General features: G+C 38.3%; 15 protein-coding genes, 1 long non-coding RNA gene and 2 other non-coding genes across 30 annotated transcripts; 8 read left to right on the top strand and 10 right to left on the bottom strand.

Annotated features, from left to right (window-relative positions):
* Positions 1–12,092: 12,092 nt before the first annotated feature.
* Positions 12,093–12,927, top strand: LOC121049989 (secreted RxLR effector protein 161-like). The gene has a single exon (XM_040508501.1). The coding sequence runs from the start codon at positions 12,130–12,132 to the stop codon at positions 12,925–12,927; it is 798 nt and encodes a 265-aa protein (XP_040364435.1). The 5' UTR covers positions 12,093–12,129.
* Positions 12,928–16,499: 3,572 nt separating this feature from the next.
* LOC112183182 lies at positions 16,500–16,612 on the top strand. The gene has a single exon (XR_002929773.1). It is a non-coding gene; the product is annotated as a small nucleolar RNA Z278 (small nucleolar RNA).
* Positions 16,613–16,931: 319 nt separating this feature from the next.
* Positions 16,932–19,477, bottom strand: LOC112185204 (pentatricopeptide repeat-containing protein CRP1, chloroplastic). Its single transcript, XM_024323412.2, has 4 exons — positions 18,124–19,477; positions 17,839–17,991; positions 17,456–17,737; positions 16,932–17,354 (listed from the first exon to the last, which is right to left on the bottom strand). Exons 1-3 carry the CDS (start codon positions 19,357–19,359, stop codon positions 17,561–17,563), a joined length of 1,566 nt encoding a protein of 521 aa, XP_024179180.1. The 5' UTR covers positions 19,360–19,477; the 3' UTR covers positions 16,932–17,354; positions 17,456–17,560.
* A 3,607-nt stretch (positions 19,478–23,084) lies between these two features.
* On the bottom strand, positions 23,085–26,297 carry LOC112172829 (protein FAR1-RELATED SEQUENCE 5-like). Its single transcript, XM_024310324.2, has 4 exons — positions 26,193–26,297; positions 23,743–25,884; positions 23,506–23,658; positions 23,085–23,234 (listed from the first exon to the last, which is right to left on the bottom strand). Exons 2-4 carry the CDS (start codon positions 25,882–25,884, stop codon positions 23,085–23,087), a joined length of 2,445 nt encoding a protein of 814 aa, XP_024166092.1. The 5' UTR covers positions 26,193–26,297.
* A 320-nt stretch (positions 26,298–26,617) lies between these two features.
* LOC112185217 (protein LEAD-SENSITIVE 1) lies at positions 26,618–27,516 on the bottom strand. The gene is made up of 2 exons (XM_024323423.2): positions 27,413–27,516; positions 26,618–27,318 (listed from the first exon to the last, which is right to left on the bottom strand). Exons 1-2 carry the CDS (start codon positions 27,504–27,506, stop codon positions 26,900–26,902), a joined length of 513 nt encoding a protein of 170 aa, XP_024179191.1. The 5' UTR covers positions 27,507–27,516; the 3' UTR covers positions 26,618–26,899.
* A 12,207-nt stretch (positions 27,517–39,723) lies between these two features.
* On the top strand, positions 39,724–41,923 carry LOC112185194 (60S ribosomal protein L13-2). Its single transcript, XM_024323403.2, has 5 exons — positions 39,724–39,836; positions 40,463–40,578; positions 40,674–40,807; positions 41,259–41,417; positions 41,510–41,923. Exons 2-5 carry the CDS (start codon positions 40,470–40,472, stop codon positions 41,729–41,731), a joined length of 624 nt encoding a protein of 207 aa, XP_024179171.1. The 5' UTR covers positions 39,724–39,836; positions 40,463–40,469; the 3' UTR covers positions 41,732–41,923.
* LOC112183181 lies at positions 40,188–40,300 on the top strand. Its single transcript, XR_002929772.1, has one exon. It is a non-coding gene; the product is annotated as a small nucleolar RNA Z278 (small nucleolar RNA).
* Positions 41,924–42,091: 168 nt separating the features above from the next.
* LOC112185182 (protein AGENET DOMAIN (AGD)-CONTAINING P1) lies at positions 42,092–44,479 on the bottom strand. Of its 2 annotated transcripts, none has more exons than XM_024323392.2 (3): positions 43,730–44,472; positions 42,548–42,994; positions 42,092–42,443 (listed from the first exon to the last, which is right to left on the bottom strand). In XM_024323392.2, exons 1-3 carry the CDS (start codon positions 44,180–44,182, stop codon positions 42,429–42,431), a joined length of 915 nt encoding a protein of 304 aa, XP_024179160.1. In that variant the 5' UTR covers positions 44,183–44,472; the 3' UTR covers positions 42,092–42,428. The 2 variants fall into 2 exon arrangements, with proteins under 2 accessions (XP_024179160.1, XP_024179162.1); XM_024323394.2 differs by lacking the exon at positions 42,092–42,443 and having other exon boundaries at positions 42,590–42,731; positions 42,814–42,994; positions 43,730–44,479.
* Positions 44,480–46,510: 2,031 nt separating this feature from the next.
* On the top strand, positions 46,511–47,077 carry LOC121049988 (putative disease resistance protein At1g50180). Its single transcript, XM_040508500.1, has one exon. It carries the CDS (start codon positions 46,511–46,513, stop codon positions 47,075–47,077), a length of 567 nt encoding a protein of 188 aa, XP_040364434.1.
* A 763-nt stretch (positions 47,078–47,840) lies between these two features.
* Positions 47,841–48,494, bottom strand: LOC121051043. Its single transcript, XR_005804905.1, has 2 exons — positions 48,117–48,494; positions 47,841–48,019 (listed from the first exon to the last, which is right to left on the bottom strand). It is a non-coding gene; the product is annotated as an uncharacterized LOC121051043 (long non-coding RNA).
* Positions 48,495–85,685: 37,191 nt separating this feature from the next.
* On the bottom strand, positions 85,686–92,699 carry LOC112185099 (protein LEAD-SENSITIVE 1). 2 transcript variants are annotated; one of them, XM_040513068.1, is made up of 4 exons: positions 92,482–92,699; positions 92,036–92,392; positions 87,470–87,562; positions 85,686–86,041 (listed from the first exon to the last, which is right to left on the bottom strand). In XM_040513068.1, exons 1-4 carry the CDS (start codon positions 92,612–92,614, stop codon positions 85,845–85,847), a joined length of 780 nt encoding a protein of 259 aa, XP_040369002.1. In that variant the 5' UTR covers positions 92,615–92,699; the 3' UTR covers positions 85,686–85,844. The 2 variants fall into 2 exon arrangements, with proteins under 2 accessions (XP_040369002.1, XP_024179081.2); XM_024323313.2 differs by having other exon boundaries at positions 87,470–87,567; positions 92,041–92,392; positions 92,482–92,698.
* LOC112185109 lies at positions 88,023–91,298 on the bottom strand. Of its 6 annotated transcripts, XR_002930146.2 has the most exons (8): positions 91,282–91,298; positions 90,886–91,057; positions 89,796–89,864; positions 89,668–89,678; positions 89,335–89,429; positions 89,014–89,103; positions 88,677–88,799; positions 88,023–88,286 (listed from the first exon to the last, which is right to left on the bottom strand). XR_002930146.2 is itself a non-coding variant. In XM_024323322.2 (7 exons), exons 1-6 carry the CDS (start codon positions 91,201–91,203, stop codon positions 88,724–88,726), a joined length of 564 nt encoding a protein of 187 aa, XP_024179090.1. In that variant the 5' UTR covers positions 91,204–91,218; the 3' UTR covers positions 88,023–88,286; positions 88,677–88,723. The 6 variants fall into 6 exon arrangements, 3 of the variants coding, with proteins under 3 accessions (XP_024179090.1, XP_024179096.1, XP_040369003.1); XR_002930149.2 differs by lacking the exon at positions 89,668–89,678 and having other exon boundaries at positions 89,014–89,141; positions 91,282–91,297; XR_002930144.2 differs by lacking the exon at positions 89,668–89,678 and having other exon boundaries at positions 91,282–91,296.
* Positions 92,700–95,682: 2,983 nt separating the features above from the next.
* LOC112181468 (retrovirus-related Pol polyprotein from transposon TNT 1-94) lies at positions 95,683–102,893 on the top strand. Its single transcript, XM_024319823.2, is given in 3 exon segments — positions 95,683–95,947; positions 96,833–97,669; positions 97,780–102,893. A coding segment is annotated over 1 exon segment (2,628 nt). The 5' UTR covers positions 95,683–95,947; positions 96,833–97,669; positions 97,780–97,839; the 3' UTR covers positions 100,468–102,893.
* Positions 102,894–103,404: 511 nt separating this feature from the next.
* On the bottom strand, positions 103,405–106,473 carry LOC112196024 (SWR1 complex subunit 2). Of its 5 annotated transcripts, none has more exons than XR_002934890.2 (12): positions 106,297–106,473; positions 106,144–106,213; positions 105,983–106,054; positions 105,839–105,885; positions 105,513–105,765; positions 105,353–105,428; positions 105,125–105,244; positions 104,924–104,992; positions 104,801–104,843; positions 104,286–104,351; positions 103,809–104,143; positions 103,405–103,730 (listed from the first exon to the last, which is right to left on the bottom strand). XR_002934890.2 is itself a non-coding variant. In XM_024336290.2 (11 exons), the coding sequence occupies exons 1-11, from the start codon at positions 106,362–106,364 to the stop codon at positions 103,951–103,953; spliced, it is 1,077 nt and encodes a 358-aa protein (XP_024192058.1). In that variant the 5' UTR covers positions 106,365–106,473; the 3' UTR covers positions 103,405–103,950. The 5 variants fall into 5 exon arrangements, 1 of the variants encoding a protein (XP_024192058.1); XR_005804536.1 differs by having other exon boundaries at positions 103,405–103,727; XR_002934887.2 differs by having other exon boundaries at positions 103,813–104,143.
* A 726-nt stretch (positions 106,474–107,199) lies between these two features.
* On the top strand, positions 107,200–108,714 carry LOC112185082. Its single transcript, XM_024323287.2, has 4 exons — positions 107,200–107,745; positions 107,837–107,890; positions 107,984–108,109; positions 108,234–108,714. Exons 1-4 carry the CDS (start codon positions 107,338–107,340, stop codon positions 108,423–108,425), a joined length of 780 nt encoding a protein of 259 aa, XP_024179055.1. The 5' UTR covers positions 107,200–107,337; the 3' UTR covers positions 108,426–108,714.
* Positions 108,715–108,931: 217 nt separating this feature from the next.
* Positions 108,932–111,148, bottom strand: LOC112185072 (VAN3-binding protein). Its single transcript, XM_024323281.2, has 7 exons — positions 110,625–111,148; positions 110,336–110,527; positions 110,086–110,247; positions 109,597–109,999; positions 109,415–109,525; positions 109,231–109,332; positions 108,932–109,148 (listed from the first exon to the last, which is right to left on the bottom strand). The coding sequence occupies exons 1-7, from the start codon at positions 110,700–110,702 to the stop codon at positions 108,991–108,993; spliced, it is 1,206 nt and encodes a 401-aa protein (XP_024179049.1). The 5' UTR covers positions 110,703–111,148; the 3' UTR covers positions 108,932–108,990.
* A 983-nt stretch (positions 111,149–112,131) lies between these two features.
* LOC112185049 (cullin-associated NEDD8-dissociated protein 1) lies at positions 112,132–120,440 on the bottom strand. 2 transcript variants are annotated; one of them, XM_024323262.2, is made up of 29 exons: positions 120,280–120,440; positions 119,772–119,848; positions 119,508–119,677; positions 119,185–119,395; positions 118,884–119,049; positions 118,443–118,572; positions 118,248–118,362; positions 117,988–118,145; positions 117,774–117,897; positions 117,457–117,507; positions 117,300–117,382; positions 116,935–117,019; positions 116,760–116,861; positions 116,549–116,647; positions 116,342–116,452; positions 116,182–116,265; positions 115,956–116,096; positions 115,707–115,799; positions 115,488–115,609; positions 115,217–115,376; positions 114,895–115,134; positions 114,471–114,719; positions 114,205–114,381; positions 113,966–114,112; positions 113,707–113,823; positions 113,293–113,461; positions 113,060–113,137; positions 112,840–112,978; positions 112,132–112,646 (listed from the first exon to the last, which is right to left on the bottom strand). In XM_024323262.2, exons 2-29 carry the CDS (start codon positions 119,805–119,807, stop codon positions 112,550–112,552), a joined length of 3,654 nt encoding a protein of 1,217 aa, XP_024179030.1. In that variant the 5' UTR covers positions 119,808–119,848; positions 120,280–120,440; the 3' UTR covers positions 112,132–112,549. The 2 variants fall into 2 exon arrangements, with proteins under 2 accessions (XP_024179030.1, XP_024179034.1); XM_024323266.2 differs by having other exon boundaries at positions 119,772–119,834; positions 120,280–120,416.
* Positions 120,441–123,023: 2,583 nt separating this feature from the next.
* Positions 123,024–138,242, top strand: LOC112185036 (protein MOR1). Its single transcript, XM_024323254.2, has 54 exons — positions 123,024–123,449; positions 123,542–123,647; positions 123,741–123,864; positions 124,657–124,736; positions 124,830–125,007; positions 125,090–125,154; positions 125,251–125,333; positions 125,440–125,525; positions 125,657–125,770; positions 125,944–126,063; positions 126,495–126,597; positions 126,795–126,931; positions 127,357–127,422; positions 127,527–127,644; positions 127,761–127,795; positions 128,004–128,075; positions 128,176–128,283; positions 128,373–128,478; positions 128,583–128,695; positions 128,806–128,893; positions 129,012–129,112; positions 129,234–129,341; positions 129,441–129,546; positions 129,628–129,707; positions 129,786–129,935; positions 130,043–130,118; positions 130,293–130,417; positions 130,513–130,623; positions 130,703–130,852; positions 131,029–131,103; positions 131,187–131,268; positions 131,361–131,455; positions 131,541–131,642; positions 131,730–131,804; positions 131,896–131,991; positions 132,078–132,179; positions 132,277–132,378; positions 132,495–132,677; positions 132,793–132,904; positions 133,012–133,088; positions 133,182–133,261; positions 133,565–133,627; positions 133,731–133,857; positions 134,067–134,189; positions 134,324–134,401; positions 134,583–134,741; positions 134,827–134,985; positions 135,882–135,979; positions 136,074–136,230; positions 136,419–136,535; positions 136,705–136,800; positions 136,913–136,984; positions 137,118–137,400; positions 137,504–138,242. The coding sequence occupies exons 1-54, from the start codon at positions 123,287–123,289 to the stop codon at positions 137,758–137,760; spliced, it is 6,042 nt and encodes a 2,013-aa protein (XP_024179022.1). The 5' UTR covers positions 123,024–123,286; the 3' UTR covers positions 137,761–138,242.
* Positions 138,243–138,987: the final 745 nt, after the last annotated feature.

Genomic DNA, 138,987 nt, shown 5'->3' with positions numbered 1-138,987 from the left:
AAGCAACATAAAAATCAACATATAGAAATCACAACTTTATCTCAAAACATATAAATGGGCTTTAAACTTTGCCCTTAACATTATTTGTTAACTAGAATTCATAGTTCTACAAATCCAAACAAAGAAAACCAAAAGAAATTACAAGGAAAAAGATAGAATTACACCGTGAGGGGAGATGGAGATGGAGAGCTTGAACATTGGAATCTTGAATCTTGGAAGCAAGTCTTCAAGGTGGACGATGGAGGCTATGTCCTCACGGCTTCTTCTTCTTCTCTTTACTTGAAAATGCAAAACTAAGAACTAGAGAATGAAGAGAAAAATGGAAAGGAAATGGAGAGACAAAGAAGATGAGATGGATGAAGGAATTGGTCTCTAAGGAAAATGGAGAGGAAATGGTGAGACAAGGAGATGGAATGGATGAAGGAATGTGATTGAGAGTGAGAGGAGAATGTGTTTAAATAGGGAAGAAAAAGAAGAGTGAAATGATGAGATGAAGAAAAATAATGAAAGTGGAGTATGAAAGTGGTTTGTAAAATATGTAAAAGATGAGGTAATGATGAAAGCAAAGCATGAAGGTGAAGAAATGTGGAAGTGATGATGATGTTTTAGAGTAGAAAAAATGTATCCAAGGAAAAAGAAATGCTTTCTTCATATGGGTGGGAAACATGAATATGTGGTGTTGAGCTGTTTTCAGGTCAGTTTCTTCCCCTTTATTCCTTCAATTATTTCTCCATCAAAACTTCAGAATGAGCCTTCGACTTCTTCATAAAAAATGTTCCACTATGAGTGTAGATCATCCTGACAAATTTTCAGAGCTTTATTCCATGTGGTTGGGCCGGAAATGCTGCTGGACCTCTTACAGGTCCAGTTTTCCGGTTTTACTTCTGTAGAAAATTGGGCTGATTGTTTGAAGGCCTTCCACTCATATTTTTCTCTGGAACTCTTCATAAGAAATGATCATTTGGGTGTCTAGAATGGATCTGGAGAGTTTCAGCTCATTTCAAGTTCATTTGGTCAAGTGGCCACTCCTTCTTCCTTGCTTGGCTCTGATTCTCCTAGCCGGAGTAAGAAAATATTCAAGATTGACTTTTTAGTGCATTTTCATTCTTCTCCATCATTTCTAGGTAATTATGGACGTAACACTCATTTCTTCTTCATCTACTCCAATGTACCTAAAATTAGAAATTAAGTTAAAAATCGATTCGTTAAGGAATAACTAAGCAAAATGTGAGGAATTAACATTTAAAATATCACATTAAAATGCGCCTATCAGTCGCTGGGGTGCATTTTGATCTGATTGTATCCGGAGAAGGCATCCATCATGCTGAGGAGTTCGTGTCCGGCGGTTGCATCGACCAGCTGATCGATACGAGGTAGCGGGAAACTATCCTTTGGGCACGCCTTGTTGAGATTCTTGAAGTCGACGCACATCCGCCACTTGCCGCTGGGCTTTTTCACCATTACCAGATTTGAGATCCACTGAGGGTAGATGACCTGGCGGATGAATCCAATGTCCCGTAGTTTGGCGACCTCCTGTCCGATTGCCCGGTATTTTTCCTCATCAAAAGCCCTCCGCTTCTGCTTGATGGGATAGAAGGAAGGTTTGATGGTCAGCTTATGGGTGATTATTTCAGTGGAGATGCCAGGCATGTCCGCATAGGACCATGCAAAGACGGTGGCGTTGTCACGTAGGAATTGAGTGAGTTCTGCCTCCACTTGTGGGTCTAGTTGGGCGCCTATGCGGACTGTCCTCTCAGGATGCTCGTCTGAGATGCAGACGACCTTCAGCGACGTGTCCGGGTTGACCGGCTCCTTCATTACATATTTCTTCTCCTCATCTCTAGGATCCTCAAAGATATTCGGTGGTGGTGGGTCATTACCCACCTTCAGGATTTCATGGCGGCGCGTTGACCGCGCTACAGTTGTTGAATAGCACTCTCGTGCCAGCTGTTGGCTGCCCCTCACACAGCCTGTGCCGTTGGGCGTGGGGAACTTCATGAGAAGCATGTATCCGGCAATGATGCACTTGAGCTTATTAAGCGCTGGTAGACCAATGATGGCGTTGTACGAACTGAAACAGTCGACAATGATGAACTCTGTGTGTATCTCCGCTATACAGGGACTAGTGCCAATAACTAGTCGCATGTAATCCGACCCTAGTGGTTGTGTGATGTCACCGGAGAAGCTGAGCAGTGGCTCGTGATCCTGGAGTAGTTTCCTGTTCCGCTTGAGATGGTCGTAGCAACCGCTGAAGATGACGTTGACAGCGGACCCGCTATCCACCAAGATTCTCCCCACCGAGAATTTGCCAAGAATGGCATCGATCAGGAATGGGTCGTCATGGGGTAAATGTACTCCGCGCTCCTCCTCCTCTGAAAAGGTAATAGGTTCCCAACCTGATCTCGGTAGTTTGGCGGATCTTTCGTAGCGGATGTTGCAAACTTCCTTCGGGTGGTTGGCGCTTTCATAGCGCTTTCTTGCCCTGTGAGACATGTTGGTGATTGGAGCACCGCCATCGATGGTGTTGATGCGGCCCAGGGTCTCAACGTTGGCAATCACTGGTGGTGGTTGGCGCACCTTGAATTGCTCCAACTTGCCATCACGGTACAAAGTCTCAACGGCCGTTTTGAGAGCATTGCAGCTGTTTGTATTGTGGCCGCTGTCCGCGTGGTATTTGCACCACTTGCCGGTGTTCCTGGGTTTGCCTGTTTTTGGGTACTTTGGAGGGGGTGGCGGTGGGATCTGATCCTTGCACTGATTATAGATATCTTCATATGAGGCCGTTAGGACCGTGAAAACTGCGTACCGCTGCGAGGATTTCGTCTGCTTGTTGTGGTTATCCTCATGAGTTGGGCGGTTTCCCTTGTAATAATGCTGCCCCTTTTGCCGCTTGGTTTGGTGGTGGCCCTGCTGCCATTCCCTTTTCTTATCAGTTGGCGGTGCTGAGGGGGCTTGTCAGCGGTTTCCTGGTGACTGGCAGACGGTTGTGCTGACCTTGCTGGCGTTGCTGGTGGTGGGGTCTCTCCATAGGTGATGAATTCCGCCTGGGCGTGAATGACCGCCTCACTCATGACGTGGTCGTACGTCGCATTGGGATGATTGTAGTTGAGGTGATAGAGGAACGGTCCCTTGAGGAGTCCTTTCCTGAAGGCTGCCGATGCCATGGTCTTGTCTAGGTCGCGGCACTGAGACGCTGCCGCCCGCCATCTTGTGACAAAGGCCTTTAGTGATTCGTCCTCTCCCTGTTTAACGCCGAAAAGCTGACTTGTATTGTGTTGTCCGGCGGACAGTAAGATGAAGCGGGAGAGGAAAGCATGCGACAGTGCCTGGAATGAGCCGACAGATCCTGGCGGACATTCAAAAAACCAGTTCATTGCCTCGCCGTCCAACGTTTCGCTGAACAGATGGCATAAGGTGGCGTCGTCGAACCCCTTGTTGTTGGTGACCTTCTTGAAAGTGTCCATGTGGACAAAAGGATCGGTCATTCCGCCATACTGTGACATCTTCGGGGTTTTTGCATATGTCGGTCTGACAGCTTGCAGGATTGTGGCGAAAAAGGGGCCGGGTCTGGAAGTGAATAGCGGGTTCCGAGTTGACTCCGGGACGCCCGTCTCCGCCCGGATCAACCTCTGCTCCAATTGGTGCATCCTTTCCAATAGCTGGGCAATTTCATTGCCGGTGGAATAGGCCTGACTGACTAGCCGCGTTGGCTTGCGCCTAGGTATGGGCGGATCACCCTCAGTCCTTGCCCTGGCATTTGAGCGGTTGGCGTGCGGAAGTGATTCCGCCACCTGTTCTAACATTAGTTGCGGTATGGGCGGCGGTCCCATTCCCGACAACCCTGGTGGGTTCAGCGGTACATGCATTTGCAGGACCGGCCCTGGCGCCATTGTGTCGGCGCTGGGTCGACTACGCCTGGTGCTGCGTGACTGCTCGCTTTGTACCGGGCGGTTGGTGGCCGCCAAAGTGTTTTTTAGTTCCTCGAAACGTGTCATGAGCGCCGCCATCTGTCTTTGGGCTTCAGCCTTCTCCTTGCGCTCCTCCTCACGCTCTCTGTTTGCCTTATGAAGATCCGCCAGTGCTATCTCGTACATGGTGACGAGATCTTGGCCTGACGGGCGGCTGCTGCCTAGATTTGCCTCACCGCCGGGGTTTGCCGGGGTTGTGAATAGTGCGCGGTTAACGCCGATCGCGGGGTCGGAGGGTTGGGGATTGGCGGGGAGCTCCGCCTGCTCCTCAGCGTTTCCCCTGCTATCGTTAGTCATGGTGATTGTAGTGGGATGACCTTTAGTTCAAGGCTTCCCACAGACGGCGCCAATGTTAACGTCTGAAAGTCTAGCGGTAGCTGGACCTTAGTTAACGCTGATCCGGTGGGCGGATCGATACTTGTGTTGCTATCGTAATTCCCGTTACCTGTCAAGTAAAATACAATGGGCGTCAGAGGGAGACCGCGCTGGGCGGTCTTCAACTCTCCGATGCCTAAGTTAGTCAATGTATTTATGTTGACAAAGTAACAGTAGGTAAGTATTAAATGCGTAATTAATGAGGAGAGAGGAGAGAACCTTTTATAGGTGAGGAAGAGGCTGATCTTCTCTTTGTTTTCGATGTGGGACTGACATGCTTCAGTTCCCAGTTTCAGGAGCTTCTGGTGCTATCTTGGCGTGGCGCGTGGCGGCGCGTCGGCGACGATCTGGAGATGGTCCGACGCTGAGGTTGTAGCCCGCCCGGCGGTGTGTCTGCATGTCATTCCTTTAGTTGGAATTAGTACCTTTGGCGGTACAATGAGCGTGGCCCATTATAGCTAATTATGCTTGCAAATGTACATGTATGTACAATATTATTGTATAGTGGCTTATAATTAAATGCAATTACAAATGCTTATATATATATATATATATATTATTTAAAATAAAAAATTAGGTAGGAATGGCCTAGCTACTTGGACTAAGTTCATGTCTCGAAGGTTCATGAACGATTGACCCAATATGAATATTTTTGTTGGTAAAACCTTAACTTATAGACTTACGCTCCGTAAAAAAAGGATCTAGAGTTCGGAAGTAAACAGTTTCGGTTTCTTGGCTTGTCCGGCTATCCCTCCTCACCTGCGCCGGCCTCCAGCCTCGTCAGTGTGGTTTGGGGGTTGTGAAGGAATTGTGTCCTAAAACAATCATTTTGATGTAATTATTATTGTAATTATTATTAATCAAAAGGGCAAGTTTATTGTTCATTGCTTATATTTGATATTTGATTGAACAAGGTCCAAGGAATATGAGTTAAAGAGAAAGTAATCTAAAGAGTTAGATGTGTGAGACCTTTACTCTTTCACACTCTTATCCTAAAAGGTTCCTAGTCATAGGATTATCACTTGGACATTGATAATCCGGAAAGACTAGCACATACTATGTATGCTCAATATGGAGGATGATATGTCTCTTGTCATTTGTGTGGAGACACTAATACAAGTATGTGGGTGCTCTTAATTTAAAGAGTACACTGAACGCGATCATTAGAGTTCTTGTATGGAGTCTTACTTACATGTCAAACTTGAACTCTAAATTGCAATAATACAAATTAGTCCTTTGACCTGAGACACCATAGTTGTCTTATGAGTGAATTGATTATTTCTTGATGATGCAATAATATTGTGTCCCTTAATGGATATAATAAATGCATTCATTGGTATAATCAATTCGGTCATGGAGACATGTGAGTGTACAATAAGGAATCTCTATCCTTAAGTAAATAAGGTGTATGTTCAAAGATGTGATTCAATGAGTCTTTGGCCAAAGCATTGAATGAGATTAAAAAGGAGTTTCTAATCACATTCTAAGAATCACATAAGAATGAAAATCACATTAGGGGATTGACATATCAATTCCATACCCCGATGATGTGATTTAGAACATAGTGTTAGAGAAGGACCGTATTGTATTGTAATTCCAATTGAATAGGTTCTTTGACATTCTACATTAACTAGGGTAGTCATGATATGTTGCAAGACGTCACTCATGACTTGTGAAGTCCCCGAGGATTAATAAACATTTATAATCCTAATAACAAGGGAGAATCAAAAATGGAGTTTTTGATTCGTAAACAAAATAGAATGGTTTCTATAAACTTCACTGCCTTGTTAATTAGAACCTAAGAGATCGCACACCATATAAGTGGATCCTTGAGATTGTATATGAAGAAGATTAAACAAGAGTTGGTTATGACCAATAATTAATTAGATTTATTATTTGGACATAATTAGGTTTTTCGGGTAAAACCGAACCTATTGGGCCTAAACGATTGTCGGGCTTTTCGTGTGGACTTGGGCTTCACTAAATGAGATTTAAATGAAAGCCCAAGACACATTTTTAGTGCCCAATAACAAGTATGGACCAGCCAAAATATTGGCTTTATGAAAGTCAATATTTTCTTTTAGTAATTGGAGTTATTTCCTATTATATAAAAGTGAAAGCATGGACAAAGAGAATAAGTGTGTCTCCACACTATTATTTTCAGATTTGAGAGAGAGAGAAAGAGTTCTCCCTTGGTCCATTACCAAATTAAAGGAAAGAAGAACACTTGCATAATTTCTTCTTTTCTTTCATCTTTCTTCATCTCTTGATTCACTTGGTGAAGATCCTTAGAGGCCATATCCTTTTGTGGCTTTACTTGTTACATCAAAGAGAAGATTACAAGCACAAGAAGGAGTACAAGAAGGAGTTCTTAATCCAAGGTGCTTCAAGGTGGAGGAAACACACACAAGGAGAGATCAAGGAGAGGAACTTTGGTGGTTCACTTGGATCGGATTAAAATCACGCTCCAAGGGTGAGTAGAACATAAACTCCCTCTTTGTTCTTCCTTACTATGCATGCTATGTTTATATACATATCACAATAAGCCAAGATTATGGGTTAAAGGAATGGATTTTATGTTTAGTTAGTAGTTTAATGGTTAAACTAATTCCGCACTAATTAAAAAGTTTTGAAATCCATCCATTCCTTCAATTGGTATCAGAGCCATTGGCTTAATTTTGGTATGTTATAAACATGGCTAAGTATTTTGGTTGATGTGATTTTCTTAAGCTTAGAGTAATATGTAATTTAGATCATAAAATTTGTTTTGTCATAAAAGTTATGAAGCATGTGATGTAAGGTAGATTTTATGATAGCTAGAAAAAGTTTCTGGAAATTACATGTAGGAAGTGGTTTAAGTTTTATGAAACTTTGATGCATATAAGAATGTATTAAGGGGTTCTATATGTTTCTTAATTAAAGTGTTAATCTTAGAAACATATTAGATTATATATGCTTTAGGGTATGCATGATTTTTGGCTTCAAAGATGAAGTAAACAAATGTTCAATGGAAGAACACAAAGCTGGAATTTTATTTCCAGCTTTGGAACATGTCTAAACTAGTTATGAACTAGCTAATTTTTCATGGTGTTTGCTCTCACTTTTGATCCATAAATTCATGAATTGAAATTTATCCAATAGTTAGTGATGACATAAAATCATTTCCATGATTCCCTCACCAAAAGGTTGGTAGAGTTAGTCATCTTTACTATTAGTTTCTCTAAATTACCCACCAAAAGTTGGAATAAGATAAGAGACATGTCTCCCTAAATTACTCACCAAAAGTTGGTGAATCATGATGTAAAACATCATCCCCTAAATCACTCACCAAAAGTTGGTGATGCATGATGTAAAACATCATCCCCTAAATCACTCATCAAAAGTGATGTGAGACATCATCCCCTAAATTACTCACCAAAAGTTAGTGATGCATGATGTAAGACATCATCATCCCCTAAATCACTCAACTAATTTACTTGCATTAAATTAAAGTAATTTAGTGGTTAACTTATTTTGATTGAGTTAATTATGCTTGTTTAATTAACCTTATTAATCTTGGTTAATTAAAGGATGATTATGGACTATGGCCAAATATAATTGAGCATGTGATTGGCCGACTATTCATTTTGAATGAATGTGGTTATGTAATTAAAGTAGTTAATTCATTTGGGTTATGTAATTAAAGTAGTTAATTCATTTGGTTGTGTAACTAAGTAGCTTATTTAATTTCTTCAAGTTTGATTAAATTAAATGGGAGCTTGTATGCCCCCTATCCACTCTTGTAATCGAAGATGGATGCACATGAGGATGATCCAAAGAAGAAGTTTGAAGTCATCTAGCCTTGAAAGAAGTTCAAGTGCAAAGTGTAATAGCTTAGCTTAGTTATTTAATTTTCGTAATCGTTACGCGTAATTAAAATCAACCACCCAAACATGACCTTGATCCAACATATTGGCTCATGTTGGATCAAACAACAAGTCCATAATCATCCTATGTGACCTATTATAATTGCATGTCCATTGCACTTGATCAAGTAATTTTATATTTCCCATGATTCCATTTGAAAAATGTTTTTGATGAAATCAAATTGTTTTCTGAAAACAAATAGTGGGAGTATTTTATTATAGATCAAGTATAATGAATGTGTGATTGCATTAGGATCAAAGCAAATGCAATGTGATTGTTATTAATAAGATTATTAAAGATGAGACCTTAAAATTCCCTCAAAGTGATATTAAGTTGAAAAACGAAGAAGTCATTATGAATGCTTCTTTGTGGCCTTCCAACATTGTAATCTCCTAGTAGATGTTCTTGCATGTGAATATCATTCCGAACGGAGATATTTCTTGCTAGGAGCATTAAAGAGAGGTTATTCAACATTTGATGTTGTAAGGTAGGGACAAATCTTGGTCAATATTCTATTATGATGAGATTTAATTTTTGATCTCTATACTTACATGAGATGTTGGGTATAGCTTAACTAGAGTAATTTATCAATATCCTATTATGGTGAGACTTAATTACTTTAGAGGCCAAAGTTATGGATATTCACATTTGATGTGATTGGATAAGAGTATCCTCTCATGGAAATTAAGTTGACTTATAGTTCTATTATGATGCGGTTGGCTTAATGAATATGAGTCTTCCATACTCACTAAGAGTTTTAATTTATACTCTCGAATTCCTTGAGGGATTTGGAATTTGATAAAATAGTGAGAGGGTGCCATTTGATTCTTAAGACCCGAGTCACTTGGTTTTAAAAATAAATCTGATTTATTTTATTTTATGTTATGTAGATTGCAATATGTCAGGACACCCTATCACCAAAATTCTCAATGAAAATCGTCTTGAGGGCCCAAACTTCAATGACTGGCTCCGCAATTTGAAAATTGTATTGACATTCGATAAGATCGCTTATGTCTTACAAAATGCACCCCCTCACACTCTTTTGGCTCAAGATGCAACCGATGAGCAACGTGTTGCTTATCAAAAGCATAAGGATGATGACACTCAAGCTAAATGTGTTATGCTTGCATCCATGAACTCACAACTTCAGAAGCAACATGAGAATATGGATAGCGCCAGTTCTATATTACTCCATCTCACTGAATTGTTTGGTGAAAGAAATAGAAATGTGCGCTTCACAGTAGTCAATGAGCTTGTTAAGACAAAGCATGTGAGGGGTGCACCTGTTCATCAACATGGTCTAAAAATGATAGGCCTTATTGAGCAAATTCAAGACCTTGGATTTGCACTTGATGCGGAGCTAGCTCAAGATCTTCTTCTTTCCTCCCTAGATGATTCATTTTCTCAGTTCATAATGAACTATAATATGCAACAAATGGATCATACTCTTTCTGATCTTCTCAATATGCTGGTAACAGCTGAGAAGCAAATCAAGAAAGAGAGTGGGAGTGCGGCCATTATCGCTTCTTCTTCATCCAGTAAGTCCAAAGGCAAAGGGAAGAAGAAACAAGTGATAAAGCCTAAGGGAGCAGTCCAAAAGAAGAAGAAGAAGAAGGAACAAAAGGAACCAAAAGGTATTTGTTTCTTTTGCAACAAAGATGGGCACTGGAAGAGGAATTGCAAAGCTTATCTTGCATCCTTGAAGAACAAGTCTTCAACGGAAGGTATGATCAATGTGATTGAATCAATATTTACAGTTAATAATACTTCCACTTGGATAATTGATTCAGGTGCATCCCACCATGTTTGCACTTCGTTGCAGGACCTAGTGGGAGCAAGGAAGCTTAAAGCTGGAGAAATCACCCTACGTGTAGGAAATGGCACAAGAGTTGACGCCAAAGCCGTAGGGACTTATATTTTGAAGTTACCATCAGGAGATACATTGGAGTTAAATAATTGTCTTTATCTTCCTATATGTATAAAGAACCTTATCTCCATCTCCATGCTTTTGAAGGATGGTTATAGAGTAGTTTTTGATAAACTAAGTGGTTTTGTATCTATTAATGAACGCATGATATGTCATGCTAATATTATTGATGGTCTCTTTCATCTAGCTTTAGATGGTAGTATTAACTGTATGAAGGAAAATGCTTTGGGATCTAAGAGATCTCGAGAAACGGTTAACCCCATTAAGATGTGGCACCTTAAACTTGGTCATATTAGCCAAGATAGAATTCACAAATTATCCAAAAATGGATACTTAGAGTCATTAGGATCTGATCCTATGCCTACTTGTGAGTCTTGTCTAAAAGGAAAAATGACCAAGTCACATTATGGTGGACAAAGAACAAGAGTTAAAGAACTCCTAGGCCTAATACATACCGATGTATGTGGTCCCATGTCCACTATTAGTAGAGGTGGGTTCTCATACTTCATAACCTTTACCGATGATTATTCTCGGTTTGGTTATTTATACCTTATGAAGAACAAATCTGAAGCCTTTGAAAAGTTCAAAGAATTTAAGGATGAAGTTGAGAAACAAACCGACAGAAGTATTAAGGCTCTAAGATCTGATCAAGGAGGCGAATACTTAAGCAATGAGTTTATTGATTATCTCAAACAAGAAGGCATTGTTTCTTCATTAGCTCTCCTGGAACACCACAACTCAATGGTGTCTCTGAAAGGAGAAATCGAACTTTGTTAGACATGGTTCGTTCCATGATGAGCTATACTGATTTACCTATATCCTTTTGGGGATATGCACTTCAAACAGCAATTTATTTGTTGAATAAAGTGCCTTCCAAGTCCGTCCCTCTTACACCATATGAGATGTGGCATGGGAAGAAACCAAGTCTCAATCATATTAAGATTTGGGGTTGTCCAGCTTATGTCAAAAGACTAGAAGCAGGCAAGCTTGAAGCTAGATCAAGCAAGTGTTTATTTGTGGGATATCCTAAAGATAGTTTAGGATATTATTTCTATCAACCTGAAGAACAAAAGGTGTTTGTTAGCAGGAATGCCACTTTCCTTGAAAGGGACTACGTCCTTGATGGAAATGTTGAGCAAATGATAGAACTCAAGGAAGTGTCCAACAAGCCACAAACTAACACTCCATTTCCCATTGAACAACTTCCTGAACCAACTATAACACAAACTCCAAGAATTTCTAGTAGGATCCGGATACCTCCCAAGAGGTATGGTTTGTGTCATGAAAGCCTTGGGGAGTTAAATCTCCTTGGTGACAATGAAAACCTGCATGATCCTTCTAGTTATAATGAAGCAATGTCAAACGTTGACTCAAAGAAATGGCAAGAAGCCATGGAATCCGAGATTGACTCTATGTATACCAATCAAGTCTGGACTCTCGTTGACCCTCCACCTGGTATTAGACCAATTGGAAACAAATGGGTCTTCAAGAAAAAGATAGGCTCAGAAGGTAAAATAGAAACCTACAAAGCTAGGTTGGTGGCAAAGGGCTATAAGCAAAGAGAGGGCATTGACTATGAAGATACGTTCTCTCCTGTTGCCATGGTTAAATCTATTCGGATATAAGCAAGCTTCAAGGAGTTGGAACATCCGTTTTGATGATGCAGTCAAATCTTTTGATTTCACACAAAATATGGATGAACCTTGTGTTTACAAGAAGGTCAGTGGGAGTGTTGTTGTGTTCCTTGTACTTTATGTAGATGACATCCTACTTGTTGGGAATGATGTAGGAATGTTATCTTCAATTAAAATTTGGTTGTCCAAGACTTTCCTTATGAAGGATCTTGGAGAAGATGCCTATGTACTAGGAATAAAGATCTATAAAGACAGATCAAAAGGATTAATTGGATTATCTCAATCCTTGTACATAGACAAAGTGCTGAATAGATTTCACATGGAACAATCTAAGAAGGGTTTTCTGCCTGTCAGACATGGCATTCACCTTTCTAAGAAAATGTGCCCACAAACGATTGAGGAAGTGCAAAAGATGAGCAAGATCCCATATGCATCTGCAATAGGGAGCCTCATGTATGCGATGCTATGCACAAGACCTGATATCAGTTATGGCGTAAGCATAACTAGTCGATATCAGTCCAATCCAGGTTTAGAACACTGGAATGCTGTTAAGAATATCCTTAAGTACTTGAGAAGGACTAAAGATTTATTCCTCGTTTATGGAGGTGGTGATTTGCAATCAGAGTTGCAAGTGGAAGCATACACAGACTCAGATTTTCAATCTGATGTGAATGACAGAAAATCCACATCAGGGTTTGTCTTCACCTTGAATGGAGGTGCAGTATATTGGAGAAGCTGCAAACAAAGCATTGTTGCAGATTCCACTACTGAGGCAGAATACATTGCAGCATCAGATGCTGCAAAGGAAGCAGTTTGGATGAAAAAGTTCATCACTGAACTTGATGTTGTTCCTACCATTGAGTCACCGATTCCACTTTATTGTGACAACAATGGGGCAATTGCTCAAGCCAAGGAACCAAGGTCTCATCAAAAATCCAAACACATCGAAAGACGCTTCCATATCATAAGGGAGATTGTTAATCGTGGAGACATTAACATTCTCAAAGTAGCATCTACTGATAACATATCAGATCCATTCACTAAGCCTTTATCACAAGCAAAGCTAGAACAACATCTTGAGAAGATGGGTGTACGTTTCATGGCTGATTGGGTTTAGTACAAGTGGGAGATTGAAGGAATTGTGTCCTAAAACAATCATTTTGATGTAATTATTATTGTAATTATTATTAATCAAAAGGGCAAGTTTATTGTTCATTGCTTATATTTGATATTTGATTGAACAAGGTCCAAGGAATATGAGTTAAAGAGAAAGTAATCTAAAGAGTTAGATGTGTGAGACCTTTACTCTTTCACACTCTTATCCTAAAAGGTTCCTAGTCATAGGATTATCACTTGGACATTGATAATCCGGAAAGACTAGCACATACTATGTATGCTCAATATGGAGGATGATATGTCTCTTGTCATTTGTGTGGAGACACTAATACAAGTATGTGGGTGCTCTTAATTTAAAGAGTACACTGAACGCGATCATTAGAGTTCTTGTATGGAGTCTTACTTACATGTCAAACTTGAACTCTAAATTGCAATAATACAAATTAGTCCTTTGACCTGAGACACCATAGTTGTCTTATGAGTGAATTGATTATTTCTTGATGATGCAATAATATTGTGTCCCTTAATGGATATAATAAATGCATTCATTGGTATAATCAATTCGGTCATGGAGACATGTGAGTGTACAATAAGGAATCTCTATCCTTAAGTAAATAAGGTGTATGTTCAAAGATGTGATTCAATGAGTCTTTGGCCAAAGCATTGAATGAGATTAAAAAGGAGTTTCTAATCACATTCTAAGAATCACATAAGAATGAAAATCACATTAGGGGATTGACATATCAATTCCATACCCCGATGATGTGATTTAGAACATAGTGTTAGAGAAGGACCGTATTGTATTGTAATTCCAATTGAATAGGTTCTTTGACATTCTACATTAACTAGGGTAGTCATGATATGTTGCAAGACGTCACTCATGACTTGTGAAGTCCCCGAGGATTAATAAACATTTATAATCCTAATAACAAGGGAGAATCAAAAATGGAGTTTTTGATTCGTAAACAAAATAGAATGGTTTCTATAAACTTCACTGCCTTGTTAATTAGAACCTAAGAGATCGCACACCATATAAGTGGATCCTTGAGATTGTATATGAAGAAGATTAAACAAGAGTTGGTTATGACCAAATAATTAATTAGATTTATTATTTGGACATAATTAGGTTTTTCGGGTAAAACCGAACCTATTGGGCCTAAATGATTGTCGGGCTTTTCGTGTGGACTTGGGCTTCACTAAATGAGATTTAAATGAAAGCCCAAGACACATTTTTAGTGCCCAATAACAAGTATGGACCAGCCAAAATATTGGCTTTATGAAAGTCAATATTTTCTTTTAGTAATTGGAGTTATTTCCTATTATATAAAAGTGAAAGCATGGACAAAGAGAATAAGTGTGTCTCCACACTATTATTTTCAGATTTGAGAGAGAGAGAAAGAGTTCTCCCTTGGTCCATTACCAAATTAAAGGAAAGAAGAACACTTGCATAATTTCTTCTTTTCTTTCATCTTTCTTCATCTCTTGATTCACTTGGTGAAGATCCTTAGAGGCCATATCCTTTTGTGGCTTTACTTGTTACATCAAAGAGAAGATTACAAGCACAAGAAGGAGTACAAGAAGGAGTTCTTAATCCAAGGTGCTTCAAGGTGGAGGAAACACACACAAGGAGAGATCAAGGAGAGGAACTTTGGTGGTTCACTTGGATCGGATTAAAATCACGCTCCAAGGGTGAGTAGAACATAAACTCCCTCTTTGTTCTTCCTTACTATGCATGCTATGTTTATATACATATCACAATAAGCCAAGATTATGGGTTAAATGAATGGATTTTATGTTTAGTTAGTAGTTTAATGGTTAAACTAATTCCGCACTAATTAAAAAGTTTTGAAATCCATCCATTCCTTCAATTGGTATCAGAGCTGTTATGTTTTCTCCGGTGGTTGGTGAGTCGCGTTCTCTTCCTTCTTCTACTTGAGTTGGTTGCGGCTTTAGAGCGATTTCCAAGTTCTGACCAGAGACCTTTTTCTTTCGTTATGCTATTCCTGATCGGGTTGCTCGCTAGAGTTTGGGATTTGTGGGATCGGAGGGGGTGGTGGTGCGCGATGGACTTGTGGCGGAGGCGTGGATGTTGGATGCGGTCTGGGTGGGAATTGTGGAATGCTAGTTGGTTGTAGTTGGTGAATTTCAGATTATTCGTGTATGCTTGGATCTGGCCTGAATCTCCCATGATCGCTTTCGACAGTTGATTACTGGCCGAGAAGTAAGGTGGTTCGTGAGGGCTCGTCATCATTATTATTAGGGTTTTTGCTTTGTTTTATAGGTTTTGTTTAGGTTTAATCAGTCCCTCCTCCCTTGAGTGAGGGTGTTGGTGGTTTCTTTAGAGTTTTGTTTTGGTTTTTTAGGTTCTTGTTTAGGTTTTATCAGTCCCTCCTCCTTTGAGTGAGGGTGTTAGTGGTCTGGACAAGTGGTGTGCCATTTTATGGTGTCATCTCTAGGGACTAATTGTTCTAATTTCGCTGTGTTCTTGTAGTCAATGTAATAAGGAGCTGCCCCTACACATATCTGGAGATATTGGTATATGGTGTCGGAAGGGGTTAGTCTCTTCTTGAGGTTGATTGTAAGGATGTATAAGAACTCCTGGGATAAGTTGATGTTTGTGGTTAGAGTTGGGCCCCTATCAGCTTATCATAACCGCTAGTTCTATATTTGGGGTATGAGTATGTCCTCTTCTCTGTTTGGAGTGGTTAGAATTTTAAAGTGTCATTCCCATCGTTGTAATCTTTTGGATTAAATTCATCTCAAAAAAAAAAAAAAAAAAAACTTGCAAGATAGCGGCTCAAACATTTCACCTATCATCAACATTCAAGTGATTCAACGAATATTTCTAACTTTATTACTACTAATAGTATTGATAAAAAATCAAAGAAAAAGGATTCATCAGAAAAAAGGAAAGGGAGCTTGAGGCTCTTTACTCAATTATTATTTTCACTTTTAATATTTTTATCTAATTACCATGTAGTAGAAAAAAGTGGGACAAAATTGGAAATTTGGAAATCTCAATGCAAACCGTGGGATTACACATGAATCGAAGCCCGACCCAACTTTTCACAAAGCCAAGCCCAAACAGCCCAGCCCAACAAGAAATAAAACCCTGATTTTATCTCGCACAATTATAAAAGCCGGAAACCCTAAAGCAAACTCTCAGTGCCTCAGCCGCGAGAGCAAAGCTTAGTTCATCATCTTCTCTGTAGTTCCTTCAGGTATTCCACTTTCTCTCTCTCCTCTGCTTCGTTCCGGACAAAATTGACGATTTCTCATCGTCTCAATGCAATTCTTCTTTCCTTTCATCAAAAACTGAAATGAATGCGGTAGCTGAACTCTAGAGCTGAATCACGTTGTTACTTCTATGTGTTTTTCTGTGTTCGTAATCGGAGATTTCTGATATTTGAGCTAGTTATAGCTTAGATCTAGAAGATTTTGATCTAATAAGGCGTGGCTATTCTTTAGTTGTTGTTAAATTTTGATTCGGTTACTCAGTATTTGATAATTGCTAGAGGAACTTGTGAAATTGCTTATCGATACTGTTGAGTTTTTGAGATGATTTCTGTGATTGCTGAGGATGATTCAATCCAGTTGTTTGAGGTGTAGTGGAGCCGAGACCCTGTAAAGGGAGAACCCCTCGGCAAAGCTGCATTTCACGTGATATCAATGGATTTAACTGAGGTGTTCGGCACCGTAATAAAATCACTGTGTTGCTTAAATCGTGTAATTTTCAAATGGTTTACTACTGAGAATGTGTGTAGAGGTCAACTTGTATGGAGTATTTTTTTAATTGATGCGAATTAATTGATGCTCATGCCATGTTGAATTTGGCTATGCATTGATATTGCCTCCTCTGGAAACCATCTTCCTAGTTCCTAGGGGCCTGCACGCCCATGTTTCAATGCTCAACCTAAAGGCCTTCGTCAAAGCTCAAAAGATAATTGATGATTTGATGCCATGTTGAATTTGGCAATAGAAAACTCATGGTCACTGGGTAGGTCGTTGAAAGAACAACAATACACCAGGCAAGAAATGGGTGCGATGGAAACTCTGTGCAAACAAAAATTGTTCAAGATTGTATATTGATTTTCTCGTGAAAATATGAACAAGTTTTCCATTACATGTACAATATGAACATAATACTCGATTCTGCTGCAAAACAGCAAAAGTTCTGCTTGTGTTTAGTTCAGCACAAGCTATAAGTTGGATCTCTGACGGTGCGAGCCTTGGCTTCAGAAAACACAGTTGGCAGCTCACAAAGAGTGTTGACATGTGTTGGATATATCTCTCACATTTTTCACTTCATATAGTTAATACCAAGATATTTGAGATCTCACTCCCGTATGTTGCATCAGAAACAGAAATTTTCACCAGCTGAAAGTTTCACCATTTATGAAGTGCGATTCAACAGCCGTCTCAGAAAACCTGAGAACAGCATTATATAGAAGTACAAACAAGGTCAATTAGATATAAAGCCATATCATTGAAGCTCAAAACACCATGAGAATAGAAGAAAGAAAACTCACCTTAGTTAACGATAATATCAAGAGTAGTTTGGTCTCTAATTAGACCCATACGACACAACATGAGCACGTTGCATCCCAAACTCACTTAAAGCCATCCGGATACTCTCAATTCCTCTGTTGAAGGACCAATGAAGCGACTTCTAACATCTGTCTAGCCTTTCTATCTGGGGTGCATCCAGCATGTTCCATATCCATGTATATCTCAGGGACCTTATCATACTTCCTTGCTCGAATAAACGCCTTCATAAGGGTAGTATAAGTAACTACATCGGGGCTTAAACCCTTCAGAAACAACAAAATCATCACCATTAAAAACTTGGCTAACAAGTACCATTGAAACTGACTGGGTTGTAGAAATGTTTCTAGACCTCTTATAGACTTACACTTTCTTTTATATGGTGATAAATGGACAATGCCTCCAAATGTCTACCAGCAATACCAAATGCATTAATCAAAACATTCAGCATTATCACATTTGGTTCGATTCCCTCGGCTTCCATGAGCTGAAGTACTTTGACTGTCTGATCACATAATCCCTGCATTAAAGAAGAATACCAATAGATGATATGCATATTGATATATGTAGAACTACAAAGAAATTACGGGACGAAATCTTCATGCTTCAAGTGAAATTATATGGAAAGACTTTTGAAGTGCAGAAAGATAACCTGCTGGGCATAGGCATTTGCTAAGACACAAAACATACTGGCAGAGGGAACAAGACCTTCTGCCTTTAGTGCAGATATACACTCTTCTGCGTCCTGAAATTTTCCATATTGCCCATAAATGTCAACCAGAGCAGCATAAATAGTCCCACTTTTTTTATGCCCTCGGCTTCTCATATTCTCAAAGGTCTTCTGTATCATATCCCACTTCCCTTGCTCCCCCAATCTACTGATAATAGTAACAAACATTTTCGGATCAGGATATAATCCTTGTTCTTGCATCTCGGTAAACAACTCAAGGGCCTTCTTTAACAAACCAGACTTGCAGTGCCACCGTATCAACGAATTAAAGGTCGAAATATCAGGCCTTACACCTTCTTGTTTCATTTTCCCAAAGACTTCCAATGCTTCATCCAACTCACCATATTTCCCAAATGTATCAATAATGCTGTTGTAAATCTGTTTGTCTAATACCAACCCCATTTCTTTTATCTCCTCCACAATGTCCATTGCTTTCTTCCACATCCCATTGTCTCTATAAAGACCAATAACCTTACTGTACACAAATGAGCTCAGCCGAAACCTCTTCTGCTTCATCTCATTAATCATTGACCAAGTATCCTCCAACCTCCCAGCATTGACATAGTAATCAAGTAAAATCTCATAAGTTTCTCGATTTCTTTCAGTACCCAAATCACCCATTACTCCCAAAACTCTAATTGCAAGTCCTAACAAACCTTTCTTCAAAAACCCTCTAAGCAACACATTGTAAAGCTTAATTCTTGGCCTAAACCCCACAAATATCATTTCCTGAAACAACACATCAGCCTCCAAAGTCCTCCCAAAACTTCCCAGAGCATCAATTAAACGAGTGTAGGATATCGAATTGGGTCGAAAGCCAAGAGCTTCCATTCGAGCAAGAAGAGCCATGGCCTTGTCAACATGCCCAACTCTACAAAAATCTTGTAACAAATGGTTGTATAACTCAAAGGAAATTTCCTCTCCGAGAGTTGGGCCATTTGGGTGGTCAGTAATTGCATGAGTTTCGTCGTTTAAAGCTAGAAAGTTGAATTCTTTGACACCCTCGCTGGGATTTGAGTGAGTTAGAGAAGCACGCAGCTTGTGTTTCTCGGAGAATTTGAGACAAGTTGGACAGAACAGAGAGAGAGAAGTGAAGAGGCTACCTGAGGATGATGACAGTAAAGGTGACTTGGGACACAAAACGGACTGCGTCAGCATCTCTCTCTCTATGCCCTTTTTGGAAACTTTGTGTTCTGGCGGTTGCGAGTTTCAGAGTTATGTTTCGTTGGACTCCAGAGTTTCAGAAGAATCAAACAATGTGGATTGGTGACACTGGAGGCTGATCCGATCAGGTTTTCATGGGCCGGTAAGCTCTCACTTAACAGAGCCCGCTTACCAAATGATAAGGCCAGTGAAAAAAATGCTAGAAATATACAGGATTTTTTTTTATTTTTGTCTTTCTAAATGTAGCTAGTAAAAATATTTATTTTTAAATATCTTTAATTATGTCTAATTAAACACAATAATTCCCCTATAAAAAATATAAAAAAACAATAATTATTCCTAGAATACCCTTGTAAAATATACCCAACAACTGCTCTGCAGACGCTGTTCCACTTGTCGACTTCAACTATTTCAATACAGCCGTGCTCCATTGAACACACTGATATGATACTTTCACATATTTTTATTACCCAGATCATCGCCGTCATGATTAAAGAGGTCGCTAAGATTATTCGTTCAACTGCCTATCGTGGTCTATTTCTGTTTTCTCTCTGCATCTCATTCCTTCAAAACTTTCACATATTTTTATTACCCAGATCATCGCCGTCATGATTAAGGAGGTCGCTAAGATTATTCCTTCAACTGCCTATCGTGGTCTAATTCTGTTTTCTCTCTGCATCTCATTCCTTTAAAACTTCATTTACCAATCGAGCCGACATGAGCACAAATAATTAAGTTTCCGCAAATTTTTGATGTTTCACTCAAATCCAAATTCAGAGCTTCTCCATCAATTTAAAATATTCAATACAAAAGAGAAAAACAAAATCACTTCACACTTCATTTTTGTCTAATCTGGGCAAGCCATTCAAAGTCCTTATTGATTGAGAAAGTTGCTTTACTTCATTCACTTCACTTTTGATAGTGCTTTTATTATAAACTTGTTGTTGGGATTGAAAACTTCAAATAGGAACTTGGGGATTGATGGAGATACCGGTTATAAAGAGCTGGGCAGGTTTTGTTTGTCAATTAGTTTCTTTTTGCTGGGTATATCATTTTCAAGGAGGGAATCTTTTGGAGAAATCAGTTTGTTTAATTAGAAGTATTTAGAAATAAATATATTGCTGGGTTTACTTAGATTTTTTCTGGGTACATTGAGAAAGACTTTTTTTTTTTTTATCAACACAGTCAACCTTAAAATGAAAAATTGAACTATTAAACACATGTTATCTATGGTTGTCATTCATCTTTTGATTCGAGTTAAGGTTAAATGGTAGTGTTTAATTTTATGATATTAAATTATACAGTAGGTGACATTAAAACACTAATTCTAAAGACTAAAAACATTGATCTTAATAGCTTAAAGTGCAAAAATGTGGTTGTAACCACTTGAGTTAACTAACCTTGGTGAAGTAGTAACTTCTTGTAAAATGAAAAGAAAGCTTAATTGTGGCTTTATGCCGGCAATAAGTCCTTATCACTATTTGATAGGGTGACGTGGGCTTGGTCCTGGTATGCACACTATGTGTGCCTTATCTGGCCTAGCGAGGCAATGAGCTATTTGCTTTATCAAATGGACGCAACCTCCTAGTGACATGATGAAATTGAGTGTCGCCAGATTTATTTCCATGTGGCAACATAGTGAGAAAGCTGTGTTATTTGTAATGATGTTTCTTCGTGATAGGGTTATCTTTCCGATATGTCACCGCTATGTCAAAGCAAATGGAGTAGCCATTCATGCACTCTTTGCTTATTAGTGCTTGTTAGAATACATAAATTTTGTGGAGAGTGTTAGTATTATTTTAGGATGTTCTCTTAATGATTATTGTAATATGGGGTTCATGCTCTACGTTCCCCCTTGTATTTTGCAATTTCATTAATCAAGGCTTGAGGGCAGTCTGCAATTTCATTAATCAAGGCTTGAGGGCAGTCTGCAATTTCATTAATCAAGACTTGAGGGCAGTCGCACCATCTTTATTTCAAAAAAAGAAAGTTTAATAATATGAGCAAAGATTACATTGGAGGGTTATTATAATTCATCCTTTATGTTTTAAATAATAACGCGTTTCTACCTAAAGCTTGCTACTTGATTACATTTATAAGACAATATGTCCAAATTACTTTGGGAAAGGATCCTCTCCTGAGCCACTTAGTGACCGGAGCTACCTGAGCTCTCTACGAGATGACGACACGTGTCCAGACTCATCTAACGGTTTACATAGTGCCACATTGACTCTCCCAACTCTTCTCTCTCTCTAACCCATAGAACCACTGCCATCAGAAGCATTGGCGAAACCATAACCTCATCCTTACTGATGCTCCCAACTCTTCGATTCCTTAATGTCATGTTCGCATCCGATTCGCATATTATACTCTCTCTATTATCCAAAACCCAGATTCGCAGGTACTCTCTCTCTCTCTCTGTTAAGTTTTTTGACTCGTTCTTATGAGCTTTGGTGGTTGCTAATTTCCTTCTGGGATTGGTTGCGATTGAATTGATGGGACGAAATTGCTTGGGATTCAATTGATGGGTTCAATTTCTGGAGCTAGGTGTTCAAAATGATGGGTTTCTTCCCTGTAAAATTTCATCAACTAATACCTGGGTACTGGGTATGAATGACCCATTGCAATTTTCAATTAATACTGAATTATCTGGACTTGTTTTTCACCCCTCGAATTTGGGGATCTGCATTTTAGATTGATTTGTTCAATGATTGAGTTGTTTGGACTTTTGGAGTCAGAGTAGCGGATTTTGGAGTACCTAAGGTGGTTGGAGTAGCTAAGGTGGTTGATGCAACTGGTTGCGATGAACACAGTAAAGCTCCTCCTTGTACCGGGTAGAAATTTGTTTCATCTAACTTTGGGAGGTCCGGACGAAAATGAGGTGAAAATTGTTAGCCTAGCTTTGTATTCAGCTGTAACTTTTATCTGAGACTGACACTTTGATGTATTGGTATTGCAGAAATTACCTCAGTCTATTGCAAAGGACCATAGAGTTGATGTAAGTCTTGAAACGTGAATGAATCTCAGGCTACTGTTTTAACATAATGTGATAGGCGTTAAGGAGGGAATCCTACAATGAAATGAAGATCTTCAGAAGAAAATGGGAGCGTGCTACGAAGAACGATGAGTGTTGGATTGATCCATACCCTGTTAACAGTAGCCGGCACTAAGCAATGAAGTTCAGAAGTTGGTGTAAAACTAGTATCATACATTTTCAAAGTCCAAACATGCAAGTCTCTGAATGTTCTTGTTTTTGTACATTGTACACGTTGGAAATGTAAATCATATAGCTTAAAGATGAAAAGGAATAAGTACGAAATCAACTCCATTTGAATGTCCCCCAATTTTCTAATTTGTTCAGAACAGCTATGCTCACTTTCATGTAAGTTCTTACATGAATCGATGATGGAGCACCTTCACTCTTTTTTAAGAAGATAGTAGATGGTTCAACTTAACGAGTACATACCCTAGTAAGCAAGTCTTCAATATGAACTAAAGCTATGAAAAGAGTGCCAAATCAGACATAAACCAGTTTGGAACCCAGAAATTGGTATTCTACATATGTAACCCAGAAATTGGTTCCAGTTTGGAAGTTAGCAAGTACAAGGCTGCACATTTGCCCTCTCTTAAAGAAACAAAGCAGTAAGCTGCACATTTGCCCTCTCTTAAACAAAAACAACAGTAAGCTGCAGAATTGTCTTCTCCATTTCCTACAAAAACTATACAGAAGCTGCAGAATTGCCTTCTCCATTTCCTAGAAAAACTATACAGAAGCCTGCACTGCACAATTGCCTTCTCCATGAAGCCTGCACTGCACAATTCCCTTCTCCAATCTTTACAAAAACTGTACAGAAGCCTGCAACTCTTCTCTTACAAAAACAAAACAGAATGATGCAGAACCTGCTAAAAACAAACCAATTTCTTATAAATTACAGAGACAATATATGAAAGACCAATACATGACAGAACAATATATGAAGACAAACCTTTCATATCCAGAGGCCATGAAAAATTGCATTTCATTGGGTATCGTTGTTTAAATCAAACTCCTAGGATATATATAGTGAAACACATAATGGTTAGTGATAGTGAAATCTAATACCACAACTCTTAAGACCAACTAAATAAATATTGATATACCTGACTACAAGCAAGAAATCTAAGTGAAGATGCAGATATATCTTGTTCCAGAAATTGGTCTGCATTACTTGCTAGATCAGTAGCAATATTCTCTTCATCACATAGTGGATCAATAGTCACCTTGTATACATTATTCATTGCATCAGGAGTTACCTGAATTATAAAAATTCAAGAATGATATCTGTAAGTAAATTTAAACAAACTAATAAGAGATTAGTTTTATAGAAACAAGAATACCTCAATAGCTTTTTTACTAGATTGTTTCTGTCTTTTATTTTTTTCCATACTCATCTCCAATTGACTCTTGATTCGCCGTTTTCTTCCTCTAGAAGATTCCTTTTTCTTCAGTCCCTTTGCATTCACCACATTACCATTGAGTTGTTCAATAGGAGTAGATTGAGTTGTATGTTCATTCTCATCCCCATTAGCATTCATTTCAGACCGTAGCAAGTCTTCAATTTCTTTTGCTAATTTCTCTGCATGTATCATTGCTAATTTGTATGCCTTTTCATTTTCAGAAGCCCTGTTTGATATCCTAATGTAGGTGGAACATAAGGATCTGTACCAAGAGGCTTGCTGCAACTTAGGGTCTGGTTGAATTTCACGCCCATGCATGTCTTGAACACTTTCAGCTCTAGCTTTTTTGGTCCATCTTTTTAAGATATAATGCTCAGGAATTTCTTTGATTTGCATCACTTCTCTAAGGACCTTGATAATGTGCCTACATACAACCCCTTTCATCTCAAACAATCTGCAACTACAAGAGACTATATCATCACTATCTCTTTTCACTTGGCGTTCTCTAGAGTAACCATCTCTAATAACTGTATATATCTTTCCACCATCAATATCAACACAATTTGTTATAGAAGCTTCAAGGGATAATTCAAATTGATCCTGAAAATCTTCAAATATCAGCTTAGTGTAAACTCTTCTTGCTTCATATAGCATTTTCACATGCATTTTCAGAATAGGCAACCTGAAGCACATATCATATTCTGCTTCTAACTCCTTATACCTTTTATCAGCAACCATCCTCTCAAAGTGTATAAAAAACTCTGACAGATTATGGTCAGAGTCTAAATATTTTTTCAAGGCTGAGTTAAAACTTTCACTCAGTTGAGTGCTTCTTATTCCAGCTGACCATGCTCGCTTAACATACGGAAAGCCCCATTTTTCTCTTAAATCATATATGCTACTTAACCAAGTATTGTCACGAGCACCATATTTATCAAGCATAGCATCCCAAGCAGATATAAACTCATCTTCCTCCTCAATATTTTCCATGAACCTTGACAAAACACTTGTGATCCCACTTTCTTCTGTCAAAAAACTATGTCCATGCTTTATGGCATTTTGCATCATATGCCATTTGCAAAGCCTATGATATGAATCAGGCATAACATGTCGAAGAGCCTTTGCCATTGCAGCATCTTGATCTGTAAATATTGTCTTTGGAGCCTTTCCAGACATTGCCCTCAAAAATGTCTCAAACAACCATATAAATGAATCAGCTGTTTCATCATACATTAGAGCCACCCCAAATATAATAGTCTCGCGGTGATGATTGAATCCTACAAACACAGCAAGAGGTCGATTAGATTTGTTAACCTTGTATGTTGTATCAAAACTAACAACATCCCCAAATTGGCCATAATCAATGATCATTTTAGCATCTGCCCAAAATAAGTTTGTTATTTGCTCCTCACTATCTAATTGCATAGCATGGTAGAATGAAGGGTTTTCCAATGTTTGATCTGAAAAATATTTCATAATATATCCAGCTTCTCCATACTCCAAGCTTCTCTGTCTCCTTGATCGAAGGTAGTTTTTTACATCCTGTTTTGTATACCCAACAGCATCTCTTCCACCTGCTTGCTTACCCATCAATTCATATAAAGAAGTCACACCAATTCCAGAATCATGTGCTAAGTCTATGTCAATGCCTTGAGAGTCTTGTACTTTCCGTTGCGAAGGTAGCATGTGGGAACATTCTTTCCCCACAAGAGGATGATTGTGCTCTTCAACAAAATGGGTAACAAAGAACTTATTGTTCCTCCTATTCAATTTAATACAAAGTTGAGCACCGCAACCTGTTCTTGTCTCTGCTCTGGGTTTTCTGATCATGTAATCCCTCTTATCTTTGGATCGAAAACCTTCCTTACAGCAAACAAATAATCTTGAAGTGAGTTCTTTTGTTCTTTTATTCTTACCATGAGTCTCCCTTCTAATACTAAACCCCTTTTTTCCTCCATATCTATTGTAGAAGTCATAAGCTGCTTGTTCAGAATCAAACTCCATTCCTTTTCTAGGTTTCCAATCCAACTCCAAATCAGAATTCTCAATATCAATGTCTGTAGCACCCAATGAATTATCCATCTGCAACCACTTTCTTATATAGTAATTATAACAATCTACAATTGACACTTACTAAACTAAAAAAGGACAACCGATACAACAAACCCATGCAGCTATAGATCAATAATCAGACCCAAAAAAAAAAAGTACTGTAGATACAAAATTACATTGCCTTGATGCGTTCTTATGGTTTGATATCAATATTTATTTGCACTGAATCCTGCTTGGTCAATATCAAATACAAGATTCCTACACTCTAAGACACACAATATGAAGAGAGAACTTTGAAAAAAAAAAAAAAACCCAAAATAATGGAGTATTACGCTTACCTCTGGCAATGGAATGCAGGAGAAAGTGAGAAGACACAAAGCTAAAGTTTTGAACTTTTGATTAGATCTCCCTGCACATAGCCATTGAATTTAAAGACTGAAGACTCGTGTTTTTTTTGTTTCATAGCAGAAGCAACCAAGAACAAAAGGAAGAGAGCAGGGAAACGAAACCAAGAGCGCGGGCTGCGCGCGCGGCAACATAAAACTCAAAAAAAATTGGAGATAGAAAACCTAAATTTATTATGAGCCATCAGATGTTAAGTTGGCCACGTGTCATGATCTGAGAGAGAGCTCAGGTAGCTCAGGTCACTAAGTGGCTCAGGAGAGGATCCTCTCCCAATTACTTTGATAAGGAGCGAAGTAAATTCGTTGCCTCCTCGATCATAACACCCTTAATAGACCAAAAAAGAAACTGAAAAAACAAATTATATATGCATTTTGTCATTCCAACGTACATAGAATAACACTCCATTACCTAAACAGTAATAATCAACTAACCACCTTGGATCTCATATACAGCTCCTTAATTTCAAATCAATTCAACTCTCAGGCGCCGGTGATCATGAGTTGATGACTCTCCTGATCCTTCTGATTTCTGAAGATCGGCAATGATTTGCTTAAGCAACGACATTTCAGCGAGCCAGCTATCAATCCTCTGCCTCAACTTGTTGTACTTGTCCTCGCCGTGATGAACGTGAACCGACACATCACGAAGAAGAAGGCTTGGTCCAAAACTTGGCTGAGTACGCCTGGTGGCTCACACGATTCCCCGTCTTGCAGAAAACCGCGAATGCCTCGCAGTTGTTCTCAAACAAGTTGTAGTCCCCGAACCCAACTTTATTGTTAAACAAGTCATTGGCTCGTCTGATGGTCACTCCTGGCTGTTCAGCAGGATCAGTAGTGCATGTGCCTGGCCAGCTGAGGAGGTAGCGGCCTTTACCCACGGCGTATTGGAAGCGGCGGAGGGTGTGGCGTTTGAGGAAGCAGTCGACGCAGGAGTTGACGACTCCTCGAAGGGGGTTTTCGTCTATCCCGCAGTTTTTGCAGTACTGCTTGACTCGTTTCGATGTGTTTCCTTCTTGTGTTTTGTTATAGTGAATCACTCTATCTCCCCCAATGAAGATACCTAAGCGCATGCATGAATCAGTACATACACAGTGAAGAAATTAATTAAAACAATAAGGAGTTAGGGACTCGATCGCGATTATTATTGTACTAACCATGGTGAGAGTAGGAGTGCAATTTTCTGTAAGCATAGATGTGATCTCCAGGCTTGAGGCTCTCTCTATCGATCTTGTTTGTAATATACTCCATTTCTATCAGATTACTACTTTACTAGAGCTAGAGCTAGCTATATATATAAATTATGCAATTTATGGATCAAAGTCTCTTGAACCACGCGGTCGACGTGTTTTGGGGTTACATGACTTGGGAATTTTCTTGGTCATGCAGCGGTGTCATATATGGAAAAACAGCACAATTCATGAGCTTATCTTAGCAAATATTGATGGTAACTTACGTGTTTCTTTGCAAATTGGCCCGAATTATAAGCTAATAGTTCTTTCTTGATTGTATAGTGGCTTATAGTTATTAATTACCTAGAAGTTGCATTGAAGTTACATGCATATATGCATTGACTCATATATATATATATATATATATATATATGAGTTCATTTTTAATTAATGCAATTACAAATGATTATATACGTTTTATTTAAAATGTAAAATAAGAAAAATAAAGCACGGATTGCCTAGCTACTCCGACTAAGTTCATGTCCCAAAGACTCATGGACGATTGACCCAGCATGAATATTTCTTTTGGTAAAACCTTAACTTTGTATCAACATTCAACAAATATTTCTAAATCTCTTACATCTAAATGTATTGATCGAAAAATCAAAGAAAAAGGATTGATCGAAAAAGAGGAAAGGGAGCTAGCTAAGCCATGGTCTTTCCTCAATAATTATTTATACTCTTAATATTTTTATCTAATTACCTTTTTTTATGACAGAAAAAATACAACAAATTAAAAGACAAAATCTTTACAAATACCCCTCCCAGCTGATCCAACTGGAACGCTAGGGACACTTGTTTGAGCCCAAAAGTATATTTGGGCTGTGTCTAGAGAAAGAAAGCACCGCGGGCCGATATAGCGGCCCAAAAGGCCAAAACCAAGAGCCCTTGGCAAAACCTCGCGCGGGAGTCCAAGCGGAACCCCGCGAGAGCCCAGTTGAAGCCCATGAACCAACATGCCACCCCGAGTAATCATTAAGATTCCCCGCCCACTTAAAGCCTGGAGGAGTCAACGAGGATTTCCCGCGCGGAAAAGGAGGAGGTATGGTCACCATTGCATAAAAACAGGAATATAGCATCATGACTATATTAGTGCGTCATTATCGTGGAGCGCTCGCAGAGAAATGTTTAAATACTACCATATCCTAATGGTCCGCATCCAATGAGGAATCAGCTTCACTCCTATTTTTAATTATGTCCATATTATTTAACAATTATCTGTGATATGTACCAAGGCGACCAAGAATAGCCTATATTCGAGGCTAGATCGAAGAAGAAAGGACAACCAATCTATCAATTAATCTCTACAATTATCCAAGCCTCTCCGGATCAACCTATCTCTTACCGGTGACCACACTCCAGTCCTAGTCTCCCCAGGAGCCGACTGTTAGTGCCACCAAACCAACCTGTCAACGTACCTCGGTTCTAGTCTCCTTAGGAGCCGACTGTCAATACCGCGACACCAACAGTGGCAGAACCAGCCAAGCAAGGGTAACACCCTAGCAAACTAGCGAAGCTAAAGTCAGGCTTTAGCAAGATCTCTATCCTTCCCGGTGATTTCGCTCTGCTCGACTTACAACGTTGAGTATCTATTGTGTGTGTTGAATAAATTAAGCAAAAGTCCTTACTCAAGAGGCACAAAGAACCCCGCGACGAGGTTGCTGCTCTCCTCGTCTACAAGAGCTTGAATAGAAGTCAGGTCAAGGGACATCCCCCACGACTGCACCCTACGGTGCTAGCACGCCCTCGCATAAAAGAGACTGTTGACCAGCCGCAACAAAACTGGAGCCAAACAACACTGAAAGGGGCAAACAAAAGAACTAGACAGAAGGATTAGCAGAAGTATGAGCTACTGTAGTTAAGTGATATGCAACGAAATTGGCCTCCCGAAAAATATGGCGGAAAATGATCTACTGAAAATGAAGAATGAGAGCCTTGATGTCATTAATTAGAGTCCTAATGTGCCAAGGTATCTGACATCTGCCTTGAACACAGTCCATTAAGAGCTTGGAATCCCTTTCCACAACTAAATTGGGATGTTGATGCAAAAGAGCAGTGTGTAAACCATCTCGTAAAGCTGTTGCCTCCGCCACAAGTACAGAAGTATTCCCAAGCTGTCTATTAGCTGCAAACAGAGGATTACCATCCTTATTGAGAATTACAAAACTGATAGTGGCCATCCCATTTATGACAGAACCATCAAAGTTCAACTTTAACTTGATCTACATTAGGAGGCTGCCATTTGATATGAAAGAATTTTGAAACCTTTGGATGAGAGGTTCTATGGTTGGCTTTAAGATAGCTAGAGCTTAGCAGAAAAGCCTAAAAAAAACACAAGAAATAGGAGAAATATGAAGATGCTTAAAGATTAATTTATTCTTGCAGTTCCAAATCGCCGAAGCAGTGTAGAGAATTGAAGCCAGTGACGCGCTCAAAGCAAGCGCGTAATTTAACCCTGAAAATATCGTTAGTAGTATAAGTAAATAGGGATCGTTCTATCCGGGGATTGAGGGTACACTTGTAATTGTGAAACAAATAAAGAAAAGTATTATTTACAAAAATAAAATAAAGAATAGAAATATATACAATTGTATAAACAAATAAAGAATTAAAATAATAAAGTATTATTTACAAAAATAAAATAAAGAATAAATATATACAAGTAAACACAAAAAAGGGGGGGGATTAGGATTCTTAAAATTAAAATTAAAATAAAGAAAATGTAAAAACATATATACAAGGGTGGAACGCAAGGAACAAAGATCAAAATCAATTCCATGTAATCAAATTCGATTCAAACCCTATAATTGTTCTTCCAAGTCATGAGAGAGGAGTTGATCATGTGAAACATTCGAAAGCAAATGATTTCCCATATTTTACTTTTCAATGCTAATTAACCTAAGCGAAAGCACCTAGATTAATCCTATCAAACATGCAATCAAACCCTAGAAAGCTAGTCAATCATGTCATGTTTAACGCATTACACATAGAGAAAGGCTATCAACTCAAGTGTACAACTTAGTATGAATAAGTTCACCTAATTGCAATCCTCTTCAATTGAATTCGATTTTTGTCCAAAACCTTTACTACTTTGATTCAAGTTTACACAAAACGAAAAGTCGATTTCATGTTCTTAAACCTAGCACCAATTACATGCAAATCCTATAAGTGTCGACCCAAATAAGATAAACATATAAAAGTTTTCTATCAAGCAAATTCAATCAAACAAACTCACATAAGCAACTTAGAATCACAATTATGGAATTCGAAAACTTTATTTAAACATAGAAGTTGGGTTTAAACTTTACCCTAAACATTATTGTTAACTAGAAACAAGTTCATATGAATTCAAACAAGGAAAACAAAAGATCATTACAAGGAAAAAGAATGAATTACACCATGAGTGGAGATGGAGATGGAGAGCTAGATGGTTGGATCTTGAATCTTGGAAGCAAGCCTTCAAGGTGGATGATGGAGGATATGATCTTCACGGCTCCTTCTTCTTCTTCCTCTCCTTGCTTGAAAACGCAGAACTTTGCAACTAGAGAATGGAGAAGGAAAATGGAAAGGAAATGGAGAGACAAAGAAGATGAAATGGATGAAGGAAATTATGGGAAATGGTGACTAAGGAAAATGGAAAGGAAATGGAGAGACAAAGAAGATGAGATGGATGAAGGAATTGGTCTAGGAAAATGGAGAGGAAATGGTGAGACAAGAAGATGAAATGGATGAAGGAATTGGTGATTGAGAGTGAGAGGAGAAGGTGTTTAAATAGGAAAGAAAAAGAAGAGTGAAATGATGAGATGAAGAAAAATAATGAAAGTGGAGTATGAGAGTGGTTTGTAAAATATGTAAAAGATGAGGTAATGATGAAAGCAAAGCATGAAGGTGAAGAAATGTGGAAGTGATGATGATCTTTTAGAGTAGAAAAAATGTATCCAAGGAAAAAGAAATGCTTTCTTCATATGGGTGGGAAACATGAATATGTGGTGTTGAGCTGTTTTCAGGTCAGTTTCTGCCCCTTTATTCCTTTAATTATTTCTCCATCAAAACTTCATTATATGCCTTTGACTTCTTCATATGAAATGTTCCACTATGAGTGTAGATCATCCTGACAAATTTTCAGAGCTTCAATCCATGTGGTTGGGCCGGAAATACTGCTGGACCTCTTACAGGTCCAGTTTTCTGGTTTTGCTTCTGTAGAAAATTGGGCTGATTGTTTGAAGGCCTTCCACTCATATTTTTCTCTGGCACTCTTCATAAGAAATGATCCTTTGGGTGTCTAGAATGGATCTGGAAGGTTTCAGCTCATTTGAAGTTCATTTGGTCAGGTGGCCGCTCCTTCTTCCTTGCTTGGCTCTGATTCTCCTAGCCGGAGTAAAAAAATATTCAAGGTTGACTTTTTAGTGCATTTTCATTCTTCTCCATCATTTCTAGGTAATTATGGACGTAACACTTATTTCTTCTTCATCTACTCCAATGTACCTAAAAATAGAAATTAAGTTAAAAATCGATTCGTTAAGGAATAACTAAGCAAAATGTGAGGAATTAACATTTAAAATATCACATTAAAATGCGCCTATCAAATTCCCCCACACTTAGCTTTTGCTAGTCCCATAGCAAAACAAAACAAAAAAAAATCCAAAACAGAACAAAGACTTGACAAAAAGCAAGTAAATGACTATATTGCTCCTAACTGTTGTCTCAGAGACTCCAAACTCATGGCTTTCACGTTAAACACTTAATCAAAATCACAAAGATAATTCCATGGTTAATAAACCTGTGACATTCATATGACTAAGCAAGATATGGAGAACTTAAGTTATACAGTGAATGATAACATGTTTCGAACAAGTCCAATCCAAACTCACAGGGCATACTCTCGATTTTTCTCTCAGAAATGGCTATGCTTAAAAGCTTCACACTCAAGTATATGCAAGAGAACAAATTGTAAGGCAACAAACAGCTTGCATATTTCATCAATAAACACATTTTGTGAAGAATTTTTAAAGACCTCATGAAATGACTAAGTGCACAAATGGACCTAAACCATAAGCTCGACTGCGTAACTGACTCCACTAACCAAAGACTGCCCATCTCAAGGATCAAGTCAGCACTAAAAACAGGTTGTAATGGGGCTAAGCTAGGGTTTTCGAAATGAAGATTAAGGATACAAAAATCCTAAGGACCTAGCAGAGCATATATGGACCACCTTATGTCACCATTTTTATGGGCCAATTATCATTGTTTTGGGCCCAGTTTCACTCTAACAAACATGTGAATGGACAAAGGCTTAATTTTTCAACTTTGAGCCTTCTACAAATTTGCAAGTCCAAAACCACACTTCAACATTTTCCCAAGAGTTTTCTTTTCAATTTTTCTTCTCTTTTGCCGCTTTTCTTTCTTTTTTTTTCTTTTTTTTTCAAGGCAAAATTTTTTTTTTCTTGGATTTTTCCCACCCCATACTTGTCTTTCATCGTCACCCCTACATACTATGTCATGCTCTACTAAGTCCTTAAGACAAGGGTAGAGATATCCTGTACTAAGCTCATGGTAGGGTAGTGAGGGTGATGAAACAAAGGTTTTCAACGTAGGCTCAAAGGGGTTCATTCTAAGGAGTCCCACGACGGGCACAATTGGGGACACATGCTTGTTTGGCTTTGGTGGTTACCCTAATGCCTTCTATCCTATCCAGGATCAGTGCATATTATGGCATACAAGTTTTGACAGTCACAACAGTCGAGTTCTAGTATTCTCTAGTCCATTAAAATCTATGGCACATGATCATTGGATTTCCAAAGAATGATGAGGTTTTGCAAATACAGCCACAAAATTCTAGAATTATCAATAAGCACTCGAAAAGAAAGTATTTTAGCACAAAAACTCACTTGGGTCAAATGAATCAGACTTAATCATAGCATGCTTAATGAACCAAGTTACAATCCTATCTCAAATCTTCATACAAGCATCACAATGTCGATTAACCACAGAATTCAATTAAGTCCTATTTTGATTGTGAAAACCTTCAGCCATGAATTCGGAGACATGTTCATCCTAGACGTTAGGAGCATCCTAAGACTCAAACACACAAACAAAAACACTCTAAAACCAACAATTTTTTTTTTTTTTTTTTTTTTTTTACAATTTAATTTAATTTCAACACTTAGGTACCGGAACAGGGAGTCTCGATGTGCAATGGGACTGAAACAGCTACCCTTTTTCAAGACTATGTTTAATCCAATATACCTTAGTGTATCACAACATCAATTAAAAACACAATCCAACATCAACTATTTTTGTTTTTTTTTTTTTTTTTTTTTATATATACTAACTACTAAAAACACAATAAATCAATAATACGTCCCCCATACTTAATTCATGCATTGTCCTCAATGTATAACAAATATAAAGCATGCAAAGCATAAATCAAGCATAGAAGAGAAAGTTAACACAACGAAACCTAAAACAACTTAAAATTCATGAAAATAAAATAGAAGGAAGAGTTCAAGAAAGCAAATCTGCGTTTGATGGCTCCTCCACAGATACGGTTGAAATGGGTTGCCTCCCATGCAGCGCTTAATGTTTAAAGTCTTTCAGCCTAGACTTGTACCTCCATTTACTCCTTTGGAGGAGCGGTATGCGGGCGAGTGGCAGCCCTCTTGCTGGTTTCAGCCTTCGGAGGCGGGTCCTCATGTTGTGATGCAGTAGCGTCCTTGCGAGGAAACCCAGGAGGATAACTCTGCAAGTTATTGACTTCCTGAGCAAGCTTGTTTATTGCAGTGTGACAGCGGATCAAAGAGCAGTTCATCTCAGAGATGTAATCGATCATGCAATTGACTCTCCAATCTGTCACCATAATACCATCGCGGAGAGAGGAACGCAAATCATCAATCAAATCCGACAAGCTTTCCAGGGTGGCCATAGGCCGAGGAGCACGAGCAGCTGGTGAGGAAGAAGACTCTCCGGGATGCAGTCTGGGAGAGCGACGAGGCAGAGGAGGGGGACTGCGGGTACGCTCACGGATAGGACGATGGTCCCATGGACGAGTAAGCCCAGCTCTAGTGGCCGCTTGACGACCTTCTTCTTCCAAAGAAAGAACACGGCGTTGATTGACGCCCCTGCGAGGGGTAACCTTGGTTCGAGCCATGAGGAAGTAGAAGGAATTTGAAACTGCACGCTTAGACAAACCTTAGTAAAATCTGGAGGAGACAAAAAAGGATGTATATGTAAAGCACAAAATAGGGTAGAAATCTCAACAGGCACACGGTTTTAACAAAGCTTCTCCGGGAAGGAGAAGAGTTATGACAGTTCACGGCCCAAGAAACTCCCCCACGTGTAAATATTCCTTTCTTTTCCTGGATTTATGGCATGCTTTCGGCTATAGCTTGTCTGTCACGGATCCTCGAGATTAGTTTGATTCCCCCACGCGTCCTTTCTTTTCCTTAATTTACGGCAATCATACCTGCTTTCGGCTGTAGCTTATCTGTCACAGCTCCACGAGATCAGTTTGGTTCCCCCACGTGTCCTTCACGCGCCAACAGCTTTTCCGTGTTTGCGGGTGACTTTAATCCAACGCGTAGATTTAATCTCAGAGGTCGTCCATCCAACAGTGGAGATCTGCTCACTCGTTCTATTCATAGGTGCATTCTGAGCGACTGTTCACTCCAAAAGAAAATTCTTCCGAGTTCCAGCATTTCTCTCTCAACCCTTCAGCCTTTCTTTCGAAACTCAAATCCTTTCTTCATCAACATGGAACCACGAACTCTGCAACTAATGGAGTTACAAACCCAGCAACAAATCGAGGATGGAGGAAACAACCAAGCAGCCGGGACTAATAACCGGTGGGCTCCCACACCGCCTCAACTAAGAATCCTCAAGGGCCTTTACTATGATAAGGGTTTTAAGTACCCAACTCCAGAGCAGATTCAAGAGATCTGCCTCCATCTGAAACAGTATGGGCAGATCGAGGACAAAAACGTCTTCTTTTGGTTCCAGAACCTCAAGGCTCGTGAGAGGCAGAAGTTGAAGGAATTTCGGAACGTTCCGGTTGGTGGATCTCTCGATCTCAATTTTGGATCCACTAGTTCTACTGATGATGGTAGATCCATTGATCTAAACTTTGGGTCACGTGTCGGCTATGGTGTTGACCCATATTCCTCCTCACCCTTCAACACTAATACCAGTACTACCTCCTTTGGCACAACAGGAGGACAATCTTTCATGGAACAACGAGGAGGAGATCACCAGGAGATTGAAACCCTTCCACTATTCCCCATGCATGGTGAGGACATCTTTGGCAACATGAAGACTACTTCCGAGGGAGGTAGCGGCTATGGCGGTGACTCTCGCATTTCCCTTGAGCTCAGCCTCAACTCCTACGGAGATGCAGACATGGCTTAGTATAGTGTATGATTTTTTTTTTTTTTTTTTTTTTTTGTAAATAGCTGAATTTAATAAGACTGAATGAATGCAGTTTTTTTTTTTTTAATTTTTTAATTTTTTAATTTTTTTTTTAAAATATAGGACTCAAAAATAAAAGACAAAAAATATATATAGGAATCAAAATGAAAGACAAAAATATAAATCCCTTCCCCCACACTTAAATATTGCATTATCCTCAATGTAATCAATTAAAAGCATGCAATGAAATAAGTAAGCATAGATAGAAGACATTTACGAAAACAAATCCTAAAATAAAAACAATAGAGAAAAAATGAAAAATAAAAAGAAATAGGGAAAGAGAAAGCAAATCTGATTAAATTCTGAATTGGGTTGCCTCCCAAGTAGCGCTTGTATTTTACGTCTTGCAGCCAGACGGTACCTACGTTAAATAAAGTTAGTAACTATAATTAACAAAGAAATACAAAATAAAAACAAGTATAACTATTAATTACAAACTACAAGTATAATTAACAAGTATATTGTACAAAAGACACAAGTTAAGTACTCAAGTGAGTATAAAACGTGAAAAGTATTTTTACAAGTTTAAAGTGTGAAACAACAAAATAATTTACACGTATAGAGTATTCACAAATATTTATTTTGTTATAAACATTATTGATATCGAATCAAATTCCAAGCGGTAAATCAAGTGAACGTGCGGCCCAAGTATAGTCGCCTAGACACAAACTCCCTTTCAAATCGTTTGGGCAACCTTACTGAAATGGCCAGGTGGGGGAGGACGAACACGAGAGGAAAAATCCATTTTGGCATGAGCTACTCCCACATAGTGGTTTAGGCCCATTTGCAAGCACTTCTGGATTCAAAAACCCGTCATGAACGTTGTCCCATTCCTAGACACCATTCCACATAGGCTATACTTACTAAGATGAAAAAGTTCATAAGTGTGAAGACAGTTCAACAAGTGTTAATAAAGGCCGCCCTCAACCTTAAGGGACCTGAGCTAGGTACCAATAAGGGGTTTAGGCCAATATTAATAAAAGAGACTTCACCTATTCCTCTCAATTTACAACCTACAATTAAAATTCATGTTCAATAATATAAATAATATTCTAGTTAATTTAAACTAAGTTTCAAACAATTTTTAAACAACAAATATATACAATAAATGACACAATTTAGCAAGTGATTTTTCAATCCCCGGCAACGGCGCCAAAAATTGACGCGCTCAAAGCAAGCGCGTAATTTAACCCTGAAAATATCGTTAGTAGTATAAGTAAATAGGGATCGTTCTATCCGGGGATTGAGGGTACACTTGTAATTGTGAAACAAATAAAGAAAAGTATTATTTACAAAAATAAAATAAAGAATAGAAATATATACAATTGTATAAACAAATAAAGAATTAAAATAATAAAGTATTATTTACAAAAATAAAATAAAGAATAAATATATACAAGTAAACACAAAAAAGGGGGGGGATTAGGATTCTTAAAATTAAAATTAAAATAAAGAAAATGTAAAAACATATATACAAGGGTGGAACGCAAGGAACAAAGATCAAAATCAATTCCATGTAATCAAATTCGATTCAAACCCTATAATTGTTCTTCCAAGTCATGAGAGAGGAGTTGATCATGTGAAACATTCGAAAGCAAATGATTTCCCATATTTTACTTTTCAATGCTAATTAACCTAAGCGAAAGCACCTAGATTAATCCTATCAAACATGCAATCAAACCCTAGAAAGCTAGTCAATCATGTCATGTTTAACGCATTACACATAGAGAAAGGCTATCAACTCAAGTGTACAACTTAGTATGAATAAGTTCACCTAATTGCAATCCTCTTCAATTGAATTCGATTTTTGTCCAAAACCTTTACTACTTTGATTCAAGTTTACACAAAACGAAAAGTCGATTTCATGTTCTTAAACCTAGCACCAATTACATGCAAATCCTATAAGTGTCGACCCAAATAAGATAAACATATAAAAGTTTTCTATCAAGCAAATTCAATCGAACAAACTCACATAAGCAACTTAGAATCACAATTATGGAATTCGAAAACTTTATTTAAACATAGAAGTTGGGTTTAAACTTTACCCTAAACATTATTGTTAACTAGAAACAAGTTCATATGAATTCAAACAAGGAAAACAAAAGATCATTACAAGGAAAAAGAATGAATTACACCATGAGTGGAGATGGAGATGGAGAGCTAGATGGTTGGATCTTGAATCTTGGAAGCAAGCCTTCAAGGTGGATGATGGAGGATATGATCTTCACGGCTCCTTCTTCTTCTTCCTCTCCTTGCTTGAAAACGCAGAACTTTGCAACTAGAGAATGGAGAAGGAAAATGGAAAGGAAATGGAGAGACAAAGAAGATGAAATGGATGAAGGAAATTATGGGAAATGGTGACTAAGGAAAATGGAAAGGAAATGGAGAGACAAAGAAGATGAGATGGATGAAGGAATTGGTCTAGGAAAATGGAGAGGAAATGGTGAGACAAGAAGATGAAATGGATGAAGGAATTGGTGATTGAGAGTGAGAGGAGAAGGTGTTTAAATAGGAAAGAAAAAGAAGAGTGAAATGATGAGATGAAGAAAAATAATGAAAGTGGAGTATGAGAGTGGTTTGTAAAATATGTAAAAGATGAGGTAATGATGAAAGCAAAGCATGAAGGTGAAGAAATGTGGAAGTGATGATGATCTTTTAGAGTAGAAAAAATGTATCCAAGGAAAAAGAAATGCTTTCTTCATATGGGTGGGAAACATGAATATGTGGTGTTGAGCTGTTTTCAGGTCAGTTTCTGCCCCTTTATTCCTTTAATTATTTCTCCATCAAAACTTCAGAATGAGCCTTCGACTTCTTCATAAAAAATGTTCCACTATGAGTGTAGATCATCCTGACAAATTTTCAGAGCTTTATTCCATGTGGTTGGGCCGGAAATGCTGCTGGACCTCTTACAGGTCCAGTTTTCCGGTTTTACTTCTGTAGAAAATTGGGCTGATTGTTTGAAGGCCTTCCACTCATATTTTTCTCTGGAACTCTTCATAAGAAATGATCATTTGGGTGTCTAGAATGGATCTGGAGAGTTTCAGCTCATTTCAAGTTCATTTGGTCAAGTGGCCACTCCTTCTTCCTTGCTTGGCTCTGATTCTCCTAGCCGGAGTAAGAAAATATTCAAGATTGACTTTTTAGTGCATTTTCATTCTTCTCCATCATTTCTAGGTAATTATGGACGTAACACTCATTTCTTCTTCATCTACTCCAATGTACCTAAAAATAGAAATTAAGTTAAAAATCGATTCGTTAAGGAATAACTAAGCAAAATGTGAGGAATTAATATTTAAAATATCACATTAAAATGCGCCTATCAGCCAGCGCCTCATCAGAAGAAGAATTCTTACTCATATGCTCAATCAACCAAGATAAAGGATTAGGAGATGGAGCTGAATACCAAACTTGAACGGTAAAAGGACAATGCATAAAAAAATGATCAATGGATTCTATTGTGTTTAGACAAAATGGACAATGTGGGAAAATATTATGATTATAAGAAGAAAGCTTATCTCTAGTTTTTAAAGCATTTCGAAGTAAGGTCCAAGCAAAAATTTTACCTTTTAGGAGAAATGTTTAACTTTAACATAAATGTTAAAACTGAAAATTACCCAGTAGAGTTGTAGTAGACTCTAACATAAATGGTAGAAGAAAAGTCGGATAAAATTGGAAATTTTAAAATCTCAATGCAAACCGTGGGTTTACACATGAATCGAAGCCCGACCCAACTTTCCACAAAGCCAAGCCCAAATATCCCAGCCCAACAAGAAATAAAACCCTGATATTATAAAAGCAGGAAACCCTACAAGCAAACTCTCAGTGCTTCAGCCGCGACAGAGCAAAAAACTTGGTTCATCATCTTCATCCTTCTCTGCAGCTCCTTCAGGTATTCCACTTTCTCTCTCTTCTTCTTCGTTCCGTACAAAATCACCGATTTTCCATTGTCTCACTGCAATTCTTCTTTTCGTTCACCAAAAACTGAAATGAATGCCGTAGCTGAACTCTAGAGCTGAAATCACGTTGTTACTTCTATGTGTTTTTCTTTGTTCGTAATCGGAGATTTCTGATATTTGAGCTGGTTATAGCTTAGATCTAGAAGATTTTGATCTAATAAGGCGTGGCTATTTTTTAGTTGTTGTTAAATTTTGATTCGGTTACTCAGTATTTGATAATTGCTAGAGGAACTTGTGAAATTGCTTATCGATATTGTTGAGTTTTTGAGATAATTTCTGTGATTGCTGAGGATGATTCAATCCAGTTGTTTGAGGTGTAGTGGAGCCGAGACCCTGTAAAGGGAGAACCCCTCGGCAAAGCTGCATTTCACGTGATATCAATGGATTTAACTGAGGTGTTCGGCACCGTAATAAAATCACTGTGTTGTTTAAATCGTGTAATTTTCAAATGGATTACTACGGAGAATGTGTGTAGAGGTCAACTTGTATGGAGTATTTTTCTATTTGAAACGAACTCTCAATTCTACAAGTGAATTATACTCATTCCGTTACTTTATAGATAAGCCATGGTGAAGCACAATAATGTTATCCCTGGGGAGCACTTCAGGAAGCACTGGCAGAACTATGTCAAGACCTGGTTTAACCAACCAGCAAGGAAGACCAGGAGGAGAAATGGTGAGTAACGGGCTTTGTTATATTGCTTGTTCCTGTATATAGATGCATCTATTATTTGGCTGAATTTAATATGTTACTTATTGTCATATTACCAGCTCGCCAGGCAAAGGCTGTGAAAATCTTTCCCAGGCCTACTGCTGGACCTCTCCGTCCAGTTGTTCGTGGACAGACATTGAAGTATAACATGAAGGTCAGGGCTGGTCGTGGCTTCACTCTGGAAGAGCTGAAGGTTAGTTTCTATATTCTTTTGGCAATTTTGTAAGCATACATGTAGCTATTTTGGTTATCTTTGACCTAATGTTGTGTAACCTTCTTCTTAGGTTTGCCTATCTCATGCTAGTGAAGTTCTAATTTTATTTTGTTTCATAGCATTTTCACTGAACCGAATGAAAAGGTGCTTGTGTTATGTGTTGTGCTCTTGTCATTCTGGAGATTGTATGTTGTAGAACTTGTATTTAGGAGTTTTGATAAAAAGCTGCCAGGAATTTATATTCTTCCTGTTTCTTTCAATTTACTCTGGAAGAGGATGAGTCGGATTTTTTCTTTATTTGTGAAACATTTCCAGTTTAATTGTTGGCACAACTGCATAAAAGCTGCTCTCACAGACTCAATAATAAGTTTCTATCTTCTGGTGGTTTATATTATCTTCTGTGATAGTTGACAAATTATTCATATATCAGGCTGCTGGAATTCCAAGGAAACTTGCACCAACCATCGGTATCTCGGTTGATCATCGCAGGAAGAACCGTTCTCTTGAGGGGTTTCAAACTAATGTGCTTCGCTTGAAGACATACAAGCAGAAGTTGGTTGTCTTTCCAAGGCGCGCTGGCAAGTTCAAGGTAATCTTACATGGTTGAAGTGGATTACTTCAATAATGATTGTTTGTGAAGTGTGCATAATATCTTAACTATATTTATACACTTTGTTTCAGGCTGGTGATTCTGCAGCAGAGGAGCTAGCAAATGCAACCCAGCTCCAAGGTCCTCTCTTGGCAATTCAACAGGAGAAACCAGTCACTGAGCTTGTGAAGGTCACTGCAGATATGAAGAAAGTCAATGCATATGACAAGCTCCGTATTGAGCGGGTCAATGTCCGTCATGTTGGGGCCAGGGCAAAGAAGGCTGCTGAGGCTGAGAAGGAAGAAAAGAAGTAGAATGCTTGTTCTCCATGTGTTACAATGTTTTGCAAGGATTTCTTACGTCTTGCCAGATTTTGCAAATTAGCTTTTACCTATTTTCTGGGAAATATTCTGGATTGATAATATTAGGTTTTGTAATCTCAGTTCAGTATGCGGAGGTTAAAAATTTAATGGTTTTTTGTTATATTGCTGAAGTCTTGTTGGTAATGAACTGCTCTCATGTTTATTATCACCCTAATATGATGAGTGATTGGGCATTAGTTTTGCTTTGATTAAAATTCCGCGAAATTGGATTCCCAAAAGCATTTCTTTTGACCCAGATGAAAGGATTGCATAAACCCAGTAAAGGAAGCTCTGAATAAGCAATCAGGGGGATTGACTGCTAATTGGAATATAGATATTATTCCAAACTGTCATGGTTGCAAGTTGTGTCAACTGACAAGCCCTGAGAACAAAATGCAAAAGCTGAAAGAGATCCAAAGCAGAGAAGTTTTGTGGCTACAAAATGTCCTGACAAAAACTAGCACATCAGCGATCACTAACGTTATCGGTCAAATGCTCCAGTCCTAAATCTTGAATCCATGAACTGTATACACAAAGTCATAGCCTACATTTACTTCTTTAACCAGATAGCCTACATTAGTAATATTACTGTCAAGTCTCGGTTAAATGCAGTAACCTCCTCATGGAATGGAAAGCTCTCTGCGATACTTCACTGCATGAGTGCCTGACAAAAATCTCTGTTAGCTTTCACAGACATGCAACCTAACCGCTCCAGAGAAAGAAACATTCTGAATTGCATCAATAAAGAAAGGTATTTAGAGTTTATACCTGAGAAGCCATAACCCAAGTTCGATCTATCCAAACTTGACGTGGCCTTAAATCAGAGTGGTCAAACACCATTTTATCATTAGTACCCTCGAAGTAAACTTTGTACCTTCCCCCAAGCAGCACCTTACATATCTTACCTTCCCACCATCCATCATTCCAGTAAGCTTCAACCTCTTCATTCATACTGTAACAATCAACCATAACAGTTTCAGGTGGACAAGGCCTTATGTGTTGTGCATCAATCTCTTCTGTTAAGAACTCTTTACCATCATCCGTTTTCAAGCTCTTATACTGAATGAGAAATCTGTCCTTCCCCACTACTTGGACAACGCTTGCCGCAAACCAGGAGCCTTGAAATCCATCTTCATCATTGGAAACCTCAACTTCTGTCCCTTCTCCAATTTCTTCCTTCATCTGTGCCTTTTCGTCCTTGGTATTTGACACATCCTGCATTTGAAATTTTGAAGAGTTTCCATTTATGCCAACACAAGAGAGGAAATTCACAAAATATGAGATCAATATTTTAAGATGTACATACTCATATCACCAAAAATGTGCATGCTTCACTCTTAAACCAAATATCAGAAACTGACTTCCTCTTTTCACCCAATTTAAACAGAAGTTGAAAAGTTATGATATACAGTTATAGACAGAAGGTAATAAAACAAAGCAAACAGAACCTATCAAGTTAAGAAAGAAGAACACCCGTTTTCTTAATTTGTGAGAGCATAACCTATCAAGGGAAAATGCACTACAGACAAAGCTCATAAACACCCCAAATCAAGCAAATCCAATCTTCTCTATATTTAGGAAGAACCACACCCTATTCTCCTTTCAAAGTTAACAGTTAAGCAGCAAAATGGGCATTCGACACTAAACGCTGTCTGTTTCTCAACCACCTCTCACTCTTTGTTCTTATTCCCAACCACCATTCTCCCTCTCAAACATTAAACAAAATAAAGCTTTTTCTAATAAACACACACACCCTACTAAACAAATGGACCTAGCATTAGAAATCAACTCACAACAATAATCAATTCCCTCATTATCTTCATCCTTCCCACAAAACCCACCATAAAGTTTCAACCTTTAAACCCAAAATCACATCCCTAAAAATCAATTCACCCACAGTAAAATCAATCAATCAAACCATCAAAAAGCCCCAAAATTTACTCCACTTACCCCCTCTTCTTCTCTCAAAGGAGGAACCCAAGCCCCTCTGACCCACTCCCTATGAAGCCTCAGCTCATCTGCCTCAAACTCAACTCTCTGCTTCACAAACCGGAAAAACACCTCGAAACGCGCGCCGCCCAGCTCCTCAGTGATCACTCCCTCCCACCACCCGCCGGCCATGAAAGCGTCGACGGCGTCGTTTCGCTTGAAGGCGTAGCCCTCTTCCCGCGGCTGCGGCGGCCTGAGGAGCGCCACGTGGAACTCGTCCCGCAGCGACCTTTTTCCGGTGACATTGCGGTAGAGCTTGGTCTTGAATCGGTCGTATTCGACGGTGAATTTGGCGCGATCGGCGGATGCGGCGACGATTTTGGCCGGGAAAAGCGAGCCGCGCATGGAGTGGACTGGGCTCGTGACCTCCACGTAGGTTCCTATCTGGAATTCGGATGAGTCATCAGCAGCCATGACTAGTGTGAATGTGAGAGAGAGAGAGAGACAGAGAGAAAGGAGGGTTTAGGGTTCTTCAGAGGGTTTCGAAACGCGAAACGCCGAGAAATAACGGGGGGTTGGCGGGAGACGCGAAACGAAGGGGGAAGAGGTTAATTTTTTTTTTGGGTGGACGAAAATAGCCTCGCATTTACGTGCTCTGCCATTTTTTTGGTGGGTCGACGCAGTAAAGATAAATTGATTAAGAACGCATAGGTATGAGTTATGAGTTTAACTTTTTACCATACCAGTGGTAACTCGGTGTTGTTCTCCTGGTCGGACCAGGAAAACCTTGATCTGAATTGGCTACTTCCAATGGAAATCTGCACGTGATAGTGGTTTAACACCTTGTCAAATCCACACTTATGGACTTCTGGTTCAAGTGTTCAACGGAAAAACAATTTGTTGGAATTGGACTCTTATAATATATATATATATATATATATATATATATAGCAAGTCTAGCTAGGCTTTTAGGACAACTCCAACCATAAAGTCTCATTTAGGGCTGCTATCCTCATTTTAGCACATTTTTCTTACACTATTTATATAGCACTAAATTCTCATCTCCAAGACTCCAACCATGAGATGTTGGGGTGCTATTTTCACTATTAAAATATAATATAAATATAATGCTTATGAATATTATATGTAAAAATATGTTAATCTAAACTATTATTAAAAGAAAAGGCTTTGTTAGCCAAAACTGAAATTTTTGACAAATTTAACCCTGAAATATTAAAAAACTTTGAGAATAAATTAAATCACAAGGATTACATAGGACAATTATAAAATATATTTTTATTCAGAAAATTAAAAAGAAATGATTCCACAACCCCACTTTTCTGTCCCACTATTTTCTTTCTGCGATAACTACCCACTGAATCTATTTCTTCTAGAGATAACTTTTTTTTTTTTACAATTAAATTTTTCTTACACATGTAAAACATCTGATTACAGTCTAGTATAATATAACCAATTGTGCAAGGTGCACGACACTGTTCATACTCCTAGTCACTATATATGTAATAGCCCAGAAAAAAAAAATTTATTTGCTTGGAGATGTTGCAGGCGATGCGCATGTATGTAGCTTTTCCTTTTTTTCCCCTTTACTTTGGCTCTTCCCCTCTTCCCTTTTGGCTTAATGAAGTATTTTGTAGATCAATATAACTTTCATCAAATGATTCAACTTCTGGGCACCATTCAACATTCGCCCTTCTCATTCTCTGAGATATTTTTTACTATTTACAAATGCCAAGTATACTCGCCAATTACAGCTCCCAAAAGTGGGTTTCTATCCTTGATATGAATGTCCAATGGCTTACTTTCAATCATGTAAGTCCCCATTTTCGGATCCTAGCTACATCCCTAAACCATACTGTTTTCTTTAGCATCTTTTATTTTATTTTATTTTATTTTTTATGGTCAAAGTTCTTTAGTATCTTCAGAAGAGTAAAATATATGTGCTATTTGAGATGCATCTCATTGAAAAAAGCCATAATGTAGCAGCATCATTTTGTTCATGGGCGTGTATATTGCATCTCAATTATTTGTCTATCCTCAACCACTCAATTATGTGAATAACTTGAATTTCTTCTGCAATTTTTTTAAGAGGATATATAATTATATAGCTTCATTCGAGTGGTAGAGAGAATAAGACGCACATAATTGACTAATTGAGAAAGGCGGGCGATCAAAGAACAACAGAGTTGAAAAGTCTTGTTGGGGTGAATTGCTTCAGTAGACCGACTTCATATAGACTATACTGGTAAGAACGTTGATCTCATCCATCTGAAATATAGCACAAAATTTGGTGTAGTTGTTTTCCTCTCGACGTCCAAGACCATATTGTTAAACAGCGACAAGCGTGGCCCGTGGCTTACCATTGTACCGATACTGTCCTAACTTAACCACCCGATAGGTGTTGGGTTTTAATCACAAAAGGCCTCGGTACAATTGGGTGAGATCCACCCACTTATAAGTTATATTTTATTTATCACTTTTCCAATGTGTGATCTTTCCTCTCCAACACGCCCCCTCACGTGCAACCTAGCTCTAGGTATGCACGTGGAATTAATTGACAAACCTTTATCACTTTTCCAATGTGTGATCTTTCCTCTCCAACACGCCCCCTCACGTGCAACCTAGCTCTAGGTATGCACGTGGAATTAATTGACAAACCCGATTCCACATTGGAAATCGGGTCACAAGTCCCACATTAAAGACTTGACCAATCACACAACAATCCAAAGGCCCACATCGGACACTTGGCAATAATCCAATCGGAAAGATGCCGAGCTTCGGTTGATGCAGGGCTTTCTGAAAGATGCCGATCTAAGACAACGGAATGAGGAAACAGTGCGCATTTGGGTGGCCGAGATTAGGGATGCTGCTTATGATTTGGAGGATGTTATTGAACTTTTCGCATTGAAGGTGGCTTGCAAGAGGAAAGGAGGCTTCAAGTATGTTATGAAAAGGCTTTCTTGCATCCTCAGCGAAGGAGTGGATCTCCACAAGATTGGTTCAGAAATTGAGAGCATTATAACCAAAGTTATTAACTTGAGGTTGAGCATGCAGACTTACAATATAAGGGAGACTGGAGATGGGAATTCCTTGCAACTGTATGAGACGCAACAACAGCTCAGGCGAACTTATTCTCATGTTATTGGACGTGATGTTGTTGGGCTACAAGATGATGTAAAAGAGTTGATTGTGCATTTGGTGAATGATGAAAACTGTCATCGAGTTGTTTCTATATGGGGGATGGGTACGTGGATTGGCGAAGACCACTCTTGCACAACAAGTCTATCATCACAAACAAGTCCGAAGTCATTTTGGTTGTTCTGCTTGGATGTGTATTTCTCAACTGTGTAAGGGAAGAGAAGTTTGGGAAGGAATTCTCGTTAAACTCATTTCAGCTACCAAGGAGCAAAGAGAGGAAATTGCAAAAATGAAAGATGATGAAATAGCCAAAAAGCTTTATTTCAAAAAGAAGGTAGATGTTTGGTGGTCCTTGACGACATATATGGAGCATCCAGACATGGGAGACTTTGAAAGCTGCATTTCCATTAAATCAGGAAACAAAAAGTAGAATGTTACTGACTACCAGAAACTGAGAAGTACGTAGCTTTACATTCAGATAGAAATGGTTTCCTTCACCAACCTCGGCCCTTAAACGATGATGAAAGTTGGGAATTATTTTAGAAGATAGCAATCACCGGAAGAGATCGGATACGTATGTTTCTCACCCAACTCTTTACTTAATTTTACTGCTCTTATTTATATATGGATACTAATAAATATAATTGAATACCATTTTTTCCATTTCGCACTATTCTTTCTACAAAAAAAAGTAAGTTCTTCAGCATCAACATTTTCCTCATCACTCTATGAAGATGCATGCATGACGAACCTTAACTTCAAAATTACAACTGCAAATTGTAACTAGCGGTAAGTTCACTTCAATATATTATAATTATATATGTCTGTCGATCACCTGAACAAACACCAGAAAAATTAACAAATAAACGTACTGCCTAAAATTTTGTGTTATACTTTTTGTTCTTTTAGGTAATTGAATGCTTAATTAACTATTATGAATGTTGGAATCATCAAATAATGAAGAAGTTTTCAAAGATAAATAATAGTTAATTACTTAATTTAAATCTTTGTTGTCTTACAGACTCTGAAATTCATTCAAAGAAAAAAGAATTAGGACAAAGGATGCTTCAACACTGTGGGGGTTTACCATTGGCCATCACTGTGTTCGCAGGACTTCTAGCCAGGAAAGATGCTGTTAATGAATGGGAAAAGGTGCTGAAGAATGTTCATGTATTCATAAGGACAGGCACAAGTCATGAAGAGGAATATACAGGTGCATTACGGGTGTTGGAATTAAGTTATGAAGACTTACCGTATCACTCAAAACCATGCTTCTTGTATTTTGGCAATTTCCCTGAAGATACAAAGATAACTGTGAAAAGGTTGACTCAACTATGGATTGCAGAAGGTTTTGTATCTTCAGCAAATCGAAGGGAAGGTTTAGGGGAAATAATGGAGGATGTAGCATACAATTGGTTGGGGGAGTTGGTAAAAAGGTGTGTGGTCCAAATAGGGGAGCAAGGTTCAATTAGAAAAATTAAATCTTGTTATCTCCATGATCTTGTGCGAGACATGTGCTTGTTGAAGGCGGAAGAGGAGAATTTTCTTCAGGTTGTCAGTTTACACAACAATGAGGAAATGCATCATTTTTCGTCTGCCGTGGAAAGGAAAGCAAAGCTAACAGGTAAAGTTCGAAGATTGGCCATACATGTGGAAGATAATTATTGGAGTTTAGCATATTACCAGCAATTAGTTTGGCATATTGCCAGCAATTGTTTTTTGTCTGTTGTTCTCTTCTTTTTCACTTTCTTTTTGCTGTCTCTTCTTTTCCTTTATTTCCGTTTTTTTTGTCTTTCTCCTTTTTCCTTTTGCTGTTCCCCTTTTACCTTTTGTTGTCTTCCTTTTCCCTTCCCTTCCCTTCCCTTCCGTATATATGTTTTCTCCTTCTTGTAAAAGATCATGTTAATTGAATCATATCAAAAAGAAGAAAAGCTTGCTCCATCAGATATGTTTTTCAACATGGTATCAGAGCAGGAATTCAAAGCCTGACTCTATGCTTCTTCTACTGGGAGTATGATGAATTTCACCTCCAATCCCGCTGCTTTGATTAATGAATTTGCTGCCTATCTCAACAAGAGGCAGGTGCATTGTGAAAAATAAGAATCAGCTATAACTGGGAGTGAAAGCCACACTCCACTCCTTGGAAAATTTGCTGGCTTTCTTACAGAACTGATTGTGTCCCACATGAAGAAGCCTCAGGTATTCTAAAATCCTTTTCAACTGCTCTAAATGTTTGTGATGTGGATGATTATTGGATTATAGATTCAGGAGCTTCAGATCACATGACAAATGGCATGATTTTGAAAAATTGTCCACCCCTTCTAAAGTATCAGTAGCAAATGGCCAAAGTGTTTCTGTTTTAGGGAAAGGAAAACTAAAATTACTTTCCAGTCTCATTGATTCAGTTGCTCTTTATGTTCCTTCCTTTCCTTTTCAACTTCTGTCTGTTGGAAGAATTATACATACCTTAAAATGTCTTGTCATTTTCTCTCCTTATAATGTTATATTTCAGGATCTCATCACCAAGAAAACGATTGGTGAAGGTTTTTTCTTGAATGGACTTTATTATTTGTCATGCAAAAAACTCCTTTGCCTCCAAGGTTTTTCAAGCTAGTTCAAATTTAGCTCAAGATCATCATCTTTGGCATCAACGTTTGGCTCATCCATCTGAGAAAGTGTTGTCTTTTTTGTTCCCAAATATGCACAAAGTAGCTAATCAATGTGATGTCTGCCATTTATCAAAATCCTCTAGATTACCATTTACTTCTTCTTCATCCAGGGCTAGTAATCCCTTTGAAATCGTGCATTCAGACATTTGGGGTCCAGTTCTTGAGTCCTATGATGGATTTAAGTATTTTGTAACATTTGTAGATGATTTTACGAGGATTACTTGGTTGTATCTTTTGAAACTAAAAAGTGAAGTTGTGGATGTTTTTAAGGATTTTCATAAACTTATCATCACTCAATTTTCATCATCTGTTCATATTTTACGATCTGATAATGGTTCTGAGTATATGTCCAATAATATGTCACAATACTTGAGCTCACAAGGCATTGTGCATCAAACTAGCTGTGTTGGTACTCCTCAACAGAATGGGATTGCCGAGAGGAAAAATCGAGACATTCTTGAAAAAACCAGAGTTCTTATGTTTCAAATGAATGTTCCCAAAAAATTTTGGTCTCAAGGTGTTCTCACTGCCACATATCTCATCAATAGATTACCTAGCAAAGTGCTTGCTTTCAAATCTCCTCTTGAAGTGTTGAAAGGTAGAAAGATTGATCTGTCTCACTTGAAAGTCTTTGGCTGCACATGCTTCGTTCATATTCAAGCTTATCAACGTGATAAACTTGATCCTAGAGCTGATAAATGTGTTTTCCTAGGATATTCATCTACTCAAAAAGGGTATAAACGCTACAATCTTGCTACTAGGAAACTCATTGTCTCCAAGGATGTAAGATTTGATGAAGTTACTCCTTATTTCACAAGGAAATCATGTGATACTGGACAGGGGGAGTTCCTATCTGATCTGTTCCCAAGTCCAAATCTCCCTATTGTTGAGGATTGCAATCCTTCTATAAATCCTGTTGTTCCAGTTCAAGAAGCTCCAGCTCTCCCTACTGTTGAGGATTGCAATCCGTCTATCAATCCTGCTGTTCCAGTTCAGGAAGTTCCAGCTATTCTTTCTGATCCAGAGATTGATATGCAATCTGTTGCCGAACCTCATGATGTGCAATATGTTGTCGAGCCTCCTGCTCCACCTGTAGTTGTTCTTCGTAGAAACCCTCCACAAGAACGAGGTCCTCCATCAAAGCTCAAGGACTATGTAACCTACAATGCAAGGTACCAGATGTCACACTTCATCTCTTATAAGAATTTTTCATCTGCTCATTCTGCATTTCTGAGTGTCCTTGATAATACTCATGAACCTCAAAGTTTTGAGGAAGCCAATCATCTTGCTGAATGGAAGCAGGCTATGGCAGATGAACTTCAAGCTCTTAATGATAATAATACTTGGAGTATTGTTCAAATTCCAAAAGGGAAGAAGGCTGTAGGTTGCAGATGGATTTACAAGACCAAGTTTCACTCTGATGGCACTGTGGAGAGACATAAAGCTCGTTTAATGGCTCGTGGTTTTACTCAAACTTATGGGGTAGATTACAAGGAAACTTTTGCTCATGTTGCTAAAATGAACACAGTTAGAGTTTTGTTATCAGTTGCAGTTAATCATGCATGGCCTCTTTACCAAATGGATGTGAAGAACGCTTTCTTACATGGTGATCTTGAAGAGGAGATCTATATGAAGTTACCTCCTGGTCATTCTCAGTCTCATGATCCTAATATAGTGTGCAAGCTTCACAAAGCCATCTATGGCTTAAAACAATCTCCACGTGCATGGTATGCCAAACTTAGTTCGGTACTTGAAGAAGTCGGTTTCCACAGAAGCAATGCAGATTCTTCATTGTTCATTCGAATTGGTTCAACCAGCAAACTGCTGGTACTTATCTATGTTGATGATTTGATCGTAACAGGTGACAATGTTGAAGAGATTGAGCTGCTCAAACAATCACTTCGAAGCAGGTTTGCTATCAAAGATTTGGGGATTCTTAAGTACTTTCTTGGTATAGAAATGGCTACTTCTCATAAAGGCCTCTTTCTTAACCAAAGAAATTATGTTCTTGATTTGTTGCAAGATGCAGATATGAAGGATTGCAAACCAGCTCGCACTCCTCTTGATAGTAAGCTGCAACTTAATGTATTGAGTGAGCCTCTCTCTAATCTAACTTCCTATCAAAGATTAGTTGGTAAGCTTATTTATCTCACGATCACTCGACCTGACATTGCTTACGCTGTAAGCATTGTCAGCCAATTCATGCATGCTCCAACTTTGGCTCATCTTCACATTATAAAGCGAATCCTTCGTTATCTCAAAGGTTCTGTTGGTAGAGGCATTTTGATGAAAAACAATGGAAACACTCACATAATGGGATACACTGATTCTGATTGGGCAGACAACTCTCTTGATCGTAAATCCACTACTGGCTTCTGCACATTTGTTGGTGGTAATCTGGTTACTTGGAAGAGCAAGAAGCAAACTGTTGTTGCTCGTTCTAGTGCAGAAGCAGAATACAGAGCTATGACCTCCACTGCTTGTGAGCTTATTTGGCTAAAATGTCTCCTCTCTGATTTGGGGTTCCTTAGTAGTCAACCAATGTCTCTTTTCTGTGACAATCAAGCTGCAATGCACATAGCTTCTAATCCGGTTTTTCATGAAAGAACCAAACACATAGAAGTTGATTGTCACTACATTCGAGATCAAGTTCAGTCCAAGATCATTGATACTCACTACACTCAAAGCCATGATCAATTAGCTGATATTTTCACCAAATCCCTTTCCACTGCTCAATTTCACAGTATTTTGGGCAAGCTTGGATCAATGAATCCCCTTGATCCAGCTTGAGGGGGAGTATTGGAGTTTAGCATATTACCAGCAATTAGTTTGGCATATTGCCAGCAATTGTTTTTTGTCTGTTGTTCTCTTCTTTTTCACTTTCTTTTTGCTGTCTCTTCTTTTCCTTCTTTTCTGTTTTTTTTTTCTTTCTCCTTTTTCCTTTTGCTGTTCCTCTTTGACCTTTTGTTGTCTTCCTTTTCCCTTCCCTTCCGTATATATGTTTTCTCCTTCTTGTAAAATATCATGTTAATTGAATCATATCAAAAAGAAGAAAAGCTTGCTCCATCAGATATGTTTTTCAACAATAATGTTGATAAATTGGTTTCTTAAGATGAAATAGATGACCGCATTAGGTCTCTGCTATACTTTACCCCAATAAAGTATAAAGTTAATACAATCCATGTTCAAGGATTTCAAATTGCTTAGAGTGTTGAAGTTTGAATGGATGCGTAGTGAAGTAGAGTTGCCAAATGAAATTGGGAATATGATCCACTTACGGTATTTTAGTCTAAGGTACAGTAACATAAAAAGGTTGCCTTCTTCGGTTGCTAATTTGACATGTCTGCAGACTCTAGACTTTCGTGCTTTTGTTACTTTGGAGAGCCCAAATGTGGTAGGGAGGATGAAACAACTCAGACATTTATATTTTCGCATGTTTGGCTTTACAATTGGTAAGCAGAAACTCTCTTCTCTTGGAAATTTGCAGACTCTGGACATTAATTTCAAGTGATGATTTTGATTGGACTGATCTCACCGAGTTAACCAACCTTAGAAAGTTGGCTATACTAGTGTCAAGCCCCTTGAAGAATATGAAGGAAATATTGAAATCCGCAAGTAGCATTCTCAACCATATTCAGTCTTTATCGGTGTTCAATGGGCTTGGGATTGATAGACGTGAAGAGGTAACGCAAATAGTATCAAGCTATCATCAGATATACAAGCTGAGAGTGAGTGTGTCAATACTAGAGCTACCCAAAGACCCCAAGTACTTTCCAAACCTGACTAAGTTAAACTTGCGTTGTTGTGATTTCAAGGACGACCAAATGGCAATATTGGAGAAGCTGCCAAACCTAACAACCTTTAAGTTTTATGATGTGACTTTCGAGGAGAATAGAAAGACACTTTTTTTCTCCAAAGAAGGATTTCGCCGTCTTGAAGTTCTAAGTGTTGGTATGAACAATTTAGACGAGTGGAAGAAGGAGCCATGCCTAATCTTTGTACAATTCACATTTACGATTGGACAGAACTGAGGAGAGTTCCAGAAGGGATGAGATATGTTACTACCCTCAAAGAATTGAAGATCACAGGGATGCACAGGACAGACTGTAGTAGGCTTCAGGAAGGAGGAGAAGATTTCTATAAAATCCAACATGTGCCTTCCCTTATATTTGAGAAAACTTTGAGAAAACTTACGATCGTGAGGAGGATATTCCCGCCCCATATACAGGTTGTTTGGCTCCAGTTTTGTTGCAGCTGGTCAACAGTCTCTTTTCTGCGCGGGCGTGCCAGCACCGTTCGGGTGCGGTCGTCGGGGGTGTCCCTTGACCTGACTTCTTTCAAGTAATTATGGACGAGGAGAGCACCAACCTTGTCATGGGATTCTTTGTGCCTCGTGGTGAGGACTTTTGCTGAGCTTCTTGAAAATCACCAAATCGATACTCGATATTGTAGATCGAGCAGAGCGAGAACCACTGGGAAATGAGAAGAACTTGCTAAAGCGTGACTTTAGCTTGGCTGGGTTGCTAGGGCGTTACCCTTGCTTGGCTGGTTCTGTAACCATTGTGGTTGCGGCACTACCGTCGGCTCCCGAGGAGACTAGGACCGAAGTACGTTGACAGAGGGTTTGGTGGCACTGAAAGTCGGCTTCTGAGAAGACTAGGACTAGGAGTGTGAACACCGGTAAGAGAAAGAGAAGGAGAGGAGTTGCTCTTAGAGAGGTTTGCTCTAGAGAGAACTTAGATCATCTTAGAGATGTTTTGATGTTGTGAATGTGTCTTGGTGTTGGTGTTTGGTCGTGGCACTACAATCGGCTGTCGAGGAGACTAGGACCGAAGTACGTTGACAGAGGGTTTGGTGGCATTGAAAGTCGGCTTCTGAGAAGACTAGGACTAGGAGTGTGATCACCGGTAAGAAAAAGAGAAGGAGAGGAGTTGCTCTTAGAGAGGTTGCTCTAGAGAGAACTTAGATCATCTTAGAGTTTTGATGTTGTGAATGTGTGTTTTAGAATGAGAGGAGAATGTGTTTATATATGAAAGAAAAAGAAGAGTGAAATGATGAGTGGAAGAAAAATAATGAAAGTGGAGTATGAAAGTGATTTGTAAAATGTGGAAAAGATAGAGATATGATGAAATGAAAGCAAAGCATGAAGGTGCAGAAACATGGAAGTGATGATGATCTATTAAAGAGATTGTAGTAGAAAAATATATCCAAGGAAAAAAAGAAAAACATCTAGCTTTCTTCATGTGGGTAGGAAACATAAACATGTGAATATTGAGCTGGTTTTAGGTCAGTTTCTGCCTCTTTATTCCTTCAATTATTTCTCCCACAAGACTTTAGAATGAGCCTCCGACTTCTTCATAAAAAATGTTCCACTATGAGTGTAGATCATCTTGAAAAATTTTCAGAGCTTTATTCCATGCGGTTGGGCCGAAAATGCTGCTGGACCTCTTACAGGTCCAGTTTTCCAGTTTTGCTTATGTAGAAAATTGGACTGATTATTTGAAGGCATTCCACTCAAAACTAGCACTGGCACTCTTCATAAGAAATGATCCTTGGGATGTCTAGTATTAATCTGGAAAGTTTTAGCTCATTTAGATTTTATTTGGTTAGTCTGCCGCGCCTCCTTCCTTGTTTAGCTCGGTTTCTCCTAGCCGAAGTAGGAAAATGTGCTAAAGTTGACTTTTCATGCTTCCATAGTAGGCTTTATTTATCCTCTAAATATATATTTCGAGCTTGTTGATAGGAGCATTTTAATGTGATATTTTAATAGTTATTTCCTCACATTTTGCTTAGTTAATTCCTTAACTGAATCGATTTTAATTCAATTTCTATTTTTAGGTACATTGGAGTAAATGAAGGTGAAATGAGCGTTAGGTCCATAATTACCTAGAAATGATGGAGAAGAATGAAAATGCACTAAAAAGTCAACCTTGAATATTTTCTTACTCCGGCTAGGAGAATCAGAGCCAAGCAAGGAAGAAGGAGCGGCCGCCTGACCAAATGAACTTCAAATGAGCTGAAACCTTCCAGATCCATTCTAGACACCCAAAGGATCATTTCTTATGAAGAGTGCCAGAGAAAAATATGAGTGGAAGGCCTTCAAACAATCAGCCCAATTTTCTACAGAAGCAAAACCGGAAAACTGGACCTGTAAGAGGTCCAGCAGCATTTCTGGCCCAACCACATGGATTGAAGCTCTGAAAATTTGTCAGGATGATCTACACTCATAGTGGAACATTTCATATGAAGAAGTCAAAGGCATATAATGAAGTCTTGTTGGAGAAATAATTGAAGGAATAAAAGGGAAGAAACTGACCTGAAAACAGCTCAACACCACATATTCATGTTTCCCACCCACATGAAGAAAGCTAGATGCTTTTCTCTTTTTCCTTAGATATATTTTTTCTACAATCTCTTTAATAGATCATCATCACTTCCATGTTGCTGCACCTTCATGCTTTGCTTTCATTTCATCATTTCTCTTTCTTTTCCATATTTTACAAATCACTTTCATACTCCACTTTCATTATTTTTCTTCCACTCATCATTTCACTCTTCTTTTTCTTCCCTATATAAACACCTTCTCCTCTCATTCTAAAACACATTCCTTCATCCATTTCATCTCCTTGTCTCACCATTTCCTCTCCATTTTCCTTAGTTACCTTCCTTCATCCATCTCATCTTCTTTGTCTCACCATTTTCTCTCCATTTTCTCTCCATCCTCTAGTCATCTCCACGAGTTCAAGCAAGGCCAAAGGAAGAAGAAGAGAAGCCGTGAGCATCACCATCCATATCCATCCTTGAAGCTTGCTTTCGAGATTCAAGAGACCACATCCTCAATTCGTTCATCTCATCTTCATCCACGGTGTAATTCAACCTCTTTCTTTGTAATCTTGCTTAGTTTCGTAAGAATTATTTTTAGTTGACATTTATGTTTGAATAAAGTTTATATTCTGAAATTTTATGATTGAATAAGGATTTTCGATTTCTATGTTGTGATTCCATAGTTGCTTATGTGTGATTGTTCGATTGAATTTGCTTGATAGAAAACTTTTATATGTTTATCTTATTTGGGTCGACACTTATAGGATTTGCATGTAATTGGTGCTAGGTTTAAGAACATGAAATCGACTTTTCGTTTTGTGTAAACTTGAATCAAAGTAGTAAAGGTTTTGGACAAAAATCGAATTCAATTGAAGAGGATTGCAATTAGGTGAACTTATTCATACTAAGTTGTACACTTGAGTTGATAGCCTTTCTCTATGTCTAATGCGTTGAACATGTCATGATTGACTAGCTTTCTAGGGCTTGATTGCATGTTTGATAGGATTAATCTAGGTGCTTTCGCTTAGGTTAATTAGCATTGAAAAGTAAAATATGGGAAATCATTTGCTTTCGAATGTTTCACATGATCAACTCCTCTCTCATGACATTTAAAATCAACTATAGGAATTGTAATTGGATTTCTTACATATGGATGTGGTTTTGATCTTTGTTCCTTGCGATCCACCCTTGTATATATGTTTTTACATTTTCTTTATTTTATTTATCTTAATTTTCAATTCTATAATTCTTAAACCCCCCTCCCTTTTTATTTTGTTACTTGTATATATTTCTATTCTTTATTTTATTTTTGTAAATAATACTTTATTATTTTAATTCTTTATTTGTTTATACAATTGTATATATTTATATTCTTTATTTTATTTTTGTAAATAATACTTTTCTTTATTTGTTTCACAATTACAAGTGTACCCTCAATCCCCGGATAGAACGATCCCTACTTACTTTACTACTAACGACATTTCAGGGTTAAATTATGCGCTCGCTTCGAGCGCGTCAATTTTTGGCGCCGTTGCCGGGGATTGAAAAATTACTTGTTAAATTGTGTCATTTATTGTATATATTTGTTGTATATAAATTGTTTAAAACTTAGTTTAAATATTATTTATATTATTGAACACGAATTTTAATTGTAGGTTGTAAATTGAGAGGAATAGGTGAAGTCTCTTTTGTTAATATTGGCCTAAACCCCTTATTGGTACTTAGCTCAGGTCCCTTAAGGTTGAGGGCGGCCTTTATTAACACTTGTTGAACTGTCTTCACACTTATGAACTTTTTCATCTTAGTAAGTATAGCCTATGTGGAATGGTGTCTAGGAAGGGGACAACGTTCATGACGGGTTTTTGAATCCAGAAGTGCTTGCAAATGGGCCTAAACCACTATGTGGGAGTAGCTCATGCCAAAATGGATTTTTCCTCTCGTGTTCGTCCTCCCCCACCTGGCCATTTCAGTAAGGTTGCCCAAAAGATTTGAAAGGGAGTTTGTGTCTAGGCGACTATACTTGGGCCGCACGTCCACTTGATTTACCGTTTGGAATTTGATTCGATATCAATAATGTTTATAATAAAAGAAATACTTGTGAATACTCTATACGTGTAAATTATTTTGTTGTTTCACACTTTAAACTTGTAAAAATACTTTTCACGTTTTATACTCACTTGAGTACTTAACTTGTGTCTTATATACAATATACTTGTTAATTATACTTGTAGTTTGTAATTAATAGTTATACTTGTTTTTATTTTGTATTTCTTTGTTAATTATAGTTACTAACTTTATTTAATGTAGGTATCGTCTGGCTGCAAGACGTAAAATACAAGCGCTACTTGGGAGGCAACCCAATTCAGAATATAATCAGATTTGCTTTCTCTTTCCCTATTTCTTTTTATTTTTTTTCTTTAGTTTTTATTTTAGGATTTGTTTTCGTAAATGTCTTCTATCTATGCTTACTTATTTCATTGCATGTTTTTAATTGATTACATTGAGGATAATGCAATATTTAAGTGTGGGGGAAGGGATTTATATTTTTGTCTTTCATTTTGAGTCCTATATATATATATATTTTTTTTTTGTCTTTTATTTTTGAGTCCTATATTTAAAAAAAAAAAATTTTAAAAAAATAAAATAAAATAAAATATATATAAAATTAAAAAAAAAAAAAAATTTACACTATACTAAGCCATGTCTGCATCTCCGTAGGAGTTGAGGCTGAGCTCAAGGGAAATGCGAAAGCCACTCGCCCGCATACCGCTCCTCCAAAGGAGTAAATGGAGGTACAAGTCGAGGCTGAGAGACTTTAAACATTAAGCGCTGCATGGGAGGCAACCCATTTCAACTGTAGCTGTGAAGGAGACATCAAACGCAGATTTGCTTTCTTGAACTCTTCCTTCTATTTTATTTTCATGAATTTTAAGTTGTTTTAGGTTTAGTTGTGTTAACTTTCTCTTCTATGCTTGATTTATGCTTTGCATGATTTATATTTGTTTATACATTGAGGACAATGCATGAATTAAGTATGGGGGAAGGATTATTGCTTTATTGTGTTTTTAGTAGTTAGTTTATAAAAAAAAAATGAAAAATAGTTGATGTTGGATTGTGTTTTTAATTGATGTTGTGATACACTAAGGTATATTGGATTAAACATAGTCTTGAAAAAGGGTAGCTGTTTCAGTCCCATTGCACATCGAGACTCCCTGTTCCCGTACCTAAGTGTTGAAATTAAATTAAATTGTAAAAAAAAAAAAAAATGTTGGTTTTAGAGTGTTTTTGTGTGTTTGAATCTTAGGATGCTCCTAACGTCTAGGATGAACATGTCTCCGAATTCATGGCTGAAGGTTTTCACAATCAAAATAGGACTTAATTGAATTCTGTGGTTAATCGACATTGTGATGCTTGTATGAAGATTTGAGATAGGATTGTAACTTGGTTCATTAAGCATGCTAGGATTAAGTCTGATTCATTTGACCCAAGTGAGCTGTTGAGCTAAAATACTTTCTTTTTGAGTGCTTACTGATAATTTCAGAATTTCATGGCTGTATTTGCAAAACCTCATCTTTCTTTGAAAATCCAATGATCATGTGCCATAGATTTTAATGGACTAGAGAGTACTAGAACTCGGCTGTTGTGACTGTCAAAACTTGTATGCCATAATATGCACTGATCCTGGATAGGATAGAAGGCATTAGGGTAACCACCAAAGCCAAACAAGCATGTGTCCCCAATTGTGCCCGTCGTGGGACTCCTTAGAATGAACCCCTTTGAGCCTACGTTGAAAACCTTTGTTTCATCACCCTCACTACCCTACCATGAGCTTAGTACATGATATATCTACCCTTGTCTTAAGGACTTAGTAGAGCATGACATAGTATGTAGGGGTGACGATGAAAGACAAGTGTGGGGTGGGGAAAATCCAAGAAGAAAAAAAAAAGAAAAAATTTTGCCTTGAAAAAAAAAAAAAAAAAAAAAAAAAGAAAGAAAGAAAGAAAAGCGGCAAAAGAGAAGAAAAATTAAAAAAAAAAAAACTCTTGGGAAATTGTTGAAGTGTGGTTTTGGACTTTCAAATTTGTAGAAGGCTCAAAATTGAAAATTATGCCTTTGTCCATTCCCATGTTGGTTAGAGTGAAGGTTTGGCCCAAAACAATGATATTTGGTCTACAAAAATGATGACATAAGGTGGTCCTTATAAGCTCTGCTAGGTCCTTAGGATTTTTTGTATCCTTAATCTTCATTTCGAAAACCCTAGCTTAGCCCCATTACAACCTGTTTTAAGTGCTGACTTGATCCTTGAGATGGGCAGTCTTTGGTTAGTGGAGTCAGTTACGCAGTCGAGCTTATGGTTTAGGTCCATTTGTGCACTTAGTCATTTCATGAGGTCTTTAAAAATTCTTCACAAAATGTGTTTATTGATGAAATATGCAAGTTGTTTGTTGCCTTACAATTTGTTCTCTTGCATATACTTGAGTGTGAAGCTTTTAAGCATAGCCATTTCTGAGAGAAAAATCGAGAGTATGCCCTGTAAGTTTGGATTGGACTTGTTCGAAACATGCTATCATTCACTTAAGTTCTCCATATCTTGCTTAGTCATATGAATGTCACAGGTTTATTAACCATGGAATTATCTTTGTGATTTTGATTAAGTGTTTAACGTGAAAGCCATGAGTTTGGAGTCTCTGAGACAACAGTTAGGAGCAATAGAGTCATTTACTTGCCTTTTGTCAAGTCTTTGTTCTGTTTTGGATTTTTTTTGTTTTGTTTTGCTAAGGGACTAGCAAAAGCTAAGTGTGGGGGAATTTGATAGGAGCATTTTAATGTGATATTTTAATAGTTATTTCCTCACATTTTGCTTAGTTAATTCCTTAACTGAATCGATTTTAATTCAATTTCTATTTTTAGGTACATTGGAGTAAATGAAGGTGAAATGAGCGTTAGGTCCATAATTACCTAGAAATGATGGAGAAGAATGAAAATGCACTAAAAAGTCAACCTTGAATATTTTCTTACTCCGGCTAGGAGAATCAGAGCCAAGCAAGGAAGAAGGAGCGGCCGCCTGACCAAATGAACTTCAAATGAGCTGAAACCTTCCAGATCCATTCTAGACACCCAAAGGATCATTTCTTATGAAGAGTGCCAGAGAAAAATATGAGTGGAAGGCCTTCAAACAATCAGCCCAATTTTCTACAGAAGCAAAACCGGAAAACTGGACCTGTAAGAGGTCCAGCAGCATTTCTGGCCCAACCACATGGATTGAAGCTCTGAAAATTTGTCAGGATGATCTACACTCATAGTGGAACATTTCATATGAAGAAGTCAAAGGCATATAATGAAGTCTTGTTGGAGAAATAATTGAAGGAATAAAAGGGAAGAAACTGACCTGAAAACAGCTCAACACCACATATTCATGTTTCCCACCCACATGAAGAAAGCTAGATGCTTTTCTCTTTTTCCTTAGATATATTTTTTCTACAATCTCTTTAATAGATCATCATCACTTCCATGTTGCTGCACCTTCATGCTTTGCTTTCATTTCATCATTTCTCTTTCTTTTCCATATTTTACAAATCACTTTCATACTCCACTTTCATTATTTTTCTTCCACTCATCATTTCACTCTTCTTTTTCTTCCCTATATAAACACCTTCTCCTCTCATTCTAAAACACATTCCTTCATCCATTTCATCTCCTTGTCTCACCATTTCCTCTCCATTTTCCTTAGTTACCTTCCTTCATCCATCTCATCTTCTTTGTCTCACCATTTCCTCTCCATTTTCTCTCCATCCTCTAGTCATCTCCACGAGTTCAAGCAAGGCCAAAGGAAGAAGAAGAGAAGCCGTGAGCATCACCATCCATATCCATCCTTGAAGCTTGCTTTCGAGATTCAAGAGACCACATCCTCAATTCGTTCATCTCATCTTCATCCACGGTGTAATTCAACCTCTTTCTTTGTAATCTTGCTTAGTTTCGTAAGAATTATTTTTAGTTGACATTTATGTTTGAATAAAGTTTATATTCTGAAATTTTATGATTGAATAAGGATTTTCGATTTCTATGTTGTGATTCCATAGTTGCTTATGTGTGATTGTTCGATTGAATTTGCTTGATAGAAAACTTTTATATGTTTATCTTATTTGGGTCGACACTTATAGGATTTGCATGTAATTGGTGCTAGGTTTAAGAACATGAAATCGACTTTTCGTTTTGTGTAAACTTGAATCAAAGTAGTAAAGGTTTTGGACAAAAATCGAATTCAATTGAAGAGGATTGCAATTAGGTGAACTTATTCATACTAAGTTGTACACTTGAGTTGATAGCCTTTCTCTATGTCTAATGCGTTGAACATGTCATGATTGACTAGCTTTCTAGGGCTTGATTGCATGTTTGATAGGATTAATCTAGGTGCTTTCGCTTAGGTTAATTAGCATTGAAAAGTAAAATATGGGAAATCATTTGCTTTCGAATGTTTCACATGATCAACTCCTCTCTCATGACATTTAAAATCAACTATAGGAATTGTAATTGGATTTCTTACATATGGATGTGGTTTTGATCTTTGTTCCTTGCGATCCACCCTTGTATATATGTTTTTACATTTTCTTTATTTTATTTATCTTAATTTTCAATTCTATAATTCTTAAACCCCCCTCCCTTTTTATTTTGTTACTTGTATATATTTCTATTCTTTATTTTATTTTTGTAAATAATACTTTATTATTTTAATTCTTTATTTGTTTATACAATTGTATATATTTATATTCTTTATTTTATTTTTGTAAATAATACTTTTCTTTATTTGTTTCACAATTACAAGTGTACCCTCAATCCCCGGATAGAACGATCCCTACTTACTTTACTACTAACGACATTTCAGGGTTAAATTATGCGCTCGCTTCGAGCGCGTCACTTGTCGACAATAAATAGCTTGAGCCACTGACATTGGCTCAATTTCTCCAAAACGTGCCTTGTCAGGCCAAAATGTTCATTTTGGGTCCAAACATTGCCCCCCAGACCTCGAAGTCAAAAGGTCTTCGTCTTGACTGAAGAGGTCTTGAATCAGCACTGCTCTTATAATGCCGTTGCTCTAAAGCCACTTGTATTGGCTTGACTAAAATTACTTGAACAGTGGCCTTTCTCCCTCTTAATTATATATAGTGAGCATACTTATATTAATCGCCAATCTTCCTTCTCGAACCATCCTTTGTGAGGCCATGTAATTAAAACCACTTGGCTGCCAACAATTCGTAACCCAGCTTTCGCCACAATTATTGGCAAAAATATTGATTTGACCTCCTCTACTGCTAATACCATACTAGGCATATTAAATGCCTCTTGTATATGTACCTAGACCAATACCAATGGCATCTTAAGTATATTAGCAAGTTCCAGCCAGTATCAGGCAAGAACACAATTTTTTGCATCGTCTGCGACGCACAAATTTGAAACTCTTTTTGTATTTTTTTTTAAATAAGACATTGTGAATCAAGGTTTAGACATGCAGCCCAAGTATAGTCGTCTAGACACAAATTTTCTTTCAAATCCTTTGGGCAACCTTACTGAAATGGCCAGATGGGGAGGACGAATAGGAGAGGCAGAATCCATTTTGGCATGAGCTACTCCCACATAGTGGTTTAGGCCCATTTGCATGCACTTTTGGATTCAAGAACCTGTCATGAACGTTGTCCCCTTTCTAGACACCATTTCACATAGGCTATACTTACTAAGATGAGAAATGTCATAAGTGTGAAGACAGTTTAACAAGTGTTAATAAAAGCCGCCCTTAACCTTAAGGAACCTGAACTAGGCACCAATAAGGAGTTTAGACCAATATTAACAAAAGAAACTTCACCTATCCCGTTATGATTCACAAACCCTTACCAAATTCAACCTTTTTTTTTTTATACTATGAAAATAAAGGTAAAAAACAACTGAAAACTGATAGGAAATTAACAAAAAAGCAAGGAGCTAGCAACGACACGTTTGGCTAACCTCTAGAAGACCATGGGGGAGGCCATCTATGCTTCATTCCACGCTCCGATGTATCAAAATTTGTAGGATAAAAATCCCTCCTGTGAGAGCTTGTAGGAAAAGAATAAAGACACTTCTCGTTAAAGAATTTGGAGGAATTTGGCTCGTGAGAGGGGTAATCTTGCCCCCCAAGTATCTTTGTTGGTTGAAGAGGCATGATCTTCAATTGTAATTTGGGAGATGACGGTGTCCCAAGATCAGCTTTGTCGCCAACTGTCGCCAACTTCTCTTGATCAAAGGGATGATCATGGGTCATATCTTGCCCCCCATGCCTCTGATCAGTAGCCACATATTTGGCTTGATCAGTAGAGAAATCAGATATTTGTTTAGAGACAATTGTATTGTCAGAAGAACAATCTTATTGATGACCTTTTCCATGCACAGCCTCTGTGTAAGGTTGTGACTCACCAGTGAGACCCTTAGTTTGATTGCCACCTATAGGCAAGTTAGTCTCAGAAACGACCTCTTCGCGAGCAGGTTTTTGACGTTCCAATTCGCCTTGCTGCGAATTAGCCAAGCTGGAACCTTCCTCGCGTAAGGTTGTGAACTCATATGTGATGTTCGCGGCATGTTGAGTGGTCTGTTTGTCGCTGCTCAAGAAAGGCTTATGGAATTGTTCTCTAGCTTCTCGACCGTTCTGCTCAATTTGTTGGTCCCAATCGCGAAACCTTTGTTTTGTTTTTGCGATCAAACTGGCCATGTCTCTGGCGCGCTTTTCTTTATGCCTCTCGATGTTGGCCATGATGATCGCGAGCTGTTCCTCAATGCTTGCCCCCTCAGGGATGGGAATAGGCATAAACTCATCATTAATGGCAGTATCACCAGTGGTGGCAACATTGACCATCTATTCACTTTAGGAATACTTTCTTTTGGTAAAGATTTTCCCCTGGCATCTCAATGATGGCGAACAAATGCAAAAAGACTCTTATATAGTCCCACCGGGTGTGCTAAAATGTTTGTTTTGAAGCCCGGTGGTTGAATGTGCTTCAAGAGAAAAGCTTTTGATGTAGTCCCACTGGGCGTGCCAAAATGTTTGTTTTGAAGCCCAGTGGTTAAATGTCTTCAAGAGAAAAAAAATTCTAACCTTGTCCCACTGGGCGTGCCAAAATGTTTGGCTCCAGTTTTGTTGCAGCTGGTCAACAGTCTCTTTTCTGCGCAGGCGTACCAGCACCGTTCGGGTGCGGTCGTCGGGGGTGTCCCTTGACCTGACTTCTTTCAAGCAATTGTGGACGAGGAGAGCACCAACCTCGTCGTGGGATTCTTTGTGCCTCGTGGTGAGGACTTTTGCTGAGCTTCTTGAAAATCACCAAATCGATACTCGATGTTGTAGATCGAGCAGAGCGAGAACCACTGGGAAATGAGGAGAACTTGCTAAAGCGTGACTTTAGCTTGGCTGGGTTGCTAGGGCGTTACCCTTGCTTGGCTGGTTCTGTAACCATTGTGGTCGCAGCACTACCGTCGGCTCCCGAGGAGACTAGGACCGAAGTACGTTGACAGAGGGTTTGGTGGCACTGAAAGTCGTCTTCTGAGAAGACTAGGACTAGGAGTGTGATCACCGGTAAGAGAACGAGAAGGAGAGGAGTTGCTCTTAGAGAGGTTTGCTCTAGAGAGAACTTAGATCATCTTAGAGATGTTTTGATGTTGTGAATATGTCTTGGTGTTGGTGTTTGGTCGTGGTACTACAATCGGCTCTCGAGGAGACTAGGACCGAAGTACGTTGACAGAGGGTTTGGTGGCACTGAAAGTCGGCTTCTGAGAAGACTAGGACTAGGAGTGTGATCACCGGTAAGAAAAAGAGAAGGAGAGGAGTTGCTCTTAGAGAGGTTGCTCTAGAGAGAACTTAGATCATTTTAGAGATGTTTTGATGTTGTGAATGTGTGTTTTAGAATGAGAGGAGAATATGTTTATATATGGAAGAAAAAGAAGAGTGAAATGATGAGTGGAAGAAAAATAATGAAAGTGGAGTATGAAAGTGATTTGTAAAATATGGAAAAGATAGAGAAATGATGAAATGAAAGTAAAGCATGAAGGTGCAGAAACATAGAAGTGATGATGATCTATTAAAGAGATTGTAGTAGAAAAATATATCCAAGGAAAAAAAGAAAAGCATCTAGCTTTCTTCATGTGGGTAGGAAACATGAACATGTGAATATTGAGCTGGTTTTAGGTCAGTTTCTGCCCCTTTATTCCTTCAATTATTTCTCCAACAAAACTTTAGAATGAGCCTCCGACTTCTTCATAAAAAATGTTCCACTATGAGTGTAGATCATCCTGACAAATTTTCAGAGCTTTATTCCATGCGGTTGGGCCGAAAATGCTGCTGGACCTCTTACAGGTCCAGTTTTCCAGTTTTGCTTCTGTAGAAAATTGGACTGATTATTTGAAGGCCTTCCACTCCAAACTAGCTCTGGCACTCTTCATAAGAAATGATCCTTGGGATGTCTAGTATTAATCTGGAAAGTTTTAGCTCATTTAGATTTCATTTGGTTAGTCTGCCGCGCCTCCTTCCTTGTTTAGCTCGGTTTCTCCTAGCCGAAGTAGGAAAATGTGCTAAAGTTGACTTTTCATGCTTCCATAGTAGGCTTTATTTAGCCTCTAAATATATATTTCGATCTTGTCGACAATAAATAGCTTGAGCCACTGACATTGGCTCAATTTCTCCAAAACGTGCCTTGTCAGGCCAAAATGTTCATTTTGGGTCCAAACACAGGTATTTCTCAATGGATCAATTTGAAACGAATGAGATTTTTTGGTTGGTTTAGTTTCTTTAATCTTTTCTTTTTTTGATGACATTCTTCAATATATCCTTTCTTGCTTTCCTCTGAAGTCAGACAACTTCAAATCAATGTTTTTAATCGTTTTGTTTTTGTTTCAAAATATTTGGTGGACTGGCAATTCATGATTTTTTCCCCCTCTTTTTCTTGTGGCTGCAGGATGGAGGGATAAACAGTATACCCCGAAGACTGATCAAACAAATTGTACATGCATATAGCCATTGTAGTGGTTGCTTTTGTATTTTGGAGTGATTGCATTCTAAGAAACTAGAGTGTAGGAATTGAGTGTGCTGATGTTGTACGGGTATTCGATCAATTGAACATCATGAAGCAGAGGGTATTTTTGTGTTTTTAGTCCTGAATAAAAAGGTTTTAGGATGCTTTCATCTACACGCTTTCTGGTGGCAAAGTAGACATAACTGAAATATGCGACTGTTGCAAGCTTCACAGAGAAAGAGATTGATGAAATTAGCAGTTAGTGACGCAGTCGGATTGATAACTAGGTTTACCAGCAATAAACCTAAGCAAAAGATTCTGGAGTCCACCAGAGATAAAAGAGAATAATCTCAATTTTATTGATAAAAGATGATAAGATGCGTTCTGCAGCCGCATAAATAAGAGAAAAATACCTTAGGGCGACTAACATCGAAACCCTAAAGCTCATGGATAAAAACGAAAACAACCCAAAAATAACTAGGAAAACCAAAAACGGATAAAATAGAAAAATGCAGTTTTGAGGCCATAAACGACCTCGAAAGCCCGAAAAATGCTACAGCTCATGGCCAAGCGATGAGTCTTGTTTCTGGCGCGATTCCCTTTCCGGAAAGGTAAGGTGCATCCCCATCGAACTCCAGAAGCCCATTTCACGTCTACTAATCACTTTTCGTTTTCCTCCTTTAGCACGATCCAATTGTTCTTCAAATTGGACTGGCATCTGTTCTGCATCAGTTAGGGTATTTGTAAAAGCACTCATATTTTTCCTTGATCAGAATAGCAACTCCAATCTAAATCTAAATCTATTAGTGGTTTAACACCTTGTGCAATCCACACTTACGTTCAACGAAAAACAACTTGTTGGAATTGGATTCTTATTTTTCTGACATGAGAAGAATATATAGCGGGAGTCTAGCTGAGCTCTTATAGGGAGGTTGTTGGTCCTGCTTGTAAAAATCATTGAACATATTGCCTCATCTCATCAAATTGAACCATCAGAGTTGGATATAGTTCTCCCATTCCATCCGCAGCTTTAGTTAAACTTAGATCGCCAGCTTCTTTCGAAAAGGTGATTACTCTATACATACTCCAATTAACTGTAGTGCATCTACTTCACAACTACAAAACCCAAAGCTATGGTAAGTAGGCGACTAGTAGGCTAGTACCAAAGCCCGAAGACGAGGTGGAATATCCAATGAGGCTCTTGACTATACCAAAGCACAAAGTCGCCCAGCATGCGGCTCAGATGAGAAGGAATTGGAAGAAAGAATACAGAAAGCTTGACATACCGGATCTGAGGGACGTAGCCGAAGTTGCGGAGCTGAGGAAGAGGCTTCAAAGGAAGGCAAGCTCTGACCTTGAAATAAAAGAAGATGGAGAAGTAAGAGATTAATTATGAATATGACCGTGGCGTTTGTGGTAAACTGGTAATGGACGAGAATCACTATGATTTCCAGTCCCCCTGGTTAGGTAAACTCCCACCAAACATAACTATTGTTGGCCCTCGCTATGACAAAGTATGCCGCTGTGGTCAGCTTAGTAAGCAGCCATGCAGTTGAAATGCAGAGAGCAAAGCCTCTCCCAGTTAATGTTAGGGTTTCTTGTTAGTTAAGTCACTTTGACTTAGTCTCATTGATTATAGGGTTTATTGTTAGTCTGTTAATAAAGCCCTAATCATTAGGGTTTTAGATTAGGTTTGATTTATTCTCCAACTATTGCTCCACATTATTAGGTTTTGTAAACGTGGTTGTTATTTGTTATCATTCCTGTATTGCAAGGCTAGTATAGAGCCAACAATTATTCAGTCAATAAAATTCAGAGGCTTTGAGCTCTATAGTGTGTTGAGTAAAGTCTAGGGTTTCAAGTTCACAACAAGTGGTATCAGAGCTCTACCACGGACCCTGACCAAGATTAGATTTTTGAGTGACAGAGAAGAGAAAGAAGAGTAAGAAAAGAGTGGGTGAAGATGGCCACTGAGGGCAGCTTTGTGCAGCCAATGATCCCAAAATTTGATGGCCATTATGATCATTGGGCCATATTGATAGAGAATTTCTTATGCTCCAAGGAGTATTGGGGATTGATCGAGAATGGAGTCACAGTAGTAGTAGAAGGAGCTGAGTTGACAGAAGGTCAACGCAAATCTATTGAGGATAAAAAACTGAAAGATCTCAAGGCGAAGAACTATCTCTTCCAGGCCATCGACCGCACAATCATGGAAACAATCCTCAATAAAGACACAGCCAAGCATATCTGGGATTCCATGAAACAGAAATATCAAGGCTCAACTAGGGTTAAGCGTGCACAACTTCAAGCCCTTAATTAGGAAAGAGTTCGAAGTCTTGCAAATAAAGGAAGAAGAGAAAGTAGATGAATACTTTGCCAGGACTCTCACAATTGTTAACAAAATGAAGATCCATGGGAAGAGAATGGAGCAGGTGGTTATTATTGAGAAAATTCTGAGGTCTATGACCACAAAGTTTGACTATGTGGTATGCTCGGTGGAAGAATCCAATAATTTGGATACATTGACAGTAGATGAACTACAAAGTAGTCTACTAGTCCATGAGCAAAGGATGAATGACCATGGGAGTGAAGAACAAGCTCTGAAAGTAAGCTATGAGGAGAGGATTGGAGTCCGAGGCCGAGGCATGGTTAGAGGAAGAGGCAGAGGTCGTGGAAGGCAGCCATTCAACAAAGCAATAGTGGAGTGCTTCAAGTGTCATAAGTTGGGACACTTCCAATATGAGTGCCCAAGCTGGGAGAAAGGTGCTAACTATGCAGAACTTGATGAAGATCAGGAGATCAGGAGATGTTGCTAATGGAATATGTGGAGTTCCACAACTCAAGAAGAGAGGAAGTTTGGTTCCTTGACTGAGGCTGTAGCAACCACATGAGTGGCAACAAACAATGGTTTTTCAACCTTGATGAGTCATTTCGGCATGTAGTGAAACTTGGCAACAACATGAAGATGGCAGTGATGGGGAAATGATGCATCAAGTTACAGGTTGATGGGATAACTCAGGTGATTAGTGAGGTATTTTACATTCCTGAATTGAAAAACAATTTGCTTAGTATTGGCCAATTGCAAGAGAAAAATTTGGCCATTTTGATTCACCATGGCATGTACAAAATCTATCACCCTATGAGAGGGTTGATCATGCAGACTGCCATGTCTGCCAATTGTATGTTTATCCTGCTTACATCAGTGCAAACTCAAGCTACAACATGCTTTAAGGCTACAGAAGAGGATGAGACTGAATTATGGCATCAGAGGCTGGGACACCTTAGCTACAAAGGCCTGAGAACCTTGTCCTACAAGAAACTAGTGAAAGGGCTACCATCACTCAATGCTTCCACAAAGGTGTGCACTAGCTGCATGGTAGGCAAGCAGCACCGTGAAGCTATTCCAAAGAAAAGTTTGTGGAGAGCATCACAAGGATTACAGTTAGTTCATGCAGACATTTGCGGTTCAATTACACCTGAGTCCAACAGCCAAAAGAGGTACCTAATTACTTTTATAGATGATTATAGCAGAAAAGTATGGTCTTTCTTCTTGAATGCCAAGTCAGAAGCTTTTGCCATGTTCAAACAATTCAAGAGCTTAGTTGAGAAAGAAACAAGAAGCTTCATATGTTGCCTTCGTACCGATAGAGGGGGTGAGTTCACCTCACAAGAGTTCAACAAGTTCTATAGCTCGAATGGGGTTGGAAGACAACTCACTGCAGCCTACACCCCATAACAAAATGGGGTGGCAGAGAGAAGAAATCGTACCATTATGAATATGGTACGATGCATGTTAGCAAAGAAGCAAGTTCCAAGGGAATTCTGGCTGGAGGCAGTCAACTGGGCAGTACATGTTCTTAACATATGTCCTACAGTTGCAATGAAGAATATGACTCCTGAGGAAGCATAGTGTGGGAACAAGCCTTCAGTAGCTCACCTAAGAGTGTTTGGGTGTGTAGTGCATGTTCCTGACAACAAGAGACAAAAGCTAGATGACAAGAGCTACAAATGTGTCTTCTTAGGCTTAAGTGAGAAGTCGAAAGCATATAGATTGTATGATCCAGTGCTGAAGAAAATAGTGATAAGTAGAGATGTGGTGTTCGAGGAAGATGAGAGGTGGAATTGGAATGCAGCTAATCAAGGTAGCAAGAGTAATGTACTAGATGGGGAGATGAAGATGAGATGGAGGGAAGTGAACAAGAAGAAGAAAGTGATGCAGGGGAGCAGAATATCGAAGAAGAAAACTTGAGTGAAGAAGGAGGTGATGCCTCAAGAACTTCACCTAATGAGCCAGATTCACCACCTAGTCCAGTTCAAGAGAGGATACGAAGAACACCTCCATGGACGGAGGATTATGTGAGCGGAGAAAGTTTATCCGAGGAGGAAGAAAACCTAGTGATGTACACCTCATCAGCTGATCCTGTGTTCTTTGAAGATGCAATCAATAGTCTAAAATGGAGAGATGCTATGGATTATGAAATCAAAGCCATCAAGACGAATGGCACCTGGGAGTTATGTTCATTACCAGAAGGGGCAAAGAGAATAGGAGTAAAGTGGCTATATAAGACCAAGTTGAACGAGAATGGGGAGGTTGACAAGTATAAAGCCCGGCTTGTATCCAAGGGCTACACTCAGCAGCATGGGATTGACTACAACGAAGTGTTTGCCCCTATAGCTCGATGAGATACTATTCGAATGATCTTAGCTCTTGCAGCTCACAAGGGATGGAATGTGTACCAACTTGATATGAAGAGTGCATTTTTGCACGGTGAACTCAATGAGGCAGTATACATTGATCAACCTCTGGGGTATGAAAAAAAGGGTGAAGAAGACAAGGTGTACATGTTAAAAAAGGCCCTATACGGACTCAAACAAGCTCCTCGAGCTTGGTACAGCAAAATAGAGTCTTACTTCACTACTGAAGGGTTTGAGCGTTGTCCTAGTGAGCACACATTGTTCATTAAGACTGAAGAAGGTGGGAAGCTTCTAGTGGTAAGTTTGTATGTTGATGATCTTATCTTCACAGGAAATGATGAGGCTATGTTTGGGAGATTTAAAGACTCCATGAAGGAGCACTTCGATATGTCAGACCTTGGAAAAATGAGGTATTTCCTAGGTGTGGAGGTTATTCAAAGATCTGATGGGATATTCATTAACCAGAAGAAGTATGCTAATGAAGTGCTAGAGAAGTTTGGCATGGAACGCTGCAATCCTATGAAAAACCCGATTGTGCCAGGCTCCAAGCTTGTGAAGGATGAAGGAGGTGCATGTGTTGATGACACAGCTTATAAACAAATGGTGGGCAGCCTCATGTATCTAACGGCCACCAGGCCCGACTTGATGTATGTGGTAAGCTTAATTAGTCGTTTTATGAAAAGGCCTACTTACTTGCATCATCAAGCTGTGAAGAGAGTTTTGAGATACTTAAAAGGTACAGTTGAGCTAGGGATTCTATACAAGAAAGGTGGAGATGGAAACTTGCTGGCTTTCTCCTATAGTGATTACACTGAAGACATTGACTATCGGAAGAACACCTCAGGCTATGTATTTCTATTGAGTTCCGGTGCAGTGGCTTGGTCCTCAAAGAAACAACCAGTTGTCACACTCTCTACTACGGAGGCTAAGTGCATTGCTGCAACCTCCTGTGCATGTCAGTGTGTGTGGATGCAGAGGATTCTTGAAAAACTTGATCACAAACCAAGTAAGTGCACCACCATCTTTTGTGATAATAGCTCAGCCATTAAGTTGTCAAAGAATCCAGTCATGCATAGTAAGAGTAAACACATTGATATTGGATTCCATTTTCTTCATGACTTATCGAAAGATGGAGTAGTTGAGTTAGTGCATTGTGGTTCAAAAGATCAAGTTGCTGATATGATGACTAAACCCTTAAAGCTGGACGTATTCTTGAAGATGAGAGAGCAACTTGGCATATGCAAACTGACTGCAGATTGCAGTTCAGTTTAAGGGAGGATTTGTTAGGGTTTCTTGTTAGTTAAGTCGCTTTGACTTAGTCTCATTGGTTATAGGGTTTATTGTTAGTCTGTTAATAAAGACCTAGTCATTAGGGTTTTAGATTAGGTTTGATTTATTCTCCAACTATTGCTCCACGTTATTAGGTTTTGTAAACGTGGTTGTTATTTGTGTTTGGACCCAAAATGAGCATTTTGGCCTGACAAGGCATGCGTTGGAGAAATTGAGCCAAGCTATATATTGTCCACAAGTTCGAAATATATTATTTAGAGGCTAAATAAAGCCTACTATGGAGAATTATGCGAGCTGTAAGAAAAAGAAATGATGGAAGCATGGAAATGAAAAGTCAACTTTAGCACATTTTCTTACTTCGGCTAGGAGAAACCGAGCTAAACAAGGAAAGAGGGGCAGAAGACTAACCAAACAAGATTCAAATAAGTTGAAACTTGATAAGTGGTTAAAAATGCAGTCATATCGTCATAATTGCTTGGCTATTGAGTCTCTTATTGGCCTAAATTATTCTAATTATATCATTTTTCTGATTTGCTAGGTCTGATACTTGGATGAAGGAATTGGACAATTAAAGGCCCATTGCTGCACTTGGACTTGGAGGTGGATACATTGACTTGTGTGGTCAATTACTAATATGTATAATTAATTTTTGGAGAAGAGATAAGCCTCTCACGTGACCAGCTTCCTATCCTCTTCTCTACTCATTTGAAGACACTCCTTTGCTTTGCAAAACGCAGCTCAAGCTTTTCTGACATTCAGATTCAATTGCCTTCTAATTAAGGGGATTGAAGGGGTACCTAGCAATTAAGAAGAGCCCAGTTTTTACAAGCTCCTTGAAGTCAGTAGAAAAAGGAGTTCAATTACAATTGAATGTCTTCATGAATTGGGGGATTTTGGCCTACATGAAATCAGGAAGTTCAATCAAAAGAAGACGTCTTCAGGCATTAGATGTCAACAAAGGGCTGGGCAATGAACAACATAAAAGAGAGGTTCGGGCAGATTGGTTTTCTCTTCTTCTCCTTCAACCTCAGTTCATCTTCTGCGTTGTACTCTTCCAAACTTATGGATCTTTTTGCTTTCATTTTTCTTATGGAGAACTAATTTCCTAGCTAAGGCTAGGGGAGAAACTTTGGATTTCCTATGTAGTTTTTATTAATTCGATTCGACAAGAACTTCAATGCAAATTCAGTTTTTGGATGTTCAAGTTTAATTTCTGCATTTACTTTTTGATTGATTGATGAGTATTTGATAATCTATTTCATAGGATCAGCCATGTTTTTCCTATTGTGTAGTAAAAATATCCATGCTTTTGAGACTAAGTAGAGTTGCAGATTGATAAACAATTTCGTTGGAATTGTTTCTTGATAGGTTGTTGCCATAGGTACAGTTTATACTTAATTATTCCTACAGAAACTGACTGGGCCTTGCGTATTTGAATTACCTTAAATTGAATTCATCCTTAGTGTCAGTTTTCTTGAATAAGTTTCAAGGGAGAGAGTCGAATTAATATGATTACATAGGTGATTTAAGGTGGAACCCCGAAACCTTAGTGTATGTCCTTATTGAATTTTCTCCTCAAGTAAACTCATTCAAATTGTCTTCTTTTCAGTTTATTCATCCTTCTGTGTTTTTCTCACTGCTCTCGGCGGAAACGACACTCGTACTTCTGAGTCTATACTACTACATGATTCCTGCACTTGGGATTAGCAAGCAAAACTTTCCAGATTAATACTAGACATCCCAAGGATCATTTCTTATGAAGAGTGCCATAGCTAGTTTTGAGTGGAAGGCCTTCAAACAAGCAGTCCAATTTTCTACAGAAGCAAAACTGGAAAACTGGACCTGTAAGAGGTCCAGCAGCATTTTCAGCCCAACCGCATGGAATAAAGCTCTGAAAATTTGTCAGGATGATCTACACTCATAGTGGAATATTTTTTATGAAGAAGTCGAAGGCTCATTTTGAAGTCTTGTTGGAGAAATAATTGAAGGAATAAAGGGGCAGAAACTGACCTAAAACCAGCTCACACTACTACAAAAATAGAAACACACAACACCCATCACACAATAGAACACAAATCTGCTGTTGTGTGTTAACACAAACTCTATCATACAACGGTACAAAATCTATTTCTGTTGTGTGAATATAATCAAATTGAAAACCTGTTTTTAAGGAAGATATTGCACAACAGAGTTAAGAAGTTTCTATTGTGTAAATCAGAGGCCTAGAATGGAAGGAAATGAGCACATAATTCCCTCCCAGAACAAGCTCACGAAAATGGAATTAGAACTATCCACACAACAGTTTTTTATAATCTGTTGTATAACGAAATGTTGTATGAATTTTGAGAAATCCTACTAGGTGTACCTAGTGCAAGATGCACAAGTTTGTACAACAGATTGTTATAGTTCTGTTGTCTGAACAAGGTGCAAAATTGCGGGCGGCAAAGTTTCACTCAAATGAAATCCACATAGACACAGGAGGCAAAATTTCCCTCCCCCTGTTTGTTAAAAATTTTTACATTCATACAACAGATCTTTGATTATACGTTGTCTCATAGACTTTGTTAAAAAAAAAAGGATAGGATATGTCATCCACTACTCCACAGTTTTACAAACTTAGATACTCTCTCTATTCTTGGACTCGACAGCCTCTCTATTCTTCCCCTCGATCACTCTCTCCCTAAATCCTCACTCTATTCTTCGAAATCGATGTCTTTGAATCACCTAGCACTGAAATCTCTTCTTCAACTTCTCAACAGCTTTGCCAACCACCATTCTCATCTCTCACTCTTCCAATTTCAATTTTCCTTTTCTCCTTTTGTACCCTTAAATTTTCAATCTCAATCTAATGGCTGAGGATGAACAGAGTCGCCCTCCAAGATAATCAAGAAACCAAGACCAAAGGTAGATTTTGAATCTAGTTCCCTATCTATCTCTACCTTTCTCTTAGATTTAGGGTTCTGTTCTCTTAGATTGTTCATCTTCCTCTTTAGCGATGAAGGAGATACAGTGCCCCAGATCCACTTTCTCTCTCCTCCTCGCTCTCAAACTAGGGTCAATTGAAGTGATACAAAAAACGAAGGTGTTCGTAACGGCGGAGGCGAACGTGTTGTGCTGTTTCGATGATGCGGCGTTGTGTTGGGCCAGTGACAAGAAGGTCCACGACGCTATGTTCATCAGATAGTGTCTCTCTTCGTTGCCGACGATTTGCCGGTCAAGGAGGGAAGTAGTCATACCAGAGATGTTCATGTTATCATCTCTGCATTTTTGTTGATCTTTCTTGCTTACGATGCCGATTAGAATCTAGAAAGCACTATCAACATTGTGAGTTTGGCTTTTCGAATTTAAGGGGTGAATTGAAAAAACATTTTGATTGATTTGTAGCTAAATTGATATGGGTTTTGGTATCAGGAGGAGGATTTGAGAACAACGTCGCTTGGGATTTTGTACTTGTCTCCGATGGTTAGGAAACTGGGACCAAAGAATGCTTTGATTACTAGGACTATTGGATATTGGTTGTTCATTGCTGCTAATTTGAAGCCAACTTGGTACTTTTACTAACTCTTCTCTTTCAGTTTCTGTGTGACCCAATTTTGTGTATAAGTTCATCTACATTTTTGTATCAAAATGCATATGGTTTCAAGTGTTTGAAGTGATTCTATGTAAGAGATCTTTAATTTTCTACTATACTTTTTAATTGTATACAAACACTTCATGTGTAATATTAATTGCTATAAAATATTTTCGCCAGAGAGATGCAAGAGAGTGGCTTTGAAGGGCCCATTCCTTCTACTCTTTTTGCCTTAAGTAATATGACATACTTGTGAGTCGTGGCTTATAACTTAGCAGTTATCTTAGTTTCACATTCTTTCCCTTCTTTGCTTTGAAAGATCATTACTGAAATAGGCTTTTGTCTTTCTTATTATGAGGCAGAGTAATCAGTGACTTAACCAGAGAGAGCTTAGTTTTTCCAAACTTGTCGAACATGAAAAACATGCAATAATTGTGAGTCATCTTTATAGTTTTGGTATCTTCTAATTAGAATAATCCAGAAGTTCATAACAATCATTTTTCTTATGCATTTTGCTCTATACTATAGGATGTTAAGAAGCTGCAATATAACATGATCAATTCCCGAATATATCTCTAACATGACAAGCCTGCAAATTTGGTCATATGTGGAGCAGAAACAAGGTTTAGGGTAAGCTCTCACTTCTTGTTGCTATATCAGTTTTATAATAAAATCAAATACTTGAAGAAAGAGTCTGGTTGAGTTTGATGAAGTATTGGAGGTAGATTGGAAATAATGTCTTTTTTGTAGTACCATGTGCTTACTATAATCACAGTTATTTAGGTTTGAAATTTTTTTCATTGACCAGTAATATAGACTTTGTGATTCTTGTACTTCCCTGAGGAGAAACCACCAGTTATGTTGACTAAGTGATAAAACTACTAAATCAGGGAGATCTATATAATTAGTTAGCATTCTATAAATAAAGCATCTTGTATGCTAATGTGTGCATAAATTGAACGAGAAAAAAAGAGAGAAAATCTATAAATTGGATCAACAGGTTTATGAGTTGTGCTTTCTTGCTCATGAAGTTGTTCTGTTCCTTTTTCCAAGTGCAAAGAAAGCATGTTTATGAACATAGGCAGTCAATTTTAATTGGTGATAATGAAAGTTGTTACTAGCATGTATTCCAGTAAGTATCTACATCTTAGTAGATTTATTCTTGCTGCATATCCTATCATATCAACCAATTCTGATAGCACTTTGTATGATAGATTGCATGTTCTCGAATTGAGTCATAAATATCTAATGAATTCATAAGTTTTTTCTCTCAATTCGGTATATGACTATAGTATGACTGATTGATTAAGTGTACCTTCTCTCAGTCTTGTTAGTCCCTAATTATGTTTTGATACATGACATAATGGTTAGTGATTCATGGACAGGAAGACAAGAAGAAACTCGAGAAGCATCGCATGACATGGATGTAGTGATTGAGCAATTGGAAAGCAGTGGACCTTTCTACGTAGGAGCCATATATGAAGCAGCTACATATGTGCAAGTTAAGTATATATTGTATCAGCTTTTGCTGTTTTTCATTTTTTGAAATTGTTAGCTAGAATGTTGCTATGTTAAGCTAGCTACAATGCTTTCTTTATTGGTTTTATGGTCTAGAAACTTGAATGTATGGATGATTGACAAATATATTAGAGCATTGTTTCTATGCAAATATATATGGAGCATTATTTTTGTGCAAATATTTTAGGCAAATAATCGATAATGAATAAACGACATTTCGTAAATTAGGTTGTATGAGTATGTGTTTGTTGTGAATCACACAACAGAAAAAACATAAAGCAGTTGTCCTATTGTTGAATCACACAATAGTATAGAACCATTGTGTTGTACAATTGGTGCAAAATTCAACCTTAATCTCTCACATACAACAGCCATTGGTTGGCCACAAATATAATTACAACTATCACACAACAGTTATATACAAATATCTGTTGTGGTAAAGATCATCCAACAACAGTTCATAATATTTCTGTTGTCTGATTAGGCAACCAACATCAGTTGGAAACTTAATTCTGTTGTGTGAGTAGCCATTGAAACAACAAATTTGATGTGGTGCATGCCGCGCATCCAATTTCTGGCATTGGCATGCTCATATTTGGGACAACGGTTCTATCTTCTGCGTTGTCCCTATGATCGACACACAACGGTGATTCACCGTCGTCTGAGTATTGTAATCACACAACACCGAGATAGACGACAGAACTTTACTCTTGGGACAACAGTTATACACTGTTGTGTGATGCATATTTTGTAGTAGTGTCAATATTCACATGTTCATGTTTCCTACCCACATGAAGAAAGCTAGATGCTTTTCTCTTTTTCCTTGGATATATTTTTCTTCTACAATCTCTTTAATAGATCATCATCACTTCCATGTTTCTGCACCTTCATGCTTTGCTTTCATTTCATCATTTCTCTATCTTTTCCATATTTTACAAATCACTTTCATATTCTACTTTCATTATTTTTCTTCCACTCATCATTTCACTCTTCTTTTTCTTCCCTATATAAACACCTTCTCCTCTCATTCTAAAACACACATTCACATTCAACAACAACATCTCTAAGATGATCTAAGTTCTCTCTATAGCAAACCTCTCTAAGAGCAACTCCTCTCCTTTTCTTTCTCTTATCGGTGATCACACTCTAAGTCCTAGTCTCCTCAAGAGCCGACTTTCAGTGCCACCAAACCCTCTGTCAACGTAATTCGGTCCTAGTCTTCTCGGGAGCCGACGGTAGTGCCGCGACCACAACTGTTACAGAACCAGCCAAGCAAGGGTAACGCCCTAGCAACCCAGCCAAGCTAAAGTCACGCTTTAGCAAGATCTCAATACTTCCTGGTGATTTCGCTCTGCTCAATCTACAATATTGAGTATCGATTGTGTGAACAAGAAGAAACTACAACAAAGTCCTTACCACAAGGCACAAAGAATCCCGCGACGAGGTTGTTTGGACCCAAAATGAACATTTTGGTCTGACAAGGCACGTCTTGGAGAAATTGAGCCAATATCAGTGGCTCAAGCTATATATTGTCGACAAGTTCGAAATATATATTTAGAGGCTAAATAAAGCCTACTATGGAAGCATGAAAAGTCAACTTTAGCACATTTTCCTACTTCGGGTAGGAGAAACCGAGCTAAACAAGGAAGGAGGGGCGGCAGACTAACCAAATGAAATCGAAATGAAATGAAACTTTCCAGATTCATTCTAGACAACCCAAGGATCATTTTTTATGAAGAGTACCAGAGCTAGTTTTTAGTGGAAGGCCTTCAAACAATCAGTCCAATTTTCTGCAGAAGCAAAACTGGAAAACTGGACCTGTAAGAGGTCCAGCAGCATTTCCGGCCCAACCACATAGAAATAAATTCTGAAATTTTACCACAGTAATCTACACTCATGGTGGATAATTTCATATGAAGAAGTCGAAGGCTCATACTGAAGTCTTGTTGGAGAAATAATTGAAGGAATGAAGGGGCAGAAACTGACCTAAAACCAGCTCAATATTCACATGTTCATGTTTCCTACCCACATGAAGAAAGCTAGATGCTTTTCTCTTTTTCCTTGGATATATTTTTCTTCTACAATCTCTTTAATAGATCATCATCACTTCCATGTTTCTGCACCTTCATGCTTTGCTTTCATTTCATCATTTCTCTATCTTTTCCATATTTTACAAGTCATTTTCATACTCCACTTTCATTATTTTTCTTCTACTCATCATTTCACTCTTCTTTTTCTTCCCTATATAAACACCTTCTCCTCTCATTCTAAAACACACATTCACAACATCAAAACATCTCTAAGATGATCTAAGTTCTCTCTAGAGCAACCTCTCTAAGAGCAACTCCTCTCCTTCTCTTTCTCTTAGCGGTGATCACACTCCTAGTCCTAGTCTTCTCAAAAGCCGACTTTCAGTGCCACCAAACCCTCTGTCAACGTACTTCGGTCCTAGTCTCCTCGGGAGCCGACGGTAGTGCCGCGACCACAACGGTTACGGAATCAGCCAAGCAAGGGTAACACCCTAGCAACTCAGCCAAGCTAAAGTCACGCTTTAGCAAGATCTCAATACTTCCCAGTGATTTCGCTCTGCTCAATCTGCAACATTGAGTATCGATTGTGTGAACAAGAAGAAGCTCAACAAAAGTCCTCACCACGAGGCACAAAGAATCCCACGACGAGGTTAGTGTTCTCCTGGTCCACAATTGCTTGAAAGAAGTCAGGTCAATGGACACCCCCGACGACTGCACCTGAACGGTGCTGGCACGCCCGCGCAGAAAAGAGACTGTTGACCAGCTGCAACAAAACAGGAGCCAAACATTTTTGGTGACTCCACTGGGGACCAGCCAAGACTCCGTAACCGTTGCTAAAATGTTTGTTTTGAAGCCCGGTGGTTGAATGTCTTCAAGAGAAAAAAAATTCTAACCTTGTCCCACTGGGCGTGCCAAAATGTTTGGCTCCAGTTTTGTTGCAGCTGGTCAACAGTCACTTTTCTGCGCGGGCGTGCCAGCACCGTTCGGGTGCAGTCGTCGGGGGTGTCCCTTGACCTGACTTCTTTCATGCAATTGTGGACGAGGAGAGCACCAACCTCGTCGTGGGATTCTTTGTGCCTCGTGGTGAGGACTTTTGCTGAGCTTCTTCTTGTTCACACAATCGATACTCAATATTGTAGATTGAGCAGAGCGAAATCACCGGGAAGTATTGAGATCTTGCTAAAGCGTGACTTTAGCTTGGCTGGGTTGCTAGGGCGTTACCCTTGCTTAGCTGATTCCGTAACCGTTGTGGTCGCGGCACTACCGTCGGCTCCCTAGGAGACTAGGACCGAAGTACGTTGACAGAGGGTTTGGTGGCACTGAAAGTCGGCTTCTGAGAAGACTAGGACTAGGAGTGTGATCACCGCTAAGAGAAAGAGAAGGAGAGGAGTTGCTCTTAGAGAGGTTGCTCTAGAGAGAACTTAGATCATCTTAGAGATGTTTTGATGTTGTGAATGTGTGTTTTAGAATGAGAGGAGAAGGTGTTTATATAGGGAAGAAAAAGAAGAGTGAAATGATGAGTGGAAGAAAAATAATGAAAGTGGAGTATGAAAATGACTTGTAAAATATGGAAAAGATAGAGAAATGATGAAATGAAAGCAAAGCATGAAGGTGCAGAAACATGGAAGTGATGATGATCTATTAAAGAGATTGTAGAAGAAAAATATATCCAAGGAAAAAGAGAAAAGCATCTAGCTTTCTTCATGTGGGTAGGAAACATGAACATGTGAATATTGAGCTGGTTTTAGGTCAGTTTCTGCCCCTTTATTCCTTCAATTATTTCTCCAACAAGACTTCAGTATGAGCCTTCGACCTCTTCATATGAAATTATCCACCATGAGTGTAGATTACTGTGGTAAAATTTCAGAATTTATTTCCATGTGGTTGGGCCGGAAATGCTGCTGGACCTCTTACAGGTCCAGTTTTCCAGTTTTGCTTCTGCAGAAAATTGGACTGATTGTTTGAAGGCCTTCCACTAAAAACTAGCTCTGGTACTCTTCATAAAAAATGATCCTTGGGCTGTCTAGAATGAATCTAGAAAGTTTCATCTCATTTCGATTTCATTTGTTTAGTTTGCCGCCCCTCCTTCCTTGTTTAGCTCGGTTTCTCCTAGCCGAAGTAGGAAAATGTGCTAAAGTTGACTTTTCATGCTTCCATAGTAGGCTTTATTTAGCCTCTAAATATATATTTCGAACTTGTCGACAATATATAGCTTGAGCCACTGATATTGGCTCAATTTCTCCAAGACGTGCCTTGTCAGACCAAAATGTTCATTTTGGGTCCAAACAGAGGTTGGTGCTCTCCTCGTCTACAATCGCTTGAAAGAAATCAAGTCAAGGGACACCCCCGACGACCGCACCCGAACGGTGCTGGTACGCCCGGGCAGAAAAGAGACTGTTGACCAGCTGCAACAAAATTGGAGCCAAACAATTTGTTGTCATTCCTGTATTGCAAGGCTAGTATAAAGCCAACAATTATTCATTCAACAAAATTCAGAGGTTTGAGCTCCATAGTGTGTTGAGTAAAGTCTAGGGTTACAAGTTCACAACAATTAATCTTGCTTTTGACTTTTTTTATCTCTCACTACTGAAAGCGATTTGAATCTCTACAAATCCAAAGTGGACTCTCTTCATATTCCATCTCTTCACATTGAATCATGTTATCAATCACGTAACCCCTAGGCAATTTATATTTCCCTAGTGTCCCTTGTATATGATCAATCTTCAAGAGTAACCTGTCATCCCATCTAAGCCAACTCTGTATAATTACAGAAAGTGTACCCTCCTCCGTAACTATGACTGATGTTTTAAACACAAACGAGTCACACCGCGGGTTGGTAATCCTAAAGTTAAAGAGCTTAGTCCAGGAGTCACGCATGCCATATTCTCTCATCACCCACAAATCAATAGTGTCTTTACGGGAACTCGACATCACACACAGGCATTCTGCTGAATAAACGCCAAGTTCTTTGAAAGCCCCCCGGACCTTCATGAGAGAGTCAGGCAGCGGGATTTGCCTGCTGAACTCTTCCTTGGCCAAATCAAATGCAACGATATGATCTGTACCTCTTGATTCACAGGGATAGAGCATCCAATGAAGGGCCTCATTGCACAGGGTCCCCCGACGCTGGAGGCTAATGTCAGGAGGGAGTTCAATCATTTTCCGTAACTTACTCCTCAACGAGAATATCTTGACCTTCTTCATCTCCCACTTGGCCGCCACTTGCTCCTACCAATGGCTACAAAAACTTTGTAGTCGTCTATAGCTGACAAATGGCCAAAACCAGAGTAAACCACTATACCATCTTCTCCGGAAAAACCAGGGTTATGTAATTTTTGGAAGAATCTGTTTGATGGGTTCCAAATATACAAGTTTCGGATAGACTCAAGAGCTGCTGGGTTCCAATCATCCAACTTTTGCTCAGGCTCAACAAGAGCTACACAAACCAACCAATTGCAGGAGCCTAGTAGCTTGATATGGTACCCACGTTTATTGCATGGACAACTGACTTTTGTGAATCCAAATGACGGCATCTCCAAGTCGATGTAGGTTGTAAGCAATTTTAGTGCATACCAACTTTATATAATGGGATCAATTCTGATCCCTACCACGTTATTACAATATTCCATTTACGATTAGGAAAGGAAAGGAGATGACCGAGATGTAATACGAATTACGAAGGGAAAAGTGGTTATATATTTTTATTTTCCCGGTGGATGAAAATAGCCTTTTGCATTTTTTTAGTTCAGTCATATTTCTGGTGTGTTGGCGTAGGAAACAGTAATGATTAAAACTACAGAGATATAAGTTATCTTTTTGACCTTGACGCAGTCGGAAAGATCACCTAGGTTTATAAGGAATAAACCTAAAACAAAAGGTTCTGGAGTCCACCAGAGATAAAAGAGATAAATCTCAATTTGATTAAAAATATGATAAAAGATAGTTCTGCAGCCGTTTAAGGTTGCTTATATATGAGAAAACAAACCCTAGGGCGACTAACAATGAAACCCTAAAGCCCACGGATAAAAAAAAAAAACCAAAAAAAAAAAACTAGGAAACCGAAATTTCAAAAAAACAGTAAATTGCAGTTTTGAGGTCCTAAACGACCCCGAAATGTCAAAAAAGCCTACAAGTCGTGGCATAGCGACGAGTTTTGATCCTGGCGTGATTCCCTTTCCGGAAAGCTATGGCGCGCTCCAATCGGACACCGAGCTATGGCATGGCTACTAGTAACTTTTCGTTTTCCTCCTTTTGCACGATCAAACTGCTCTTCGAATTGGGCTGCCATCCGTTCTGCATCAGACCTTTTACCGTACCAGCGGGAACTTGGCCTTGTTGTTCTCCTGGTCAGATGTAGAAAGCTTTGATCATTTTTTATTTCAATTTCAGCATATACAATGCATTGAATCATTCTATTATGACAACAATAACCACAAAAAAATTGTCATATGTACACAATATTCAAAATGACCCAAAAATATAAACTGTCGTTTGAATATAAAATAGATAATGGATACTTTGAAAAAATGTCGTCTGAATGAAAGTCACACAACGGGCGTAAAATAAAGCGACCTCTTAATCACAATCACACAACAGTTTCTAAAGTCGCTCGTCGTCTGCAAAATAGTCACACAACAGCTATTGCTGTCGACATGCTGCCGATCCTTTCACACGACGATTCCCTACAATTGACTTTCATCAGACGGCGCCTCGATATACGACGGTCAACCTCCATATCAGACGACAGTTTTTGCCCGTCGTCTGTTTCAATTTCTGTAGTAGTGTGATCACCTTAGGGCTTTGCATATAGTAATTGGAAGACAAATTTGAAGCAGAGATATAATATAATTTGATTAGCTTCTTGTGATTAAGTGTGGTAAATTACATTATTACTTGAGAAAGACTAATGGTTTGCTCGATTCCCTTGTTTTCTAAAGCGTAATGAATTATGCATGTTAAATTTATACCTGAGAAGGATAAACTACATAGTTAGGATATAAGATCTTTACCCGAGAGGGAGAGCGATCATACACTTAAGGAAAACTATGGTCTAGAGTACCTGAGAAGGACTTAGATACGGGAATTATCATCTAGAAAAATAAAAGAATCTGTTAATTGCATTGAAACATAAATATAATTGTTAGTGGTTGATTCTAAAACCCTAGGTTTCAACATTATTTCTTTCTTTCTTTCTTTAATTTTCACATGATTTGTTTAGTCGAAACCTCAAAACCATATCTTTTTTAGTTTGATTGTTTTTGTGATTTTGTATTTGGATTAATTGAGTTAGGGTTTAAATTGATTATCAATCCTCAGTTGGAACGACCTCGTACTTGCACACTATACTAACGACGATTCTTGCGCTTGCGAGTTTTAATTAAAATTTCACAACAGTAACAAAATCAACTCTCCAACCTGTTCAACATGAACAGGACAAGGAATGAGACCCTCAAAACAGCCACAAGAACAAAAGAAAGGGACAAGGAACTCATGGAGGACCAGGCAACCCATCACTTATGAGGACTCGTAAGAGTGAAGGTGGTGGTCGATCGACCCATCTTTGCAGACCCACCTCACATACATAGAATAACAAGAGAATTCCCATTCCTAACGAGCATCAGCAAAAAGAAGAGCCTTTTGTCTGATTTCTTTCAACAGAGGAAAAATCTTCCAAATAGACCAATAAAGAAACTGAAATACAAATTATATATGCTTCTAGTCATTCCAATTCACATACATAGAATAACACTCCATTAATTACCTAAACATGCAATAATAATCAACCAACCCCCTTGCATGGATCATAGCTCCTTAATTTCAAATCATCTCAACGTTCATCGCTGATCAGATCATGAGTTAATGACCCTCCTGATCCTTTTCAAGATTTTTTAATCCGTCACGTATCTCTTCAGGCGACGAACTATTAGCGAGCCACCCATCAATCATCTGCTTGAACTTGTTGAGCTTTTCCCTGCCGTGTTGAATCGACAGATCTAGACCACTAAAAAACCTGTCAATCGCCTGCTTTAACTCTTTGATCTTGTCCTCGCCGTCAATGTATTAAAAAGCGCGCCTCGGGCGCGCCTTGAAGCTTAAAAGGCGCGAGGCGCATGAGAAAATGAGTGTGTTTTGCTGGCGAGGCGTAGAGGCGCAGAAAGAGCAGATCAAGGCGCTGAAGGCGCGAAAAACGCGTCTGCAGGCGTTCAAAGCGGACGCCCAAAACTTTTTTTTTTTCCTTTCAACCCCAAAACGACGTCGTTTTGGTGTTTTGAGAGTTAAAACTGGTTTAGGTCTCGAGCTAAAGTCATTTTCGGCTTCCTTCTGCCTCCTCCATCACAACTCCGACTCCTTTACTCCCAAATCCCAATTCCCAAGCAGCCAATTTGATAAAATGATCACGACCCATGTCCTTTCATCTGGTTTATTTGGTTGTTTTTTTTGTTCCTCTGGTTCTTTCTTGGCAGAATTGGTTCGATGTGGTGGGGATGATGTTTGTATTGCTCACTGGAAATCTGATTGCCGGAAACATCAATATCGCCATGGGTCCTTCTCCTGTAAGTAGCTTCGCAACTGTTCTGTTATTTGCTAAACACTTTTTGTTGATATAAGTTCTATTCAGTTCGTATTCTGTTGACTATGTACTTATGTACGAGGAATTGAGGATGTAGAAGATATTGATGCGGTGGGCTTTTTTGTGCAATGTTGTTGTCTGTACTTTGATGGAATCAGTTTGAGGCTTTGAGCAAGGATTTTATTACATTTCTTTTTGGGCTACTGATTAATGGTGTTATCCTGCTCCCAGGACTTCTTTTATTCGATCATTGAGAATCCCAGATATTGAACTGTATGCGTTAGACTCTTTTAGCTCCCCCATTTTTATTGGAGCATAATTTGGGTAACTTGTTAGACAGTTCTGTGACCTTGGGTTATATATGTGTGTTATTTGGGTGATTTATGTATAGGTAACTACATTCTAATCGTATTTCTATAAACTCTGTGGGTTAGATATGTGTCACTCGTTTCCAACTTTGTTAAGCCGATACAGAGACCAAAAGGTGAGGCTATTCTAATTCGATTGGTCTGAGGCTATTCAATTCGATGTTGTTCTGTTTATGATATAGCAATTTCCATCTACTTAGCTGTTCTGTTCATAGAAAAACTATGCTATGAAGTTCCAATCTACTTGGTTGTTCTGTTTAAGATAGAAGTTGATACAAGTAATTAAGTATAGGCATTTTGAATATCAGTACTGGTGCATGACTTGCTTTTTTATCACCCTTTCGATTGATGAGTTCTGTAATTCAATGGTTTATGTGTGCTCCTTTGTTTTCTGAAACTTTACTTAGTTGGATTCAGCTTTACTTACATAAATCTCGTTAATACATAAGGCTTACGCCTTACGCCTCAAGGCGAACGCCTTACTGAGGCTCTCCCGAAAACGCCTCGGCTACGCCTTAGCCTTTTAAAACATTGCTCGCCGTGATGAGTCTCCACATCATGATAAAGCCTCTTAATCGCCACCTCAACCGCCGCCTTGATCAGTAATATACCCGTGTCCGCCTGGTCGCTCCTGCGCTTCACTACTAGAGAAAACTCATTTAGAGACAAAATCATTTTGTCTCTAATAGCTGAGAATTCGTCCCCTAAAAAAATTTGAGACGGAATCGTTTTGTGGCTAAAGTCGTCTCCTAAAGCTCGTCCCAAATTGTTTAAGGCAACGACCGATAAATTCCGTCTCCTAATGTATTTGGTGAAGAAATAAAAATTGTCCCCTATTCAATGAAAATTCATCCCCAATTCTCATTGAGCATTGGGAGAATGGAGGGAAATAAAATAAATTGGCGCCAATAAGAGGAATAGGGGACAAACTCACTCCGTCTCCTTTTATTTTCAAAATTTAATTTTTTTTTTTAAATTTAATGGCGCCAATTAGACAAATAGGGGACGAAACTCACTCCGTCTCCTTTTACTGAAATTAAATTGTTTTTTTTTTTTCAAATTTAATGGCACCAATCAGACAAATAAGAGACGAAACAAATCTAATGGTTGTCGCCAATTATATAAATAGAATTTGTTTTTACCAAAAATTTGAATTTATTATAGTAATAAACAGAGCCAAACATCAACTCTTTTTTCAAATCCAACAAACATGAACAAATTGAGCACTTTCATAGTATGCTTCACAAGTCTTCAACTATAAAAAATATTTGTAACAATTAAGATCAATAATGCAGACAGCTTTTGATGGAGAACCAGAGGCATATAGACCATCCTTGAACATGTGTATGATCAGTATACCTGCACCAAAAGCTTTAATCATAAAATACCGTTGACTCCAAGAAAATTCATGAAACTGAGGAGATGAAAATATATGTTGGACCTTGACAAAGGAATATTGAAAGGAGTAAACAGGATTTCATAAGGAAACATCAAAGAAAGCAATCATAATGTTGTACAAAAATGGATTCATGATGAGCATAAAACATTATTTAATAAGTGCAAAATATCAAATTAAACAAAAGTTAGTTTTTAGTACCAAAACCGCACACTGAATGCTTACCAACTAATCAAAGCAAAAATACACACAAGATATCAATGGTTTAACTTGAGTTAGACAATTAAAAATAAGAAAACAAACATGAGATAAAGCATGTAATCAGACCTACATGCCCAAATAAGAAAGGGTACCTTAACTATAAGGGGATCAAGGTAGGAGCCTACCACATAATTAACCTTCATTCTCCTAGCCACATATCGATCCAGAGACAATAAGCAGTTGTGATTTTGATAAGATAAGAAAGCAAAGTCTCCCTGCACACATGGTCAACATCATAAGTAAATAATAAACAAAAATGGAAACTAACAGACCATACTGACAAAAAGACCAAGTTAACAGTAATATATAATTATGATAACGACCAAAAGATGTTTAATTATGAATTAGGAAGGCATAACCATATAGAGAAAAGTAACTAATAATGATTTGCATGCACTTATCGAGCCACGTACATTTAAAATTGTTTACCTTAATTCAATGAAAGACTGAATACCATCCTTGTATTCTTGGCTGAGTTTGTTTTTAGAATGAATCCACTCTCTATTCATTTTGGATCCCCTGACATTTACAAACAAACACTATCCTATAAATGGGCACTGAAAAATAACAATAACAAAGAAAAGTAAGACTTGGTCTGTTTTAGAGTTTTATTCATGTAATATTTGGTTAGTTATAGTCTTATTAAGTAAATCAAACATCTCAACTATTAAAGCAGAACATCAAGGGTATCAACAAAGTTCAATAATTATTTGATATGAATTTTATATGTAGTGAAAAAGATTCACATACCTCAACTCCCAATTTCTAGTCAAGTTCCAGTAAAATGAGTACAAAGAGTTCAAAATGGCTTGGCTGTGCTCTGTTATCAAGTTACTCCAGCAGATCTTGCATAAAGAGATAATAAAGTACCACTTAGGTTCAGACCCAGGTCTATTATACTATTTCAACAGGTGTTTAATATAGGGTAAATTAAATACTTAAACTCAAAATTTGACATGGACCAGCCCTTGCTGCAACTTCTAATATAGATGATAGGCCTGGTACTCTTTTGATTTGAATCATTACCAGATAAGAATGCCAATGCCTACTTTTGGAAATGAAAGTTGTAAATGAGTTACTAACCTGCCAATGACCTGACCGAGTATAAATTGCATGTATTTAAAATGTTACAAGGAAATCAAAACTTAAATGCACAGACAAGTCTAAATGCAAGATGTTTAAAAGTTTGAGCAACAGAACAGATTACTTACTAATCTTTGTCTTTCTTCATGGACATGAGCTTGGGTTGTGCACTTGGATCTGGAAGTTCGCTCCGGAATCTACAAAGAGCATAAATTTATATTAGAATCGTACTGTAAAATGTAAACATTTGACAGACAAAGAGATGCACAAAATTTTTTTCCAACTAAGCATGTTCAGCCATCTAGAATATATTCCTGTGAAATGGCATTGCTCAACAATAAACAGAAGAGGGTGGAAGCAAAGAGGACGGTGTGTTGTCCACCTATTAACAGATGTATAGCTATTTCCCCTATGTCTTTGTTCTGATGCAAATGAAACACAGACCTAGCAACCTATAACATTTCACTTTGGTACGGCAATCACAAGTAAGAACTTAACTGCTTTTTTCAGTGATATCAACATTTCACAATTATATTGATCAATCCCCTGTTTCTCAGTCACGTTGATTATTACTTCTCACAAGCAACAGTTTGGTTGCAATTTAATTGCATGTACAAGTGGTCTTAAATTTAGAGTTAGCCACTGAATCATTTCCAAGTATGATTTATACCATCCAAGCAACATCTTTCATGCTTGGATCTGCCGTGAATTATAAATACCAAAAATAAAATCCAGTATGCAAAGAACCTGCAGCATGCCTAGAATGGAAAAGCAAATGAACATGGATTGATCAGAAATTTCTCAAGCAGAATCCTTATTCTCTAGAACAGAGTGAATGATTATATAATCTGATAATGTAAATGCATTTTATGGGTCTGGCCTTCTGCCTCAGAATTGGTAGCATCATAGTCATTGATTACGTAAACTAATAATGTAAATGCAACTATATAGTGATCCTGTAGTGATTGGATAACCTGGGAAATTCAGAAAACCATAAACTACTTCTAGACATTGGAGAAACATAGGAAAACAAAACTGGGTCAGAAACATGAAAGCCAACAACCCAGAGCTTTAATCGAAAATTAGATCAAACCTTGAATGAAACAAAGCTTTAAATCAATGAAAAACGAATCGCGCACAGAGAGAGAGAGAGGAAGAGAACGAACCTGAAGACGGAAACCGAAAACGAATCGGAGAATATTTAGGAAGAGAACGAACCTGAAGCAGAGAAGAAGAAGCTTCAAAGTGAAAGGAAGAGAGATTGGTTTGCGAGGAATAATGGGTCTGCAACTTTGTTTTGTGTTGGGAGAGGAGAAAACCTGAACAGAGATCTGCACCCTACCCCCACGAAAAGAGGAGACTAGAGTCGCGGAGAGACTGCGGCAAAAGACTACACCAGTGCAAAAGAAAAAATAATAAATAGGTAACCTTTTTTACTTAAATACCCCTTATACATATACAATGAAAACCACATTAATTTAGAAGGGTAAACAAGTAAAATTAGAGATTAGAAGTAATAAAGAAACCCCAAAACATGATTTGCCGATTTGGTCCTATGCTACAGAAATTGGCAGATGGGAAGCGAGCCTTTGCACTTGGCTAATTGGCTCGTACCGGGCTCTCAACTAAAATTGAATGCACGCAAGATGTTTGTGAACATGGCTCTGAGAACGTCCCATGGCCATTTTGAAGGAATTTTTTTTTCTTTCCTGATACTCATCCACTGGCGCTCTACATTTTTGGGTTTTCCTCCAGTATTCATTTGCTTAATGTTTGTGGTCTACGTCTTATAGCTCATGCATCACACAAGTACGTGCAAAATCAATTTTTGTGGCGACTATTTGATTGTGACCACCGACCTCCACCATATTGTACCTTCTTATATTCATTTCGTCCCCATTGTGAACCACTAAATAGATGGATCATTCCAACTACATCAACTTAAACAAACTAAGCACTTCTGATGCTTTATTAACTTTGCTAAACCCTGCCAAAAATAAACTTCAATAAAACAAAAATATCACCAACATATTTAGAGGCAAAAAATTTCGTCCCTATTTCTTTTCGTCCAAAATTTGAAATTCAGCATAATTCCCCGCTCAAATTTTTACCAATTATTATTCTCAAAAAAAAAAATTTTACCAATTATTTACAAATTAGAAAAACATAGGAGACCAAATTAAATCTCATCCCCAATTAGATTTGGGGACAAATATTTTTTGTCCCCAATTGATATTTATTTGTCTCTAATAGCGTTCAAAACTTTTAGGGACAAAATCAAAAAATTTGTCCCTAATTATGTGTTTGGGGGACGAAAAATTGGTCCGTCCCAAAATTTTTTGTCTCTAAATGGGTTTTCTGTAGTAGTGCTTCCCCGTCTTGCAGAACACCGCAAAGGTCTCGCAGTTGTTCTTAAGCAAGTCATAGTCCCCAAAATCTTTCGTGTTAAACAGGTCTTCGGCGCGGCTGATGGTCACATCTGGCGGGTCAGCATCGCCGGTGGTGCAGGTGCCTCCAAGGTTGGTAGCAAAGCGGCGATGACTTGCACTGTATCGGTAGCGGCGGAGGCTGTGGCCATTGAGGAAGCAGTCGACGCAGGACTTGACGACTCCTCGGAGGTGATTTTTGTCAACCCCGCACTTTTGGCATGGCTCGACTCGTCTCGATGTGTTTCCCTCATTTGTTCTGACGAAGTGAATCACTCTATCTTCCCCAATGAAGATTCCTAAGCGCATACGTGAATTAGTACATGGCATTGAAGAAATTAATTTAAACAATAGAGAGTTCTGGACTCGATTATCAGTACGTACTAACCATGGTGGGAGTACAAGCCACCCTTTCTGTAAGCATAAATATGATCTCCACGCTCGAGGCTCTCTTTGTCGATCTTGTTTATAAAACGCGTACGGTGCATTTCTGTCAAACTACTTGAGCGAGAGCTGGCCATATGCAACCTAGGGATTGAAGTTTTACATACATGAGCTGGATAAGAATTAATATCATACCTTTTCAGCTTGTTCTGATATTTTGACTCTACGAACATGCGGCATATGGTGGCCTTATATGCTTACCTTACAATCAAATACCAGGCAAAGTTCAAGCAGCTATAAGGAAAAGCTGTAGAAGTTGCAGGCAGCGGTCCACATTGACCGTGGTTACCAGGCATTCATGACTTGTATGCGCGCTCCAACTTGAGTAGTAGTATATCACTAAGAAATAATTATTTCTTATTTCCTTCAATTCCGAGGAAATTTCCAAGAACTCTGGTTATTTAGTTGGTCCTACTCCTACCTCTTAGTCTATACCGTATAAAGAAAAATTCTTATTTGGTTTCTAAAGACTGTTAAGTATACGCGCATGCATGCAATAGTACCCGCGTTTTGCCGCGGCATTTGTTGTTGCTAATGATTTATAATAATAACATATATGAATGAAAATGACTTAGTTCTTGATCAAAATGATAAAATAAGAGACAAAGTTTCATCTTTCTAAAATTATTTTAAGTTTATATTATTGCAATTACCATAACATTCTATCAGAGCATCAAGTATTGCAGGGAGCAGAGAATGCTTAAGTAAACGAATTGAAATGTTGTAGTAGCTGCCCCAAGAGCCAAGTAAACAAATTTCAAGGACATACACCTGACTGCCTGAGGATATTGAATATATCAAATTAGCTTTGAGATATTGAAAAATACAATTCGCTTAATGCATAAATTACATTGTTCTAGCAAGTAGATTGACATATGTGTAGCTACTAGCTAGACATATCAAGAGGAAAATTTTAATGACATCATCACATAAGAAATGATGAAGTGAAATCTTTTTTTTTTTGTACTGCATAGTGGAATAAGTTAAAAATATGATATAGATGTTGCAACATCAATGATGACTATATATTTGGTCTGTCCTAGAAGACTCACCTTTACGAACTGCGTTAGTCACCCTCTTGCTATTCCCAGTTTTTCCAAAAGAATTAATTAGACCTTGTCCAATCCACATTGGCTAGAAGACGATGTAAAATAGTTGATTGTGCATTTGGTGAATGATGAAAATTGTCTTTGCGTTGTTTGACTTGTTTCTATATATATATGGGGGATGGGTGGATTGGCAAAGAAATGGCTGTTGCGTTTGTGGTGAAGCAATGACTAATGACTAATCCGAAGTGGATGGACTCTCTTTATACAATGTCATATCATACTGACCCGACTGAGAGCTAGATGAGCCCAAACCAAACTCATATGAGGGACCTAAATTACGCAAATCGGTCAACTGTCTCTTCCATCTGATCAACTAAATCAGGAGAGATTCTTACTGTTCTCATTGAACATACTTGTACATACAGTTCTACAGTTCTACTTAGGTAACCGAAATTCTACTATGTAGTCGTAAGCCAAGTCATTTGTGTTATTCAGCAAAATCAATCAGGCATGAAGCACACAAGGCAAAAGAAAACAGTAAAAGGAAATTATTTTGTAATACAAGATGGACCTTGTTTGAGTTCCAAAGGAATCACCATGCAGTTGAAATGAATGCATAGAGCTAGCCTCTCCTAGTTAAGCTTTCTTTTTAATTTATCTCTCGCTACATGCTTTCAGTAGTGATTTGAATCTCTTCAAATCCAAAGTGGGCTGTCTTCGTATTCCATCTCTTCATGTTGAATTATGTAATCAATCGCGTAACCCTTAGGCAATTTATATTGACCTAGTGTCCCTTGTTTATGATCAATCTTCAAGAGTAACCTGTTATTCCATGAAACCGCACCGTGTATAATTACAAAAAGTGTACCCTCCTCAGTAACTATGCTGATTGGTCGTTCATTACACTCATATGTGTCACGCAACGGGTTGGCAATCATAAAGTTAAAGAGCTTAGTCCAGGAGTCACGCACGCCATATTCTGTCATCACCCACAAATCAATAGAGTCTTTACGGGAACTCGACATCACACACAGGCATCCTGCGGAATAAACGCCTTGGCCAAGTTCTTTGAATGCTCCCCGGACCTTCATGAGAGAGTCAGGCAGCGGGATTTGCCTGCTGAACTCTTCCTTGGCCAAATCAAATGCAACGATATGATCTATACCTCTTGAATAAGAGGGATTGAGTATCCAATGAAGGGCCTCATTGCACAGGGTCCCCCGACGCCGCCGGAGGCTAACGTCTGGAGGGAGTTCAATCATTTTCCATAACTTACTCCTTAATGAGAATATCTTGACCTTCTTGATGTCCCACCAATTCCCAACTGGCCGCCACTTGCTCCTACAAGTGGCTACAAAAACTTTGTAGTCGTCTGTAGCTGATAAATGGCCAAAACCAGAGTAAACCTGTAAGTTGAAATTGAACAATTACAAGCTTATATTTAGCACAACAATTACTGTTATCAATAGAGCAAGTAATTAGAGATATTAAGTCATTCATATTCCCTGTTAAATATATTTATTATATGAATCAAATGAATATATTGGGAAACCTAAATAGCTTGAATCAAGCACTAAGATGTCGGAGTACATATATCATAGTGATTACAGACATTATTGTGATTACAATTATCCTTTATGGGAGGGCATTGTATTAGGATGTTTTCACTATAAATACTAGGTCCCTGTACCCTCTTTTATACGTGCTATTCAGTTCTTGCCCCATAGATAGATAGCAAACAAAGAGAAGTACAGAAGATCTGTATTTGAGATGACTTCATCAGTTCCAGCAGGTATACATCTTGTTCTAAAGATGTGCATAATTGTTTCTCTATAATTATATATGCATCTGTGTATGTGAGTGCAATATATGTGTTTGTGTTTATATGCAATTGTATTAGTTTTCAGTTTTTGGACTTTCAGTTGGTATCAGAGCCTTATTGCATATGTCATAAACCACTTCAGATTTGTATGTTGGGTTTTGCACGTTTTCTTCCTAAACAAATTATAATAAAATAAGGACACTAACTTATTAAAATATAAGTCTTGTCTCTAGCAAACCCAAACCTTGGCCTACTTGCAGACCCAAAGTTCATTTTTTTTTTATGACAAGCCAAAGGTCACGTGCACACAACACATATGCTCAAAATCAAGACCTCTATTCACTGTTGTCTTTTATCTGGTCGTCTTCAGCAGTTTTTCCAGATTTGGGAATTAGGGTTCTAGAGAAAATCATTATTGATCCTGTAAATTCCGCATTTTTGAACCAAATTGCTGTAAGATACAATTTCGATATGCCTTTGTATGTTGCTGTAAATGTTTATCTTGCTCCAATTAACTCCAGCAGCAGCAGGAACACCGGGTTAGTTCCCGTTTTCAATATTTTTTTTTTATGTATATATGATTCTTGATTGAGCATCTGAAACACTAGAAGCATTCCTGGCATGCACCTAGGTTAGAGTACATGGGGACCAGATGAAATTTACTTTAACATGATTGATCTTGAATTTTTTATGTTTGGAATTGGTTGAAAATTTCTGAATGATCAATTGTCTGCTCTTGAATTCTGGTTGAGTTATATATACATTTGTTTGTCTTGAATTGTTGACAAGATAATCTCCCATTTTGGTAATCCAACTTTCATAATTTTGCTCATGAAAATTCGTTGATGAACAGGTTGTTCTCTTTCTTTGGTTTTAACTTAGCTTGCTTTGTTAGAAATTAAGGAGTAATAACCACTAGTTCTAGATTGCAAGATGGTATATTGACGCATATTGTACACATCAATCTGTCAATGTATTGTTTTGAAATCATTTGGATATAGAATTAGGAAAATTGTGTCTTTATTTCTTTTGGAACAAATTGTATCTTCAACAGAAGGATTAACTTTATGTTCTTAAAAAAAAATAAAACAGTGCATCATGAAGTATTAAAAACTAAATTCAGAGAACTGGACTTTTCTTCTTGCTATACATGTGTTGACTGTTCCAGGGATACTTTGGTTTTTAATATTTTGGTTTTGCAAAATAAGAAACTTCAGCAATAACATATTCTTTTGCCATACAGGTAAGATTTGTTATTGAAAATTAATATGCATATATTGGGGATTCTGATTACCATATATTCTGGTTTGATTTCAAGTTGTTTTGTTGTGACTTGATTTCTGTTGTATTCATAGTTTTCTGAAATTTATTTTCGACAGAAACTAAGGCAGAAAACTAAAGTTTTCTTTTCTTTTCTTTCCTAGCTTTGAACACCTCAGGATTGTCCCTTGCAACCATTGAACCTCTCAATGGTTGTAACTTTAAGAAGTGGAAGGAATCCATAGAACTTTACCTTGGCCTTCAGGGAATTGATTGGTGTCTAACTGAGCCCGAACCGCTGATAGATGACACTAGCTCTGACCTAGTGATCGTGAAACATAGAGAATGGGTTAGAGCCAACAGGATGACCAAGCTTATTCTTAAGCAAACCATGACTGCTGTGGTTAGGGGGAGTATTGCTGACAAAGACACAGCCACTGAGTTTATGGCTGCTATTGCTTTGAAGTTTCGAGAGAATGAGAAGGCAGAGATTTCTCTTCTGCTGGATATGTTGATGGGGATCAATTATGATTCCTCTAAGAGTGTCCGTGAGCATATCATGAAGATCATTGACATCACCACTAGGCTTGGAGATCTTGAGATACCCCTGCCTGCTGAATTTATAGTGCATCAGTCCCTAAGAACCCTGCCTGCCTCTTTTGGTCAGTTGAAGACCACTTATTTTACACAGAAGGATAAGTGGGATTTGAATGAGCTGATAGCGATATGTGTGCAAGAGGAAGATAGGATCAAGAGGGATGGACCACTTGTTGTGAATCTGGTCTCAAAGTCGAAATGGAAGGGAAAAGGCAAAGTTGTTGCCTCTAGTGCAGTTGGTTCTGGAGAAGGTACCAGTGGGACCAAGCCTTACAAACTTGGCCCCAAGAAAACTGTGAACAGCAAGGGTAAGAAACCAGGAGTCTTCAAATGCTTCTTTTGTAAAAAGGAAGGTCATATGAAGAAAAATTGCCAGGGATTCAAGGATTGGATGGCAAAGAAGGGTAAGTCACAGTTAGATACTTTCTCTATTGAAGTTAATTTAGTTGATTTATCGCCTAGTTCTTGGTGGATTGACACCGGCTCACCGATTCACATTACGAATTCATTGCAGGGCTTTCTAAGCAAGAGAGCTCCAAGGAAAAATGAGGTGCAAGTAGCAGTTGGGAATGGCATGGGAGTGGCTGTGAAGGCTATAGGCACAGTCCGTTTAGTGTTAGGCTCAGGCACTCATTTTGATTTGAGCAGTGTTTTCTATATTCCCTCGATGAAGAGGAATTTAATTTCTGTTTCTCAGTTAGTAAAACAAAGATGTACTTTTTACATCGACTCTTTCGGAATAAAAATCTCCCATGATTCTCGTTATATTGGCTCAGCTTCTCTCTTGAATGATTATTGGTCTCTTGAATGTTCTTATCCTAAAGAAATATTGCTGATTGAGAGTACACAGAAAGATATAAGTAAAAAGAGAAAACACAGTGAGAACTCAGCTTATCTTTGGCATCGAAGGCTTGCACACATATCTAAAGATAGATTACAGAAAATGGTGAAAGAAAACTTGCTGCCTGCACTAGATTTTTCAGATTTTGACACTTGCATTGAATGTGTAAAGGGAAAAATGACTAAATCCAGAAATAAGGAATCCAATAGAAGCACAGAGCCATTGCAACTTATCCACACAGACATTTGTGGACCTTTTGCACACCAAACTATATGTGGTAATAAATATTTTATTACCTTTATAGATGACTGCACCAGGTATTGTATTGTTTTCCTCATTTCAGAAAAATCACAGAGCCTAGAAAAATTCAAAGTTTTTAGAACTGAAGCAGAAAAAGAATTGGGAAAAGAAATTAAGGCAGTGAGGTCAGATAGAGGAGGGGAATATTATGGTAGATATACTGAAGTTGGACAGCAGAAGGGGCCTTTTGCTTTGTATCTGCAGGAGCATGGGATACAAGCTCAGTATACAACTCCAGGTACACCAGAATCAAATGGTGTGTCAGGGAGAAGAAATAGAACTCTTCTTAATATGGTGAGGAGTATGATGTGCACATCAGGTTTGCCGAGATTCTTATGGGGAGAGGCTCTTAAAACTGCAAATTACATTACAAATAGGACTCCAAGCAAAGCTGTGGCGAAGACTTCTTTTGAGCTGTGGAAAAACAGAAAACCAAGTGTGCATCATGTGCATGTTTGGGGTTGTAAGGCTGAAGCACGACCATATAACCCTCAAGAAGGAAAATTAGATCCGAAGACAATCTCAGCCCACTTTATTGGATATCCAGAAAATTCTAGAGGTTACAGGTTCTACTGTCCTTCTCACACCACAAGAATAATTGAGACCAACAAGGCTATTTTCCTTGATGAAATCAATTATTCTCACTCATATGAAAATCTTGAACTTGAGTTTCAAGAGTTACCTGAAGATGAGTCTGAAAATATTGGCATCCCCATCACTTTTGAAACTGCAGCTGGAGATATTGAACAGCCTCAACTTGAGGTTGTTGCAGAAAATCAAAATAACAATTTTGAAAATGTAGTGGGTGAACTGGATGAAGTAGAGCAAGAACCCGAGCCTCAAAACTTGCAAGAAGCACAAGTTGATCCTGAAGCAGCCCCTCAACAACTTAGAAGATCTGGAAGAATTAGAAAACCTGCTATTAACCCACAGGAGTATATGGTGTACTTGCAGGAAGCTGAATTTGATTGGGGAGAAGATAATGATCCGGAAAACTTTAGTCAAGCCATTAATAGTGATCAAAGCTTAAAGTGGACAGAGGCAATGGAAGCAGAGCTGCAGTCCATGTATGATAACAATGTTTGGGAGTTGGTTGAGCCTACTGGGAGTCATAAACCGATTGGTTGCAAATGGGTTTTCAAAACTAAAAGGTGTGCTGATGGGTCAGTGGAGAGATTTAAAGCTAGGCTAGTGGCGAAAGGGTTCACACAACAAGAATGAATAGATTTTAATGAAACATTTTCACCAGTATCTACCAAAGATGCACTCCGAATCATAATGGCTCTAGTAGCTCATTATGATATGGAATTACATCAAATGGATGTCAAAACTGCATTCCTCAACGGAGATTTGGATGAGGAGATTTATATGAAACAACCAGTAGGTTTCATAGAGTCTGGAAAGGAACACTTAGTGTGCAGATTGAATAAATCCATTTATGGATTGAAGCAGGCATCGAGGCAATGGTACCTAAAATTTGATGCAGTAGTTACTTCTTCTGGTTTTGTTGAAAATCTTGTTGATGAATGTGTATACATGAAAATCAGCGGCAGAAATTTTATTTTTCTGGTGTTATATGTTGATGATATTCTGTTGGCAAGCACTGATAAAGGGTTATTGCAGCAAACAAAGCATTTTCTTTCTGAAAATTTTGACATGAAGGATTTGGGAGATGCTTCATATGTTCTAGGGATTGAAATTACCAGGGATCGATCTAAACATCTTTTAGGTTTATCTCAGCAAGCCTACATTTCAAAAGTGTTGAAGAGATTTGAAATGCATACTTGTTCACCTGGAGCTGCACCTATGTCAAAAGGTGACAAGTTGAACAAAAATCAGTGTCCTAAGAATGAGTTAGAGAAGGAAGACATGAAAACCAAACCTTATTCCAGATTGGTGGGAAGCCTAATGTATGCACAAGTGTGCACTAGGCCTGATTTAGCCTATGCAGTGGGTATGTTGGCAAGATTTCAGTCAAATCCAGGACATGAACACTGGATTGCTGGAAAGAAGGTGTTAAGATATCTTCAGAAATCCAAGGGTTATAGTTTGGTGTATTGAAGAGTCAAAGATCTTGAAGTGGAAGGTTATTCTGATGCAGATTTTGCAGGACATTTTCCAACTTCAGGAAAATCGACATCAGGCTATGTCTTTATGTTAGCTGGGGGTGCTATAGCTTGGAAGAGTGTAAAGCAAACACAAATAGCAACCTCTACCATGATGGCAGAATTTATTGCTATTTATGAGGCTACATGTCAGGGACTATGGTTGAAGAATTTTCTTGCACAGACTAAACTAGTTGATAGCATCATTTCAAGACCTTTGAAGATTCATTGTGACAACTCTGCAGCAGTTTATTTCACAAAGAATAACAAGAGATCCACCAACTCCAAGCACATTGACTTGAAGTATTATAGTGTCCGAGAGAGAGTAAAGCATAATGAGTTGATTATTGCCAAAATCAACACTTTGAACCAATTAGCAGACCCTTTCACTAAGCCATTAACCATTGCAGCTTTTGAAAAACACACTGAAAACATTGGCATTCTGCCTACTCTAGATACTTGAGCTTTGTGGGAGTTTGATTGCTAGATTCAGTGGGAGTTAGTGTTCATGTAGAAAAACTGGAAATTTTATTCCATTAAGTTGCAGAATTTTCTTTTGGTTGTATTTTTGAGATCTCATTGAGTTGTGAATCTTATGAATTTATGTACAATAAATTTTTCCTTTTACTGGATCCAATTGCGTAATTTTGTTACTGCAGTACTTGTTTTATTCTTGTGATTCTTTCAAATAACTATTTCATAATTGTATACAACTTCAGTTTATGAGTTATTTTGAATCATTTTAGTTTCATTCCAGACTTGAGCTGGATAACACATTTAGAATAGTTGCTGATGCAATTATGTGTTGAGGTTCAGGCATATGGAACCATTTAGAGGACCATATACAAATGCATTTAGAAGATTCATTAAACCTGCATTGTATATATTAAGTGACATCTTTTGTCTCATGTAGTTCATGGTTGTGATGATATGTGATTGTGGAGTAGCTGTGCTTTTAAGTGCAACCTTTTCTGCAGTTCTTCATCATGATTATGGATTGACAGAGATTTGATTAGGTACTTGAATGCTTTTATCTCAGGTGCACACTTTGGATTAATTACTATGTCTAGAACTACAGTATTCTTGTTGTATAAACTTGTAAATGTTCAAGTGGGAGATTGTAAGTTGAAATTGAACAATTACAAGCTTATATTTAGCACAACAATTACTGTTATCAATAGAGCAAGTAATTAGAGATATTAAGTCATTCATATTCCCTGTTAAATATATTTATTATATGAATCAAATGAATATATTGGGAAACCTAAATAGCTTGAATCAAGCACTAAGATGTCGGAGTACATATATCATAGTGATTACAGACATTATTGTGATTACAATTATCCTTTATGGGAGGGCATTGTATTAGGATGTTTTCACTATAAATACTAGGTCCCTGTACCCTCTTTTATACGTGCTATTCAGTTCTTGCCCCATAGATAGATAGCAAACAAAGAGAAGTACAGAAGATCTGTATTTGAGATGACTTCATCAGTTCCAGCAGGTATACATCTTGTTCTAAAGATGTGCATAATTGTTTCTCTATAATTATATATGCATCTGTGTATGTGAGTGCAATATATGTGTTTGTGTTTATATGCAATTGTATTAGTTTTCAGTTTTTGGACTTTCAAAACCACGATACCATCTTCTCCGGAAAAACCAGGGTCGTGTAATTTTTGGAAGAATCCGTTTGATGGGTTCCAAATATACAAGTTTCGGATAGACTCAAGAGCTGCTGCGTAGCGGCCATCCAAGTTTTGCTCAGGCTCAACAAGAGCTACACATACCAACCCATTGCAGGAGCCTAGTAGCTTTACACGATACCCACGATTATTGAATGGACAGCCGACTTTTGTGACTCCAAACGACGGCGTCTCCAAGTCTAAGGATTCTACTTGAGAGTGGGCGGCACCGGTGCAGAGGAGGAGTCTACGACTTAAGGTTTGCTTCTCGGATGCTAATTTCACATAGGATTTCTTGAATTGTGGGTCGTCACATATAATGGAATGCCACCGTTTTGAAACAAGGCTGAATCGGACCAAGGGTTTTTGGGGAACCCTGTGAAGGATTTCCACTATCATATCTTCCGGTAGGTCTGCCATCCCTATTGCTCCAAGGACAGATCGATTATGTAGGTCGTAAGCAATTTTATGACCCCGTGTTTCAATTTATATGGTGGGATCAATTCTGATCCCTACCACTGGAATATTTACGATTTACGCTAAGGGGTAATTTTCATTTTTCGGGTGGACGAAAATAGCCATGCATGTACTTAATTCTGTCTTATTAGAGCAACTCCAACAGATTCCATATATTTTGATTTTTCTCTACTTTAGGGGAAAATGAGCCTCTTTTGCTCCAACAGATTCCCTATAACTATCTCTATTTTAGGGAAAATGAGGAGAGAGAAAACCAAATTCCCTATATTTACAGCAAACTCCAAAATTTTAAAGAAGAATATGGAGATTTTTATAGATTATTGTAAACTAGGGAATCTGTTGGAGTTGGAGAAGAAAAATAGGCTAAAGGTTTGACTTTTGCTTCTCTATAATACAAAATTTATAGGGAAGCTGTTGGAGTTGCTCTTAAAACCGGATAGGTATAAGTTATCAGCTATCAGTTTGACTTTTTACCGTACCAGTGGTAACTTGGTCACGTTCTCCTAGTCAGACCAGGAAAACTTTGATCTAATAGTGGTTTAACAGCTTGTCCAATCCACACTTATGGACTTATGGTTGAATGAAAAAACAGCTTTGCAGGAATTGGTTCAGAAATTGAAAGCATTACCCAAAACCCTCTGAAGAACGAAGAACCCTAAAACCTCCTCACTCGTTAATGGCGTCTGACCCTCAAATCCTGCAATCGTTGCTTGGAATGATTCATTAAAATATTAAATGAATAATCATAAAGTTTCTGTTTGTTTTACTGAAATAACCAAACTATATGTATACAGAGCCAAAACTTGATAAAATAGCACATATCAGCAACAAAATTTACTAAACATCTAGCGATTACTTTCAGATACAAAACGCACTGGCTAAAGGATTCAGCTAACCAACACCCATGCTTTCTGAAGTACAACTCTCCTTTTTATTTGAAGTGAACACCAACTCAGAATAAGCATTTGAATGCTTCCCGTTGCAAGTCACTGGTTCTTCATCATAGTTAGACAAGAGCGCTCAGAAGCATTTGTAAGTCTCTAGCCATGCCACCCTACTGCCATAGTAAATAATATGATTCCTGAAGTATTATATATTCCAAACTGACATTTTACTAGAGCCAACATGGACATACTTACAAATAACTTGTGATTCTAGTCCGCAAGCCTTCTTCAAGATGGTCAGTCTTGCCTTGCACATAGCCAATTAGGTGGTAAAACATTTTCTAAAGGATCCGACATAAAGAACTTTGAGAACGTGCAGTCTCAGATTCAACATCACTCTTCAGAGGATACACTTTCAAGAGCTGAAGCCCTGCGGAAACGTGCAAAGTATCGAGGATATGACACCTCACTTTTATTTGACACCACCGATCTCTTCTGCCTTGCTGAAAAACCTTTCCCAGAAATTGAATCATACAAATCACCCAGGTCCATCTCTTTCCTAACCGCACCACTTTCTTGTAGAAAGCTGGAAATTGGTAACAAAAAGATAAAAGAACAAAAAAGTAAAAAAAAACCAGTCTAAATTATACATCAATATATGAATGTAAGCAGCAAAACAAAACCCTATAAGTACAAAGAATAAAATCCAATACATGGAACAAACATACCGTTGCCGAATAATTTTAAAAGCTTCCTTTGTTGCATAAGGTAGCCCTGTCTTTGGATCGCGGTACCTACAATATCAAATAAGTTCATTAAGCGGACTTATAACAGTATATGGTCTGACTGACAACCTTACAGTCTACGTTTCCAACATCATCAATCCTCACACTCTATGGGTGCTCAGTCTGCTTCTCTAATATCTACTATCACAAATAAACAAAGAGCAGGACACAAGCATTCATTCATGAGATGGCATGCTTATTAGAGCATTGTTCAATAGTGGGTAACAATTGTGACAGATATAATACCAAAGGTTTTCTCTTCATTATGAATTTAATCTTTGCTCTTATTTCTTTCTTTTCCTGAGTTCACACTTCAACTAATAAAGAATTGAAGCACAGCATCAAAGTAAAAACCATATGTTCCCTAGCTAATGTTGCCTACTCGAATATTAAATGTGACAGTTGTATTAGCGCATACACATATACCAGAAGCCACATCATTAAATAATAATACTTACTTGGCAGGTAAGCCAGTAACTGCACAGACAGCTTTCTCAGGATCTGGGATAGAAGAACAAAAACACATGCATTATACACATTGTTCCGGAACATCCTTAAAAAAGTAATTTTTCACTACTTACAGGGAGCAGATGTTGTAGCGAGATCAGAATGGAACGATAACCCTCTGCTGAATTCCAGATATGAGTTACCTAAAAGAAATGCAATGGATATTTCTTTATCAGAATACTATATTTGTCAGAATGATGAAAACCCGGGTATAATTGCAATATTTGAAAGAAAGAAAATATCAGATCAGAATAAAGTAATGACAGAAAGCTTACCATCTTTTGAAAAATAACGTAGTTGTGGACCAGTATAGACAGCCTTATGCACAATTGCTCGCTTCTTAACTTCTTCCTCCCTTGCTAGAACACGTTCCAAATTCCTCAAGTTGATAATTTCTGAAGATACATAGGTATACAGTTCAAGCCTCAATTTCAAATAACTACTTCAGTAGCCCCAGTTCACATCAAAAAGTAACTACCAATACTGAGACCTATAATCCAAACCTGTTTGAGCAGCTTCCAGAAGCATCTCTTCCTGGCTCATCCTCTTCTCTTCGCCTTCCTTTTTTCTCTTTATCGGCTAATGTAACAGAAAATCAATATTCATTACAAACACAATCATAATTTGGAGCATAGCCAACACCCAAATACCATCGACACTTACCCTCATGGTTGCTTGCAAAGCAGCACGATTTGCCTCTCTCTCAGCTTGCCTAACAACCACTGCAGTTCTCGTAGATTTCCTCACACTTCTCTCCCCTTCTCCATCCTCAGGAGCATCATGATGATGCTGTTCAGTTTTAGAAGAAGATTTCGGCTTTTCATTCTTGGAGCTGTCTTCTATCTTCGAAAGCACTTTTATCTTCTTCTTCTTGCTTGGCTGCTTCCCTGGAAATTTCAACCGCTTCTTCGTCCGTCTGCAAATCAAAATCCAATAAATTCCAACTAAAATAACTCCAAATGTCACATTGAGTAAGCATAAACACTAACCTTTCCTCTCCCTCATTGTCTTCTGCGCCTTCGTCCGGGTCAGGCTCCTACATCAATTTAACCTAACTCTAATCAAAACAGAAATGCTAGAGAACTCGAAGTTAAACTGAACAAATTTAAGCACTGGTACAAGAGAGAACTCACATCTTCATCGAAATCGCTATCAAACACATCAGCAACTTCAGGCTCTGCTTCATAGTTATCATCTTCTTCCTCCTACCACAATTTCCATATCCATAAATCACAAACAGTGTTCACCACTACAAATTACACTGAACAAAAATTCGAAAAGAAAAAAAGATTACATCTTTAAGCGCCTCTTGATTCCAGAACGTCTCGTCCTCTTCGATTTCTTCATCCAGTAACTTCGTCATCCTGAAATCATCGAAAAAGTTACACTCTTGAATTTGATCGAACCAATCGAAACTCATAATCTCAGGGATTGAATTATCAATTACCTCTTCCCTCTGGTGGCGCGTGAGGTGCGATCCAGAAACACGGCCGGGTCATCTTTCGGGTCCTCCATCGCGAAACTAAACCCTAGACTCCTACAGAGCTTCAATCTCAGTCACTGACTAAACCCAGAAAGCTCCGACCTCTATGAGATTTAATAATGCTAACGACACGTCGTCCACCTGCTTAATGACACATTCACTTATAAGAAGATGGACCCTTCATAAATCATCTAAAATAGTTAATATGGTAAAATTCAAAGACAGCAAGATAAAAATATCGAAAATTGAATAAGTGTCCGACACGGCGACACGAAAGTTTCTTTTCTCATCCTTTTATCAATAATACGTGCATCGCACGGATATAAAGTTAGTCATCTTATATAACACGTCATCCACTACTTTTTTATAAATATATGACACGTGATTTCATTTGTAAGAATATGAACTTATGATTTTGTATAAGTAATAAAGAACATTTTTGATTGATCAAGGTTTGAGCTTTCCTCAACTTTGAGTGTAGCTGAACAAGTACTTGGAGAATAACTATGAGCTTTGCCCAACGTACTCTGAGTGCATTACACGAGTATGAAACTATTTGTTTTATATGATATGTCGTCTACTGCTTGTTTGTAAATATACGACACGTCGTTTAAATTGACTTATAGTCTTGTATAAGTAGCAAATAGCATTTTTAATTGATAAAGATTCGAGTTTTGCACAACTTTAAGTGTAACTGAAGAATTACTTAGAGAATAACCATGAGTTTTACTTGAATCTATAGCACGGGTATGAGACTAGTCGTCTTATATGACACATTGTCGACTGCTTGTTTACAAACTTACACATCGCACAGGTTTATACGACGTCATCGCTTGTTTCCAAATATGCGACGCGTCGTTTTACTTGCGAGAAGTTGGGACTTATCGTCTTGTATGAGCAGCAAAGAACATTTTTGATTGATCAAGGTTCGAGCTTTCCTCAGCTCTAATCTGAAGAAGGAAGAAGTCGGAGAATAACAACCTGTGAGGCTCTGAAGCCCTTAAAATGGCGACCACCAATCTCCGATGCCCTCAACTAGCGGCGGCGCCGCTTCCGCTGGGCCGGGCCAGGAGGCCCAGCAGCGGCGGAAGAGCCCGAATCCCAATCGGGGCAGCCCGCCAGGTGTCGAAAATCCAGGCCTTTCAGCGCAGCGACATCGACGGCTTCGCGAAGCGGATAGCCTCCGGCGAGGCCTGGCAGGACGCGTGGCGGTCCGCCAACGACGGATTCGAACGGTTCTTGTTCGAGGCCAAGAAAACCGCCGAGCGGTTGGACCGGCAGTACTCCGTTTCGCGGCGGCTCGATTCGCTCGCTCAGTCCGCCATGATTCGCGCGCGCGAGATTGATAGGGACTTCGAGATTGGGACTCGCTGGCGCGCTTTTTCTATGGATTTCGCCAGAAATTTGCCTAGGGTTTGTTCTTCTCTTCGTTCTTGCTTTGGTTTATTATGTACGCTGCGACGTCGTTTTGGGTGCTGAAATGTTTTTGGTGTTGTTGTTGCAGTACAGGAAGCAGCTTAGTGATTTCTTGGACACCCCAGTTGGGAGAAGCTTTGCGGTAAGAAAAGTTTTAACCTTGAATTTTGTGGTAAAGGTGTTGAATTTGAGCTCAAATGTTTAATCTTGTTCTGTTTTTTGGATGATTTTGAAGACGATTTTCTTCCTGTGGCTTGCATTATCTGGGTGGCTTTTTCGGGGTCTGATACTCGCCACATGGGTGCTGCCATTTGCTGCTCCTCTAGTCATTGGAGCTGTTGCCAATAACCTTGTTATTAAGGTATAATTACTTGCCTGGCTTAGACATTGTAATATGTGTTATTCGTTAGGGATTAGGCAATTCGAAGTTTGTAAGTTTTATCAGATATTTGTTCAAATGGCTAAAGGGCTGAAAACTTGGACAGGGGGCTTGTCCTGCTTGCAAGAGGCAATTTGTTGGATACAAGAACCAAATAATTCGATGTCAAAGCTGCGGAAACACTGTGTGGCAGCCAAAGAAAGGAGGAGGACCGGACTTCTTTAACAGAGATAGGAGAGGCTCTTCTTCGTCAAAGAAAGAGCCGGAGATCATTGATGTTGAGTTTGAGGAGAAATGAAGAGATGCTCCGAGTTGTGGAAGATCACCTTATGGTAGTTTGTTACATTACATACAAAGATCAATGACAACTAATGCAAGAGTCTTTGCTTTTCACGTCTTCAATATAAAGTCTTGGTCTTGGATTTCATCTTGGTGTATATTATGCCTCCTGAATTTTGGAAGTGCTTGTAAGAATTGTTCAACTATCAACTTGTATATCTTTTCTCTAGTTAGATGGTTAAGAAACAAAATGTATGGTCTTTCTTTGGAACATGTATTATATTGATAGGCAGGTGTTATAATCCAAAGTGGATAAAGTTTGTGGGTGATCGGTATAAAAGACTTTACTCCTGGTAGAGCTGCAAGCAAGAGAACTGGTCTGTTCAGAAAGAATCAAATATATGTGCAATTTTGCTTAGATCTTTGGTATTGTGAGTACTTGTGTCCCATCGAGAACTGTTTGTATTGTCTGATTCTTGTGGAGACATCTCGTTTTCTGTTTTGACGAGAGATTAGATATCTTACACCAGCATGTTACATATAAGATGCAGATATTGCAAGCTACACATATTTCCTTAGCATCATTAATGCAACTGTAAGAGACTAGAAATGCTTGTCATCCAGACTAAAGATTGGTTTTCATCTTTGAACAAGAGCTTGATGTATCCACTGTTGCTCCTTAGGCTGATTGAAAGGTTTCCCTGAACTTCCCTTGTTCCCTCCACCACATGCAAAATCTTGTCTGCAAAGAGTTTTAAGTCTTGCTTCACAATTCTACTAAACAATTAAAGTCATGCCAAACCCAATAGAAACTATGACCTTACATTCTGTTGTTGTGGCTAAGAATCCCAAATGCTTCTTCTGGAGGCTCAAAATGAGCTGACTATGCTTTGAATATATGGAGGCCCAGCCGTATCTTTTGCTTCCTGCTTGCACAGATAAGAACCTGTGTTTTATATTTCCTTACAACATAAAAGGTATTTGAAAAATCTACCCATGTATTCTTACCAGAAGGAGTGACGACAGATAGCTCTGCTTTTACTGGAAGAAAATTTTGGGTTCTTGGAAAATACGCATCGGCCTTGGCTCTTGCTCTGAGTGCTGCAACTCCCCTTAAACCTGGCAAGTCATCGTGTTAATATGCATTTTATATAATCTGGTGAAAGGAAACACTATATGTTTAAGCTTACGTGTTGCAGCGTCAGCTGTGAGTGTGATCATGTCGCCAGTTGTTTGGGTAGCCCAGCCTGAGTTAATGGCAGAAGAAACATCGATTGTCTGCGCCCCCAATGACTCAGCAGCTTCAGCACAAACTGTGGTAACCAGAGCTGCTGCAGAAGCAAAAATGTCGTCTATGTTGTTCCTTGATTGAAGTACAGTACCTTGATTGCCAATATCTTGCGCTGATTCTGATTCTGAGTCTATGCTGCTCTTGGTTGCAGCAACACTGGCGATAGCTGCAGCCAAGCGTGTGACAGAAAGGGCAGCATGAATGCTTGCTGTTTGAAGTCGAACATCCTCTTTCTTCTTGGCTTTGTTCCGTCTTAATAAGCTAGTTATGGATTCCCCCCCTAACCATCCCTTTGTATTCGTCTAAGAAAGTAAAACCATTTTCCTAAATGATTATGGTTCAAAATGTATGTGTCTGTGAAAAAAGAGAACCGGAAATAAGTGATTACCCATATGTTATCCACCCTGCTAGTGCGGCTACTGAAAGTGCTTCTCCTGCTACTTTCCGGTGGCAACTCAAACTGTATTGCTTCTGTCTCTAGCTTTTCATCTGGTCCCTCGAAGCTAAACTCATCATCCAACTTTTCTTCATGTGAAGGGAACATGTTGATCTGCATAAATAAACCATTACTTTCAGCCCTGTTGCGAGTCAGGAAGCAAGACAATGCTTTGAAGAAGAGGCATGACTAGTTCTCTCACACTGGATGGAAACATCTGTTGAAAGTTATAGGCAGAGGGGCTCCATGAGCGACTTAGAAACTCCATGGCACGGATGGGGCTATGAGGAATCCCCAAGGAGCTGCAGCAAGAAGAAGAAGAAGACGGCGATAATGTTTCTCTTCTCTGTAAGGAGCATTGGTCTGCTCTGCGCCTAGACTCCAGCTTTCCGTTCTGATCAAAGTACCCGAAAGATTTAGAATAAGTAGGGTAGTAATTCTATACTGTTTTTCCTTATAGAAAATTTTGCTAAAGTCTGTGGCAGACTCACTCTCACTGTGTTGGTTGATTGATGCTGAGTTTTGAAGGAGACTGATCTGCCCGGTGTTTCCTCCATATGACTATGCATTCAAGTTCCAACTCTTCCTGTGCAGACAAAAGAAAAGGATATAGATATATAAGCGAACTGTGATTTCTATTTCCATTTGAATTATGTGCATGGATTTATATGTGATGACAAGAACGAAAACAAAGGACATGAAACCTGAGCGTGGCTGGCATGCGCTTTAGACAATAGTTATGAAATCGAAGAAAGCGAATAAATAGTTTCTTTAACAGGAAAGCACTCGCTAGAAATATGTGCCAGTTTCCATTTTTTCGGTACTTTTCACCCAACTTGGGTTCTGGGAGTGAGATATAATACTGTTGAAAGTTAATGCACATTGAAAGTTAATACTGTTCCACATCAAATTACAACAGTGTGGTATCAAAGCCACAAATTCTAACAAATACCAAGAAATTTACTATATGTAGATTAATTCCAGACATAATATTCTCAGACGGATTTGGATGATCTGAAATTTCGATCTCTATGCAGATAATTTACTATATAAATTAGTTTCGATGTACGGAGAAGACGATCTGGGACCATTTCATTTGTCTGATTTTGGATGGTCTTGGGAAGCTTAAGGAACACTAAAAGATGGCAAAATAGTAGGTAAAGATGCGACATTTCTGGCCATTGTTCTTGATATCAACAAGCGCAGCTAGCACAGTAGGGTTGAGGAGGGGTCTAGTATCACGTGGAACCAAGAAAGATGACCAATGGTTCTTCTTGGTCTCGTGCCATTTCTATTCGAGGCCAATCATTCTAATCGTACATGCAAAGCTGCACATGCATATATAGGGATCCATGCACATTAATCTCTGATTTTGATGCAATCACCTCCTTAGCACATAGAATTAACATATGGTAATCTGGTAATTGATCAGGTTTGTACGTTATTTTCCTGGCCAGATAATACCATAAGGAGCATTCCACTGACACGATCGCTTTCGCATAAAATTATTGGAACAAGCCTTCGGTACAGTTAAACTCAAGTAAAAAAGCAAAATCACCAAAACCTAACAGTAGAACTACAGAGAAGGGTGCAACACGAGACCTTCTCAGGAAGTAACCCATCCTAATACTACCCTCACCCAAGCAACCTCACTTGTATGAGTTGGTTTTCATTGCCTCCGATATTTGGTTTAAAAAAAAAAAAGTGGCAATTTGGTACAAAGACCGTCTAGTGTCATCTCCGAGCAGAAGTAGAACCTGTACCCGTAAATCATAGCAACAACAAAATTGGAGGGAATAAAAGTAGCAACCAGGTTACCGATTGGAACAGTAGCATTGCCAACTGTGCAGAACCTGAATCCACAAATCCATAGCAGCAACACACAAACGGAGGAACAAAAGAAATGAATCAAAAATAAATTTAAAAGTAAACTTTTGGAGGGCAAAAAACTAGTAGATTCCATAATCGGTCATGCAGCTTTCGTTTTCCTAAAACAAGTTGAGAAGTAAACTTTTGGATGGCAAAAATCTAGTAGATTCCACACCTACATCAACCGTTCACCAATACATGAGTTTCTGTAGTTAAACTAGTCTGCCGCCAGAGACAAATATTCTGAACTTCATCAATCCTAACAAAGGAAAGATAATATTGGGAGCGTGGTTGTGAGATCATGTAACCAAATGGCCCAAATGATGCTGCAAAGGCAAAAATACCGACTGACTTGAACCTATACAAGAAAACCATAACTGGTCATGCAGCTTTCGTTTTCCTACCCATCTTATACATTGCATTCACAGGCTACACTGCCTTGCCCTCTTTTTTGTATGCTACCAAAAACTTAAATCGCAGATGTAAAATAATGATACAATCATTCTCATTAATTGCAGCAGAACACAGGCGTGTTTCAATTAGTCCATCATTCATTTCGGATGGAGCAATACTTGTCCCAGAGTGCAGGAGTTTTTGATATTTCATTCGTAAGGTTCTTAAACTTAAGGCTGCAATCTCCACCGCTGCACAATATTAAATATTACAAGCATTAGACAATTCATCAATGTCAAACGAAATACAGGTAAAGCCACAATGGAAAGCAAAATACTGAGGGAAAGAGACTTCATTTAGTAAGACCCGAATTCTGTATCACTTAACAACGGTTTACAGTATACTGATACTCCTCAAGACTGAGATGAAAAGCAAGGAGCTGACCTTATACGATGCAAGGATGCAATTGTTCTTAGAGCGCTGCGGATCATGTCTTCATTGCGATCTACTTCTTGCTTTACAGCATCTTGCTTTGGCTTAAAGTTGATGGTTTTTTGGAGATGATCCACCAATGAATCCAATACTGAAGAGGAAAAAGTTATATTACATAACACAGATGTAGCGGATCTTAATCTTAGAGACAAATTCCAATAAAATAACTAACCTGCCAGTACAGCTGATGGACACTTGTCTGCAAGCTTTGAGAGGATAAGATGGCAAGGCATCTTAACATCATAATGATCTGCAAAGTATAAATGGTAATCAGTTGGAATGTTATGAATTAACAAATACCCACATTTTACCTGTCTATCTTCAAATTTGCATGAAAAGAAAAGAAAGAGAAATATGAAGGAAAAAAAACAAAAAACAAGAAAAAAATATAATAACCAAGCTCACCATCTAGACCAGATTTGAGGTAAGGAACAATAAATGATGAAGGATTCACTTGGTCAAGACAACTATCTAGTAATGTGTCCACACATTCAAATGCAGCCTTCCTTAACTCAAGCCCATCATCCACAATGTGCTTAAAAGGACCAAGATCAACTGTCCTGATCAATTCTTTCTGCACCCAGAAAAATTTTAGTAAGAGACCAGACCATTTCTAAAACAGATGACAAAATGAATGGGCAGTGGAAAAGAAAAAGTATTGCATCAAACATCCAATCGCATGAGTTTAAATGACAGCTAATAAATACAACTGACATTTGTAAATTCTAATTGTCTTATCTCAGGGATTGTATGTCATATACTCATGCAGTCATGCATCCATCATCCACAATACAAAGAGATTTCAAATACTCAGCCTACCTTAATAACAGTCTGATCATAAAGAAGTGGCAACAATTCTGGCAGAAGCCCCTTGATGAGGTTTGGCTTATTATGGGCGAATGTACTTAAAGCCAACACAGCTGCACGCCTGACATGCTGAATGAGGCCATTAAAAAAAAAAAAAACAGTCACCAACCAACCAAGAAAATAAAATAATACACAAAACAGAAGCAATAGAGGTGAAAAAGAAAACTAAGAGATGTTTAAAACTCAAGCAATTCATTATTATAAGACTTACCCGGTCATGATCCTTAATAAGCATCAGGAATGATGAGATTTCAGGATATAAGATCCCGTCTATCTTCTCTGGCCTCTCCACTACTGAATACTTGACTGCAATGACAACCGTAGCTCTTGTGAAAGCAGCTGGGCTGGTTGTCCGCACCTATAGGAAATTTATAAATGCAACTCTTTAGTCCTAGGCTTATGCACCGACACAGGGCACTTAACCATATGTGCAATTGAATTCTCAAGTACCTTAAGTGCAGGAACCAGTTTTGCAGGTTCAATAAGCGCAATTTTACCCAGGCATTCAGCAACCACATTGCGAACACCCTCTTCCTCACTTTCACAGTGATTAAAAAGTAAATTTAGTATTTTTTCAACACTACTGTCCTGAAACTCAGCTTTATCTACAGATTGCCTTACTATGACCTGCAAAATTGGTTAAAGAGAGCTTAAATCCAACAGAACAAAAGTTATCAGAAAACATAATCAGGCTTTAGAAGTTCAGAATAACGCACCTCTTTCAAAGAATGAAGCAAGAGATACTGTTTTTTCTGCTGATTATCGATCTGGTCCAAGATAAAAGGCAAATATTTGAATAGGTTACCAACTGCAATATTGCCAAGAGCATATGAAGCTGCAGACTTAATCTCCTCGAAAGGAGACTGAAATGACTCGATAACAATATTCTCAATATGGGCATGAGAGCTTAGATCTTTCCTTCTCCCAATCTCCCCAAGACATAGCAATGCAAGATGCTGCTTAGCCTGTATCATAGAAGAAGAAAGCAATTTTACTCTAGTGACATGAAAATTATAGATAATTTGAAATCAATTGTCCTTAAACTATTCTTATAGAGGGTCTGCATCCAACAATAACATTCCATTTTTCAAGACTACTTGCTGTCTCATTGTTTTCATCAGAGGTGTGCTGGGGGCTTACCGAGTTTGTACTGCTGTCATGTTTGAGAATTTCGGTAAGCATTTGCACTGTAGATGAACATTTCTCATCACCAGCAGCAAGACAAAGGACAGCCACGCATTGAGCTATTGAATATAGAGCTTGTTTTGCAACCCCACCAGACTGAGGAGATGGTTTAGCACTTGATAGAAGAGAGTCTAGCAAGGCATCAAAACTTGTATTTGCAGAATACACCAAGGAAGCAAAGAAGTTTTGCAAAGCCTACATATCCAACAAAGAACTTTCTCAAACATGTGAAAAGTCTCTATATCAAAATAAACACAAATAAGAAATAAACAATTACCAATAGAGCTTGCCCCTGTAGCAGTGAGCTTTTAATTAATGTTAGCGCTTGCGGAAGAACTTTATTTCTAACAGCCAAACCAACAACTGGGCTTGACCTGTCGGCCATCAAGGTGCAGCAAAGTTCCAGGGCAAGGGCCGTCATATGCAAGTCTGAATCACTGGAAATGGGCATTGAATGGAAAATAGGGTTCAGAAATCCAATCGTACAAGACTTTAAAAAGAACAAAAAGACAAAAATAACAAAAATTGAATCAGGTAGACGAAAAAACCTTATCAGTGTTGCAAGTTCAACAATAATAACTTCATAAGCTGATGGACCGATTTTATCGCCATAGGCAACAATCAGGGAATTCAGGGTCCCCAGTGTTGCCTGCCTTAGAGGCCGATTAGCCTAATCTCCAAGAAGGTAAAGATAGTTACAACATATTTCAAAATCAATAGTCAGCAAAAAAATTTATTTCAACATCCAATTAAGCTAATTCCCATACCTTCCGTAAGAATGCAGTCAACTCTGCAATCACTTGATCCAAAACACAAGACAGGTCTATCCGCAATGGGGAAGAAGCAATGACAGCAAATGCCTGGAAACAAAACATCTGGGTCTTAAAAACTAAACAGTAGATGTAGAATATGAAGAGCCACATGTATGATGTCTAAGGAAAAGAAATCCCAAATAGACATCAGCATACATACAGCAAACAATATGCACATAATCACTAAAGTGAGCAAACAACCACCTTCACAGCTGTAAGTCGAGTGATCTCATTTCCCATCCGATCAACAAGTACAGGAAGGCACACAGGTAATTCAGCATTGAGGTTATCACCAAATGTCGACACAAGTAGTCCCATGCAAGATATAGCACATTCTTTTACCTCCTGCCAAAGAATAGACATGAGCCACAACAAATAAACATTTATGAGGAATTAGATATCAGTAGAACCTATGAATAACTTTACTGACCTGATCTTGATCTTGGTTTGTCAAGCGTGACATTATGGCCTTATATATTGGTTGAACATAAGGTTTGAAATCAAAACCAATCCCCTATAAGGAAAACCAAATCAATTAGTTAGAGAGTTGTTTAACAGGACCTTAAGCATAAGAGTTTCCAGTAATTTACCTCAACATTTGGGCGAACAACACGGACAAGTTCACCACAGACCCTAAGTGCTTCAGCTGTGACTTTGTAGTAACGCTCTGCCACAGCAGATAAAACAGGACTAGAGAGAGCCTGCAATGATCAATATAAAATGTCACCAAACCGACACCAAATGCAATGTAGTTACTATTTAAACAAGTATGAGAACGGTTTGGATATCTGCCTTACCTGGATGTAAGGATGGAAAACAGAAGGAGAATGTGAAGCCAACACCAATCTTGTAAATATAAGAGCTTCAATCTTCAAATTGGAGGTAGAGGACTTGTCCTGGAGAAATTGACAGAAATCCCCAAAAAAATAAAAAGTTACAAAGATCAGCGTCAGAGACAAATTATAGACGTAAAAAAATACATTATCAACTTCTGACAAATTTGCTTACACTTAAAGCTTTCTCAATTCCTGGAATGAGTGAGCCAATTTGATCTGCCAAGCAATCTGGCAAGACCACCACAAGTTCTTTCAATACAGAAAATGCACCAACCTGCAAAGAGTTATGTGTTAGAATTCATAGTATACATAAATCACAATCCAAAAGGGCCATCAGAGATTCCTACCTTCGTCTTGATAGATTTCTCACGTAGTTGCCTATTAATGGATCTGACGATCTTTGGCACTTCTTGCTTCAATAACCATCTTGGACTGCATAATATGCCAGTAATTTAGCATAGGCATCAGAGATCAATCATATTACACATAATTTAAAGTAAGGGGATCAAACAAAGCAAGTAACAAAAAAGTGAGAGCAAGAAAAGCCCATCTTTTCATTTTTATTTAGATAAGAACCACAAATATTAGAGGCGAACTATACTTAGAAATTTAACTCAACACTAAAAACAAAGTTAACATATCTAAAACCACAAAGCAAACGCTAGATAAGAAAGTCAGCATTAATTTAACACTCAGATTTTAGCAAATTTACCTCTGTTCATTAATATCAATCTGACCCTTTGTGACATTTCCAGTTTGCTGCAAGAGCTCAGTGAAAGTACTGAAAACATCCATCTGTAGCATAATAATGTCAGATACTCACCATGGGAAACATAATAAGAAGATCCAGTATCCACTATTCGGCTTACCTTGACATTTTCTTCCCTCTCTTTAAATCTCTCAATTAATTTTGGACAAGCCTGCACAAAAGCAGCGTATGTTGAATGATTTCAAATGAACATGCAAAACCACGAATGCAACCCCATATGTATGCTAAAATTGAACATCCCATATGTATGCTAAAATTGAACATTAATCAAGGATTAATGGGAGACTAGGAGCATGAAGAAAACTAAACACACCTCCAAGTATATTTACAGTTTAAATGCCAACCCAAATGTTATAATCCTCACAAGTCACAATACAATAAATGAGAAGTTTAAACAGCAAACGCAAACAAAGATACCTCCTCATACAGCTTGGTAAGCATCTCAGGACGAGATACAATTAATGCCGCTAAGCATTTAGCTGCTGCTCTTCGGACTTTCCAACTGACATCTTCATCATCCGTATATTCATTCGCACTCTCACTACAGCATATATAAGAAGCCAAGCGAAATTAAAAATTTATTTTGTAGAAGCAAGTCAAGCTTAAACACACAAATAAATTTAAGACATACTCATCTTCCTCCTCCTCAAGAGTTTCATCATCAGTATCTTCTTCCATGTTATCAGTGAAGTTTGGGTCGTAACTCAGATACTCCAAGTTAAGATGAAGAATTTCATCACAATAGGAAGAAATATCCCTGGGACACCTAAGCAGAAAACTTTCTAGTGCCTGCCACCAAAATACAACAATTTAGATACAAGATGACCTTTATACAATCTTAAATGTAAATGAAAAATACCAAGATCAGAAAATTTACATATATACTAGTACCTGCAAACTGTACTCACGAAGCTCTTCATCATTCTCAGATGCACTTGTGCAATAATTAATTAGCACTGGGACGGTGTCAGCAAGATGGGGTCCAAAACGATAGCCAACAGCACGACTGAACATCATAATATCAAATTAGTTACTAAAATTAAGTTTAACCTCTAACATAAGTACATTACATACCACAAAGCTCACCTTAAAGCACCAATCATCTGAATATTTGTACGAGTCATTTCAGACTTCATGCCTTTATTTCTCAAGTTCTGAACAACTTCAACTGTGGCCTTTGCCAACAAATCGTCTGACAAGCTTGAAGCAAGTGATGCTACAGGCAAAACAAGTAGTCAAGTTCAGTAATATGGAACAAGCCGAGACACAGCTAGTCTAACTTTTCACACTAAATATGAAATGTGACCGTGATGGACTCTAGTATGACAGCACAAATCAATCAGGGTCCTAGATGCATAGTAAATCATACATCTATGGAAGATTTACTAGAACAAACTACGAAACCAAAAGGAATAAAAGAAGACGATTGTGACTGGTGGAGAATCCCCCTAGCTCTGACAAAACTAAAAATGTAGAAGGAAAAAGAAAATATTAGATGACAGAATCGAGCAAACTGGTGAATCTTACCGATGCATGACACAGTTTTCTTCCTCACGCTGGCCTGATTGGAACTCAACTGAGACAAGAGAGCACCTAATAGTAGCTCATGGTCGGTTGCCATAAGATTGCCAAACTTATGAAGGACATCACATAAGATATCAAGACATTCACATTTTATCTCTGTGCTCATTCCCTGAGGTACATGGCAGAGCAACAAATTAGTAAGAAAACAACAAAAGACATCTGAATATGGCAATGGAATGTCATAACGATTAAAAGGAGTTATTGACTATTTTATTGCGTGATTCTTAAGAAGTTTGTAACTCACTGGGGCAGTAATTCCTTTAATCAACTGAGGTAAAATAGACACAAGAATAGACTGTGCAAGTGATTGAGTAGAAACTTCTGCAACAATAGCCTTCATAGCTATGCTGGCAATGTCACGATGTTGATCCTTCTCCTTTAGCAATTTCTCACAAAGTTTATTTGTCATCTCCACGACTCGTGGCTCGCTGACCTTCTTAACTAATGGAGCAAGACTGCAGTATAATTTACCAAGAGATACAAATCAATCACTAGGAAAGGCAAACATGGTGACCAGCGAAAACATCTCTGATTCTGCACAGGGATAACCGGATAAAAATATCATACCATTTGACAGCCAATCCAGATACATCACCGGCAACATCATCGAGTTGCTGAATAATAATATTCGACAACTTTATCTCTAGATCAGCATCGGCTTTAAAATTGTCTTTGTTTAATTCGTTCAACAAATCAGATGTTGCCATGTATCTATAATCCTTATCCTTCCCCGTCATCTGCAAAATAAAGTCGAACTCAATACATATTGCAGAAGAAGCCACTCACATAATAGTGGACATCACCGAAACCAAAGCCCGAAAATGATCGTACCTTCTCCAGTATACCAGTCATTGCAATGTTCGCCATCTCTCTGTGCTCGAACTCACAAATTCTCCCGTATATGAAATCTAACGAGGAAAAAATCATAAACAGGGATTACAAACTATTATTCATATAGATAAAGGAACGATAGAACTAAACTAAACCCAGCCAAAAGCAACATCCAATGAATAAACAAAACCATAAAAGCCTTAAATCTATGAAAACCATATAACTAGCCCTAGCTCCACTCTGAGACTAAAAGCTAAACAGAAACGAAACCATACACTGTCTATATCGTATCAGTATCAGGCTCCAATATATAGAAAATTTCAATGCATTCAAATACAGAATCGAACGCATTCCGCAGAAGGGAGTCCATCGATAAAATAGGAAGGCGAAAAATTCAATAAGAAATTGGATTGAGCTCGAGTGATCAGAAGAGGGAATTGAGAGAGATGCTGAATCGGTGACCGGAAATTTGGAGAGAGAGAGAGAGAGAGAGAGAGGATAAGCTTACCGGAGATTATCGACAACCGGCGACGAGCTCAGTGAGTCAGTGTGGGTTGGTTACTTGGTTTGGTTCGGAGTTCATATAGCGTAGGGCATGGTGGAGTGTGTGTGTGTGTTAAAAAAAAAAGGCTCTCTATATACGTGTACAATGGATACGCTCGACTTGCATACCAAGATCCGCAATATCATCCCTCCACCTGGAAACTTTAGGTGTCCAGCCCACGCGCGGAACTAAACATTGGACCCCCTTTTTTTTTCATTTTGGTTAGAATAATGAATGTCATTATATAAAACCAGCGTATTACAAATGTAATACAAAAGGAACAAGATTTATGGACCCAGAGTCCTTATAACAAATCATAAAGAATCTAAAGCTTATAAAAAATACCTTTCCAAAAAAAAAAAAAAACTTAGACAAAATAAAAAATCAAAGCTTTTCTCAAAAAAAAAAAAATCAAACAACCTTATATCTAAAATTAGAATCTTCACTTCTAGAAGCCAGCGATTGTGGTTATGACCACACAACCTCAACAAAATGAGCTCGACAAAAGCTTCACTTATTGAGACCAAATGTCTCCAAACTCGGAATAGCATGCACAAGCATAACAAATATGCTAATAAAGAACTTAGTAAATGTAGTATTGGAGGTGGAGACCACCGAGCAACATAACACTGATCCAACAACGTGTTTGAGCCCAAAAGTATTTTTGGCAAGATCCCTTTAGGGGATTAAGCATAGCAGACAGATATCTGCGGCCCAAAATTAAGTCTACTTGGGTTTGAATTACAGCTTCACCCATTCCAATATCCATAAGGCAAACGAGCCCTTGTTGGAATCAGGTAGAGTAGATTGAATAAGAAACTTCAATCAATAATTATTATATGGCAACGAATAGTCGAAACCTTAAGGTATAAATACCAGGTTTCAAGGACGAAAAAAAACACAACTCTTCAATCAATTAAACAGAGTATCAAAGCCTCTCCGGAACAAACCTACCTGCAATCTAGTTGCAATCCAGTGAAGCTAAAGTCATGTTTTACTGTTTTAGCAAACCCTGTGCTTTCTCCCAACTTACCAGTGATTGCTCTGCTTAGTCTACAACACTAAGTATTGATTTGGTGAACGCAAGATATCACAACGAAAGCCTTTACCGAAAGGTAGAGAAAAGAACCTGGTGACTAGGTTGGTGCTCTCCTCGTCCACAGTGTTTGAGAAGAAGTCAGGTCAAGGGACTCTCCGACAACTACACCCCACGGTGCTGGCACGCCTACGCACTCAAAAGAGACAGTTTGCACCTAGACTGGTTTTGGAGCCAAACACAACGTCTACAAATTTTGCCGGAGTGCTGGCACGACAATAATTTCCGAGTGTGGAGTTCGGTGAATAGATTCTTGTCGAGACTCCAAGGGTCAAATATGAAGGTGAGGTTATGGAAAGAAGACAATTAGGAGAATGTGAGAGGATGTGGTGTTTGACAGGCGGATGGGAGGTGCGATGGTATATATGGAATTTTGGTGAGAAATTAGGCTAGAACAAGGAAAGAGAAAATGACAAAAAGACATAAAAACCTCAAAATTGCGACTCACTACAGAAGGGGAGATAAAATTGAAAAATCGCCAACCCTCAAACCATCATAAGAGAGAAGGCATAGCTTTTTCTAGAGCAAGAGGGCCATTGGTTGCGAAGAAGAGAGAACTTTATGGGTGAGTGACAAAAATTGCATTTTCATACTTTTCACCGAGTAATGACCTAGAATCACGTCTTGTATAAACATTACCGCAATGTGGTCTTCCTTTTCAAATCATTCAAGTCATCATCTTCAATAATATGTTATCAATTACTCATTTTATAAAATTGTGTGAGTGATGCAAAATTAAAGATAGTGGGATGAAGGGAACAAATGCAATTGATCACCAAGTATCTCCTTATATTTCTGACATTTGCTCTGATTATTATCCACATTCTCATTCATGGTCTGTTTTTCCTATTTTTCTTCCAAAAATCCCTTGTCTTTTGAGTCTCGGGCTCTTAATAATTATTCCACTATCTGAAAAAAAAAAAAAAAAACTTTTCCACTATCTCTAAATACCAATTACCACATGACATTGCCATGTGGTGATTTGAGCTAATAAGATTGAGATATTTTGATAACCCCCCAATGCAAGAAAGTAAAGAAAAACGACTATTACATTGACTTAAAAAAATTAAAAAATTAGAAAATTAGCTCTACATACCGATCACATTAACTCGGACCACATTTGGCATGGTTATTTCGGGACCGTGCAATCATTTTCCGGAATTCAAACCCAAATTGCGAGTTAGGGTGAAAAGTGAAGACCTTTCCAATACCCAACCTGTCCAAATTAAGACTTCATGGGCCTTCAACTTATAAAGCCCAAATCGGAATAAAGCGGAAACAGCCCATAACTCCCAAAATCCACGGGTTCAAGGAATCGCCATCGAAAAAAAAAAAATGAAGACGCTCTGCTCTGGCGTCGTGTTAAGAGGCTCGTGAAAAAGTGAAAACGACATAATACGCACCCAACAATAATCCCCTGCGTCGCGCTCGGACCCCATGCCGTGGAGTTCCCGCTAAGCCGGCCTTTTATTTTAAATCCAATCGCTCTCATACCGACACGCCATGTAGCAACCACCAAACGCAGTCGTTTTGACGACCTAAAGAGTTTAAATTTCAAAAAACAAAGCGAAATATTTGGGAACGAACGGCAGCACTCGCCTGCCGTCTAAATAAAGCTAAACAGCCACACTGCGTCATTTTCTATCTCTCCTCGACTGGGCGCTCTCCTCTCTCTCTCTCTCTAAAAACTCATAGTTAAAATCCTCTTTTCGTAATCGAATTAGGTTTCGTTTTCAAATTTCCAGTACAAAATCCTGGATCCCGATCCGCCTCTGAACTCTTTGCTCTCTCCCTCTCCATCTACATTTGCCTAGATCGGCGAGTACGAATCAAACCGAGAGAGAAAGCTTTCCTTTTTTTTTTTTTTTTTGAGAAATGTCGTCGGAGGAAGAGAAGCTGTTGAAGGAGGCGAAGAAATTGCCGTGGGATGATCGGCTTTTCCATAAGAACTGGAAGGTGCGGAATGAAGCCAACATCGACTTGGCTGCCCTATGCGACTCCATCACCGATCCAAAGGACTCTCGTCTCCGTGAATTTGGTAAGGAATTCACCGGGAAACTGGTTCTGATTACCGGCGATCTAGTTCTTCCACGATTTAATTTTCGTCTGGTGGTTTTTTTTTTTGGTTAGGTTCGTTTTTTAGGAAGACTCTGGCGGATGCCAATTCGCCGGTACAAGAGAAGGCACTTGATGCATTGATTGCTTATTTACGAGCGGCTGATGCTGATGCTGGAAGGTTAGTGGTTTGCGAACTTTTGTTGAAGTTGAGTTTAATAGGGTGGTTTGTATAAATTTGCATTCTTTTTAAGTTGTGTTTTCTTTGGTACAGGTATGGCAAGGAAGTTTGTGATACCATCGTTGCGAAATGCCTCACTGGCAGGCCGAAGACGGTGGAGAAGGCTCAGGCTTCCTTTATGCTTTGGGTCGAATTGGAGGCTGTGGACGCTTTCTTGGTATGTTATTCTTTTTGTTTATCTGAAGAGTGTTCTTGTTTAAGACATTGCAATGGCAATGTGGTGTGATATAGGATTAGTAATAGCAGCAGTAAGTTGCGAAGCCGTGGGGTTGATTCTGGTAATTGGATGAACTTGATGGTTTATAGTAGTGTCACATATAGAGTGCTTGTTATAAGAGATTGCAAGTGAAATCTGGTGTAATGTAGCATTTAGTAGTAGGAGCAGTAAGATGTGAAGCACTGGGGTTGTTTCCGTGAATTGGATTATATCTAGCAGTTGTTTCTTAATGTTGGTACTCTGGTATAAAGGTCTCAAAGACATGGGAAGAATTTATTATTTATAATTAGACAGCAGCAGGCATTCTATATGCAACACAGTGATGACATTGTAATTCCCCTACTTATGGTTTAAGAGGAGTTCAGTATTTCGTGGTATGTGACGTGTATCTATTCGTAGCGAGAGAAAGGAAGAGAGAAAGAGAAAGTTCAATTGGGGTCGAACTGTTCTATGAAAAGCAATTCAGGCATCAATATATCAGAATTGGTTGTTTAGTGGTCACTTTGAGCAATTGAAAACAGGTAGGGAAATGTAGAAGGAAGGCGAACATAGACTTGGATGGAAGTTGTTTATCCGTATGGCAAGGGATTTAGTAGTGTGGATTCTAGTGGTTTTTATGTTTAACTTTAATTCATTTTTCTGTGTTTGGTTTGTATTGGCGTGATTACATTTTGATTTGTAGTGATTGATCACAGTTTATCTGGGACCTTAAGTAGGTGTGGTTTATTGTAGGATGCCATGGAGAAAGCAATAAAAGCCAAAGTTGCCAAAGCTGTTGTGCCTGCAATTGATGTCATGTTTCAAGCCTTAAGGTTTTTAGATTGATATTTATTTTCTGCAAATCTATTTATTAATTCATTGACTTGTTTTTCTAACTATTATGTGTCTTTCCTTTCCTGTAATAGTGAATTTGGCTCAAAAATTATTCCTCCGAAAAGGATTTTAAAGATGCTTCCTGAACTATTTGACCATCAAGATCAAAATGTTCGTGCATCTTCTAAAGGACTTACTCTTGAGCTTTGCCGTTGGATAGGAAAAGACCCTGTAAAATCCATATTGTTTGAAAAAATGAGGGATACGATGGTATGTCCTATTTCCTTGAGTTTACCTTTTTCTTTTTGTTATGGGAAAAAGAATAATAATATTTGTCTCTCTTTTATTGAAGAAAAAAGAATTGGAGTCTGAGCTCGTCAATGTTACCGGGACAGCCAGGCCATCTCGCAAAATCAGGTGAAAACTATGTTGTTAAATGTTTCAGTAACTGAGTGCAGCCCACAATGCGAAGTTATTACTTAAGCTACATGTTTTATTATATCTCTTTATTAGATCTGAGCAAGACAAGGAGCCAGAAAGGGAAGTTGTATCTGAAGTTGTTGGTCCTGGTCTTTCTGAGGAATCTACAGCGGATGGTATGTGATTGACTCTTGCATTTGGCTTCTCAAAGAATTGTTGTTCTGTAAGAATTTTCCTTTTGCACATTTACTTATACAGTCTGTTGTGTATCTGGATTTTCAGCTCCTCAGGAAATAGATGAATATGAGCTTGTTGATCCTGTTGATATATTGACTCCTCTGGATAAGTCTGGATTTTGGGATGGAGTGGTTAGTTTCATTTCCCTATCCTAAGATGTAGCTATATTTGTTCCACTATGGATTTGAACTTGGTGCTAAATTCATCAGCAAATGTACTTTCTCTGCCTCTAAGTATCGTTAATCTTTTCACTTGTTTCTAGAAAGCATCCAAATGGTCAGAGCGAAAGGAGGCTGTTGCTGAGCTCACCAAGCTAGCTTCAACCAAAAGAATAGCTCCTGGTGACTTCACCGAAATATGTAGGACATTAAAGAAGGTACTTTTATATTTTAGCTGAAGCAATTATTATCATCTTCCACTCACTTCAACAGTGTCCGGTGTTCATTTTTTACTTCTGGAACAGTAGGGCTTACTTAGTGCAGGAGAACTCTCTCTCCCCCCCGCCCCCCAAATCTATGTGTCTCTCAGTGGACTACCTTTTTCCTGCAGCTTATAACAGATGTGAACATAGCTGTTGCAGTTGAAGCTATCCAAGCTCTCGGCAATCTTGCCAAGGGCCTAAGAACTCACTTCTCTGGGAGTTCGCGTTTTCTATTGCCAGGGTTACTTGTAAGTTTATTTATATGTGTTTTCCTTCAGCAATGAAGAAGCATACTGTAATAAGTTAACTCTGAATTTGAAACTTTAGAATTCAATTCTACTATACAGGATTTTTACAAATTAAGCATACTTTTGGTCATATGGTTTTATCATATAGTACAATAACCACTACTTGCCAGATGGTCCTTTAAATGTTTATTTATTTTAATTTCTTAAAATCTCATTTTGGCTCATATGTTGAGCATGCATCAAAGCTTAACTTCTTGCATCATTACCCTTTTAAATCATATCTTATGTTTTTAGTAGTCTTTTTGATTGTATTAATGATATAGTTCAAATGGTCTTTTTAATTTACTTTCAGTATGTGTTAGCTTATTAAGTTCAACTTAAAGCATACCATATTTTACTGAGTGCCTACCTTTTTGTTACTGTTTTTATAGGAGAAATTGAAAGAGAAAAAGCCAACTATGAGTGAGGCGCTTACCCAGACTCTTCAAGCTATGCATACAGCTGGCTGCTTAAATCTTGTTGACATTGTTGAAGGCAGGTTTCATATTCACTAACTTATGCATCTAGTTTTTATTTTATTCTATTTTATTTTTAGCTTCTTGATACCGCTATTATCAGAATTAACTGTATGTGTCTTGTCAATATGTGAAACTATTTTCATATTGGATGTGTACTTTACTATTGGTAGGCAGTGGTTGTGGCTAATGTATCATCCATACTGTTTATTGCAGATGTTAAGACAGCAGTTAAAAATAAAGTACCTCTTGTACGATCATCAACTTTGAACTGGGTGACATTCTGTATTGAAACAAGTAACAAGGCTGTTGTTTTAAAGTTACACAAGGATTATGTTCCTATATTTATGGAGGTCAGTGCATCTTTACTTGAGTGTCTGATGTGTTTTTTTGTTTTTCAGTTTTCACTTGCTTTTTTTGGTCTAAAAGTCGTTTTTATTCGTGCTTCAATTTGTTGTTTTATGTCACAATCCAACAATTAGAACTTCTGAATATGTTTTGGATTTCCTGTTGGGCTTCACGTGGTTTTGGAATTTGGATTGGTCATGTTTAAAGACATTGTTCATCTAATTATTGTTCTAATAGCTGATAAAAAAGTTCTGAAAATTAACCTCATGGCCTATATTGATTTTGGATTGGGTTTTTAAGAAGTTAAATAGGTGTAGTTTAAAACATCTGAGAAGAAGAAAGCTTCTTTTTAGGATCACGTAAAATACCTGATTCTGTTGTGTTTACAATTATATTATGGTTAAATCTAAAGCAATCTGTACTTCTTTAGTGCCTCAATGATGGAACCCCAGAAGTGAGGGATGCAGCCTTTTCAGCTCTGACAGCAGTAGCTAAGGTAGCATTTTAATGCATTAAACTGGTTTATGTTTTAAATTTTAGTCTTGAAGCTTAATTACGGAGATTAATAATTTTCATTTGCACCATGTTCATTTTCTCTAGTCGGTTGGTATGAGGCCTTTGGAGAGGTCCCTGGAGAAACTTGATGATGTCAGAAGAAAGAAGCTTTCTGAAATGATTATGGGTTCCGAGGGTGGTACATCCACTGCTGCAAGCGCAGGTTTGTGTTTCTGTTTTGTTACTTGCAGAGGTTACCTATCTCCTTTTAGTATTCAAGTTTGTTTGATGTGATGTTTTCTCACTTCATTTTTGTACACCTTGATATGCCAACTACAGTTCAAAGCTCTGGTGTCACTGCAGCCTCTCTGGAGGTGGGTTTCTTGCCTTCAATTTAGGGTTCAAATTTCTTGTCTATGATTATACATGCTGCATTTTGGTTGTTATGATGCCATCTATTAATTATCCTTCCTGGTCACCAGATATTTGGATGGAATTGTTTCAATTGTTATATTCCTATTTTCTTTTCGATATTTTTTTTGGTGGTCCTGAAGGTGTGTTTGTCTTCTCAATTCTTTGTAGACTTCAGACAGTTCATTTGTTCGAAAGTCAGCTGCAAGCATGCTTAGTGGGAAGAGGCCTGTTCAGGCAGTTGTGAGTTTTATAGCTCATAAACTTTTGTTTGCTTACTTATTTTGAACTGTCAGTGGACTTGTTATTTGTTTCATGATTGACACGATGATCTTGATAATAGCCTGCTAAACAAAAAGTGGGATCTGGAAAATCTGGTGGCAGTAAGAAAGGGGAAGTAACTGTACAGTCAAAAGCTTCCAAGTCAGTTGAACCACCTGAAGACGTTGAGGTATCTTATCTTTTTTTTGCGGTGGAAGTGCTGTTTTGTTTTTGTTACTGTAGTAACGTTGACTGCCTTTCTTTTGTGAATTGTTGCAGCCAGCAGAAATGAGTCTTGAAGAAATTGAAAGCAGATTAGGTTCTCTTATAAAAGCAGATACCATCTCTCAATTGAAGAGCACTGTGTGGAAAGAACGGCTTGAAGGTTGGTGATGATATTTATTTGTATTCACATGACATGAAAGTTGAAATGTACAGAATTCTTGTTTTGTTTAAAGTGATTATAACTGCTATACGATTTTGTTGCAGCCATATCCTCATTTAAACAAGAAGTGGAAGCTTTACAGGACATCAACCAGTCTGTTGAGTTATTAATTCGTTTACTTTGCGCTGTCCCTGGTTGGAGTGAAAAAAATGTTCAGGTATTTTATTTTTACTGGACAGATCTATCACCAACTTTTTCTTTGAGTTTTTTTTGTTTAGTTACTGTTTTGCCGAAAAGCTATTAAGATTTGTATTTTGAGTTATGCAGGTTCAACAACAGGTAATTGAAGTTATTACCTACATAGCCTCCACTGCAATGAAATTTCCGAAGAAATGTGTGGTACTTTGTCTACTGGGTGAGTGTCTTGAAGCGCCCCCCCCCCGCCCTCTTTTTTCTCCTCCCTCAGGTGGATTTTGTTGTGGACTGGACAGTCTTGTTAATCAAGCTCTTGCATTTATTGTGCAATTTTACAGGTATAAGCGAGCGGGTAGCAGATATCAAGACTCGGACTCATGCCATGAAGTGTCTGACTTCTTTCTCTGAAGCCATAGGTCCAGGATTTATTTTTGAAAGAGTAAGTTCTGGTTCTGTTGCTAATTTTTTCATCATCGCTCTTTGTTTTTTTTTTTTTTTTTTTTTTTTGAGACTCATTTAGCTCTCCAATAATAGTTTTTATTTAATTTTTTTTATTGTAGCTTTACAAAATAATGAAAGAGCACAAGAACCCTAAGGTTCTTAGCGAGGGAATATTGTGGATGGTTTCAGCTGTTGAAGATTTTGGTGTCTCACATTTGAAGCTTAAGGTGTTTATAGTTCTATTTTGACTTTTGAATCTCTTTCTGTCATCATCATAATCAGTTGTCATTTAGTTATGGATGTTAATATGGTATTATATTTTACAGGATTTGATTGATTTTTGCAAAGATACTGGACTGCAGTCCAGTGCTGCTGCTACTAGGAATTCTACTATAAAACTTTTGGGCGTTACGCATAAGTTTGTTGGTCCAGGTGACTAGTCATTTCAGTTTGAACACTCAATGTTATAATATCCAGTTTCATATCGTTTATCTAAGAATATATAACTTGCAGATATTAAAGGATTTCTTACGGATGTCAAACCTGCACTGCTTAGTGCACTGGAAGCAGAGTATGAAAAAAATCCATTTGAGGTATGTTAAGTTGATAGTCAAAGTTACATAATCATTCTTTTTTGTTTATGGGTAACTTATGCCTGTATCATTTTCTAGGGTGCTGCAGTGGTTCTGAAGAGAAATGTTCGAGCAACAGAATCGACTTCATCAATTTCTGCTAGTGGGTTGGACAGTCTTCCACGTGAAGATATTAGTGGAAAAATCACACCTACTCTGCTCAAGAATTTGGAGAGCCCTGATTGGAAGGTCTTGTTTATACATTTTGTATTTCTCTATGCTGTGCATGGCAGTTCTTCTTAGAACTTTATCTTTTATTATGAGCCATATTCAATCTTCCATTTTTTCATTTTAAGGTTCGCTTGGAGTCAATTGATGCTGTAAATAAAATTTTAGAAGAGGCTAATAAGCGCATCCAGCCAACTGGAACTGGTAAGAGTATCTTCTTGCTTGGTATTACTGTGCTTCCAAACTAATCGGGTTTTAAAACATGGTTTTGGGAGTTTAGGGGTTGCGGTGGGAATCTGACATGCTCATTGTTTAAGTGCTTCTACATAATGGTCCTTATTCATTTAGTTTTTCCCCTTTTTTGTTGTTTGCTGCCAGTGGAGTTATTTGGTGCCTTAAGGGGACGATTATATGACAGCAATAAGAACCTAGTTGCAGCAACCTTGACAGCTATTGGTAATGTTGCAACTGCAATGGGAGCACCGGTTGAAAAGGCGAGCAAGGTTTGTTTATTTCCAAAATCAGAAATATTGACGTAGCTTATCTGTTTTGGTTTCCTTGAGATAGTTGAACTATATCTTGTATTGGTTACTTGCAGGGCATTCTGTCAGATATTTTGAAATGTATTGGAGACAATAAGAAGCATATGAGAGAATGCACTTTAGCTACTTTAGACTCATGGCTTTCTGCTGTGAATCTTGATAAAATGGTAACTGGTTTGTCGTACTTGTGTTTTGAAATTTTAGTTTCCTGTCAGGTACCGTAACGGACTGTTGTTGTTGCTGTAGGTTCCTTATATCACGGCAGCTATAACAGAAACCAAGCTTGGTGCAGAAGGGCGCAAAGATCTTTTTGACTGGTTGACGAGGCAGCTTTCTGTGCTAAGTGATTATAATGATGCTGTACATCTTCTGAAACCAGCTTCCTCTGCTATGACGGTAAATTTTATATGAGAATAAGTTATTTTTTATGAGACGTTCTTGGCTTAATTGTTTCATGGTTCTACCTATTCATCCATCAGATCACCCACATGTCCAGTCATACATATATACTATGATAAATACATAAAGTCAGCAACCACTCCTATAATTTTTTTAATGTCTATTTCTTATAGGATAAATCTTCAGATGTTCGTAAAGCAGCAGAGGCATGCATTGCTGAAATTTTGAGAGTTAGTGGACATGAAGCAGTAAGTGTTCTAGGAACCTCTATTGCGCTTTCCTTTTCATTTGACATATGATTTGAAACCTTTTTTATTTGGTTATTCCTCAGGTTGAGAAAATTTTGAAAGATATTCAGGGGCCAGCTTTAGCTCTTGTTCTTGAACGGTTGAAGCCTTTCGGATCTTTACAAGGTGTGCATATTGATTGCCATCTCTCATGTTTTGTTTATGATACTTCAAACTAATCTGAACGGTTTCCCCTGAACAACTTTTGAATTGTTAAGCAATATCAACGGGACCAACATCCAAAAGCATCCCAAAGGTTGGAAAATCTGCTTCCAATGGAGTGTTAAAGCCTGGAACGAAAGCCGTATCTTCAGTATGTCCCTCTTGATTTCTTATGGTCATTTACTTTTTGTTACTAGTAATGAGATTATTAATTGATTGTTCCATGAATTCCAAAGAGGACCATTGCAATGAAGGGATCAAGGCCAGGTTCAATACTGTCTGTCCAAGATATAGCTGTCCAGTCACAGGCCTTGCTAAATGTTAAAGATTCAGTTAAGGTATATATGGAAATAGCATTGAACTTTAAACTTCTACACTAATGTTGAGTACAGTGAGTCAGTGGCTGATTGATCTTTGAACTCCAGGTGGATAGGGAGAGAATAGTGGTTAAGAGGTTTAAGTTTGAAGAGCCACGAATAGAACAGATTCAAGATCTTGAGGTTTGTATTTGTACAGATTTCACCAAATAATTTCTTGTTTATTCCCTGATGATTGATTTAATTTGAGTACTTTCATTTGCGTTTTATGCAGAATGATATGATGAAGTACTTCAGAGAGGATCTGCATAGGCGGCTTCTTAGTACAGATTTTAAGAAGCAAGTAGATGGGCTTGAGATGCTGCAGAAGGTATTTTCCTGTCACTTCTAATTTCTTTGATTTATATCAAATATGTCATTGCCTAGCTTGAAAATTCATTTCTGTCTCTATGCCAGGCACTTCCAACTATTAGAAAGGAAATTATTGAAGTTCTGGATATACTGCTTAGGTGGTTTGTTTTACAATTTTGTAAATCAAACACAACATCCCTGTTAAAGGTATGGTATTTTTTGTGCAATTTTTTTTTTGGTTTCCAATTTTTAGGGTCTGTAGGTGTATTACTTTCTAACTAACTGCCTATGTTGTGTTTCACAGGTGCTGGAATTTCTTCATGACCTTTTTGACATGTTTAGGGATGAGGGATACATGTTGACCGAGTCAGAAGCAGCAATTCTTCTTCCATGCCTAATGGAGAAGGTTGTTACTTTTTTCTTTTATATGTTCAACTTCAGCAACAAATAACTGTTTCTGCATTTAATAAAAGCCTCAAACTGTTGTATACTCATGGTTATAATGATGTTTTTATGCGGCAGCTTGGGCACAATGGTTCTGGAGTACGAAAAGAAATGAAGGAGCTGGCCAGACAAATTGTTCAGGCATATACTGCAGCAAAGAGTTTACCTTATATTTTGGAGGGATTGCGTTCTAAGAACTACCGGACACGAATTGAGTGTGCTGAACTTGTTGGATATTTGATCGATCATCATGGAGCTGAGGTAAAAGTAAAGAAAGTATTTACCTTTGTGCGTGCTTGTTAGTCTTATATACAATGGTGCAGGGTCTTATGATTTGGTTATGCTATAAGACATTAACACCTACTTTTCTTAGCAGATAAGTGGACAATTAAAATCTTTGCAAATTGTTGCAAGCTTGACTGCAGAAAGAGAGAATGAAATTAGGAAGGCTGCTCTAAATACGCTAGCTTCCGGTTATAAGCTTCTTGGTATGTCATGTTGTCACATAACCATTGTAAAATTTGTTGGCTATAATTTGAAAATAATAAATTATAAGTTGCTGATATGTTTTATTGTAATTATTGACTCTTCTTAGGGGAGGACATATGGAGATATGTCGGGAAGCTAACAGGTGCTCAGAAAAGCTTGATAGAAGAGAGATTTAAGTATACGGTCGGTACATACTGATGCTTTTAAATTACATATAATAGTTGGCTGTAAATTGTTTATGTTTCTATTAACAGCATGATTTTTTTTTTTTTTTAGGTTAAAGATATGGAGAAAAACAAGGAAGGAAAGCCTGGTGAAGCTAGGGCTTCTTTAAGGCGTTCTGTCAGGGAAATTGGGTATGCTTTGGACGTGTCTTTTTGAAGCATAGTTTTGTTGCTATTTCATGCTTCTAATTTTCAAGTTCCTGTGTTTACATTCTTGAATGTTCAATTATAATTGTACATAAGGACTAAGGAGTTTTTAGCTTACATGCAAAAGGAAGTAAGAGAATTTTGACTATTTTCTGTTGCACTTATAGTTCAGTTAGAAAGAACATGATAGACCAGAAAGTATCCATGTCAATGAAGAGGAAACTTTTATTTAGTTGCATAAACCTCCACTATCACCAATTATATCTTGAGTTCATTGCTTGCCGTTAGGTCTGATGTAGCAGAGCAGAGTGGGGAGGTTGCACGATCTGTTGCTGCTCCAACACTTGCTAGGTATTTCAACTTTTGCAGTCCCATTTTATATTATCCTTTCATTTTATTCCAATGCACTAGTTGTTCTCAATATAGCATAATGATGTTAATATCATTCTTTTAGGGGCAATTATGGTCATTCTGAGATTCACAGGGAGAGACAGCTGTTACCTCGTGGATTTGCTGCTGTTAATGGCCCAACAGACTGGAATGAAGCTTTGGAGATCATTTCTTCTGAGGATCCTGATCAGGTGTGCAAGATATAATGTTTTAGTTGTCATTAGTACGAGTAACTATTTCTTCCATTGTCATGATTTCTTGTTATCTGTGATCAACAATGTCAGATGTATTTTTGGCTGCTTTACCTCTCTTTGTGGCTGGTTCAGTTTCTGCATGTCCTTTTGTTTGTCATTTATTTCAAGTAAAGAACATGCTCTGAGCATATATTCTTGTGTTCCAGTCGGTTGAAGGAATGAAAGTTGTGTGTCATGAGTTGGCACAGTCGACCAGTGATCCAGAAGGCAGTGCAATGGATGACCTAGTGAAGGATGCAGATAAACTTGTTTCATGCTTAGCAAAGAAGGTAAGTACAATAACAATTCAGTTTGATAACACATACTTTCCTTTATGCTGTTGCCTGCTGTTATTGTAAATGTGGCTTCAATTGAAATTTACCAGCCTTTGTTGGGTTTTTTTTTTTTGGGGTTCTTTGAATAGGTAGCAACGACTTTTGACTTCAGTTTGACAGGAGCTTCATCTAGGTCCTGTAAATATGTCCTGAACACTCTCATGCAGGTAATTTACCAATTATTCTGAAGACATCATTAATGCAATTATTGTGAACATATTATTAATGCATGTAAAGAGATTATATGGGGAGTCGGAGTAAATGAGAGTTAATTAATAAACTGTAGGAAATTCATTCATGCTTCAGGAATTTTTTGGCTTAACAATACTATCTTTGACTGTTCGTCAGACATTTCAAAATAAAAGATTTGCACATGCTGTCAAGGAGAGCACTCTTGATAGTCTAATCACTGAGCTCCTGCTCTGGCTTTTGGATGAGAGGGTTCCCCATATGGATGATGGCAGCCAACTTCTCAAAGCCTTGAATGTCTTGATGCTAAAGATTCTGGTAGGAGATATTGTTTTTGCATTGCTCCCATTCCTAGTGATTTTTGGTCTACTACATCAGATATAACTAGTGATTGTACCTGCAGGATAATGCCGACCGCACTTCGTCCTTTGTGGTTCTTATCAATCTCTTACGTCCTTTAGATCCCTCAAGATGGCCTGCACCTCCAGCGAATGAAACGTTGGCTGCCAGAAACCAGAAGTTCTCTGATCTGGTTGTCAAATGTTTAATCAAACTTACAAAGGTATCCTTTTGCGTGGCCTTATATTTTGGTCCCACACGCACACATATAATGCGTTGCCATTGCTTTAATAAATATAGCAGATGCTTGCCTTGTATTAACTGCACCATTAAAATTAAGCTTTGAAATTCAAGTAATCATAGTCTTCCTCCTTTTCCTAAACTTCTGTGAAGCAATTCAATAAGAAAATGCTTAGCTGTACTTGAGAAATTTCATTCTGAAAACTTATATCTGTTTCTCTGATCCCTAATTTTCCAATAGACTAAAGCTTTTTCTGTAAGATGAGGATGAGAAATGCCAATTGGTGTTAACCACGGAATCAGATTTCAAGAAAAGTATGATAGATTGGAATATAAGATGAAAGAGCCTGTTGGATTTCAACAGATTACGGACATTGATGAAATAAATGGTCTTACCGTGTTTATTAGGCAGTATCTGAACGGTTAATTTAACTCGTAGTATTCCAATCGATCATAGTCTTCCTCCTTTTCCTAAACTTATGTGAAGCACTTCAATAGCTTAGCTGTACTTGAGAAATTTCATTCTGAAACATATATCTATTTCTCTGATCCCTAATTTTCCAACAGACTAAAGCTTTTTCTGTAAGATGATGATGAGAACTATGCCAATTGGTGTTAACCATGGAATCAGATTTCAAGAAAAGTATGATAGATTGGAATATAAGATGAAAGAGCCTGTTGGATTTCAACAGAATACGGACATTGATGAAATAAATGGTCTTACCATGTTTATTATGCTGTAATCTGAATGTTCATGTGCTTTTTTTCTCTAGCGGGTTCTGCTTTTGTTGATGCTAGTTCCATGGTGTGACATAAATCCATTACCGTTGGATAAATGATCTGGAGATTTTTCTTATATGATCCTTTCTCCTGTGGTAGGTTCTTCAAAGCACCATATATGATGTCGATCTGGACCACATCCTTCAAAGTATCCATTTATACCTTCAAGACTTGGGTATGGAAGAAATCAGGAGAAGGTATGCTTCACATGATAACTATAAATCCCACTCTCTTGTGGTTCATGCACTGATTTCTTCTCTCTTGTCTTTTGTAAAATCAAAATCATATTAGAGCTGGTGCCGATGACAAACCATTGCGCATGGTGAAAACTGTTCTACATGAGCTTGTGAAGCTTCGCGGAGCTGCAATTAAAGGTCACCTTTCTATGGTTCCTATAGACATGAAGCCCCAGCCAATTATTCTTGCTTACATTGATCTTAATCTTGAGGTAATTATTATATTGTGATGCTTTTTAATATATTTTTTATTGAGAAACAAACTTATAAGTTATAATAACAAACGAAACAAATGCAACTTCTAATTAAAAACAAACTTCTTTATTTATTTGGGGAATTTTTTTTTATTGGAATGAAACCCTGATTATCATTTATTGCCTTTTTTGTAACAACCGGGCAGACTCTAGCGGCAGCAAGGATGTTGACATCAACTGGGTCTGGGGGCCAAACTCATTGGGGTGATTCAGCAGCTAATAATCCTTCCTCTGCTACACATTCTGCTGATGCACAACTAAAGGTATTGCAACTTTTTACCTTTACCAACCTCATTGGTTAGTTCTTTTATTGTTTTTTCTTCACCATGACCTCTTTTTGTACAGCTATGTATTATATACACGCTTCTTTTTTATTATATGTTATTATATTTTTCTTGAAAATTGTTCTTTTGGCTGTACTTTTGCTTTCAGCAAGAACTTGCTGCCATTTTCAAGAAGATTGGTGACAAGCAGACTTGCTCCATTGGTCTATATGAACTATATCGTATAACCCAACTCTACCCTAAAGTGAGTAATTGATTTCTTCATAGCCTGTTATTAACTTGGTTTAGTTTCTGCTTCCAAGCAGGACTTTTGAGTGGTTTCTCAGCATAGATATTCTGTTCATGTTTTATTTCAGGTAGATATATTCTCCCAGCTGCAAAATGCCAGTGAGGCTTTTCGGACGTATATTAGAGATGGTTTAGCACAGGTGATTCTGATCAATACTACCGGTCTACCGCTATACTATAATGTTCCTGTCCACAAACAAATTGATGATTCCTATATTGTAAATTAGTTTTATAATGTTATCAAAATTTAATTACATTTATGTTTCTTTACAGATGGAGAAGAATGCAGCAGCTGGAAGGACACCTTCAAGTGTACCAATGCCTACTCCTCCCCCAGCTTCTCTTACCGTTTCTTCTCCTGAATTTGCACCCCTTTCCCCTGTACACACAAATTCCTTAATGGATTCAAAATCATTTAATGTGAAGAGTGAACCAACTAGCTTTAATCTTCCACCGGCATATGCTGAAGACAACAGGCTTCACAATGCCAATACTGCTAGAGGCCTGGTTGAAAACTCGTTAGTTGACCCAAGGAATGAGAGATATATGGGTGGAGGTAATTCGCGTTAGTGCCTTTTCTTTTTTCTCCTGCATCGCTGCTTCTGGATTTTCTTGTTGACCTTAATGACCTTACCCTAGAACTCACCTTGGCACTGCAGTGACTAGTGGGACACTAGATGCAATTAGAGAGAGGATGAAAAGCATGCAACTAGCGGCAGCTTCTGGGAACCTGGAGTCAGAAGCTAGGCCATTAATGTATGTAAATGACAACCAAAGTCAGGGACTCTCTGGTCAGATAAATCGGGCATCAGAGAATCCCCTCCAAAGTGGGGTTCTCCCTATGGATGAAAGGGCATTATCTGGGCTTCAAGCTCGGATGGAGAGACTAAAAAGTGGGACACTTGAACCCCTTTAAAGAAGAAATATGTGAATAGGAAGAGAATTTCTCGAAGATTTGTCTCATTACCCCATCAGGCCTCTATTTTTGTAAATGTCAGGGGGGGCAATGCTTTCAATATTCAGGCGCAGCTACAGACTGGTGTCTGTGGCATCCTCGAAGGCTGAGCTTTTTCTTGGGGTGTTGTTTATTGTATACCGCAGCTGTGTTTAGCAACTTCGCATTTGTAAATTGTAGAAGCTTTGCTCAGGAAATATGGTTCTTTTGCTTTCCTTTAGTAGCGGGTATAACCACACTTCTCAGGTCCTGAAATTTTTGGCAGAGTTTTTGGGATATAGCACTGCCGTGTGCTATTGGCTTCTTTGTACTGCAAACCCGTAGGAATTTCAGTTTTATATTGCTTCGGAAGCATTTAATCCTTGATTATCATGCCTCCCAATTTAATACAAATGTACCCAACTTAGTCCATTTCAATTCGATTTCTTTGTGTGTTTTGTCAATGCGTCCTCTTCTTATTCCTTGGGATGGCTCTATTGGAAATGAGTTTGTTACAGAAAAATGTTGCCTCATTCCAGAAAAGTACGATACTGAAAATCATGGGGTATGAATGTCTGGCAACATAACAAAATGAAATGGCATTTTCTCCTCCCTTTTGCAACTGTAAAACAAATTCTCTTGGGCTTGAGCTTGTAAGCAACTAACAGAACACCAGCAAGCAGATAATGTTGCTTGCAGAAAACGTTGCAAATAACGGAACCCTTGCTATGTCTAGCGGGTTATATGAACTTTTGGATAAATTTCACTTTTCTAAATCAATAAAGTTTTTTCGTGCATGAGTTTTGACACCCTACAACACCATAAGTACCGATAAACTATCATATCTTTGGATACTTTATCCCATTTTTGAGAATCGAGCTCAAAATTTTCAACGCCTAATATGCCTCATTTAGCTATCTAGATTGTTGTGTTTTAAGGTGTTGATTGTACTTCCCATGGCTGAGACACGTTTCAAATGACTTAGATGAGCCTCGTATACCCAATTTTTTAACAAATTTGTGTTTTGCCTCTCGCCTCAAATTTGTCCGATTTGAGCCAAACCCCTTGTTATAGCACACGAGTTTTTTTAAGCTAGAGTGCTGAGTAACACCTTAAAACATCCTAAACTTATCATCTCTTTATATACCTTGTCCCATTTTTTCTTAATCGAGCTCAAAATTTTCAACGCCAAAAATGCACGTCATTTAC

This window comes from Rosa chinensis, chromosome 1, assembly GCF_002994745.2.
Source record: "Rosa chinensis cultivar Old Blush chromosome 1, RchiOBHm-V2, whole genome shotgun sequence".
NCBI classification, from domain to species: Eukaryota; Viridiplantae; Streptophyta; class Magnoliopsida; order Rosales; family Rosaceae; genus Rosa; species Rosa chinensis.
This window is presented reverse-complemented; position numbering and strand designations above follow the sequence as displayed.

Bases quoted from the DNA above. Each gene is read 5' to 3' on its own strand.
- LOC121049989 (XM_040508501.1), top strand. From the start codon at position 12,130: ATGGAACAATCTAAGAAGGGTTTTCTGCCTGTCAGACATGGCATTCAC.
- LOC112185072 (XM_024323281.2), bottom strand. From the start codon at position 110,702: ATGCATAGTCATATGGAGGAAACACCGGGCAGATCAGTCTCCTTCAAA. The intron at 110,528-110,624 runs GTGAGTCTGCCA...TACTTTGATCAG, and splicing joins AATCAACCAACACAGTGAGA to AACGGAAAGCTGGAGTCTAG. The intron at 110,248-110,335 runs GTGAGAGAACTA...TTATTTATGCAG, and splicing joins AACAGATGTTTCCATCCAGT to ATCAACATGTTCCCTTCACA.
- LOC112185182 (XM_024323392.2), bottom strand. From the start codon at position 44,182: ATGGCTGCTGATGACTCATCCGAATTCCAGATAGGAACCTACGTGGAG. The intron at 42,995-43,729 runs GTAAGTGGAGTA...TTTCAAATGCAG, and splicing joins CTTTGAGAGAAGAAGAGGGG to GATGTGTCAAATACCAAGGA.
- LOC112185049 (XM_024323262.2), bottom strand. From the start codon at position 119,807: ATGGCGAACATTGCAATGACTGGTATACTGGAGAAG. The intron at 112,979-113,059 runs GTTAGTTATTTT...TTTCCTCTTCAG, and splicing joins TCCATCAGCTGTACTGGCAG to TATTGGATTCATTGGTGGAT. The intron at 112,647-112,839 runs GTCAGCTCCTTG...AATATTGTGCAG, and splicing joins GCATCCTTGCATCGTATAAG to CGGTGGAGATTGCAGCCTTA.
- LOC121049988 (XM_040508500.1), top strand. From the start codon at position 46,511: ATGCAGGGCTTTCTGAAAGATGCCGATCTAAGACAACGGAATGAGGAA.
- LOC112196024 (XM_024336290.2), bottom strand. From the start codon at position 106,364: ATGGAGGACCCGAAAGATGACCCGGCCGTGTTTCTGGATCGCACCTCA. The intron at 106,214-106,296 runs GTAATTGATAAT...CGATGATTTCAG, and splicing joins CGCGCCACCAGAGGGAAGAG to GATGACGAAGTTACTGGATG. The intron at 105,429-105,512 runs GTAAGTGTCGAT...CTGTTACATTAG, and splicing joins CTTTGCAAGCAACCATGAGG to CCGATAAAGAGAAAAAAGGA.
- LOC112185099 (XM_040513068.1), bottom strand. From the start codon at position 92,614: ATGGCCAGCTCTCGCTCAAGTAGTTTGACAGAAATGCACCGTACGCGT. The intron at 87,563-92,035 runs ACTACTACAGAA...TAGTAGTGAAGC, and splicing joins GTTCTGCAAGACGGGGAAGC to GCAGGAGCGACCAGGCGGAC. The intron at 86,042-87,469 runs ACGGCGAGCAAT...TTTAATACATTG, and splicing joins TCATGATGTGGAGACTCATC to ACGGCGAGGACAAGATCAAA.
- LOC112185194 (XM_024323403.2), top strand. From the start codon at position 40,470: ATGGTGAAGCACAATAATGTTATCCCTGGGGAGCACTTCAGGAAGCAC. The intron at 40,579-40,673 runs GTGAGTAACGGG...TCATATTACCAG, and splicing joins GAAGACCAGGAGGAGAAATG to CTCGCCAGGCAAAGGCTGTG. The intron at 40,808-41,258 runs GTTAGTTTCTAT...TTCATATATCAG, and splicing joins TCACTCTGGAAGAGCTGAAG to GCTGCTGGAATTCCAAGGAA.
- LOC112185204 (XM_024323412.2), bottom strand. From the start codon at position 19,359: ATGCTGACGCAGTCCGTTTTGTGTCCCAAGTCACCTTTACTGTCATCA. The intron at 17,992-18,123 runs GTTATCTTTCTG...TCTTTAATGCAG, and splicing joins CAAATGCCTATGCCCAGCAG to GGATTATGTGATCAGACAGT. The intron at 17,738-17,838 runs GTAAGTCTATAA...TTGTTTCTGAAG, and splicing joins ATCACCATATAAAAGAAAGT to GGTTTAAGCCCCGATGTAGT.
- LOC112185082 (XM_024323287.2), top strand. From the start codon at position 107,338: ATGGCGACCACCAATCTCCGATGCCCTCAACTAGCGGCGGCGCCGCTT. The intron at 107,746-107,836 runs GTTTGTTCTTCT...TTGTTGTTGCAG, and splicing joins TCGCCAGAAATTTGCCTAGG to TACAGGAAGCAGCTTAGTGA. The intron at 107,891-107,983 runs GTAAGAAAAGTT...ATGATTTTGAAG, and splicing joins CAGTTGGGAGAAGCTTTGCG to ACGATTTTCTTCCTGTGGCT.
- LOC112172829 (XM_024310324.2), bottom strand. From the start codon at position 25,884: ATGGATAATTCATTGGGTGCTACAGACATTGATATTGAGAATTCTGAT. The intron at 23,659-23,742 runs GTATTCTTGTTT...TTTATAATTCAG, and splicing joins CTAGTAAAAAAGCTATTGAG to GTAACTCCTGATGCAATGAA. The intron at 23,235-23,505 runs GTATATCAATAT...TGTTTTTGTAAG, and splicing joins GATTTCTTGCTTGTAGTCAG to AGAAGAGTTGCAGGCTTCTG.
- LOC112185036 (XM_024323254.2), top strand. From the start codon at position 123,287: ATGTCGTCGGAGGAAGAGAAGCTGTTGAAGGAGGCGAAGAAATTGCCG. The intron at 128,076-128,175 runs GTGAGTTTTATA...TCTTGATAATAG, and splicing joins AGAGGCCTGTTCAGGCAGTT to CCTGCTAAACAAAAAGTGGG. The intron at 134,402-134,582 runs GTAATTTACCAA...ACTGTTCGTCAG, and splicing joins TCCTGAACACTCTCATGCAG to ACATTTCAAAATAAAAGATT.
- LOC112185217 (XM_024323423.2), bottom strand. From the start codon at position 27,506: ATGGAGTATATTACAAACAAGATCGATAGAGAGAGCCTCAAGCCTGGA. The intron at 27,319-27,412 runs GTTAGTACAATA...GCATGCGCTTAG, and splicing joins GCACTCCTACTCTCACCATG to GTATCTTCATTGGGGGAGAT.
- LOC112185109 (XM_024323322.2), bottom strand. The intron at 89,865-90,833 runs GTTCGTTCTCTT...TGCTCTTTGTAG, and splicing joins TTTTCGGTTTCCGTCTTCAG to ATTCCGGAGCGAACTTCCAG. The intron at 88,800-89,013 runs GTAAACAATTTT...CCATGTGTGCAG, and splicing joins CAGTCTTTCATTGAATTAAG to GGAGACTTTGCTTTCTTATC.